This window comes from Xiphophorus maculatus, chromosome 17 (genome assembly GCF_002775205.1).
Source record: "Xiphophorus maculatus strain JP 163 A chromosome 17, X_maculatus-5.0-male, whole genome shotgun sequence".
NCBI lineage: Eukaryota > Metazoa > Chordata > Actinopteri > Cyprinodontiformes > Poeciliidae > Xiphophorus > Xiphophorus maculatus.
Window position 1 is genome coordinate 15,542,119 of NC_036459.1, and position 107,514 is coordinate 15,649,632.

Consider the following 107,514-nt stretch of genomic DNA (forward strand, 5'->3'; position numbering starts at 1 on the left):
GTTCCTACTTTAACTGGCTGCTGAAATCACAGTGTGGGTCGGTGCTTTCCCCCCCCCCCCCTTCCTTTCCCGTTTTGCTTATTGCAAAGCCGATGTGATTGTGTGGGCACACAGTGTTGCTACAGTGCAGACGCGTACCGCTCTAGAAGTCCCGCTTCGGAACGCGGTGAAATTTCTGCTACACTTTTTGCTCCGTCCCCATAACAGAGTGTGGGGGCGGGGAGGGGAGGTTTAAGGGGCTGGAGGAAACAAAGCTTGGAAGAATCAAGTCATGCAGTTGTTTTTTTTTTTTTTTTCTTTCCTTTTTTCTGTAGCGACCAGAAATAATGAGGAGTAATGTTAAGAGTCATTTTGGTTTGCAAAGAGAGAAAAAAAATCTGCAGCACTAAATGCACCAGGTAGGTATTGGTGGCTGGGGTTAGTGGGAGAGGGGGTTTGTGAGGGGGGGCGGGGGGGGGCGGGGGGGGGGATGGGAGGCTTCTACAATGGTAGCTGCATCGCAGGGAGAGCGCTTGTGCTAACACTAACTGGAAGATTCAGCATCAGGTCCACTCACTGGTCTCCCCTGAACTAGTGTTTCAAACCCCAGCTCTCCACCTGGTAGAGTTTTTGGGACACATATAGACATACACACTCACGTTTGCGACTTAGCCTACCGAGGCCCTGGCTACGCTACGCCAGATTTATATTATTTTAACTGATCTTTTTTCCCCCCCTCTTTAAATCTGCAAAATGACAATAAGAAAAGCTGCTATAGCAATTCGGCACCAGTAGGTGGACATATTGTCAACATTCACTAGATTTAAATGTCAAAGAAGATAATGAGCACGGCTAAAGCAGTGATAGGGAAAATGCTTTCTATTATATTTGAAGCTTAACGAACATAGATTTGTGTTTATACATTTATTTGAACATTTTGGACTGTTGTGTTTCTTCTTCAGGTGCTAATCATTTCACTGATACTACCATTAAAAGTTTTGAGCATTTCTAATCAGATAATTTTGTTTTTATATGAAATGGTGCCGTCCAATTTCATTGATCGTGTGTCGATTCACCTGTCCAGACAAGGGAATACAATTACAATTTCCTTTTTTGACTCATTATGTAGGAGAAAATGAGTTTATATCACTCCAATGCAAAACATCTATCAACAAACTAGGCTGTATAACCTTTTGTGTCTGATGTAGTATCATAAACTCAAATCTTTTACATAGCAACTGATTTCAGGGAAGAGGAAGCCTGGTTTCATCTTTATGTCCATTTATTTTTTTCTCATTTCTGAAAATACTAAACTACAACAAAACTAATCAATCATATAATTGTTTAAGGATGTAAACTATATAAAATAGAGTTTGCTTAAATGTCTGAAATGGATATGGGAAGGAACCAAAAATCAATGCAAGGCAAAGGGGTGAAGTGAGCCGCAGTGGGCTAACATTACCTGAATCCAGTGTGCATGTAAACACCCCAAACAGACTTTACTTTAAAATCTCAAATTATTTCCAATTGAAAATTGGTTGGTTTGCAGAAGGGAAGTGTAAACAAAGAAAGAATAGAAATGCCGGTGTTAGCGTGGGCGGGGCCCGACGTACGTCACCAAATAAGAAGTAAGCATAGATGACTGCGATGTATTTATTCAGCTTAGCACATTATGTCTCTCTACGCTGTATATACCGTAAGTAGAGTATCTGGTACGATTAACACTCCATTTTCAAAAACACAAAGTGCCTCAACGGATACGTCTTAATACACTTATTGCGATGGAAAGGAGATACCACAGCTAGAAAAGGCATCGATGCCGAGTGTCACGACACTACGCAGCTACCATAGCGTCCACCTTGATACCCGACTCGCCATCAAAAGACAGATGTGTGGACAGAGCCACTTGGCCCAGATGTGCTGGAGTTATTGTATTTACAGGAGCAATGTCTATGTCATAAACTTTCTCCTTAAGGACCAGTTTTTTTCTTTCTTTTTTTCAATCGCCCCCCCTCCGATTCCGAAACAAGAAAATAAAATAATAATGACAACGTGAGAGGGCTTAACATATCAAAGTCCTCCCAGAATTTTTTTTGTTGTTGTTGTTGTTTTACCAATAAGTCTCTTCCTTGTTAGCAGAACAGCAAGCTGGGTTGCTGTCAGTCATTAGCTTCTTTGCAGGGTCCTCCGTGTTGTCCGGTAGCAGTGGCCTCGTGGTTCCCACCGGTGGGTTCAGAGGGCGGTCTCCCACTGCAATAGGTCGCCACTACTGATGACAGTCTTATCCCACTGGCATTCAAACAGGAATGAATGGTTTCAGTGAAACACGGACACATCTTTCAAAAACATCACACATCTCACAAACGACCAGATCGGTCACGCGCTCAAAATGCAACATGAGATTCTACGAACTGCGTGATGCATTTCAGTGACTTAAGTGGAGGGAAGGGAGATAAATAAAGAGTTTGCAGTGAAGTCAAGAGAGAGAAAAAAAAATCTTTTTAACCAAGTTTTTTTTTTTTTTCTTCTTGCCAAGCTGTGTGTAAGATGCATCTTGCTGTGAGCCAGTTGCCAGGCAACCATGCGCTTGTGGTAAAGACGCACTGTGAGGATGGGTTTCACATAGTGCAGGTCCTATCTGTCTGGTATAAGAGTTGCTTCAAAGAAGAAACAAAACAACAACTTACTTTTTAGTGAGTATTTCCTAAAGCAAACTGGTAACATCTAGGTATGGGCTGGTAACAGTTAGCGCTGTCAAGACATAGAAAGGTTCCTAACAGGCCGTTTTGAATCAAAATGCTAAAAGTGTTCATATAATTTCCAGCTATTGTTTCAAATTTGCCTCTGAGTGTTGCTGGAGCCAAAGTGCCAGTTGATGGATTTTCTCTACAGACCAGGAATCATATTGAAAACGCTTGACTGCCACCTAGCGGTCAGAACGGGAACAACGTCCTGTGATTTTTGACGTATTAGAAATTCGCAACAATGTTTCTGCAACAGCAGCATTGATAAAAGAAATCACATGGAACATTTGTTCGGTTACATTTACGCCTGATGCATGGGCTGTGTATGTTTTGGATTTTTCCCCCCACACATTTGTAAAAAAAAAAATCAGAGTAAATGGTTGAATTTTTACAAGGAGTTAGGTTCTGGCTATCAGATACTTTTAGAAGTCAACTACTCTGTCGAATAATTACTAAATTTAGGGGATTAAAGGTATTCCCAACCTATTATAGTTGAGTCCTCCCATAACTTGTTTATTCTCAGGAAGTGGTGGAGTTTAATAAATTATGGAGGAAGTTCCAGAAGGTTGTTGAGAGCCTGTGCACAAGCGGCTAACAAACTTTCATTTGTACTGCGTAATATAACATTAATATAAGATAATATGTTAAGAATGTCTAACTACTGGATTTAGCTTTTTCATCGCGACTGGAGGCGGTAAAATTGGTTTCAAGAATCAGAAATGCATCCATCTGCTTAAGTTATTGTTGATGCTGTGATGCTATGCTAAGCTAATTAAAAGAAGTTTGGTTTTCTCCCAGAATTTCCTCTCGTTATTTTCCAACTTTCTCAATCACACCAAACATTGCGCGACCACATAAACTGTCCCCTTTGAAAACATGGCTGACGTCGTCCGAAGGTTGTTTTTTGTTGTTGCCTCGAGTCATTTAACTCCTCGACCTGGAAAGTAAAGCTGGCCCTCCCCGACATGTTGCTGAGCACTGTTCGTCAACTAGCTTACACTTTACAGTGTTAAAGTGTAAGGACAAATGTTCCAGTTATTAAAAATTAAAGACAGTAATGAAACAGATGTTTCTTAACTTTATATTGCTTATTGAAATCTAAAGTAAGTGGATATTGTTGGTGGATTTTTAAACAATCCTGACCTTAAAATCCAATATGGTTGCTGTTTTGTTTATAGTTAGCAATAGCTCCAGCAATAAATGGCTTATTATTCACTTCAGCTTTGAGTTTGTGTTAGTAATTGTTCCATCTATGATTGTGGCTCTTATTTTGAAGTGGGAAAGGAAGTAGTTGTTGAGTTGACAGAGCTAACAGGCTTGAAGAAGTTTTGAATCTCTTACCAACCTATGCCTAGAAACATTTGAACCTGAGTTTGCTTGTTTCGTTAATATATGCTTGCAATCTTAACAGTTTAATAATAATAATGCACTGGAGAAAAATGCTGCATGTGACTTTATGAAGCCTTGTGCTTGTCTCTATAATAAAACTCCAGCATATTCCCATCACTACAATGAATCCCGCTTTAGTAAAGAGACAAGACGACAAACCAAATACGTGTTCTGCACTGAAAGCTGATGCCAGGGGTCCCGTCAGAGTGTTACCTTTCTGCCATGGTGGTTCCATCTCCCAAAGCCATTAAGATAGAACGCTGCTCTCTGCTTGTGTGAAACCAGTAAAGACCACCTCTTTGCAGTTATCTGCCAGTAAACAACCAGAAACACAGCAAGTTTTGGTGGCACTCAGTGGAATCAAAAACAAAAAAAAAAAAAGGAAGGAAAAAACACAATCCCTACACCATAAAACTAAAACAAAGACACATTTTTATGTATGTATGCATATAAATCCTCAAGCTTTTCTCCTCCTTCGAACTGTTTGCCAAACCAGATCCTTGCACAAACATGAGCAGGCTCTGCTGTCGGTGCTCGTGTGAGATGAAACTTGCACTCTCGCACCGTTTCGTTCCACTTCAAACCCCAAAAATAACACCAAACCATAAAGCAAAGTGACAGTCGTGTGTGGTTGAAATGTTGTGACATCTCTTTATCTTTTGTCCCTGGAAGCACGTCTCGGTTGATGATATCTAAATATGGCAACATCTAATATCCCTGATTAGTCAATATGGATCACATGGTGGATGGCGGCTACTTCAGTCAGGGTTCCTTTATTGCAAGTCTCAAATGACAGCGTCGAACTAAAGGGAACTCCAAGTGACAAAGTAGAATAATCGTGTTACTGAAGGATGTTAGCGCACGCTCCTTCCTTGCTTGCTGAGATTTGCCAGCCTGGCAGCGTTAAGTCTCAGCTGCGATGTAGGCAATATGCGAGTTCAGACGCGATGCCGAAGGAAGGGAGGGCGGGCGTTCTTTTTAGGCTGGAGGCCTCACAGGATGGATGGGATAGGGGAGCGGGAGCGGCGCAGCGGGCAGGGGGATCCGTACGGCGAGGTCACGGGAGACAACCGCAGGGTGTTACCGGCCATGCCAGCAATGTTGTTTAAGCTCCGGGATTTCTCATAGCCTTCAGATGAGGGAGGGGCGGCAAAACGGCGGTGGTGGAAGCGGCGGTGGTGGTGGTGGTGGTGGTGGAGGTTGTGCAGAACATGAACACACACAGGCAGGCAGGAAGGCACGAAGGCAGGCAACGATCCGAATCCAAGCCGGCCGATTGAACCGAGACAAGACAGGAGACAGGAGTGAGACAGAGCAACAGCAGCAGTCTGCATGTTGAGAGCATGCACAGGGCATCTCCTGACAGAGCTCCGGTGTTCACTACAACAGCTGCTGTGGAGCAACAAATAACCAAAGCAATGGAAGAGAATTTATCTTTCTAGCTAGATAGACAGCTGCCTCAGAATTGACTGATAACTAGCTAGAAAGCTATCTATCTATCTAGCTGATAGCTATCTAACTAGCTAACTAGATAGTTAGCTAGATAGCTAGCTAGTCTAATTGGCTAGACTAAATAGTTAGTCTACCTAACTATCTAGTTAGCTTTCTAGATAGTAAGAAAGCTAACTATCTAGCTTTGTAGGTAGATAACTATCTACCCAGATAGTTATTTACCTAGATAGTTATCTAGCATCTCCTGACAGAGCTCCGGTCAGCTTTGTAGCTAGATAACTATCTACATAGATAGTTATCTACCTAGGTAGTTACCTAGCTAGATAACTACGTTTGACCTATTGTAGTGCCCTAGTAATTTATGCTAAATGAGCCTAAATTGGTAGGCCAACTACTTCTACGAAGGTTTCCATGGTTACAGATTAATTTTACATTTGCAGATCTATAGATTACCGTCTGTTCTTTAGCTTCTTTAGATTGTAGGATGTTGGGTTGCTTGTTGAGATGATTTAGCTTACTTCATGTTGCTAAAATGGTTCTGTTTAATTTATTTATCAACATAACAGTTACAGATTGGATTGAGATCTGACTTCATCTGCATCGCATCTGAATTTGCCTTGACTTCCTATTAGGTTAGGATCAATGAGTCACATGGATAAGAAAACGTGATCAGTAAAATAAACCTCCATATTTATTTTGTTTTTGGAAAATCTCTACTTCCAAGTCCATTAAAAAATTCTTCTTTTTTAGTTCATGCAAACTTCACAGCAGCTGTGTTTGAGAAATTATCAGGCAATAAAAAAAAAAATCAGTTTACAGAGACAATGAAAAAGGAAATAAATGATGCAGATGCAGTTTTTCTTAAACAGAAGCAGCAGCAGTTATTGTTAGGAGGGTTTTTTTTCTTCAGCATAAAAAAAACAGATTGAACACAACATTATGTTACAAGTTTTCATACCCTTTAAAGTTTTTCACAACATGTCATTTTACCAGCACATTCTTTGAATGTATTTTTGTGCAATTTTGTGTGATAAGCAAATAAATATGAAGTGGAAAGAAAATAGTATAAGGTTTTCTTTCTTTTCTTTTTTTTGTATAATTAAAAAAAAAACAAAATGTATCCAGCCGTTTTGCTCAGCTGAAATGTTACCATGGTGCATTAAAGAATCTCTCAAATATACATGAAAGAATATTTGGTAACACTCCAGGTATGTTTTTAATGAGGGAACAACATTGTAACATAATGGAAAGTCGACTTTACATAACAAAACCCCTTTATAAAAAAAATCCCTGTGAAATACAGTGAAGTGAAAAAGTTTAAGGAGTACGAATACTTTTGAAAGCCACTGCAAATTGTATTCATTGCATGTTAACATCTTCACATACAGACATTTTAAATCAGGCACAAACCGTAATATTACTACTATTAATAATAATAATAAAGGGAGGTTTAATTAAATATCAAAGTATATGCATGAATGGAAGTGGCACATACTGATGATAATGATTTTCCATCTGTATGGATTCACACTTTAAAAACAGGTTAAACTTGAAATCTGCATTCAGTGCAAAGTAAACAAGCAGGTGAAAGCAGGTGGGTAGTTAATGCAGCGGACCAATCAGCTGGCACCGGTTCTCAGGGGGAGCAACTAAGGGAAACGTCGCGTCAGCAGCTGCGTTTCCGTTACAAATGTGCGCAAAACTTTGTCAATGTTTGGCTAGTGTCAAAAAACATAATTTCGCAATTGCAGTGTTTAAATTAAATAAGAAATCCAATTAAAATCCATTTGGCACATGTTGCCAAAATGACGGAAATCAGGTCGACTTCTCAGTTATAAACAAAAAATATGTACCAGATGTTTAGATCCATATTTTTCATTCACTGTCTGACAGTAAAGTTAATTAACCGATTATTTTTAGTTACTAAATTCAAAATTGGAGAAATTTTGTTTTCGTTCCTCATTTTTAGGAAAAAAAAAAACAGTTTCCCCAACATTTTAGGCGTCCTTCCTCAAACTTTCCACAACAGTTTCCTATAATTTTGGTTTATAATTAAATAACAATAAAACTGGTGGAAGTGAATCTCTCCTCCACACCTTTTCAACTTTGCCCACAAATTCTCAATGGGACTAAGATCAAAACAAGAGAAAAGCTGCTTCTGTTTTGATGGCGCTTGCAACCAAACAGTTCAATTTCTGTTTCATAAGACGACCGGAGCGGTGTTAAAATTTGAGCGTTTTTTTTCTCTGAGTGGATTTTCAAATTGTAATTTGACTTTTTATGCCTAGTTATTACTAGTAAGTACTAGAGAGAAAATTTCTTCATGTTATTGCTACGTACAGGTTAAAGTTTGAGCATTGTTTGATATTTATTTGCCTTATCAGGCAATAAAAAAAATCTCTTCTCTTCAGCAATATTAATGTGTGACAAAGGGCTATGATGTCCCTAATTGGAGTTAAAATTTTAATATTGTTCAGAAAAAATATAAATGTGCCTGTCAACATGTATTTCTATAGCTTAGAGCATCAGATTTGCTTGTAAGATGTATCAGTACCTTTAAAAAAATAAAAAAAATAAAAAAAAAAATAGCCAATAGGTCAGAAATTTTCATTATCCGATGCAATATAGCACAAAAATATAAATAACTGAAGCAAACAAGTCTATTGGCGCGCTGACTGCAGGTGACTGTATCATCGCCTTGGAGACAGATGATACTTGGCAATTTATCTGGCTGCTGTAAATAGGCGATGAATGTGGCAACGGCCCAAAAGGAAAATTTATCAAAATTTATTCAAATGTTTCCAAGCAACGAGGAAACATGAATAAATTTTGCGTGTGCAGAAAGCAGCAGCTCTGACTCAGCTGCGCAGCAGAAGCGTCGGATCCTTGGAACGGCCAAAAAACACCGAGATGTTTTTAGCTCCGTTTACAGCAGAGAAGCAAGTTACGTTACCTGAGCTGACTAGTGTTGAACAAACAGCCTTCCCCCCTCCAGGGATGTTGGCGTACCTGTCGCTAAGGACACGGATCAGCTGATGAGAACTCTGACTGAGCTCTGTCTTTTTAAGGCTCTTTTCTGTATTTCTTCCCTCTCTATATTTAATGCTGCTGTTTAAATACACTCCACACACACACACACACACACACACACAAAAATCCAGCAAAGTGCGAAGTCAAGCAACAAAAAGGAATGCTCTGATTTGGAATTATTTTGGTACAAACAGGCGGTAAATGGGTCTGTAGATCTTAGAACAAGTCATTTATTGTCATTTAATGGATATTAAGGAGTTTATTAGTGAAGCCTGGAAAATATTTGCCAAGTGCATGAATAGTACTTGAGTAAACAAGCAGGTGAAAGCAGGTGGGTAGTTAATGCAGCGGACCAATCGGCTGGCACCGGTTCTCAGGAGGAGCAACTAAGGGAAACGTCGCGTCAGCAGCTGCGTTTCCGTTACAAATGTCTGCAAAACTTTGTCAATGTAAATATGGGTCTCATTGTTGGTGTACATGAGGCTAATATGTTTAGCAATGGCATAATACAAATATTTAGTGAGCTAGCTAAATGTGATACCTAGAACATTTTTAACAAACCCTAGGCGAGGTCAGCAAAACGAAAATGTTAGATTGTGAAGGATTGGATCATAATCATGAGTTACTAGTTGTGTTTCCATCGATCCATTTTCTTACACCCTTGTCCCTGGTGGAGTCGGGAGGTGCTGGTGTCTATCTCCAGCTAACGTTCCGGGCGAGAGGCGGGGGTCACCCTGGACAGGTCGCCTTGTTGTGTTTCCATTTACTATATTATTTCCTACATCAAAATAGATGTATTTCTCAAAGCTGACGTCTTAGAACTTTTTTTCCCCCTCATCACACGACTCACGTGATCAATGGTTGGGTGTTACTACTGGCAAAAACGACAAAGAAGACAACAGGAAGAAGGAGAATGAAGATGGCTCGTATTTGATTTTTTCAGTGAGCAGCTGACGCCATGAGAGCTCTCGCAGCATCGCACGGTTGATAATGAGTTATGTGTCATTTGAATGTGTTGAAACCAAAGTGCTTCTGTAAAATGCCGCAATTTCCCCAAAACACCGCATACGTAGTATAAGAGGTTTGTCTCTCCAACGCATGGATACGACGTAGACATCTCCTCTGATGGCTGATAGACAATGAGCGCTAGCGCCATGGCTGAATTATGAATATATCTAATGTTGTTAACATTCGTCGCTGCCATGATTTTTAATGACTTTTCGCGTGAACAAGTTTATTCTCCCTTTTTAAAAAAATTATTTTCTTTTTTTAATGGAAACACTGCGATTGCAAAATAGTTTTTCAACATTAGCAGAACATAAACAAGGATTTGCACACATTTGTAATGGAAACACATCTAAAGTGACTAAACACGCAGGAGGAGATGATTGTAAGCCGGTGTGTTCAATCAGGCTGGCTGGGGCCGTCATCAAATCTCTTTCACACCCACCTCTGTTCTGAATTTGTACCAAATTACATCCAAGTCAGACTATTTCTCTCACTGTGGGTTCTCAACTTGGTGCTTAACTTGTTGAAAGTAATAAAAACATGTACTTCAAGTATGTTTGTTTTGATTCAAATATATAAGAAAGCACTTACACGTGCAGTTACCTGGTTTTCTCATCCCTCCGTCGGTGGGGCACGTGTAGTCACTGGCAGCCAGGAGGAAGCACGTGCCCCCACTTCGCCGGTCGTGTTCCCGGGTGCTGGACCGTCGCATGGGGACCATCTCCTCCGGAGACATGCTCAGGTCGCTGCCAGCGCTGCAGTCTGCCGACAGAACTGTGGGAGGAGGAACCAAGAGACACAGTTCTCCAGTCGTTCTTCTTATCCGTTACAGTAAATGTAAAAAAAAAAGTTTCCGGAAAGCGCTGTAAAGAAAGTGTTTGGTCCTGGTTTTGTTACAACTACCATCGTAATTAATCTACGCTGAAGGGTTTCAAGCATGAACCGCCACATAGTGCAACATCTCAATTACTTTTGACAAGGTTGAAAAATGCAGATGTGTTTTTTCTTTAGTTGTCAATTATTTGGGACTTTTCAAAGATCACCATTGTTGCCCAGTGGGTCTCTTATTGTTGAGTCATGAGCATTGATTGATTTAACTGAGGCAAAAGGGGCATGAAGGGCTTTAGATTTCATCTCTGGCTCTTTCACTGGTTTCCTAAAGCCTTTGAAATTACTTCAAAGCTCTTTCCAGTCCAATAGATTTCACTAGCTGCGTTTCCATCGACCATATAATTGCTCCATTTGACGTTTCAAAAATAAATTTGCTTAATGGAAACACTGCAATAAAAAAAAAAACAACCTCATTTGTAGATTTAAAAAAAGTGTGTTTTTTGGCCGTATCAAAATTGGCTTATCTCTCCAAACTGTGATGGAATCACTTGTTGCTCATGATCAACAACCAGATATCACTACTGGCACACGCCACGAAGAAGAAGACGACAGGAAGTGTTTGGAGGATGATGACGCGGCATGTTGTTTTTAATGACGTATAGTGGGAACGAACTTACTCAAGTGTGACCTTGCGTTTGTTTTTAATGGAAACATCGTGATTTTTATTTTAAACGTTTAGGTGTGAGAAAAATGCAAAAGGGGACCAAACACTTTTTTCACAGAAGTTCAGTTTGCACTTTTCTTTGTCATTTAGTCAGAAATGAGCCTAAGGGCACCAAAGTGATCAATTTTTTTGCCAAAGAGACTCAAAACATGACGGAGCAAAGAAACACCACAAAAACTTTGTTACCTGAATGCAACCACTTGGTTACATTTCATTCTCCGCCACTGTACGGCTTAGTAGGAGGCTTTGGAAAGGATGCTGTGTTGGTTTCAGTTTCTTTTCGTTCATTTTCTTTGACTATGTTTGTTGTTATGGAGAAGACAACTGAAACAGGTTGTAGCTGAGTGAGTAGCAAGTATGAGAGAAACATCAAAATCCCTCCCATTTTCACACTAAACGAGGGCAGCAAATGTCATACATCACAATGCAGCAAGAGCTTGTTCAGCGGGGTTCAAAGTGCGGCAAAGGGGCCATTTGTGACCCTTTAAATAATTTCTTTTTCAGCCCCTGGCTACAAGTCAAGAATGGTAAAACAAACGGTTGGCCCAAAAAATGTGGAAATTGTCTGTTTTTCTTTTAATAATGCAACAGTTCAAAGCCCTTTTTATGTTTTGGATCTTTAATTATATACAGTTTCCATTAAAAATGTGTTTATTGTTTGGCAGCTATTGTTGGGATATTGAGCAAAATGGCTACCTTTAAAAGTAAAGCTAAAACCAGATGTATACACAGAAAAGTCATTGTTCTCCTGTTTAATTTTTTTTTTTTTACTAATTTAAAACACGACTGTGTGTTTCAGCTATCGTTATATTCATGTGACAGAGGTCAAGTTAATATTATTTTCTATAAAATTTGTATTTTATTGAACAAAAACATTTTATTCTGGCTATTGGTATGTTTTCCATAATGTAAAAAAAGATTTTAAAATAGTGGCGTTTCCCTTTGTTTTGCTCACTTTAACTGTCATACTATCCAAAATAGCTTAAAAAAATCCCAAAACGATAAAGCCAGTTTAAATGTTTTTGATGGAAACATAAATTATGCATCCATTTAAACAATCCTAATTCAGAAAAACAACTCGGTAACTTCAATATCCTATAAGCAGCAGAAATCACTGCTCTATTCAAATGTAAGGTTCTGAGATCTAATGACCAGCAAAAAGCCCAGTGGACACGCTTACCCTTGGGGATTTCCTCAGTGGAATTTAAATAAACCTAGTACACAAAGGTCAGCACTAATTTCCATCACTATCAGATGTGTCAGAGTAAATTGCCGACATGAACCTGGGGGCAGAAAAAAAAAAGCAGCGACCCACAGTGTGAACAGCAAAGGATCAGTCCCTAGTGGAGGAAAAGCGTTTCCCCTGAATTCTGATCAGCCTGAGCTTTATATTCCTTTTTTTAACCATCTTTTGCATTGCCTTCTTTATCACCATAGCAACTGCTGTTGGGAAAAAAAAAATGCAGTGAAAATAATTTGATGGCTTGTTTGGACCAAAAGGCGAAGAAGTATATGCAGTTTGCTCCTAAAGTATTTATACACCCTTGACTTTTCCACATTTCATCCCTTTACAGCCACAGAAATTCATGTGTTTTATTGGTGCTTAATTATTTAGTAGAGAAAAAGTGTACGTATTCAAATCCCTTCACAAATAACAACATAAAAAATGTGTTGTGGATTTGTTATTAGGCCGTTTTATTTTGACATTCCAAAATAAAATCCAGTGCAGCCAGTTGTATTTGTAAGACCTCCGTATAGTAAGCATCTGAGTTCACCTGAATTCAACTTAATGTCAGTGAACGCCTCACAGGCTCATCAGAGAACATTAGTGGACAAACAGAATCACGAAGAGCAAGGAAAACAGCAGACGGGACACGGCGTTTAAAATTAGACTATAAATCAGGGTAAGGCTATAAAAAAAACATCCAAAGTTAAACAATCCCAAGAGGAGTATAATCCATCAAACCGAAAAGAAAAGAGCATGTAACAAATGCAAACCTACCAAGACAGGACAGCAGTTATGACACACTCCCATGGTAACTGAAAAAGCTGTAGCCATTGTTGAAAGAAAGCCACACTCTTGACCTCAAGTTGTACAGAAACAGATATGTCATTGTAAACGCAATTTAAAACCATTCATCTGATTCACTTCCCAATGCAATGTAGCATGATTCCAATAAAATATGTTGACTGAGTTGATCTGAGTTGAAAAAAGTTGATCTGAGTTGAATCGGGAGAAGATGTGGAAAAGGTCAATGCGGTGTAAGAAAAGAAAGAACCTGCTAAATGTTTACAGCTTTCTAACTGAGGAAGGCATTCGGTTAAATGCAGGAATGATTTTGCCTCTGAGGAAAAGTAGTTGGTTCCCAATTTTGAGTTTGTCAGCTCAACCCTAGCCTCCTCAGGCATGTACCATTGGGCAAGACATCAAACTAAAGAGAGTCACTGATCTGCATGTTTGCGTTTGCAGAGATGGTGCTGTAGTGTGAACCAGACTGAGGTGTTAAGATAGCTAGAATGGCGTTAGTTAGTCATTTTGAACAATGTTTTATTGAGGTCTTACCTGAACGGTTGCGTTCTAGTAATCTACCCCCTTTGACGTGGCACAAGTCACCTTGAGTGCTGTTGCAGGTCAAGTTGAGGTCCCCTTTACAGTATATCGGAGAACTTCCCTGCACTGCCTGAGGGATGTGTTTCTTCCTTTTCTTGGGCAGCTTCTGCTTAGCCATGGCCAAAGAGTAGTACATTCCAAAATTATTGACAATAACGGGCACAGGCATGGCTATCGTCAGCACACCGGCTAAAGCGCACAACGCTCCCACCACCATGCCTGACCAGGTCTCCGGATACATATCTCCATAGCCCAAAGTAGTCATGGTCACCACGGCCCACCAGAAGCCGATGGGAATGTTCTTGAACTTGGTGTGGTCAGTGGCCGTGGGGTCATTGGGCTTGGCACCGATCCTTTCGGCGTAATATATCATGGTGGCAAAAATCAAAACTCCCAACGCCAGGAAGATGATTAGCAGCAGAAATTCATTGGTGCTGGCCCGCAATGTATGGCCCAGCACCCTAAGCCCTACAAAATGACGCGTTAGCTTGAAGATGCGCAGAATCCGGACGAAACGCACCACCCTGAGAAAACCCAAGACGTCCTTGGCGGCCTTCGAAGAGAGGCCGCTCAGCCCTACCTCCAGGTAGAAGGGCAGAATGGCCACAAAGTCGATGATGTTGAGAACGCTCTTAACAAACTCCAGCTTGACTGGGCAGAAGGTGACGCGCACAAGAAACTCGATGGTGAACCAGAAAACGCAAACTCCCTCCACGTATGTGAGCGCGGGATCGGTCTCAATCTCGTACTGCGGCGCCGGGTCCGGCTCGCTGCTGTTCCGCGCGTCGGTCTTGTTGATGATTTTGTTGAAAGCCTCATGGGTCTCCAAGCAGAAGGTGGTGATGGAGACCAGGATGAAAAACAAAGACGCGAAGGCAATGAACTAAAAGAGAAAAGAGCAAAAGAGAAGAAACACATCAATCAAGGTTAAGGTTACTTCAACGTGACATGAAGTGATTAATAACAAGCTGTTTACTAAGAGATTTATACATGATTTTGTGTTATAAGTAGTACTCAGATTTAACTGGGGGCTAGAGTGTTCTGTAGCTATGAACTTAAAAACACTGCTTTGTCATCTTTGTGAAAAACAGAAATTTTAATGTAGATATCAAAATGTGTCCATTGCTGCTGGTATGTAAGACAATCGGGAAGCGTAAAAAAGCAACACAAAAGATAGAACTGGTGGAAGCAGAAGCAAATAACAACCAAACAGTTAATTTAAAAAGTTGTTTCTGTTGTTATAAATGCTTTATTAATGGCAAACAAGCTGGTAGAAAGCAGTAATACAAGCTGGCTTCCAACAGCAACCCAACTGTTTGAACCAAAGGTTTAAAGGTTTTACAGTTTAGACTACGTACTGCCATAAATTGGCAATATGTACAGTTCAGTAGCCTGATAACCACATAAATACATAAAGAATGCATGTATTACTTTAAACACCAATGTTTTATAGTAATACAAATAATAAATATTGTTGTTTAAAACCTCCACACTATCGGTACCACATAAAGAAGAGAACCCGACTCATCTGAAAAGTTTTAAAAAGAGAAATCAAAGTTTAACATCAAGCAGATTCTTTTCTTCACAGTAACCTGGCTGTCTGTCGCAGAATCGCAGCAGTACTCCGAGAATCTCAGGCAGACATTGCAAACATTTACAGGCGTTCTCCAAGAGCCAGAATAGCAGACTTCCACGCACAGCCCAGTGTGCTCCTTCTACACTTTCCTCCCACACCCCATCCGTAGTTGTGCTCTGCTGCCTACTGAGCGCCCAAGAAGAAGTCGTTTCACACTCTTACTCTCATGCTTGGTTTTTTGGATCGTATGACTCACGCACTCTCAAAATATCATTGCCACTATTTGGGTCACCGTTATCTTGAACTGCGCGCAGTTCAAGATAACGGTTCCTGAACATATTGCATTCCTGAACATATTGATTGTATGTTTACAATTATACATGCATCTTTTCAGGTGTGTATTCTGTGCGCTGCACGTTAAGTGTCCCCACACATTTCAGCTGATTCTAATAAGGAGTTCTTTGACATTCTGTTCCAGGTAGACTAATGGTCATAAAAATTATTGCTACAAATGATAATATTGTTGATTTGAGACAATTTTCAACTAATATATTGATAATATAGCATAGTAATGCAAGGTTGCCCTCTGAAAGACTAATAAACTTTAATTCTGTACAGAACACCAAGCACTGGAACTAAAATAAATAAATAAATAAAACAACCACCAAAAATAATAAATTATCGAGGTCATTTTAATTCATAATTGATTATTGCCACAGGATTAAACAGGACTTGACAATGTTATGTTCATCTTTTGTAGAGAAGAAAGAGCAAAGATTTCAGTCTGGTAGAGACATTCCCCAAAAGCCCTGCTGCTGTAATTTGTAGCAACTATGGCTCTACAAATGCCTGAAGAAGGGGGAATACAAATCTATTCCATACGTTTTTACTTCACTGGTCTCAGGCAAAAAGAAAAAAAATCAAATATTTTTAGTCGTGAAAAACATGAAAACATGTGGCGTAGCTTAAGGAATGCTTTTACATGTCAAAAAAAAAAAAGTCTATTTCTTCAAACCTTTTGTCATGAAAAATCAACATTTTTGTCCATCTGTGAAACAGAGCAGACCTAGTCCATGTTCAAGAGATATGTCAGTAATTGTTGTTTTTTTTTACTAGAACAAAAGCTGAAACGGACGCCTTTGCTGTGTGAATGCTGCTGACTGATGGTAACTGCTGAGCTGCGATTTTGCAGCTTTTGCTTTGGCAACCCAAAGGACGGGTGAGTCCAGTCTCACCAGCAGATGGACAGTCTTTGTTCTGTTTAAAAACTTTTTTTTATGAAAGACATTAAAACACACGAGCACTATCCAGGAGACGCTGCTTCTCGACATTCTGATTTCCAGCATACACACACACATATCGCATGCTAAGCAAGTCCTCCACTTCTACAAATTGCCCTTTGAAGGCAGAGCTGGGCAGCTGTTGCACAGACGGCCCAACTCCGACTGCAGATCTAATTTAGCCCTGAGGACGAGCCCCATTTTCAGGCCATCTTTTATCATCACATTTCGGGCTCGGGGAGGTTTGTCGCTCGCGGCCGCTAACAGCTCAGACGGCTGTTTCACAGGCACAACTGGTGACCTTCATGCGTGCCCCGAGAAATCACAAAGGTTTGTCATCATAAAAACTCCCTATTGATTGAACTGAAAGTCACAAAGACAGATTGATATATTGATTGATGATTTTAATAAACCGCAGAGGGAAGTTCTGTGACTAAGGCTACCTGAGGATGAGACGGTATTGTGCTGCAGGAATGAAAAATGAGATAAACAACTCTGGGCGAGGCTGAAGGGAGAGGGATAAACTCATTTTTGTCATGTCAGTTGATGAAAACTGTCGTATTAAAGGTGTTTTTTTTAGAAGAAGAAGAACACAGCAGAGAGAGAGAAAGTTGTGGAAAAGTTTAAAGCAGGGTTAGCTTAAACTAGCTTAAAATAAGCTAACTAACCAGCTTAATTATGTTAAGCTACTTAACTAGCTAGGGTAAGCAAAACTAATCTAAGCTAGGTTTGGTTAAGTACCAAACTTTGCCAAAGCAACTTAAACTAAGCTAACCCTTAGTTTAAGATAACTAAAAACTAGCTTAAACTAAGGATTTAAGCTAGTTTTAGCTGGGATGTCTTGAAAGACTGTTGAAGTTAAATAAAAAGGAAGACTAGATGAAGAGATTAAGGTTTGCCTTTTTAAGGTTAAGGACATCATTGTTCAAAAAAAGCCAGAGATCCAAAGGGTGATGCTTTTATTTTCCACACCATTACCATTTTTCACAAGTGGAAAATGAACAAACTACTGAGTTTGTATTTCTTGAAAGGGAGAAGAAAAAAAAGCAGGGGTCATAGTTCCTGGAGAGCCACTGAAAGGCAGTGAGACTCTAAACATCTCAATGTCTTTTAGTGCCACTATCTTTATACCAGAATACAGAACAGCAGCTCTTGCAACCGTCTCGTAAACCTTCCTTTTTCATTCTCCCTGTGGAAATGACATTAAAACATTTCCTCTTAAGGAATCCTGGGGTTTACAAGGACATTTTAAACATAAGCAACAGCGTAAACCAGACAGGGATGACATCTTTTGGTCTCCAAGGGCAACAAGTAAGGCTTTATACGTCGCTGCTTTTATTGTGAATGGAAATGTTTGTTTCTGCTCCCTTGCATAAAGTCTTTTTTTATGCCAACAACTAAAGATGATCTATCAGACTTAACACTTTTAACCACATTCATGATACTGGAGAAAAAAACTAAAGCTAGCACAACCCTTAGCTTTCAAAAATACTAAATGTAACCCAACCTGGAGAAAAATCTAATAAATCAAGTACTTTAACCGCCTAATTTCATGATCTGTGTGTTTTCCCTTCAGTTCTGACTTGACGACTTAGTCGGGAATTGAATCACCACCACCTCAAACGCTGATGGGATGCGATCGCTGTCACAGTCTTCAAGCACAGACGCCGTCGTTGTAATTGCTTCATCTTCCGCTGGACGTCTCTGTCAGACGCAGGGACTCTCCCAGACCTCGGCCGGAGGGAAATGCCACATCAAGCTGCTTCAGCGGCAGCAGAGCAGGGTGTTGACACGGCCAGGCGGGGCGAGTAAAGAGCTATTTGCAAGTAACAAACCGATCTCGTCACGTCAAATGTGTGGTCAGAAATTACTGCAAAATTCCGGGTTACGGAGAACGAATGCTTCCGCTTACATTGCATGGGTGGAAACTCTCAGTTGGATTAATGTCAAACTTTGACGAGGCCATTCTGAAAGATGCATACATTTAAACCATTCTTTTGGGTAGCTGTCTGTTTTAGGGTCATTTCAGTGAATCTCCACCCGAATTTTTGCACAAAAGCTTCCTCTCACCATGTTTCACAGTTTCCTGTACATGTAGCTAAACTTCCGTCTTGTTCAACTAGAGCAACTTTCTACCATGTGTTTTCAGATTCTTCTACATGTCTAAATGCATCTTTCCTTCTTCAAAAGTAGATTTCTTCTTGCAGTTAATCCATAAAAGATCACACAGCTTGTGAAATGTGCAAGCAGAAGTTTTATTGTCTGAATTGTACAGCAGAGTGAAACTTCTTGTGTTCTTCAGCACCCAAAAGCAATAAGTTGGTTACAGACAATCGATGGATATTCTTCTCCACCTCTTTTCATAGCATATTTAATTAATGTTTTAGTACCGTTGTAGAGACAAATTTCAGCCGATGAAGAGCTCCCAGTGAACTAATTTTAGAAAAAAAACAGTTCATTGCTTTTGTTTTCTACGGAAGAGGATTGGGGCCTCAGAATTCTGAGAAAAAGTCTGGATTATTATTTTTTTCCTATTCCATACTTTTCACAGTTTCTGACCCGACAGAAAAAGAAAATCTCTCTTTTAAATAGGTATTTCATGGATTCCAGCGTACAACCTTTGTTTGTTTTTTTTCCAGCCCCCAGACTCTAAAATAGGATCCACTGTCACGGTTCACATTTCACGCGGTATGATGGAAACACATCAGATGTGCCCACTTTGGCTGGCATCCACTGCACAAATAAACACACAAATATGCAACCTCCATGCCTCTCTCCGCCCACGCGGCGACCAATTAGGACATCCGCTGGCCTCGGCCCCTTGGGACCGCCACCGTCTGTTTGACACCGAGAACGGAAGGTTGTGGTCTGTTTGCGGCCGGAGAAAACAAGCCGCCGTCATGCTAGCTTGGTCCTCTGCTGTGACGACAGCAAGCCAAGGAGACCTTGAGGATACCGACAAACTCTAGAAAGATCTAATGCAGAAGGTTGCTATGGTGAACTTGACCCAGCATAGTGGGGGTTTTCCCCCCCCCCACTCTTGAAAATGACTTAAAGTGCAGTGAAAATGACTGTGTTGCCAGCTAAATCTAGGATGTGGGACATGATTACAGCAGAGAGCAGCTGAAACACAAGTCATTAAGAAAAATAACCTTCAAAACAGGGCGCTATGTTTATGACACAGAACAGGTTTTTCTGTAAATTATGTCAGTTAGCCACCTGAGGGAAGTTGGCCCCTCAAACCTTCAAATCTAAAGAAACTGGCCTCAAATGTTTGTGCTGGTATCATTTTAAAGATAACAATAGAAATGTTTCCAGATGTTTCATCTGACCCCTTTCACTCCTGCTTACATTTCCAAAATAAACAAATAAATAAAATAAACAAATTTGGAAACATTTCTTAATATCTTTAAAATAATAGCGGCACAAACAATTTTTTTTGTTTCTGCACAAACGTTTGACAACCAAATTTGCTTGACTTTGTAAAAGTAGAGGTGGGGGGCTGGTCGACCTTTAAACTTTTATTAATATCTTCAAAGCGTAAGCAGCACAAACAAAAACCTTTGCTGCACCAACGTAGTCGAATTGACTGACACCAATTTTGCCTGATTTGAAGAAGGTGGGATGGCTGGTTGACCTTTCGTGACCTCTGGAAGCATTTCACAACATCTTTAAAATAATAGCGGCACAAACAAAAAAATTCTGCTGCACAAATGTAGCACAAAAGTTTGAGACCAATTTTGTTTGAGACTTAGGTGCCTTAAGATGAGCTTTAGGATTCATCGTTCAAACTTGAACACCCAGCTTGTCCGTTTCTGGCTAACACACGGCAGAAGATAGACCTGACTAATGTCTGACTAATGTATGTACAAGGGCCCATTGGCTCTCCACTCAAAGGGAGCCTTTGTAGTGCTTAGTAAGTTTGCCAAATCAGCCATCAAATGAAAATATGTCAATGTATTTCAGTAGACGGAGGATACGGATTCCCCCAATCACAGCCTTCCTCTCTCCCAGTTTCTGGATTTTTCACACGGAACTGAACTCCAGCTTGAGGTTCGGACCCCCCAAGCAGAAACATCCCTCCATCGTCTGATCTGTGCCTGTCACTCAGTGGTGTTGATTCTCTTCAAAGTGCTCCACTCCCCTTCTTGGCGTGACTACAAGCCGGGATACCGACAGCACGCCGGGGTACGACGCTAATCACTAACAAGACAACAAGAGGATCTTCCCCGTCTCGTTTCATCCCCTGCGACGCCCAGACTTCATGCTTCCAGAGAAACAAAATGAATTCAGGTTCATAAAGTCGAGACAAGCTGATCCGGCAGCGTACAGTTTATGAGTTACGGCAACTTGAGGTCAAAAACCAGTTGAGATTCTAACAAAACACACAAAAACAGCCGAGTAAAGTCCCGTTGCACTCTCTTTAAGTCAATAATTCCTTAATATTGATGAATAAGTACCATCACATGACATTTGCTGACTATTGTAAGCAATTCTTCAAGGGCAAAATCTCAACAGCCAGGACAAAAGCCAAACTGCTGAATCTGGGGTTTGACTTTTGAACTCAAGCACTTTTGGCCAAATAAAATAAATAAATCTCGCAACAGATCCACTGTATTTCAAACTAAAACTTCAGATGTGCTGCCTGGACTCCAGGCCATTAGCCACACACAGTGTGTGCGCAGTCAGGATATCAGCCTGCAGCAGGAGAACGGTGAACGGGAGATCTGTATCGTGATTCCCGTCACACGGAGCTCCCCCGTTCTGAAATTAAACGGTGCTTAAATCAACATCATTCAGGAAGTGAAACCACAATGTTCCACTTCTAAAAACCACTGTAGCACATGCATAATTAAACCGCCATGTAATTGATTTTAATCTCTGCCTTGTTCTTTAGAGACGAGGCTGGGTGAGATTTTTTTTCGTTAAATAAATCGAGAAAAATAAATAAATCAGCTTTCTGGGAGGACGGCGATCGATTCTGCAGACTTGGAACGGCTGGGTTCCCCTAACAAAAGGCAGATTTTTGTCAAACACTTTTTTCCCCCTCTCCCTTTATCATCTGCCGCCATGGTAACGGCACCTTCAAAATGGTGAATCTCAAGTGTGAAAACAGAGAGTAATGAGGAAAAAAAAAAGAAAGTGGTGAGAGAGAAATGAACAATCCATTTTTCGGGACGTATAAAGGGTTTCCCCTCCCACTCCCTGTCTGTCTTCTAAAACACACTCGCCGCATTTGTCACCGCCGTTGTAGGACGACAAGCAGATGACAAAGCAAGACAGGAGATTTGCTTTTACACACCCATTAACAAAAATATATGAGTTTCATTAAATTGCTAATCGAGGGGCCAAAAATATAAATAAACACAAAAACAGAGGATGGAAGTGAGCGGGAAAGCTGATTCCTGCTAAACTAAAATCTGAGCGGAGTTTCCCCACGCCGTCGTCGCCGCCTTTCCACACACACATTTCTTCCTCCCCCCAGTCCTCATTACACTACTCACTGTGACATGACAGCAAAACACACCCGGGAAAACCCTCCTAAGCCTACAGCTTTTGTCAAGCACAAACATGCCGGCGCTAAAAATAGCCTATCGAAATTTTTCAGGCTTGCTAATTTGAATAATTCATTGTCCCTTTAAGTCGGTGGAGTCAGCGGTTGGAGAAGAGGGCGGGGCCGGTGGATAAGACCCCCGGATCCCTGCCAGCCATACCGTGGGCTCATTTAAACACAGAACGGGGATATCTGAGGAAAGCTATGTTGCTCTATTTGGCATGCTCTGATGTTCGTCCCCTTGTGAGAAAAACCCAGACGTGGCCCCGGGCGGCGGTTACCCAGGCCGGATAAAGTCTTTCAAAGTTTTTGCTTTGAACCCTGGCTGTCCTTGGAACGTCTTCTTTTTTGAGAAATGTCCTGCTAGGAGATTTTGTGATGGTGAATTGTGATTGACCTCACTTCTTTTCCATCCTTGAGGTTAGGGTAAGGAAGACCAGAAAATCGTTCCTTTAGTGTCTAGATAGACGGTATCTTAACATCCTTAAAGGTCATTCCTGTAATCTCCATGTTTTCATTTGAAAACTCATTGGATTCTCTCACACCTGATAGCTTGTATCCCTAGCAAGCTAGGTAGGGATACAAGCTAACTTGTAGGGATTTAGGTAGGAGTGTCACTACATAAATCTTAAATGTTACGACCACTGGATTCCCAAAGTGTAGCTTATATTGAGGACTACGAACTCCGTCAAGTACATTGTAGTTACGGGGGACAAGGACTGGGGTCACTGACCATTGTAATTGTGTAACATACAAAGTTAGAGTTTGCAAAAAGAAGTACACCTCTTGCTTTTTTAATACTCTAGTATTATGACCAAAAACGTCAATGTTTTGCGCCGTTTTTTGTGTGGGTTTTGGGGCGAGAACCAACACAAAACCACAAATCGGAGGGGTAAAATCTAGCATGAGGAAATGTACTGAGTTGGCCAAATTTCAAAAGGTAGACCCTGTTCCATCATTCAATCAAGTTAAAGTTATTGGTATCTGCCGTCACGGTGGGGGGAACCATCTAGAGGCAAGGTACACCCAGCAGGCAGGTTCCCCAACCGCAATCCTGATACTCTACTGCTCTTGTGAAGAAAGCAGCTTGCTTTCGTCCGTTTTGAGGACGCTCCACTTAAAGCTACTTGGCTCTGCCTTCAGCTGAAGTGTTGCCATCACAGACACTTGACAGTGATTCTACCACATGATATTAAAACCACCCTTGTGATTAACCTCGTCGTCCCTTCTTATCTCGACTCATCAGCTGAGTTGCTCTTAAAGGTGTAAGTCTCTTTACAGTTCATTCATGACCAGCATCTTTTCAAAGAAACTGCAGCGGTTGCTATATATAAAAACAACATTATAATAGGATCTCCAAAGGAATTTTAGAATATATATAAACCAATTACAGTGAGTAACAGTGAGTAACTGGTTTATATATATAAACCAGTTACTCCAGTTATGTTTTTACATAACAGTAAAAAAGGCTTTTTTACTGTTATGCTCATTTCACTGTCAGCAATATTCGAAACGCTGAAGTCAGACGATGCCCAGGAGTGACACTACTATGTGTCTGACTTTCTTTTTTAAAGTGTGGGAAAAACGTGTGTTTAGGTTGTTAGCATTCTGGCCAACACAAATGAAAAATAAGAAACTGTGTACCTGCAGTTTAAGGAACTGCTAAACAGGGAACTGTAGTTTCTACCGAAGCATGTCTGCTGCTTGTGCATCTACAGACTTTATATGTCCAGACAAAATGTAATAACATCGGCTTTGTAATAAATCTTTCTCCATTACACAGAGACGATGAAATGCTTTTTCATTCTACAGCTGTGTTTCTTCTTTCCTCTCTCTTACCGACACAGGTACCACCTGCGCTTCCTACATACGTAATTACTGACAGATAAATAAAAAGGCTTGTTAAATTATACTGTAGTTACACAGTGTGACTGGTTTAACAGTGCAACATATTCAACAGTGGTTCTGAGCTTGTTTTTCTTGCTAACATGGTGACATGTGCTCCTGTTCCTTCCACAGTCCCATCAAATCTGAACAGCTTCCTTAATAACAATAACAATAATAATACATTTTATTTGTTGTATCTTCTTGGCACTCATGGTCACATTACATCATTTAACATAAAAACAGACAACATTAAAAGGAAATGAAAATAATTACTATATATATATATATATACAGTATATATATATATGTATATATACTGTAAATATATGGTGTGGTGTGTTCAGGGTAGTTTGCAATGATAGTTTTCAAAATAAAATAAAAAATCTTCAACATTTTACGGCAATATTTTTTGCAACATTTGTTCCATTTTCAGCCAATGCGGTCCGCTTTCACGCTGCAGTGTATCAAACAATCCAAACCTATTGAAGAACCTGTTCCCCTCCTCGCCTGTGGGGGCGCTGCACCAAGAACCGCTGACGGAAATGGCACAAAAACCTCAGAAGAAGACATGAGTGCAACTTCCTTCTTCACAAAATGTAAACAAAAACGGAGTGGCGGTGGTTGTAGTTAAAAGACCACGAGCCATTCCTCCATGTTTGGTTGGGTTTACCCAGAATGCCCTGCGCTATAGTCCGCTTCCTGGTTTCGGAGCGGTCTCCGCTCCTCTTGGCATTCACACATGCATTCGAACAGCTCCAGAGTTCACTTTAAAAGAAATAAGACCTAGCATTCACACCTCACCATACGAAATGGGTTTTCCAAGCAAACAAACCAGAGTTTGATTAAAGTGGATTAAACAATGTTGGGGTAAATGCAACCTAAATTTCAGTTTGAGACATCAGAGTAAAAGGGGCTGAATATATAGGTGTACCAATGGCCAACGATGAAAACCATTTTAATACAGTGTGCAGTGCAGTTTTTCCACAAATTTGGTATATAATAAATTACTTCCATTTCAAACAAGATAACTTTTCTTACAATCATTATTAATCCAACTGATACTAGGAGTAAGAATATGTCTGTGTTTTTGTCATAAATAATTATAGCCATTAACTGATTGAGTTGCGGGTGAGGCGAAACATTCTAAATGATCGTCTAGAAACCGACTAAAATAGCCTGTTTGCCGTCTCTTCCATCATACAACATATTCAAAAATAATCCCTGGTTGTCGGTTGCTGTCAAACAGCTGCCCTAAATAACGCCTGGTGTGAAGCGCAGAAATGAAGATGAAGATTAAAGAGAGCAGCAGGCAGCTGGCAATGCAACATCACTCAAAAAAATAAAGTAACTATAACAAAAGCAGTGATCAACTTCTCCAGTCAGACAAAAATACTCTCTGCTGAAGGTCCCACAGAGGCTGGTGCTAAATATAACTGGTGCTTTGCTCCTCTCCCTTTCATCGGCTCATGTGCCCATCAATATTTTAGCTCATTGCCAGCAGCCCAGACAAACTGTTGACTCACGGAGGCCAATGTTTAGGTGGGAATGTCCACATAAAGGCTCATAAATATTGGATGGGAGATCACTCATGAAGTGTGAGAGAGACCCTGCTCACTCCCCCCGACATGCAGTGTGACACGGCAGGTCTGCTGTTGGTGTCTGAACTGAAGAAATTTAAAGTTTGTTGTTGTGGGGGGGAAACGAATTATCTATCCTCTGAAGAATTTCCTTTGGTTTTGCTCTCTTGTCAGATTTCAATATTTAAGATCATGCAACAGCGTCTTAATCAGATGTAAGTCCACACTTTGACTAGGCCACTTTAAATCCTGAAAATAATTTTGAACCGTGTTAGTTCTCTCTGACTGCTATCAAAGTTTCATCTGTGAACTGAAATTGTCCCAGAAGTTATCGCGACAAACAATAACTCTGTTGTTTTGAGATCATTTTAAAGTAATTGGATAATAATAGTGGCATAGTAATGCAAGTTCACCATCTCAAAAGCCAATGAAATGTAACTTTGCAACAATAAAAATAAAAAACACCCCACACTTGAACTGGACGATATTTGTAGATATTCAAAATAAAACGCAACAACCAAAAATAGTATAGAAAACTGAAATGAAAAAAAGACATGCATGACAGAAACCATGAGTACAATGGATTATGAGGTCGGTAAGCAAAAATTGCCTTTTACTTGCTTTTTGCAACAGGCTCAATGAACAGCAACAATGGAGACAGACAGAAAAAACAACAAGGGAGTCTACAACTTAATGATATAAATTATCAGGGCTTATTGATATACATCTATAAATATATATATATATATATATATATATATATATATATATACAGTATATACATTTCAGAATAAATCTCCCACGTCAGATTGATGGGACTTCATGAAAAAAAGTCTCTACAATGACTGGAGAAGCGGGACAGTAGCATGAAAGATGACGACAGCTTTGAATCCGTCACACAATCAGCTAACTTCAATACAGAGGCCACAAGACATAAAAGTGAAGGGATATTTTCATGAGGCAACAGTTCATTAAAGTGTGATAAGACATTTAACTGTGTTGATGAGCAAACAAAAAAAAAACATGTTAATATCTGAGCTTTTTAATGTTGTGATTAACAGCCTAGTTGGCAGGCACTTAGGCAGCCCTCCTAAGATTTGCTGAACTCATGAATAAAATTTCATTTTAAATAAACAAACAGATAATTATGTGGAGTAAAGCATAAAGGGGGGAATAAAAATAAAGGCTTGTCAAAACGTTCACGTCGTGTGTGTGTGTGTGTGTGACAGGGTCCGCACAGACACCCACACACCCGCAATTACCATCTGTGCTCCTTCATGCGGCCCTCCCCTTCAGTCGAAAGCTGCTAGAGACAACACACACCGTCAGGAATAAAGCTGTCACACGTCGCTTTGATATTTCCTCCTCTGTCAAGTTTCTGCTCCAGATTTTGTGGGCTTAATTTAGCCGAAATGGGTCAAACACACTTCAAGGTGGGCTGGACGAAACGGCAGTCTGACCAGACTAACGGCAGTCTTTCGCAACTCACGTCCGTGAGGTTGTGACAAACCAGGTGATCGCCCCCCCCTCCCTCAACATTCCTTACCTCACGAAACTAAATCGGCAGATTTCACGACAAAAGATGCAGATGAAGTCTGAGGAAGTGCCACGAACGTTCTGCCAGACGGTTTCATCACGCCGCGTTTGTCACCCCATCCACCGATTCCCACGGCGGGTCGGGATTAGTCGGCGTCTTCAGGGCCACGGCAAGGATGAGAAAGCCTCTGTTGCCGTGGCAACGAGGGTCAGGTGTGGGCTGGGGGGAGGCGTGTATGTGATGGCGGCTGCGACAAAAGGCAAGGCCAGATCAGACAAAAGCCCCCGGTTTGATCGTCTTCCATGTTGGATGCTGAGGCGCTGTTACAAAACGCCAATCTCCAGCCACCACTCTGCCGCTGAGAACTTTAAAAAACAGCAAGCGTTCAGACATTAAGGCGTCAAAACCAGGCAGATGTGACAGACTTTGGGGAACTAAAAGCAACGGCAGCTTAGGTCCACTGCACCTATCTGGATTTTTGCCTCCCCATGTTAAAGTTTGGCACCAATCCGAAGTAGTTCAGTTCTGTAACAATCAGGGACAAGATTCCAATCACCTAGAAAAAATACGTTTACATGACTCTCGGTACGATTATAGAAAAAGTAAGTCCATCTTTACAAGTTCCATAGAATTGAAAAGGAGATAGTTCAAGTCTGACCTCCTCTTTAACCTAAACATAACAAAGCAACACCTACTAAATGGCACTAATGAAACTAATGGGGATGAAGACTAAAGATAGAAAATCAAAATAACATGACAGGAGTCGCATAAATGTAAAACCAATCGAGGCTCAAAACAGCTGTGTCATAGTCAGCTTCAAGCTCATTTATTTTAATTATTTACAGTGATACATTATATCCCATGACAATGAAGACAAAAAGCGGTTATGTTTTCTTCTTTTTCTCTTGTTTTCGTCCCAATAGAATATCCATGATGTATCCGGCTTTGAAAATGCCAACCAGTAGCGTGTCACACAATTAAATTACATGTGACATCACTTCAATAACATTTAAACATATTGAACACATTGATTCATAATGTAACCGAAAAGAAAGACCACCTGTCGTGAAAGTTTACTCATCCTTCAACTAGTTGACACAAATTTCTACTCCAGAGAGACTCAATGCTATTCATTCTTCTTGTTCGTTTTTATTGTTTAGACCACCATGTTGTTGTTTAATTGTTTGACATCTTCACTATAAATTGGTTTGTAAATCTTATGAATGAGTCTCGCTATTGTGGCATCATTTGCAAATTGCCGTTTGTTAGCGGAACAAACTTTAGTGGACCGAGCACACGGCCTTGAGGTGCTCCAGTGCTCACTGTGACTGAGTTGGAGGTCATTTATAGTCTCTCAGTTTGGGAGTTCAGACCATATGAGCACATTTTAAAACAACTGACCCGAATCCCTATTTATTGATCTACTTATTATCAGACCTAAAACTTCATGATACTCGAACTTTTTAAGTCAGAAAAGCCAGTATTTTAATCCATCTAGAAGACAAATCTTAAGAAAAAAACAAAAACACTCGCTGACAAAAGTATGTTATGATGATGCGGTTGCTAAGCTGACAGCACCCTTCTACGTGTTAAAAATAAAACCCACCTATTCTAAGGAGGTGACCTCCGCTCGACAGTGTGTGCTGCAGGATGAAACAACCAGGCGTACTTGCTGCCATTTATTCTTCAGAAAAGGATCAAAGCCTCACAGCTGTCACTACTACACCTGATCTATTTGTGGCTTGCCTCTTGAATTATTCACGCGGGATTCAGAAGCGCATTCTCGGCCTGACAAAGAGCTCACGAAAAGGCTCAATTTTGCAACGCTGTCACTTTTTTTCTTTTTTTGCTGTGAAGCCGTGTGACAACACTGAGATTTTTAGAGAATCAAAAATACGCCGGAATTGGTGTCTTTTGGCGTCGCTGGTGTAACTTTGAAATTTCACAGCGAAATGTGTGATTGCGTCTCGCAAAAGAATTCATATACCAAACTATTTCAGGTTTTGAAACGACCGCAAACGTATTTTATTAGAGTCAGCATGGCGTTTGTTCCTGATGTTGTCTTTGCTTACACTGAGATTAAACTACAAGTAAGCCATCTCTATTAATTTAGTTTAGTTCTGCCGGCAATTGTGTGAGCTGGATTTTATTTCAGTTTTAGAGTAGAAAGGGACTGAATACAAAACTGGAAAATAAAAAAAAACAACTAAATCCCAAGAGAAAACATTTGCAGACTTATCATAAAGAAAACCTTACTGATATTTAATATGGGAACATTTTCTGCCAACTATATCATTGTGGAATGACTATCAGAAATGAAGTAATGATACAGTTATGGTTCCCCAAATCTCTTTGGGACAAAATAAACCAGAAAGCTTAAAAAAAGGACATTTTTGATTGAATGAAATCCACACAGAGAAAAATATAGAACTATCCATTGATAAATAGACAGGGAGTCATGAAAGAACAACAGACGGAGGAACGCTGATGACAGATGTAAAAAGCCGTCTGCTTTCTCCACACTATGATCCTGACCGTCAACCGTCGGGAGCTCTACTTGTTAAACAATAAAGATAGGCTGGAAAAGCTCTTATCATCCACATCCATTTAGCCAAATCACACTCCAGCGTGGAAGAGAAATGTGCTTAATGATTCATGAAGCGGCATCCATCCCTAACACACACACTCCCAGAGAAACGGAGAGCAAGAGACAAGAAGAGGCGCGAATCTGCACGCCACCAAGAAATGAGAGCAGAGACGTGGTCCCTGAAAGGCCCGGGACCCCGTGGAGATCACTGCATTTTCTCTATATTCGTCTTTCTGCAATTCTGCAATTTGGTTTGAAAATGGATACATTTCTTCAGTCAAAATGTCGATATTTACGAAAAATACAAAAAAAAAGCTAAATATGTTTCCAGATTATCAAAGAAAAACTGATTTCACAAAAAATTTGCATATCACTGAGACCTTCACAGAACAGATATATTCATAATTAAATTAAACTTCATACAAGTGGACTCTGTTTAATAAATTAAGTGACATATGGCGGCTACAGCAGCATATTAGGGCCATTGTAGATAAAAATAGAGAAAAGGGAGGAGTACATTTCTTCCAAAACACATTTCAGAAATGTTGAGCTCAATCTCAATGTCCACGTTTTTTGAGAAAATTTCTCTGTTTTATTCTTGCAAATTTTCAACTTTGAGCTCATAAATTTCCACGTTTTTTTGTTTGGAAATTCTTGAGCTCCAAAAGTTGAACATTTTCTAGAAACAACTCAGAAATTTTGAGAAATTTTCTAGAAAAAAAACCTGGAAGTTTCTGAGTAGCAAAAGTCAAACCCCTGCAAGTTTGTAAGATGAATCTCAAAATTTGATTTATGTTCTTGCACATTTTTGACTTTTGGAGCTCAGACGTTTCCTTGTTTTTTTTCTAGACATTTCTGAGATTGTTGACAGAAATTTACTCACTTTTTATATCAAGTATGGCGTTGTACATGGCGTTGGTGGCTCCTTACTTCATTTCGGGGTTACAGACTAAAACATATGGTAATAACGCAAAAGAACTACAAAAAAAAAAAGAGTATCAATTTTTTTGTAGTTTTTTTTATAAAATGATCCTTTATTTCTCTGACTCATCGTAAGACAAAAACACTGCTGAACACTTGATGCAAAAAGCACATACCATGTCAGATCAGGGCCTCAACTTAAAAAATCTGACCTTTATTCCCCCTTTGCATTAGCAGTGTCCAACAAAAACACACCACCTCTAGTAATGTAAAGGTCAAAGTGTGATGCTGCATTTCCAGCATATCGCTTCAGTTTCTGGCAAGACAGCAGTTGTTTGCAGCCTGTGAGAGGAGCTGGATTTAGCTTTATGTGTGTTTTCATGTCATAAACTGTATTTCTGTGCAGTGAAATTTGTTTGTTGTAGCTATTATGTTTCATGATTATGTGTTTAATTCATTGTTGAGCAGGTCAAAATCAAAAAGTTAAAAATTGTGGGGGGATTTGTGTTGTTTCAATGCTTCCTCTTAGCCAGGATTCCTTTAAAATAACTTTTATTCTGGTAAAATAAATGTTAAAGAAAATGAAAGCATTCTTTTTACTTAGAAATTTTTTTTTGCCACTAATACAGATTCAACATTTGCTTTTGTCTAAATAAGAGCAACAACTTTGAAATCAGTTTGGGTATTAACCATGAACCCCTTTGTATGGGGTCAGAATGACCAAAATGCCAAACTATTTTAAGGTTAAATTGAGATTAAGTCGATCAATTTCAAATTGACAAAATAAATCTTCTGGGTTTTCAGTTGACTTACTGTCACTGGTGTTGTCATGACTACAAATCAGGGGCGTCTTTTTCAAAGTAGAGCACGTACAGTAGGAATTGTTTTATGTTCCGGATCCAACATTTCACCTGCCAGGCGGATGCAGCCTCCGGGTCTGAAACTCAACACCGATGAGGAACAACAATGAGGAAATAGCTCTAGAAAAATACATTTTCCAGGCATTAGCGGTTCACTTAATGGGATTAATTATTTCTGAATATTAGCCTTACATAAGCTGGTTTTAAATTCCTATCTGCTGGTGACAAAGAAAGCCAATCTGCATCAGTTACAACAATGGGGCTTCTCATCAAATTAGTGCGCTCACTCAACCTCAACATCCCCGCCAGGCAACCCACCCGGCAAAAAGTGACATTTGTGAGCAGACGCACATTAAATCAGGATTCAGATGCAAACAAACATGAGTTCTGCATCCCGCCTCCACCACAGCACGCACCCTCGTTCCCTGAGCACACGCTCAGGAAGTGCGCTGCACGGAAAAGCATTCCCTGGAGAATGGGTATCAGCGCTGAGGACCAGGGTGAAGCTATCTGGTGTTTCAGATCGAATTAGTGCCAATTAGCCTGTGGGAAGTCAGAGGAACGCATCAGAGGCTGCAGAGAACAAAGCAGCCCCAGAGCTGAGATTATAACAAGGACTGCTTCACCTCAACACTGGGAAAACCGAATCCTCTTCTTCTAACCAGTAAAGAAAATTAAAACGACAAAACAGAAATTTAAGGAACAACTTATTGCTATGATTTTATGCCGTTCCTACTATAAAACTTAGCAAAGCTTGACCGACATCCATCCTAGTATTGTCTTGCAACTGAATAAAGCTGCTACCTCAAGTCAGACAAAATAAAAATGCTAGGAAAGTTAAAGGTAACATATTAACTGGTCAGTATTTTCAACAGGACTCAAAAATATCTGAACTTCCTGAAAGGGAAATCATTGTTTCCTCACAAGTTAATTTACTGTGACGGTGTTGTGAACTGAGGATGCAAAAATTATCAAACAGCAATGATACAAAAGAAATCTAGTGGTGCCGTATGACCGTATGACCTCTGACCTGGTGTGGGTAACTGGTCCATGAGGAAAAACCTAGACATTCAACTCTCTACTGACACTTTAAGTCTCATCCCAAGCCTTTCCCAGGTGAGCAGGTTTCTCTAGTAGATTCAGGGCCTTTCTAGGGTCTCCTTCCAGTAGGATATGCCTTAGAAAACCTTGACACAAATGTTCAGGATGCCAGCAAGTTCCCAAACTACCCTTAGTGACTTGTTTTAACAAAGAGGACCTCGACCACAAGCTACCCAAATGTTGAAGTACTCACCCAACCAAGAAACGAAGCCTTAGCCAGAAACTTTTATCCAGAATCTTAGTCTTTCACCAATGACCTACACCTTATGTCCATAGGAGAGGCTTTGAGATCAGCTTGTTGAATAGACCAAACAGGATCAGAGACAGCCCTGAAAGACTCCAACCTGCATTTGGAACCAGCATGACCTTAAAAATGAGGACACGTTGCTTGTTTTGGGTGAAAAATTGATTGGATAATCATTAGAAGCAACCTACGCTACCCCCTATTCCTGCAACACCCTCATGAAATGCCTTAAGGGATTAAATGTAGAAGAGGTCACAACCTAAGTCCGCTTTCTCTGCTTTACTACACAGGGAAATTGGAAAGTGTGATGCTACTTTAAGACAAAAACAATTAGCATTTTGCTCACGCATCATCCTCTCACAAGCAAACCAGCTGGACTGTTTTTCGTTTGTAGGTATTCACAAACACAACAAGGTGGAGGTGAGCTAAAGGCAGCAGAGCTCAGAACATTTGCTTTACCCTGAAGGTAACCGAGATAAGCAGTGCGGCCGCGGAAGGATGAGCGGAGCAAGAGGGCAGCCCTGCAGATTGATGTCGTGTTACCATGAAATGAACTGCCAGAGGCTGGAAAGCCCCATTGTGCTCGGACGATATCATGAGATCAAGCAACGATAAGAGGTGCATGCGTGTGATATCAGAATGCATTCATGTGGCTTCATGTATCGTTTGTGAATGAGACAGTGAGAGTCAGTGCACTGAAGTTGAATGAGTTTGTTAAAAGCAAGGAAAGCAATGACAGAAAGGAGAAAAAGGGAAAGACGGTCAAGACTAACGGTGAAGGCAATGGCGTTCTCACATTACCCAGACTCCATCTTGGAGCCACTTTATTTTGGTTTTGACTCGCTCTGTCTGCGTCCTCCCTCCCCTCGGTCAGTCTGGGTATCACCTTCTGCAATGAAAGCACATTCTTTGACTGCTCAGGCTGGCAAACATCGAAGTGAGGCCTTTGGATCTGCCAAGGAAAGCAGTGACATCCATCCCTCCCTCGACTCGCTAACAGGGTTGTGATCTTCAAATTCTCAACTTCTTCAAGGTCATTGCGGCCGAAGCTAGTACAAGGAAGGAAAATTTGCTTGCGTGTGTGTGTGTTTGTGTCTTTATGTTACGAGGCAATCCAAGGCAGAGGAATAAAGACAGGAGATAAGTGGGTTATCCTCATTCTTTCTCCAACAGAACAACTCAGACGTGGAGAATAAGCATTTCAAAAAGTGAGCACACACCTGATGCCAGAAGACACAATGCCTCAGAAATCATGAACCTCACTGAGTGCATCCAACAGATGAATGATAGAGAAACAACTAGGAGTTTTGAAACGACTGTCAAAGTGTGTAAATATTGCTGATTAATGATGTGCTGAATCCTGAAATTGAATCAAAGAGTTTCCCAAATATTAGCTTAAGGTTGTGTACACCCATGAGTCAAGGTCATTCCAACCTCTCTCATTTTTTATGGATTTATATAATTCCCCTAATACATTTGTCTGTTTTTCAGACGAGCTATGTGACCTGGATATCAGACTAAAAGTGAAAAAAAGGCTTGGAGATATTGATTATGTTTCCATGTTCTTTATTTTTTTCATAAAACCTGACATTGTTCCAGAGGCAATTAGCCTTCCTACACAATTCCTCTTAGTTCTCATCTCTCTTCGGTGCTCCATCTGGGCTTTCTCCCATTGACTTGAATCCCTTCGGTAAAATTTAAACCAATCAGCAAACAGAAAAAGTTGTCAATGATGATGTTGACATTCTGCGCTGTTTTAGAATTGTAGTCTGCCTGTAGGTTTAGCAATGGCAGCGGAGGAAGTGAGCAAAGTCCTTAGTTTGTGTTAGCCACGCTTCCATCATTAAGTCGCCTCATTTGGATCGGCTCTCCTGTCTTCACAAGACAGTTGTTTCCAGCTCAGGCAATTTCTGGTAAGCTTCATAGCATCGAACTGGCGGATTGCATACGTCACAAGGAAATGTTAGTGATTGGGTAAAGTTTAAGACTTCTACAGAGTCCATGCCTCCAGGAAGTAATCATATCTCCATAGCCAAAGGTTTGACGCAAAGGATAGAAAAAGGGATTCTTTTTTATCAGGCTACAAGGGAATTAATACTTTGGGAATCGGACTAAAAGAACGGATGTATCATAGATGGCAGTATGAAGGTACTCTTATGACCTCTGAACCCAGAGATGCCCTGCTTTATTCCACTACTGACTAGGCCTGTCGCGATAAACAATAAATCAATTAATCACAAAATAAATGAAAGTTATCGACCTCATTTTAATTTATCGGCTTTATCGCTTCTTCCTGCCTTTTCTCTTTCTGTTGCTGACACTGGATGAAAAAAGCCTCAACTCCGGTGCTCTCCACTGACATCTCCCTTCCTCATTTCCTTGGCATAACACCCAGCTCACACTACATGATTTTAAAGTGTCGGCCCATTTTCAAAACCTCAGAGGCCACAAACTAGCAGACAAAAAAACATAGGTGTCACGGGTTTGATCGGGTTCAACCGTGCTGTGTGTCCAGCCTCACGGCAAGAGCAACACACCACACAACAACCGATTTCTCTCACCGACATTCAGATTTCAGACAGAAAATCCCGTAAAAGCCCACTACATCACACGTGAATTTAGTGTAAACAAACACGGCTGACGACATAGAAGCAATAGCGATAGTTTGTGAGCTTATTTTAAGCGATAAAAGATCTAACAAAAAGAAAAGGTGTTGGATAAAAGAGCGGAGGATGGGGCTTTATTTGCTGCACTGTGATGTGGAGGTGAGTTATTCTGTTTTTTTGTCTTTACCATTTGTGTGTTTAAGCTTCTTCGGTTAATTAGTATTTACCATTTTAATGTTTAAAATTACACTGACAACAATGGGCACAAAATAGAATCCAGTGAACTAATTTTAAAACCAGGCATTAATCAATGCTTTACTACAATCTACCTGCAATGCATGTGGCTAGTGTCAATCCTGACTGAATGAAAATCATTATAACCTATTTATGTCACGTTAACAAAGAACAGCTGAAAAGTTACCGGTTTATCAACTGCGGTAGCAATTTCATTCCAACTCCTCTCCTCGTCATTTCTTTATTCTTTGCACGAAATGTTGAATAAACATTAATGTTGTTTCCACATATCATTTCTGATGTCTGCTGGACTTTGGGTTGGGCCGTGTCAGCTGTTTGGGATTCCCCTCCGTAATGTCCCCTCAGAAAACACAGAGGGGAATCCGAGCTTTCTGATTGGCTACCTGTCACATTCAATAAGCTACGTTCTCACTCCCAGTCGGGAAAAACCCCACACACTGCCGTGATAAACTGGCCAAGACAATATAACATGTTGAATATGCCAGATTTAGACCCGATCAGTCCTAACACACACTACAGCATGATCGGTTACGATTATCGCAAGCAACAATCTTAGAACGTTGGTCGTTCAGAGATTGTTGTAAGGGGGAAATCGGGGCAAGAAAAATAGTGTAGTGTAAACTGGGCTTTAGGTAGGACTGAATTATTGCATCAGGTAGTTGGATGTGCCCGTCTTCTCTATCTAAATCTAATAATTATTGAACGGCAACATAGTATACAGACTTCATAATCTGCACTCTTTTGGTTGAATGCAGTATTTATTTCCACTTTGGTTTTATGTTGTTTAGTTTTTATTAAAGTGCTTTTTTGTTAATGGAGCCTGAGAGTCAATTTTAGTTTTGTTTTTGGTTGTTTTGTTTATCAGTTCCAGCGTTAAGTGTTCTTATGAAAATAACGTGCATCTATTTTTGGCAGGATATCGCTTGGATTATTATGTCATCACCATTACATGAGTGTAAAAAGGTCTTCAAACAATATTATCGTTTATCGCAATAATTTTTGAGACAATTAATCGCTCAGCAAAAATTGTTATCGTGTCAGGCCTACTACTTACCTCTGTGATGGTTTGTAATGGTAGTTAGTTCTGAAAATGGAGGAGACGACTACCTGTTATGGGAGGTGTTTTTGCACAAAACTCTAAATCATTTTGTTACATGATGAATGGGATGTGACCAATGGGCTTCCTTGTGTGTAAATGATGACCAATGAGGGCGTCTGGTAGATTGCAAGAACTCTATGCTCTACTGCACCTGGAGCTGAGAACAGTCACAAATCATCCCCCATTCGCCTCCACCTCTCTCTGCTGTTCTTCCAGTCAGACAGAGGGTTTATACCACTTTGGGACAACAAAGACAGATTCCTAAAAGGCCAAATTCAGAACACTGATCTGGGGCCACGCAGTTAGAAACCAGGACTCTATGTAAGAGCTGTGTCTACCAGATGGATGAAGACGCCGCTCTTCCAATCCGAGCAGTTTAAAGGACATGAATTATTTTGCAAAGCCCGTCCTAGCATAACTGTTCAAATATTGCGTATCTTATGTCCTGCTTTCTTGGTCAAGAATAGACACAGTGGAAAGCAAGTCTATTGGCAGGAATCAGGGTCAGTGAGTAGAAATCAATAGAAGACCTCCAGTGAGCGAGGCCAACATCCTGCCTCGCCCCTCAGAGGACAGCATGCGACGTTAACGGCCTCAGCAGAGAAACAGTGAAGCTCATCACAGCTCACTTTGTCCACTGAATGTTCCACATTATCAGGAAGATGGAACAATAACGTAATTGTGCTCACAGCTTCATTTTTTTTGTCTCCCAAAAACACAAATGCTGTTTTTCCTCAGACTTTTATGATTAATAAAAAAAATTATCAGTGCAAACTGAACAGTTTCAGACTGAAAGAGAACATGTTAAGCCTGAGGCGGCTTATATACCACAGGGAAGGGCCTTTATGTCCATCTTTGAGGCATTGCTCACATCCACTGTTTGACAGTTAGGAAACAGTCTCTTTTCTTATGTCTGTGTATTAGGGACGAGGTATCAAAGGCCGAAGTGACAGGAACAGCTGAAGGAAACTGGAAAACGGCGGCAAATGAAGATGGAAACAGTTGGAGAGTCCGGGTGTGAAATCCTGAATCCTTCAGTTCTGCTTGACTGGCCCGAGGCGATTAAGCTCTCAAAACAAACCTATTTGCTTCTTCCGAGCTCGCTTACTTCATCCTGATGAAAAATGACCAGCCTCTGACCTCCTCTGGCAGCCATTTCACACCTTTAGTCAATTCATTACTGCTCTAAAGATAGCCGCACTCGTACAGCGGCACACCTTCAGGAGGGCGATGGTGATAAAATGGAGAAGTCTTGAGAGATTGTCAGTTTTCACTTAATAAGATGGACGATATAGAAATAGATTTGAGTTTTTTCCAGGAACATCTCAGATTGGCGGCAGGTAAACTTGAAGCTATGCAGCTACACATCTCACTTTAAGCCCAGTTGGTAATTCTTCAAGCGATTATGTTCATTCATCCTCCATCATCCATCGTTTATTCAAGAACAGATTGTCTAGAAATCCCACTCGTCAGAATTACTTTTCTCAACGGTAATTTTACCTTGAAGAAGCATGTTGGATTTCCATTTGCCTTAAGGGCACTGCATGGCTGGGTCGGACTGACGAAATAGGTTGGTTTTACTAAAGCTAACTTCTGCCTTGTCTCTCATCCAGCATACTTGACTGTATAACCAAAAATAAAACTTTCAGAATAAACTGTCATTCAGTTCTTAGCTCTGCTGCTCTGCTGCTCGGAAACTCTGGTTTCAAGTGACGGCAAATTTCTAACCGACTACCACATGTTGCTTTCATTCGATGCCATTGTTTCCTACGACCTATAAAACAGAGTAAATGCTGCCAGAGTAGGATTCAACACCAAATGTTCCTGATTTAAATTGGAAGGTCAGAGGGCAAATTTAGAAGCTGCTGACAGACGATGAAGATTCCAGGCAGCGAGATCGGCGTGAGGACAGAAGTGTTATTTTCTTGTAGCACTTTGTACTTGGCACAAGCTCACGGTGGCTCAGGAGGGGTTTGTATCGGAGCACTTTGGCCGTATCAGGAACCTGGAAGCTATCCTGTCTCAGACCAAAAGCTCTAAACTTAGCTCTCCTGCACTCCTTGATATAGAAAATCGAAGTGAGCCGACCTCTAGGTCTCAGTGTTTGATTTTAGGTGAAATATCTCCCGCTTGAGAAAGTTAAACCTTTTTCTGTGCAGAACAGACGGGATGTGGCAGAAACTAAAGGACAACAGGTCACCAAAGTCTATGTAAAAAACAAAACAAAACGATTGGACAGGAAGTCATAAACTGCAAAGGTGTTCCTACCCTTGAACTTTTTATTTGATTTTTCTTCCAAAATGACTTTATAATAAAACACTATAAAGTTGTAATATTAAGACCTCATTGCCCCAGAGTATCTTCTTCCACATATTTACCGTTTCCCCTACTTGCCGTATGGATAACCTTCAATGGGACTGAAAATCATACACAAAAGGGTTGATTTCCTATTTTCACTTGAGCAGTAGTTTAAATTTCTTCCTGGCTCTGACAATAATCTCTGCTTGCTGCCCAACATGCCAGACAGAGACCCGCCGCAGCGCAAATAAATCAGGAACGCTCCGGGTATCGGTTTCTGCTTGCAGCCGTATCAGATGACAGCAGGTTGGAGCAGGTGCGACACTCCATCAATGTGCCGTATCAAATGTCGACTGCGCATTTGAACATTGCTGCCTATTGTCGTGTTTGTGATTGTCACATGGCAGAAAAGGTCTGTGTGGTTATTATTTTTATCCGGCTGTGAGGTGGGAAGGCGACAAAAGGACATCGGGTCACATAATCACATTTGCTGGGAGGGGTTAAACGAAGGGGGCCGTAAAGCGTGACCTTTTCCCAGGGAGTCATCACTGACTCCTTAGGTGGGCGACGCTTTTATTTGTCCCGTCTGACATTATTACCTGGGGTCAAAGGCTTCGAAACACACTCCAGTACAGACAAGCATCACACAGAGAAGAAAAGAGAAGATAACAGCATCTTACTGCAGTAGCTGCGTTTTCATTGACCATACAATTACCAAAAATAAATTTGCTTACGCCAATTTAAAAGAAAAGCTCAGGTTTTTCAATAAAATGATGTTTTCACTAGCATGAGGTGGTTTTCTGGCCATATAAAAATGTGTGTATTTAAAATTTATTTAAAAAAAAAAATATATATATATCACACGAGTCATGTGATCAACAACCAGATGTTTCTACTGGCGAAAATGACGAAGAAAACAGGAAGTAGTGGGTGGATGATGGTGCAGCAGGTTTTTTTTATCTACTTATCGCATAAACAAATTTATTCACGTGGGATTTTTAATTGCACTTCTTATTTAATGACAACACAGCAATTATAAAATGTAGGTTTGTTTTGGTTTTTTTTTTTACATTAGTGGAATATCGATAAAGTTTAGCTGAAACTTGTAATGGAAATGCAGCTGCTGTCAAAGTGTTGCCATCAGGGATAAAGAACAAAAACAGTGTGATTCAGTCAGTTTTGATTTTCTTGCCTAAGCAACAAACCGCTGGAGAAGACATTACATTTAGCATCTGAATGTGAAAAACTGGTAGCGACAAACTTCAAAACACCCGCAGCAGAAGGTGATTACTTCACAATTGCAAACTACTCTTTGTTGGTCGATGACAAAACACTGAAGATTGCTTTTCAACATGACAAAAATGTGAAAACAAAAGAAAAGAGAACAAAATATTTTTTGCAAAGCACTGCAATTGGGAGTTTAGGCCCAATTAATGCTTATTTATAGATTTTATAGTTAGCTTATGCCACTCTATGACAGAAATTGGGATAAATCAAAAATAAAAGGAAAATTTCCATATAGTGTAAACTTAATGGACTGGAAAACATGCCGCGAAGGAAGATCCTCTGAATCACACTGGTAGTACTTAAACTGTCCCCTTGCTCTACTTTACAATTACATTTTAAATCCCAAAATAGCCTCTTTATAAATCACCCCCACCACCCCCCCCTTCAACACACACATGGACACATTTCTGTGACCAACCACAAATTACTCCGTCACCCTGCCTGAAGGACATCTTGCCTCGAGGACAAAAAGTTTTCCTCAGTCCCTTGTGACTTTAGTACAGCTGTTTTGCTCTTTGTTAGCCTATGCAGCAAAACGTAGCCCTGACTCCGGCTTACAGCTTAACTAATGGCTGTGGAGTAAGACAGAAATAATGTAATGGGTTACCACCATTCCAACTGAGACGGTAAAGGATTGTCTAACATGGATAAAATAAGATAAGATAGACAGTTAACTATCAGTTCTTTAACAATCAAGCTACGCTAACGGCAAGAAGGTTTAGCAAAATCTGCCTGATGAAGAAATAATGCTATAGAGGTTACAATTTTCCAAAAATTGCCAAAGAACTATTGGCCATTTCTTGAAAACTTGAACTTTCTCTTCCAATACATAAAAGGCTACATTTTTTTATAATATGCTAATGCTAATCCAGCAGGCAGCACCTCGGCTGAATGAGAGCTATTGAGGTGATCATTTAAGTAGCTTGTCAAGTGTTTATATTTCAAAACAGAAACACATAAAGCACATTTTCCGTCCCATAACAAACTCTGTTTGGACCGTTTCTCTTTCCCATTCTCGGATCCCCTTTGCCATCTTTAACACCCTCTGCTGGATGGAAGCCAAACTACAAGACTGAAAGAAAGTTAAGGTGGACATTATTAGTTTGTCAATTGAAAGAGCTGGTCTCATTTTATTTCTTCGTTTGGATGATGATGATAATTTATTTCAGACAGACATTTCACCAACAAAACATAATAATAATAACAATAAAAAAGAGTTTTATGTTTCTAAATGTAAATACAATACCTTACTATCAAATTGACATACTGAAAGACATGCCACTGTTTAAAATGACTTTGGGAGAGTGTGTTTTTATTTAATTAAGTTATTGATCTTGTACTGTGTTTTTTGTCATTTACTCTTCGTGTTTTGGTGGTGAGAGATTGTTTCTGCACATTAACATGTCAGGGGGAAAAATGCTGCACTTTGTAGAAACACAAATTCTTACCAAGTATTTTTGGTCTACATGCAGCTTTTTAAGTTGTTTTTTTTTTTTTAGCCAGATACATGCGTTCGTTTCAATAATTCATTAATATTGAAGAAAAGGTATTCGTTACATTTGTGGATTAGTTTATAAATAGGAAAAATGTCTTGTTAAAAGTGAAATAATCTGCCAGTGGAACTGGTAGCTTTTCATGAACATTAAGGAATTACTGACTTAAAACAAGCTCCAATATGTATTGGAGCTTGCTAAAATGTAAGTAGTAAGTTAGTACACTTGGAATAAGACAAAACGTAGATATTTGCATGGGAAACTAGACCAAAAATACTTGGTTAAGATTTTGTGTTTTTGAGCTTTACTCACTTTTTAAAGCACACTGCAATTATGCTGAAATCAACTGTCAAGTTCACAGACGTTACAATACGGCACACGTGATGAATTTGTGAAACAAACAGTGGATGAAACATGAAACGATGAGGGATTACAGCGACTTTCTGGCCGTCAGACCTTGAGTGGGCTTTAAGGTTTTAAAGCCGTTGTTCGACTTCCACACACACTGTACTTTCTGGTCCTGTTTCTGCTCGCTGTGTGGGCTGCTGGCTCTTCAGGTTGCTCCGGGCATTTCATCTCAGCCACTTTCTCCTGAGTAACTTTTACATGTTCACAGCCCCGTCAACAATTCCGCTGAAACACATTTCTGATTCGGTGGCGGCGTGCGCCGAGAAAACGGATTTAAACTCTCAGCAGGAGTTTTTATGCGTCTGTCCACTAGCGGAGACTAGCGGTGATGGGTGTAAAGTTTTTTTCTTTTCTTTTCTTTTTAAACTGAGGTGTTTAAATATGCAGAGGACTTCTGTTTGTCTTCGTGATCAAACTGGGAGCATGAGCAGAAACGCGCAGAAAAGGTCGAGTTTTGTGAGTTCAGGGAGCGCGGTGTTTACATGCGACCGTCTGCTCTGTGTCACAGTTTGAGAGCGAAAGCCCAACAGAACGAACGGAGGCCAAAACAGTAGGCTGGAACGATGCTAACGCTCAAAGCAAGGAGGACGACAAAGTCGCAATTTGTCACAACTGAAGGCCTGCCAAACGTGGCTATTACAATAAACTGGCTGCGTGTCACAACTTTAACAGGACAGAATGATGCAAAAACAGTGGAAACATTTCACCCGGGCCAAATTTTGAGTCATCTCAACGACGGCCATATTTGGAAGCGGGGCAGCAGCTACCGGGATCTGCGTCTTACACAAGCTGCTGGGTTTGGTTTGATTTTATTTGATCGCAGAGTTTTATGTACCAGATAACAACAACAACAACAAAAAAAAAACAGAGACAAAAAACTCTTATCGTACATCAGAGATTATAATTCTGATGCGTAAGAACTAGTTGCTATGTTGTGCAAAAAAACAAAATCTTGCCAAGTATTTTTAGTCTACACATGCTAATGAAAATATGTCAGTACTCTTGAGTTGAGACAAAACTAACTTAACAGGGACTTTTCAGCAGGATATGGGAGCTTGTTTCCTTTCAGCTGTCGCCTTTCAGTATTCATTACTATCAGATCTAGCTGCAAAAAATGTCACAATATACGACTTTGGGAAATATTTTTAATGACTCAAAATACAAAAAAAAATTATTTGATTTTCTTTTTCCTACTAAATAATAGATTTAAAAAAAAAAAAAACACAAACAGGATTGTAGATCCAAAACCTCAAATGCTTTTGTGTTGTTGTTTTTTTTTTGCACAGTCTCCTTGCTAATTGAAAGGCATCCAATTATTCTGAAGAAAAGTGTAAACTTATTTCATCTATTCTCAGCAATGAAAGCAGTCTTCACTCGAGAACACCTGCTGTATTTAGACGAGCTTTAGTACAGCATTTAAAAGCAGATTTGGGTGCAACAAGTCAATGTTACCATGACAACAGAAGGAAACCAGAAAGCACTGGAAAGATGGTCACTTTGTGCTACATATAAGAAGATTTTAAACTATAAGATTTATAGTTTTGTCCTAAATTTATTCTTGAATTGCGGGTCAAAGCGGCTGCATAAAAATCAATCCAGGGGCCGCAGATGGGCCCCGGGCCACACTTTGAACACCCAGCAATTTCTGCAAGCTCCTCCAAAGGCATTACATTCTGCCATTACTGTGCTCAGTAACACTGCAGGCTGGAATGAATAAGAGCCTAACTCTGTTCGTTAATCCAGTGTTTATGTTCTGCACATGTGAGGCTACGCGCCTTTTGCTGCAGGCGACGCGATGACGGCAGCAGCTCTGTGTGACGGAGGCCACGGAGAGGCGCAGAGGCACAGATGGTGGCAAGGCAGGAGTTCCCCCAGCGTCCCACCGCCCCCACCCCAACAGCACCGCACACAGATCAGGGGCAAGAGATCAAAAGAAGGAGCCGAGACACGACAGCGAGACTGTAAACGCATTCATCTCTAAATTGGATCTGTAGAAAACAGTCAGGAGTCTAGAATCAATGTTTTGTTTTTTACAGATTATTTACTTGTGGTCTTAACTAAATTTTCAAGAGAAAACAATCATCACAATTTTGAGATTAATCACAGAAACATTCTAGAAAAGACGTGAACATTTCTGGGTTTCAAAACTAATGGGAGTAGAAATTTTAAACTTCTGAAACTCAGAAATTTTGAGATCAACCTCAAAATTTCTGTGTTTTTTAGTGGAAATTTGCTACATTTTTCTTTTAATCTACAACGGCCCTTTCGCTGTTATACATGCATAAACTGACAAAATCTGAAAAAATTTTAGGACTCCTTCGGGTTTCCAACATAGTAAAATTCCTCGGGTGTTTTAAAAGTACCACACTTAACGCGTGCGTTCGTCCGCTCGAATGTGAGAAAGACCCTCTCTGCGAACCCACAAGCCTCCTCCAGCTGGCAGCTTAAGTGACTTCTAATGGTGAGAGAGTCACGGTTCGAGGCAGCGCCTGGCACACACTGAATAGCATAATTGCCTGTGTACGACAAGGGTGGGAAATACACGAGTGCTACAGGGAAGAGAAGGTTATATTTACATGCCGGGGCTTTGAGCGCGAGCAGATACAGGCCGGCATTTAAAGGCGACGCCGCATCTGGCAGAAACGCAGACGTCACGCGGCGCCGCGTTGTTTTTACTCCCAGCGATGCTTCGCTGCAAGAACAGCAGAGACAGAAGATAAAACAGAACATGTCCGTTCTGATCTAACCATCAAATCAAAAATAGAATATGTCTGACACGTTTATTGAAGAAGAACTTCAGGCTAAAGTGCTATGCAGGGGGGCGTGCTGTGGTGGCGGAGGGGTTAGCGCAACCCACATTCAGAGGCAACGCGGCCGTCGCGGGTTCGACTCCCGGATCCCACGACGTTTACCGCATGTCTTCCTCCCTCTCCTTCCCCCTTTCCTGTCAGCCTTCTTTGAAAAAGGGACACTAGAGCCCACAAAAAGACCCCTTGTGGGGTGATAAAAAAACAAATATTAAAAAAATACATTAAGTGGTATACAGAAATATCAGGACAAAAGACAGAAAATAATCACTAAAACTAATTGAAGTGAGGTGTGCTTTGCGGTATCGTAGCAACCTTTCAGAGCGCAGACTGAGATCCGAACCTTGTCCTTTAGAAACCCCTGTGACTATAAAAAACCCTCATTTCGTCATGTATAATTTAGTGTTTAGTTTCCTTCATATCCAACCTTTTAAAGTACAGTAAATATTCTTGTGCTGCCAGATAAACTTCACTGATTTGCCGGTGGCGTGGTGTTGTTATTGGCGTAATACGACCCTTTGGCAGCTGGCATTATTGACTGAAAGAAGGTCAAGGCGAGTTTATTTGCATTGCACATTCAGCAACAATCCAGTTCAAAGTGCTTTACGGTATAAAATATGCCAAAGTGGGTCCTGGAGGGCCGGCATCCTGCATGTTTTAGTTTTCTCCCTGGTTTAACGCACCTGGATCCAATGATGGCTCATTAGATGGCCTAAGAAGAGCACTGACATGCTGAAAAGGTTGTTATTACCTCCAGGGAAAGAACTAAAACGTGCAGGACGTACCCACTTTGGGCACCACTGCAGTAACCGATTACAAAACAAGCAATAAGCATTACATTTTGTCAAAAACCCGCCATCAAAATCATCAAGTATATTGATAAGTGTTCTAGTTCTTGCGAATCAAAGGCAGACAAGCAGACGGGTTTCTAGCCTCGATTTAAAGAAACTCAGTGTTTCAGTTGTTTTGCAGTTTTCTGGGAGTTTGATCCAGATTAGTGAACAAACTGGTCAGGTTGTCTTCCCGCCTGTGGGTCGAAGCGATGCCACTTAAATCCCCATTTCCTGTCGCTCCTTTCAACATTTTGATCACTAGCTAAATATGTCCACGTCAATACAACCAGGAATTTCAGCGTTTTGCCCAACCAACACCATGCAGATGAGGAGGACAACGGCAACGACCTTAGAGAAGGAATTGTTGACCGTTAGTCATTGCAAAAAAAAAAATAATTAAAATTAAAAATTTGCTTGGAAGAGAATTTTCTCTAACAATAAATCAGCACTGGAGAAGCTCAAAATCAGTCCCAGTTCTCTGCGAGTCTGAAATTGCGTGAAATTATTTAACTAAAGCAAAGGGGCAGGCAGTGACTTTTTTACCCCCTCTCTCTCTCTCTCTCTCTCTCTCTCTCACCACGGCTCTCCCTCCTGTTTGCTCTTCTTGACTCTCACTTTCTTTTTCCAGCGTTCATTAAAGAACCAGGACGCTATTTTCAGGGAGCTTCCCCAGAACCAACCCCACTCTGAAGTGTCTCTGTTCATGAAACATACTCCTGGTAAGGATGAAAGCTGTGGTTGACGGATCACCAAGGCAACAGGAGGTGGCAACTATTGCGTCCAAGTCCAAATTCTTTGTTCCTTCAGATGCATTTCAGATTTGTGAAGAAAAAGAGCGTTATTTAATAATAATAAGACTAATAGTTCTGTTTCTGCTTGGTGTTGCAATTGAAGGTGATTTATGGCCACTTAGAAGAACTTAGGAAATTAGGTTAGATATACTCTGAAAAGTGTCTGTGGATAAAGACTGGAGGTGCATTAAATATACATTAAGCTCTAATCCCTCAAACCACAAGTAGCCTGTGTGGACGTTAACACCCAGGGTAGGGCAGAAAGATGAGAGTAAACCCAATGTGGATTTAAACATAACTGGAATGTTTTCCTCTTTGTGAAAAACGAGGCAGATTCCCACAAGACAGCAAAACGGCAACGATCAGAAAATTTATCCTCATTTTTCTCATGACAAAACGGCTTTGATGGGCTCAACGTTGATCGGTATCCAGGCTCTTTCGAAAGCGTCTGTGGTCACAGAGTTTCACGGCTGCTGCACATTAGAATGAGTCTTCACAGACATTACCCTCTGTAAGTAAACTTGAAAGGGAACCAGCGGTTCGTCAGTGGTAACAGGCACACCGTCAAGAGATTGCATTGCTCCACATCAAGCAGCACTCCTCTCAGGCGGTTAAAATTCCTCTTTGGCCTGCAGGAGCAGCGGTGCAGGAGAGTCGTTCTGTTTCACAGCACAATTAGGCCACGGAACGGCAAAGAACTGTGGTCCAGCATCACACAGAGAAAGTCAGCCCAGTCCAGTGGGATCACAATGACCCTGTGTGTGCTTTAGCTAATTTTTTTTTTTTTGGTGTGTTTTGGTGTATTGGGAACCGACGGTCTGACAAGACACCCCCATCCCTTCCTTGTTGTCTGACCGTGACATCTGCCGCGCTCCTGCTGAGCATCGCACAACTTTAATTAAATGTCATCTTTTAATTAACTCTAAGAACATCATCAGAATTATAAGAAACAAGAATTTTAAGCAACAATCAATGTATTGGTATATTTAAGGTGTTTCCTTTTGTGATAACCTTTCTGAAATAAATGGTCTTTTCAATAATAATCTTATTTATTGAATGTATCTGTACAAGTTTTATAAGTATGACTTGATTTGTCAAACAATGTCATTCTGATCTCGTTTGCTGTTCTGTTCATTTTGGTGTGGGTGGGCAGGCTCGTTATTCATTACTGTACAGGGACAGAAAACGAATCTGTATAATAAATATGATTATTAATACCAAGAATAAAAATAGATAAATGTATATTCACAACAATCAGGCAATTAAAAATTGCCACACAGAAAAGAAATCAAGAGAAAGAATATTGCATATGGTCTAGCTGGTTGAGAAGCACACACTAGTTTTTTGGTGGCATAAATGGGATCAAAAATTCCTAATGGCACTTCAGCTCCACCTTGAATTACTAGTAAGGATAGTAAGTCTGCCAGTACCTGCTGCAGGAATGTTTTTTTGTTCATGTAAGGCAACACGATTCAGCTTTGTTGACTTGAAAATGTATTTTCCTAAATAGCTAACCAAATAGGTTAGTTTATTGCTTTTATGGTTTGCATTTTAAGAAGTTCAAAGTAAAGCATCTGTTTAAAGGTTATCCCAGCAGTCAGAATGAGGCAGTGTCTGCTAAACTGAAGGACACCAGGGAGAGAATCAATGCAAATATTCTTAGTGAAGTTTTCCATCCAATATTAGACATAAAAGAACAGAGCAGGTGTCCAAGTGTTTGTTCTTAACAGCTTTAGAAATTGCTACAGGTACACAATAACAAAGTGAGATTTCGACAAGCAGCGGGCCTTTAGCCTCTTCTTTCAGAGACGTGACTCCGCGTTTGTACTGCTGAGCCCCTGTGGGGTTTCTACTGAAGAGCGAACGCGGCCATGCGTGAAATCTTCAGCCTGTGAGCGCCCTGACGAAGAATGCTCGGAAAGGGCGGCGCGGGGCATCTCCGGGTCCCCGGAGGGCAGGATCCAGTGGAGAATTACTAACAGGATCGGTTCTGCCAGGTGTGTATCGGTGAATCACAGACAAAAGATCCGGCGCTGCAACAGTGGGGATGAAGGTCGGCTCGCTTTTACTTTGCTCACTGCACAAAGCTGATTCAACGCAACAAGGAATTAATTGCTTCTTCGTCATTCTGAGTCATCCGATACGAGTCTAGCACTGAGGCTAGTTTCTCCCTCTGCATTCATATTAAAGCCATCCTTAAACAATTATAGGGTCTCGCTGAAGGTGACGTCTAAATCGACTGAATAGTGAAGGGCTTTTTTTTACTCCTGCAGGGACGATTCCAAAGATATTGGGAAGTTACAAAGGCCTCGTGTTTGGGTTGGGCTTGGGTTAGCTTTGCCTTAAGCTAAGGAGTTTTGGAATATCTGTATTTTGTTTTGGTCAAGAGTAGAGATAGGATGGAGCAGGAGATGGATGGGGATCTGTCATAGTGGAAAAGGAGCTGAAACCAAAAGCAAAACTCTTGATTTTCAAAACCATCTTTCAAAACCAACCGTCAACTATGGCAATAAGAGTCGTGGCTAATGACAAAAAGCGCAAAATCCTGGATACAAGTGATTGAAATGAGCTTCCTCTGCAGGTTGGATGTGATCAGTCTAAGAAGTAGGGCAAGTGTCTCTGTCATTCTATGGCAAGCTGTGGTAACATAAAATTACTTTCACCGCACTTACGATCCAGATATCTGAACTTACGATATTTTTTAATTAAATTTTGACCAGACAAAATACTTATTTGAAATATCGCTAAATATATATTTGACTGGTATAAATTATGTTAGACTTACCTTTGAGTTGAATGGAGGCTTCAACTCAATGAATTACTATCTACAACATATTTCGGATATTTACAATTAAAGTACGACTAGTCAAAGTATATTGGAGCTATCTTGTGATAATTCAAATTAAAGACATCTTGAATGACACCATAATTCAAGACGTCTTAAATGTGCTTGTAGATAGTACTTAAATAGATTTTACTCGTGCAAATTAAAGTGCAGACATCCTGAAAGAAAATAATGACTGGAATTATAATTCTGACTCGTCAAAGTTCCTCTTAAGATATCTCAAAATTAGTTAGAAATATATTCAGACAATTTTCTATTTGAGATATATTCTGACTCGTCAGAATCCCGTGATATCTTGAATTAGTATTCCGTCTAGTCAGAACGTCACAGATTTACGCAGCAGTTTGAAATTTTAGCAAAGCAAGAAAAAGTAGAAAAAGACACACAAAAAAGGAGCCAAACGGATTTCAATCAGCTGAAATTAAAGATCCACAATCTTTTCGGAAATTCAATAAACAGGAATAATCAGGGTGCTTACACACAGACAAGCACAACATAAAGTTGTACTGCAGTATCCAGAATGACTTGCTTTGCCAAAAACCCCATCCACCGCCTCTCAGATAATTAAATGACAGGAAAATGAATAGGTTTTTTTTATTATTCCAAATTTGCTGTACTCCAACAAAGTTTGAATGTTTTGTCTTAATTTTACGTGAATAAATTTGGCTAACCAAGGCGGTACTTAAAACTCAACCTCGTCCGTTTTTTCTCTTTTGGTTTCCCTTCCGTTTTTAATTGGTTTTGAGATGTGGGAATGGAGTAAAAAAAAAACAAAAAAACAATCAATTTCAATCAATGCCGTGTCCTTGAGAAGTGTTGAATCCTTAAGAGCAAATGGATCTTCATTAATTATTTAGCACCATGTCTAAACATTTAGCTGCAGTTCACAGGCAACAGAGAGACCAAACCTATAATATGCTGACCATTGGTGTAACTAAGACGTGATATTTACCTTTTACAACCCATACGTAAATTGTATCTGGTTACAGGAGATTATTTTTCCCCCTTCAGGCAATTATTCTGGTGATAAAACAAACTATATGCCTCATTTTATTATTTTCTGAATTGTACATAATACATTACATTTTACACTTTTTCTATGAACCCATGTGTGTCTTTACTAAAGAGACTGACAAGCTAACGGTATAATCATGTCTATTTTGCAGGAGGACTGCTGTGAAAAGGTATTCAGCAGGTTTTGAGTTTGTTTCTTTTAAACACTTGAATGTTTCAGATCAAGAAAATTTCCATATCAGACAAAGATGATGTCAACATGATCACTGGGGAGAAATGTTGGCCCACACATGACCTTTCTAACTTGTATTCCTTTATCCGGGCTGTTTCGAGGATGAGCAACATATGAGGTTGTATCAAAGCATCTCGACTGGGTTTAAGTTAACTTTGACTAGACCAAACCCCGCATTAATTTTGTTCATGAGATTTATTTAAAATGTTCCTTTATGATTTTCCTGACTGAGACCTGAAGTCAGTTTTTCTGTGAATTACAAGAAGTCATCCAGAATATAAGCAGACCATCAAACTACCACCACCATGTAGTGACTGTTGCTTTGAGGTTATTTTTCTGAATATTTTCCCAAGATGTCGTTTGACAAATGTGAAACTGGTCTTTGTGTTACTGAGCTTTGTGGTTTTGACCTTGCAATCCTCCCACTGATGACGTTTGTTCTTATTCTTGAATCTTAAACACTGACCTGAGGGCCGGTAGTGCTTTAATTGGTGTTATGGTTTCCTCCATTGTGACCTCCTGGATGAGGCATCCATGCGCTTTGGTATTAATTTTGATTGGTTGGCACATGCTGAGAAGGAGGAAATATCTTTTCATTATTTCTACATATGATGAGGTAGGATTGATAGCCTTTCCCCCCCCCCTAATAAATAAAATTATCATTTCAAAACTATATTTCTATTCACTCAAATCACATTTGTCTGATATTGAAAATGCTTAAGCAACAAGAAACTTTTTAAGGTGCAAAGTCTTTTTGTTTTTGTAACTTTTGGGCACATATTCACTCTTTAAATATATTGAGGCTTTTTTGTATGCATTTCTGCTCAACCGCACATTTCCTGAAAGCAACAGGAAGAGAGTTCCAAGGTGGCCGGCGGCGGCCTTCAAATATCCAGCCCTCGTACAAGACGCTGTGGCGAATTAACCCTCTGTGGGATCTTTTAAAAGAACAAAGAGGAGCGCCGCTCATCGTCGCACCCAAGGTCAAACATGCACTTTCCACTTCATGCTGCAAAATGCTTCATTCATAGTCAAATGCATATCATGCTGCCCAAAGCTGGTGTGTTACTTTAAAAAAAAAAAAAAAGGAGAAACACAAAACAAACGGTTCTCCTTTGTGGCAGAAACAATAGACATACTTTCCGGTGCGGCCGTTACTCACGACCCATCACTTGCTCATTTGTCAAGAAACAAAAGAATATATACAAACATCGTTCGCTTAAAGTGACTCGTACAGAATCGAATGTGATAAAACAGCTGTTAAGACAGCACTGTCTGTTTTCTTTTGGGGTTTTTTTCAAATGGATTCCCAATTGCCCTATGAATATTGTAGGACTGCTGCGAAGACCTGACAAAGGGAAGGAATCCGTCACAGGGCCCCAGCGTCGTTGCTTATGCTGAATCTGGCACTTTAATCTGCTGCCTAATAATTTAAAAGTTCTTTCGCGAGGGGAGGAAGAGGGCGAGAGCGTTCGTCATTCTGGTTGGAAGCATGCGGCCGTGTGTGAAAGGAGGGAACAGACAAACAGAAGGAGCGAGCAAGGCCTGGTGGGATGCTGTTTATAGCAGGCGGCGGAAGTGCGAGGCAGGTTTGGGTCCAATCATGCATGCTGAAAGAGTCTCCCTCATTAACTATCCAACAGGCCTCTCGCTATCTGTTCTTTTGTATGTGCATCAACACACTCCGTCTATCCTGTGTGAGTTGGATAGACTCACACAGTCTATCCAACTGTGTGATAGATTGTATTGATCAGTATTGATCAACTGGTGGGATAAACCAGTTGATCAATACAAGCAATCAAACTGGAATAGTACAGTTGCAGTTGAAGGAAAATTCTGCGCTTTTAGACTAGATTACAGTACAAATCGTACTCCAATCCTCCAGTCGGACATTATGAATGGACCCATTTACAATGCAGTGCCAACTTCTGTGGCACTGCATTTGCAAAACAAACCTAAATCATTATCTCTCCTCTCCACTGGTATGTACGGCAACTGTCCTAAGACGCAGTAGCAAAAATCACTTCGGTCTGACTTGTCGATAAGGATATTTTTCCAGAAGCGTCGCTGTTGATTTACAGGAAACTATTCTAAATAACTCGAGGTGCCATATTGTCTTCAGAGAAAAGATAGTTTCTGCTTCAACCCTTTCATACAAGCTGAACTTGTTCAGTCTTATTTTGCTTGTCCTGTCATGACATGTAGCATTAACATGCTAACTGAGGCATGTAGAGTCTACTTTGTGGTACCCTGCAACCTTCCCTGCAGTCTTCAACAACAGTTTTCCAGCCCACGGCACATTTGTAGTCATCGTTAGTGTGAAGCAACATTGATGTTTGCTGATCGTTAACTCATTCAGTATAATCTAGTCTTTGCAAGATTTGGGGGGAAAAAAGGCGAAAACGTGTTGGTGAGTGTTTTCTAGCGATGCCTTTTGGCCAACCACATTGACACCTTGGCTCCATTTCAATTTAGAAAACAGATTATCCTCTTCAGGCTGAGATAGGATTTTGTGTCCACAACTCTTGAGCTATTTTTTTTTTGCCACACAAATGAGATCTACACTTACTGAAAGAACATTGTGCCCAACTCCACCTGTGATTAACGCACCCGGTGCCACACTGCTTTAGGAGCAGATTACCCGATTGGTCAAATAGTGAAGAGTTGAAAGTTAATGTCCTGTTTGAAAGTTAGCCAAACATTTTAAGCTACAAAGCAAAAACCAAACATGGTGCTGCATATTGAAGCCAAACATCTCTAGGTTGGACTTGTTTGTCTGGCGGGCGTTCCTCCAGATGTCTGATGTAAACCTAGGTCGTGTAATCATTTGGAGACAAATCTTGTTTTAACTCATGTCTTAAACTTTGCAATACAACAACCTAACCGATGCCTGTAGAGCAGTGGCCTCAACCTGAGGTCCTCAAGGGCCAGTGTCCAACAGTGTTCCGATTTCTCCCTGCTTCAGCACACTTGGCTTCAATATTAACTCATTAGAGAAAGTTTGGCCATTTAATTTTAATGTTTAGGACAAGTGACACATCTAAAAGTTGCAGGACTCCAACCCTCAAGTACTGCAATTTGACACCACTGCTGTAGAGTCTGACATGGAGCTCCATCTTATCCTTCTCCAACAGCACTCTTAAAGCAGGTGTTGCATCTGAAATGTTCTTACCAAACCATAGTGCCGCTTATCGATCGTCTTCTCCCTTCAGAAACAAGTATTATGGAGAACACTCAGAGACTTGCTGAGAAAAAATACTAAGAGAACAATGCTGTGACAAGCGGCTAGTGAAAATGCCACCACCAAACTCCCAAAACATCTCGCATCACATTTAAATTTTGAAATTTGGTTGAAGCCCCACCGACCTGACGTGCCGAGCGCTCCTGATAACCACTGCAAGAACAATTTCTACAGGAAGAGTAAACCCATTCAGGCCTGTGATTGGCGGGTCGGAGAGACATGACTGGCAGTGGTCGCAAACATGCCCGGCGGTGTGCCGTCAACGCCCACGCCGTTCTCCTACTCAAAGTCGGCTCTGCTGCCGTTTACCCGTCAGATCCTATTTACTCAGCCGGGCCTTGTCGACTGTTTGCAGGAGATCATCTGCATTTCCCCCCACCTCCACCCTGGGTGGCCTCGGATGATCTGAGTAAGCAGTCAGCTGGGCGCACCTGTCGGCTGACGCACACCTGTGGATCTGACCGGCAAGGATCAAATTGTGAGGTCGCTCTGCATCGCCCCTATCAGCGAGAGGAAAGCAGTTAAAAAGGCACGCACAAGAGGAGGATTAGTCATCCGAGCGACACTACGGCGCCTTTGTTTTTGTTGCATCACTGATCCAAAACTAACAACCCGGCACAGAAGGCGTCACTGAGCAATAAGGGCTCACGCTCGAGCAGGTCCCTGAGATCAGCTCCGCGGACAGGCCGGATATCAATGAAAACAGGCTGGGGTGAGGAGTGATGATGTTGCCATGACAACAGGAAGGCTGAGCGTGCAGCCTGGCTTTAGTATCTTCAGGCATGCGGCAGGCAACATCCAGACGGTTTGAGTTTTTAACCTCTTAAGTGGCAGGAAGCAAGCTGCAGTCTCTGATGGGATCATGGGATGAGGGTTAGGGGTGCGTGTGTGGGGGTGTGTGTTGGGGTGTGTGGGCGTGTCAGCGTGGGTGTGGGGGTGAGTGAGGGTGAAGGATGTTTGTCTTTGTTTAAGGGGAGGATTTAAAGTCAGGCATCAGTTAAAGCTCTGCTTCAGAGGGCAGATATGAGAATGAGAAAGGTTTTATTTCTTGCTCTTTTTTTTGTTACCATCCAGATCCAGAAAGGGCCAACTACAGAGACACGAGAGGGACAAACAAACAGATTAACACATGGCAGCAGACACATACACACAGGCAAAACCAGAAAACAGAAAGAAACACAGTTAAGCTACAACTGTCCCTATGAAACACAACCCAACATAAACAATTAGAAATGAAAGAGGCAGTGTTTAGGGTCTGAGAAGAGCCATTGATTCCACTGTAAGGCCTGTTGTTACCTGTACCTGCGAACAAGAGTCTGCTAAGGTTCTGCTCGGATCTTTATGTTCAGCCCTGAGTTTTATGATCCTGTGAACTTTGCCTCGCAACAGCAACAATGAGACCTCCAGTCAAAGGAGGGCGCTAAACGCTCAGCAGACCAAAATAATAAGAGTCAGATCACGACCGGAAGAAGAAAAACAGTGAAAACATCAGGTTACTTTTAAAATACAGCGAGTCAGAAGATCCTTCTGTTTTACCCCATTCATCCCTCCAGAAGAATACAAAACTGCATTGGTTCCCTGGGGAGAAGTCACCTTCCCTTCAAAGTAGATGGAAAAAAATCAGTTTGTACTGAAAACTGCATTTACCTGAAACAGACTGTAGGAGTTGACAACATCTGTTCTCAGATGAAAGGCCAGAAGTTAGCATCTGATTTGTAGCTTCCTTTTGGGCATAAAGTAAAGGCACCTGGTCAACTTTAGTTTAAAATGGAAAAGAATTTGACATCTCAAACATGGACTGGGTTTTCCTACACTGATTTCAGATGACTTAATATGTGATTCATTGAACACATCATTTGTGAAAAACTAAAGGAGATTTTTCTCGTCCTCTAAACAGTGAAAAGTCCAAACATTTTGCCAGATTTCTCTTTGACCCTTCCAGAGCCTTAAAACGGTTTCAAAGTGTAGAAACAAAAACGGCTGCTGGATAATTAGACCAAAACCTTGGGTTGAAGTTTCTTCCTTATTTGGGTAGGCACAGGAAGCAGACATTCCTTGATTGCCAGCACTGTGTTTTCGGGAAGTCACAGCTGTACTTAACTCCATCACAGAACCTCGTCAGTGAGCTGGTTCAGGGCCCCTGAGGGGGATCTTTAACACAAACACGAGCTTTAATTAAGTCCTGTTTGTCTCAGTCAAACATGAAGGGTTTTGTGTGTATAGATATTAGAGAACATGATTATGTCCTGCACCGACAGCTGCATGTGTGTTTTAAACAAGCATTGTGCTCCATCAACTCTTTGCTGAAACCAAACATGATATTTATCAGTGTTAAGTCCCTGATGATTGTTAATCAGTACAATAAATGCCCAGAAAAAAAAAATCCTTCAATATAAAAATTAAAGAAGTTTGGTATATAAAAACAATAATTACAAACAGGGTAATGTTATCTTGAGTTAGTTATATGTAATGTTCAGGTAGCTCTGTTGGCTTAGCTGTAGAGCTGTTGTACAATGAGATAAACGCCGGTATTGATATTGCTTATGGAGGATATAGTCCAGCTAATGGTTTCAAGATATACTGCAGTTTTAAAGCTTTGGAGTTTTATCTGGTTGATTTGTGCTGCCAATAGTTGCGTTTCCATTACAAATATGCATAAAACTTAGTCAATATTCCACAAAATGTTGAAAAAATTATTTGGTGGCGTTTCCATTAAATAACAACCTGTAAAATCACACATGAAAAAGTTTTTTGACACAATGGGTCATTAAAAAACATGCCGCGCCATCATCCTACAACTACTTCCTGTCGTTGTCTTCTTTGTTGTTTGCGGCAGTGGCTACATCCGGTTGTTGATCAAGTGACTTGTGTAATGTGGAAAAAGTGTTTCCATTAGTTCTACAAAATAAACCAATTCTGATACGGGTAAAAAAAAAAAAAAATAAGAACCCACAAAAACACCATATCCTAGCGCCATGACTATAAAATCACCAGGCTTTTTTCGAAATTGCAGTGTTTCCACTAAGTAAACTTATTTTTGAGATGTCAAATTATTTTTCCATTATATGGTCAATGGAAATGCAGCTACAGTCCAAAAAATGGAAAACCCACTTTTCCTACTCCTGTTCTTTCTTTTGGATAAAGTTTTCTGATTTATCAATTTGTCTATAGAGAATAATAAATATGTGTGGCTGAAGCGACAGAGGAATTACGGCCCTTCTATAAATCTATCAATGTTTTGTTACAAGGATTGAAACAAGCTGATTTATCCCGCCTGTCGGTAAAATAAACTGCCTTCAGACACAGATAACATGGCTAATAAACAAGCTAACTAACTTGTCAGGCTACTCAACTACATGAACGTGATTAATAGTGTGATTATAGATATAAAAAACAAACAAAAAATAAGACTTGTGATAATGAAAAGAATAGTTCTTTTCAGAGTGACACGAACTATTACTCTTGCACAATTTGAACCAGTTGCTATCAAATTATAACTTCAGCTGATAAAACAAATGTAAGTTGATCTTATGACCTCTGGATTTGAAGGTTAGCGTTTTAAATGCGACACTTTGGCTAGTGCATGTCTGTCACTCATTTTAATGTTAAAGAGAAGGTTGTTCTCAAGCTGTTGCCATGTTGACAGTGCTAGCTTAAAAATGACACTAGCTAGCGGGTAACATTTTGGGTATATGGCAGAAACATTTTATTTTTAGACCACATTAAAACAATACAATCATATACCACAACATGCACTAGCCAAACATGGGATTGGATTCTTTAAAATATAGTGGAGTTGTTGTTTAAAAAACAAAAAGAAAGGGGAATTTTTGGTCTTCCTTCAAATATTGCTATCATCTCAGCTCCTTTTTCTGTTTCATCTCATCCTGTTAGCTTAATGCATCACTTTGACTTAGTAGTTATAGAAGCTGAACTTAAATTTTTGTACTTTTATTAATTAAATATATCTGGGTTAGGGTTAGATTGTGGACCAGAGCAAGTGGAGAAAACAAAACATTGATCCTTCATGCAAAGCTCAGCCCGTCCGTATGACCTCGGAACTTGAGACCACAGATTCCTCTGATCGATCAAACTGTAAGACAAATAAACATTCAACAGGGCTATTGACTTCTGTGTGCTGCATTTCAGCTTCTCGACTGTAATGATTGGGAAGAAGAAAAGAAACACAGTTCCTCCAAAAATGTACTAAGTGTAGAGTCAGATATTGTCTTTGTGTTTGGTTAACTCTTGTTCTTATGTAAACCAACAATACTGCTTCCTTTGTTCAAACATCAACCTCATAGTCTTTTTGCGGCACCACCTGTAGACAGTGAAGAGGAGGAATGATGTAATCACAGCGTATGAAACCATCTCTATCTGCTGCTCTGTTTTTAACCAACTGTTTGTTAGAATCAAGAGCTTCACAAACACTGACATGATGTGCAAAAGGCTGACTAGCTGATGGATATATAGAGGAAAAATGGCTCCCATATAATATCATCACCATTATAAAATAATGGCCTGAGTCTCTTTTTACCTAAAGTGATTTTTTTGGCCCAATAAATTTTCTTTGGCAAAAAATGTCTAAGGCCATTATTTTAGGAAGGTGATGATATGTGAGTAATGTCTAAAGAATGCAAAAGCGTCTCACTATTTAAGTTGAAAACAAGCTGTGGTTTACGGATGCGTCTTAATAAATCAATTAAAAGTTAATTTCAGTATTTCAGCTCAAGAGAGAAACTTATGACAAATGTAGTCCAACTGTTTTTAAGTTAATTTTGATCATCATGTCACTTCTAATAAAAACCCAAATTTAGTTTTTCACATACAGTTGAAAAATACATTAGATAAATTATATATATGTGTGTGTGTGTGTGTGTGTGTGTGTGTGTGCGTGTGTGTGTGTGTGTATATATATATATATATCAGTCTGGTGTCCGAATTTTCACCAGTCATTTAAGCAGGTATTAGTGCCGGTTTCATATCTTATTTTTATTTTATGTATTTTCTTAACATAACAAACAATAGTATTTCTTTGTTATTTTTAAGCTAAGAAAAACATTAACTTGCATATTCTTAATATGCATATTTGTTTGGGTTTTCCATTTGCTGCAAGCTGATCTTAGACTTTAATATAATAAACACGTTAAGAATGTTATTCTGTAATATTCAACATTTTGAAGACACAAAACCTTAGGAATGCATAAAGACAAAACCTTTTTTATATTTATCCTATAACATGTCAGACATTCTCAAATTAGATTTCTTTACTGTACAGCCCTGATATGGAAATAAATATGGTTAGTTACAGTTATTTATGGACTTTAACATAGAGTCATCTCAGTTTGGATTGACTGTTTTCCTCAATAAATGAAATAACTAGAAAAATGCTTGTTGGAGTCACTCAGGTTATGCCTGCCAATCATCAGAACAATTGTGTTACATTTTAAAGTGAAATATTGACAAATAAAAAAATAACGTTTTGGTATTAAATGTTATCGAGGTGCAGCTGGACAATAGGGGTTTGAGAGCGGGCTCCCCTGCCTCGGGCCTCAGCTAATATTGGACTGCCTCTGGGTTTAATCCTTCTTAAAGTGATAGTTAGCAGAACAAAAACAATACATTACCATATATATATGCGAACTTTCTAAGAGTGGGGTCTTAAAAAACATGTGTAAAGATATAAGCAGCAAAGTTCTGACATGATCAACATCAACAAGTGTGGGCTGTGGCGTTTGGCACTGAGGAACCTGCTTGGTTCGGTCTAACAGGGGAAATGGGACCACTCGTTAATGCTTTCAGAACTCTTTTAGTTGATTTGGTTCAAACTACAAAGCTGTGCGTTTCTGTGAATGAAAACAACAATTTAAAAAAAGGGAGGAAAAAAAAGAAAGAGAGAGTGAGCCGCCATATGCGCGCAGCGGTGCGCCCTTACCCGCGCCGCCCTGGAGGAGTACGGGTCCTCGAACAGGTTCCAGATCACCGGCTGCCACTTCCTCCACAGGCTGACGTTCCCGTCCGCCGCCACGTCCTCGATCCCCAGCCTCTTGCCGACCTCGTCGTCCTCCTCGCAGGTGGTGTCCACGTTGAGCTCGAACACGTCCAGCGCCTCCTCCGCGTCGCGGTGCTGCCGGTAGGTCATCCAGCAGCACGGCTCCACGTCCGTCTCATCGATGCCCCAGAAGGAGAGCTCTTCCTCGAACAGCGGTCCGCACACGTCCGCCGGGCAGTGCAGCTTCCCGGTGCGGTAGTAGTTGAGCACGTAGGCGAAGACGCCCGGGTGGCGGTCGAAGAAGTACTCGTTGGTCCGCGCGTTGTACTCGATGAAGCCGGGGACTTGTTGCAGCTGGTCCAGCACGGAGTCGATGTCCGAGTCGGAGGCGAGCAGGGCCAGGCGCGTCCCCGGCAGGGTCTTCAGGGTGCTCTTGTAGGTTTCGTGCCTCGTGCCCCCGACGTTGAGGATTATCCTCTCGTTGTCGTCGAACTTGCCCATCGCTCCGTTTCAGACATGACTCGATGGGGTCTCAGGGAGAGACACCGAGACGGAGGTGGTCGGTGCGCATCGCGCGGTCCGCTCTGACGGCCCAGCGACGCCCGGAGGCTGCCGGATGATCCGAATCCGAGCAGACTGTGGGGAGCCGCCGCCGCTGATGTTGATGCTGCTGCTTGCGCGTCTCCGGCGTCCCCTGCCCCTCTCCAAGACGCACAGCCGCCTGCCTCGTCAGCGTCCGGCACGCCGCCTAAAACAGCGGAACGCGCAACAGCAACAGCTCTCTGGGAATCGATGACGGCATCACCGTTAGAGGCTGTCTTGGAAAAACTAATCCGCTCCGTCTTCTGTCACGTCGTTCTCATTGTTGCTGCTGCTGCCGGTGAAAACCGATCCGCGCCCGCATCCTCGGAGCCGGGAGGGTCAGCAGAAGCATCTGCGGAGAAAGATATGTCAGAAATTCACGCCTCTCAAACCCAACGAAAAGCAAGGAAAAAGAAAAACCGATGGAGAACAAAACAGAATCAACAGGTCTTCAGCTGCACTTTGCGTTCAAGGATGAATGTAGTTGCTGACGAGACCAACGCCCACCAGCCACCACACCGCACCACCGCCCAGATGAAGGGCTTCCGAGCGCGCTGCCACAAAGTTGGGGGAAAGGGGAGGTTTCTGTTCTTGGTGTGGGAAGCTAGAATTGATGAAGTTTCATCAGGTTTCAGAACAGACTGGAGAAGCACTGATATTTGAGTACCTTACAGGTGTGAGTAAAGGTAGAAAAAGAAGAGACTGGGAAAATATTTATTTTCCAGACTTCAGTCCTTATGCGAGTAAAAAAAAAGTAGTTGCATCGTTTCTCTTATCTTTCTTTGCCTTCCTCGTGTTCTGCCTTTCTTTCAGACTCACTTTTCTTCCTTTTTCTGTTTCCTTCTGTCGTTCCTTTCTGCATTGTGTCCTTTCCATTCTGACCTTCTTCTTATTTCCTTTTTCCTTGTGCCCTTCCTTCCCTTCCATTCTCGTGTCCTACTCGTCTTTTCTTGGACGGCTCTCTCTCTCCCTTGACTCCGTCCTCGTTTGCTGTCGTTCTTTCAGTCCTTCATTGCAGTTTCCATATTTAAGGACTGACCCCTGTGAATAGTTTTGGCGGGATGAGGTGGGGTTTTCAGCCATATCAAAATCGGTTTGTTTCATTATTTTTGCAAAACTGCAACTGAAGCGCTTTTTTCCCCTCATCACACGAGTCACATGATCAATAACCGGATGCTGCCACTGGCGCAAACCACGAAGAAGACGGAAGAACTGACTGGGAAGGGGGTGTTGGGCACAGTACAAGTCATCCCGCAAATTTATTTTATTGCATTTTTATTTGAGCAATAAGCAAATGACAAAAAAAAAATTTGAAGATTTGAAAACCGCAGTAATTGAGGAATAATTTTTGTAACTATAAATTATACATATATGTGTGTGTGTGTGTAGAAAGAATAAACATTAAAAGTGCATCCTACTGATGGTTTAAATCAGAGGATCATAGTGAGAAGGATTTGACTAAAGTTAAATCAAGTTATTTGTTTAGGAAAGTGTAAGACTGGCCTTTGCCTTTGTTTTCTTTTTGCCTCGCTGCAGTTCTGGCCTCAAAACTGTCCCATGTCATTTTCCCCCAGTTGTTCTTTTATAGTTAAATCATGAACCCTGACCTTACCTGAGATAGAGGTCTGCAGTGTTTTAGACGTTGGTCTGGGCTCTTCTGTGACCCTCTGGATGAGTCTCAAACGTGCTCTTGGAGTAAATTTGATACGTTCCTTTCTGGGAAAGTTCCATCTTGTGTCCATTGGCAGATAATGACTCCAAATGCTGTTTGCTGAAGTCCTAATGCCTTTTTTTTTTTTAAACATTTAATCCTCAGAAAATGGCACTATGAGCTTGAGACCTAACAACTTACTTCATGTTGTCAGACAGGTCTTTTCTATGCAATTTCTTGATGATACATTCTGTTGTAAAGCAAGCCTGGACGCAGATTTGATCAGATTAAATTTAGCTCTGGAGCCTAATCGGTTCAACCATGATTTCCCAAAGGGTACAATTACTTCTCACATTGGGTTGGATTGGTTTGGTCGTGCCTTTCTTTCACCATTTTGATCCTTTTCATCAAACTCCACGTGACTCATCAATCCTCGGTTGCTATAGATAGTAGCAGGTGCTCCCTATCAGCGAGACAGCCAAGCACTCCCAGTCGTCAGCTGGCAGATTTTGCCGTAAGGAGCCACGAAGCAGCAGTCTGCCAGAAGGCCCGTCGTCTGACAGCCGCCACAGTGTGAGAGGAGGGAAGAGGAACATCTTCAGGGAATCTGAGCACAGCTCAATCACCACGGGTGATTTTTCCCATAATTACATGCGTCATTATCCCCTGATGTAAGACCTGTTTGTGGAACTGCAACCTCTGAGTGACCCAATTACCCCAAGATTGCATAGAGGCAATCTTTCTGCATTTCAGTGTCTTGTTTCTAAATGTGAAAGGTGTAACCGCGCCATTCTGTTCAGCAGTGGGGAAAGACTCCAACTTTTTAGACCCCATCAACCGAGTCGAAACTGGACAAAGCAAACAAACACAGAATCCATCCAATTATTTTATATTACATTCATCTGGTGGATTTAAAAGACTGTTCTAGTAATAGTGACATTTTTATGCAACGATTTTAACTGGCAGCAAAAAAAGAATCTATCATCTTTCATTAGTGACAATTAGAGTTTCAAAAAGTCTTCTGGTCACTTTACAGCGACATTTAACAAGGAAATAATAATAATAATAATAAAAAATCCCAGTAGCAGCAAATTTACTGACTTTACCTAGACTTCGGGTGCATCCACCCCAGCCCTGGAACTGGACTATAGCGCAGGGCATTCTGGGTAAATGCATACCTGCTAAGTCTCCTGTTTTGGCTGGGAAGCTACCATTTTTAATCTCCTTCCCGCTGTGCTCCGGTATTATTTTCCCGTAAATATCCCGTATGATGGCGCCGCTCCTTTTAAGTTAGTTTTCCTCGCCTGTACGCCCCTCGTCCACCACCGTTTCCTCCCCCGCCGTCTATTACGTATTCAACCCGCTCTTACGTCAGTTCCCCCCCGCCGCTCTTACCTTTGGTTCTCCCCGCTCTGACAGTAGCACCGGACGGCGACATTTTCCATATTCTCAAATCCAAAACTTGACCGGCAACAACCAAAAACAGACAAGTTTAACACTAACAGGAGAAAGAGCTTTTACCAAAATCCTGCAACCGCAAAAATCTGACGCTATTCCAATTTCGTTTGTTGAAGGAGGAAATTGCGCTCATCTCTTCTTTAGCGGTTTTTCATTCAGTGGTTCCTGCTGCAGCGCCACCACAGGCGAGGGAAGAGAACAGTTTTTATTCAAAGGGTTTGGTTTGTTCGATAATGTAACTTAACTGCACCATTGAAAACGTAACAAATGTTGACATTTTAATCCGAAATCATACTGACTCTACCGGACTACCAGGTGTGAAAATAGCACGAAAAGCAAGCATGTCTGTGAATGACATCACTTTATCCTTAAGATCTCCTGCTTCAGCTGGTGTTCATCAGTGTCCTGGTGTTGCTGCCACTATAAAAGCACCAACAATCTTCAGGCCACAGACAGTGGAAGCCGCAATCACAACATAGTTCATGAACATTGGGCATTTTGAGTCTCTGTTCAAAACGTCCCTAAGGCTGCGGAAAAGTTTATTATTGCCAAGGTCTAGGAATAAAAGTTCTAAATCAATTCTTGATTTAGAATTGGCACTGTGAACCCTTTGGATGACATATGCTCAAACATTTATATATATATATATATATATATATATATATATATATATATATATATATATATATATATAAATAAAAGGCTCACTAGTAGCACAGACGTCCAAAAACAAAATGGATTCAGATTAGAAAAGTTGGTTCCCAATCTCACCCTTTTAGATAACTCTCTCAACCCACATTGGCGCTGAACTCCCCTGGAGACTTGGAGTAATTCCCTTAAGGGACACCCTGAAAATCGAGGACTTCATATAGCCTGAAGTTATTTGTGCCTCTGACCCAAAACAACCCATCATCAGAACCTTCCCGCTTCCCAAGACGGTAGCAGGGAAGAACTCCAACACTAAGGCTCTCAACCCATACCCAAATCACCAACAGAGGAGATGCCAGCTCACAGCAAATACAGGGGTGATGACTTTCTACAACACAGTGATTTCAATTTTGCTTCAAAGTGAGGTTGAGCTGGTGAAAAACTCCATGTGTGATGAAGAGTTCCTCTTAATGTTTCGCTAATAAGGTCATTTATCTTAGAGCACGGGGGACGACAGCGGTCCAGGACGGTCGCTGCCTATAAACAGCCCATCAGTGTTCTGAATGATGCAGGCAGCAAACAGCATCCCGGGTTCCTTCTCCCTCCCCATAATATCACGACTAAAAATAGAGCAGCCAGATTGCTGATCTTTATCAGGAACTGGAGGGCACAAAAAAAAGGAGAAGGAAAGAAACCGTCCGATGGAAAGTCCTTGCCCGGTCCATTTTGCCTGACAGGATCGGTCCCAGGGGGAGATGGAGGCCAGGAGCACAGCCTTGGTTTGTTTCCATAGGGACATTTTCCAGAAATGGGGGGTTACTTTAACGGGTCATGTGCAACAGATTCTGGGAGAGAAAAATCTAGTTTCATTGTGTTTTTCTTTTTTATATAAAGAATAAATGATGCTTACAGCTTATTGAGGTCAGAACAGAGCATACTGTTCACATGTTCTGAATGACAAGCATGAACATGGTGTTACTGTTTTCTTCAAACAAAAATATACAAAACATGGTGTTCCTATGTTTCCAGACTCCTTTAATTAGATGCCTCAAAATAAAACACACGGAAGCCATCAGAAGTCACCTAATTGGTAAGCTGACTAAATACACGTGCCCTGTGGTGTTACAGGGTGGTGGCAACGTCATGGTGTGAGATGATTTTCTTTAGCATGAACAAGAAAGTTTACCTTAGAAAATAAAAAACTGCTTGGAGTTGCAGAAGACAATCAGAGATACAATGGAAAGGGTTAGATGTGGAAATCGATGTGTTAGAATGGTCTAGCCAAAGTATAGACCTAAATCAAATGGAGAATCTGTACTAAGTCTTGAAAACTGGCATTCACAGATCCTCTCTGTCTTATCTGACCGAGTTTGACCTTTCATGCAAAGAAGGATGGGCAAAAAATGTCAATTTCGAGATGAATGATTTTGCAAGTCAATGTTAAGAATCACTGAGCAGCGAAGCGAGAGCACTGGTCCAGAAACAGCAGGAACATGACTGCATCACATTGTATTGCATTAAAAACAAAGGATATTGGTTGAGTTCTCTGTCGGTACCTTCAGTTCTGTTCCGCACGCACTTTCTGCTTGCTTTCCACAAACCTGCTGACTCTGACAACAACCAGGACACAAAAAGACACTCCTTTGTTTAAAATCTAAAATAAAACCTTTGTGATTTCAGTTGTCTCTTCAAATAAAGATAAGAAAACTGCTTACTTTTTCACCGTGAGTAAGAGAGGCTATTTTTGCCTGCCTTTGAGAGGGAATGAAAGGAACCCAGCACTCTCCGAACAAACAAATCAAGACGAGACACATCCAGGTATGACAACCGTCTCTTCATATGACTACACGTTTGTTTGGATGAGTTCTCAACCGTTTCAGTGACAGTCCCATAACGCCAAATCTCAGAAGACAACGGTCTTCCTCATGTTCCTGATAAATAAAATGTCAATTCTGTTGTCTTTGTGCAGTTCTCGCCAAAATCACATTGAGTTGTCCAACGTCTCACGTTGAAAGAACTGAGAAAATTAAAGAAAAACTTATAATCAAAGCGCACCTGCCCTCTTCTTGTCTTGTCCCTAAGGTCAAATTATCAAATGATCAAGTCAATAGTTTGTTGGAAGTCGGAAGATTATCTGTATCCTGATTCTTTGGCACCACTGGCTTGATTTTAAAAATCTGTTCCTTACTGTAAAACACAAAAACTTAAGAGATGATTTAAGCCTTTTGCACATGATTACACAAAGATGTTAGAATATGGGAAAAGCCAGGCACAGAAGGAGCTATAGTCATTTCAGATCAGCAGTCCATGGGAATGTAAACAGTGCCAATAAAAACCACTTTTGCGCTATAAATGCCACAACACTCCCGGGATCACTTTGGTGCGTTTAGAAGTCCAGCATGACCCTGAAGGGAGCCCGCTCTGGGAATGAGTTCATCTGCAGTCTGTGGACGTCTTGTTTTAAATACCTTCAGTTCCCATTCGTAACGGCTGCGTGGCTCGTAAAATATTCCGTCTCGTACTCACCGCGAGTCGTTGGACGGAATTGGGCGGGAATCCCAACGGAATGCGAGTAAGCTGATTAAATGTTGCTTTCATAATTGAGAGAGCCATGCTAATTTGCGCTAAATCCCCTATCTTTTTTCTGATGCTACATGAAAGGAAGACAATAACAAACTCAGCATGGTCTAATTATGAGCTATGATTAGAAGAGGTGGTTTAATTTGCAAAGACACTTTAGAGAAGTTCCTCCAAATACCTTGTTCTACTGAACATAGAGGGAAGCTTTACTTCACGATTGCTCCATCTTGCTTGTTTAATACTTCTCTCTTCGACCCATTTCCCGCACAATGTAAATAAAAAACAACTATTTATTAATATGATGTTGCTCACAGAAGTAGGCCAAAGCTTCCCAGTAGAAAATGTTTCTAATTTAACCTTGTGGCTCCAGCTTTGGGCATGTTGCTCTGGCGCCATCTGCAGTTTGCCATCAAGAATGCATCTCAACTTCATTTAATTTTAATGGAGTAATCAACACAAAGTAGTGGATAGCTATGAAGTGTAACGTATGTTTATTATTTTATTTTGGAAAACTGAAATCTGAAAAGTGTGACGTGGTTCAACTTACCCCATACACTCAATGCATATAAATTTTGTCTGTAGTTTACAAATCTTAAATATTAAATCAACACTCTGCACTTATAATAATTACAAAGATGCAAGACTGCCATCTGGTGGATAACTTGGTCATTGGCGCATTCTTCATGCTGATTTTCCGGCAGGTGTTCCAGTTTTTAGAGACCAATCATACATGAAGCTATTGAACTGAAGAGCTCCTTCAGTGACGGACTATTGCATCTTTTGAGCGCAAAGCGGAACCATCGTAGATCCTTCCTCCTGGCCTCTGTTAAGACTATAACTACCACCGCTCCCAGCAAACTCAAACTATTTTCATTTTAAATAGCATCCTTGACATATTTCAGCAGTTTTCAGCTTCTTAATATGATGGAGATCAAGTTTTGTTTTACAATTTTATTTCCTTCCAAGGCAAGCCGAGTTTGTCCGCTCAGCCCCAACATGGAACAATCTCACAGGCTTTAACAATGCACACATGGGAAATACGGGACGAAAACAGTGGCAAAATAAGGCAAACTTCTTCTTTGTGAGCTGTGAAAGATCAGCTTTCTGAATATGCCACCCGGCCCAGGGGTGGACAGCTCAGGAATAGAATGCTTTGGTTTTAATATTCAATTGTAATGAACAAAAAAAAAAATTAAACCTGTTAATCAGTGTTCAATTCAACACAATCCACCAGATTTCGACATCCGATTCAGCAACAAGGCTAACCCAGGCAGCTGAAATCAATAAGTCACTCATGCTCACTTTAAAGACAATAAATAAATAAATAAACAAATAAGTGTTATTTAGTGTAGCATATTAATGCAATAGATATTAGGGCCATTGTAGATAGAAAAAAAACATAATGTCTGCCAAAAACACTTGGACATTTTGAGGTTAAATTTAAAAAACTTTCTAGGGAAATAAAACTAGGAAATTTCTGAGTTTCAAAAGTCAAACATTTTTAACAGTTGAAATTATCCGAGTTTCAAACCTTCTATTAAAAAAAAAGGAAAATTCTGAGTTTGAAAGGATAAAAATGTGCTAGAAAAACAAGGACATTTCTGAGCTCGTAAAGTGAAACATTTGCTAAAAATGATCAAACTCGGACTTTGAGATTAATCTCAAATTTGAGAAGGAGTTTCAACAGTCAAAGATTTGACTTTTGAAAATGTTCCGTTTCAAAATTCCTACCAAAAACAAGAATATTTCTGAGTTGGAAAAGTAGAAATTTTGCTAACTTTCAGATTAATCTCTGAAAATTTCCAAATTTTTTGCAAAGATAAGTTCTAACTTTGGACTTTTCAAACTCAGAAATGACCTTGTTTTTTCCAGAATGTACTCATTCCCTCACTGCAGTGGCCCTAATATGGCGTTGTATTTTAGTGTAATTTTTCACATAATAATAATAATGGGATGGTAAGGCAGAGTGGTAACTGTTGTAAATAGGAGTTTAAAGAAGACGCGACACCATGTGTCTGTAGCAGGTTAAATGATTGTCGGTTCATGCAGTTTCACTGTGAATATATAAACTAAAGGAAACCCCATGCAGTTACGCTGGACGTCCATCGCACCACAAGCTAAAGTTCACTTCTTTATAGGATTGCAATCTAAACAGCATCCAGCAGCATCAGTCTCTTCACGGGGGGGAAAAAAAATAAAGTACTTAAATGTGCTAAAAGAGAAAACAAATTCCTTGAAAGGTGTAGGATCCTTCTTTCAGCTCGCGGACAGCAACAGGTTGGGGGAGGGCTGCATTACTCGTACTTCTGTACAACTTGGGTGTCGGTCTGCAGGGTTAGGCTGCTGCTGTTGGAGCTGAGAGGTGTTCAACGAGGCAAGGAAACACTAAGCTTCTACGTAACAGTTTGGCTTTAACATTCAGACAGTTCTGAAAAGAAAACGGACGACAAGAGGTGGAAAAAGAGTGAAGTTCAGGCGGCTCTGTTTGCATGACCTTCACACGGACAAACAAATGCTGCTCTATAAACCCTTAAAACCCCTTCCTGCCCCTATCTGTCTTATGGAGAAAATGGTTCTCAAGAACCTACAGGTGTTAATATCTTTAGATAAATTGCGATGTCTGTGGAATATAGTCTGCATTGCTGGTCTTATTACAGTGCAGGTGCATCTCAGGTCGGAAATATCTTTAAAAAGTGCATGATTTATTTTGCCGATTATGGCTTCCAGCTGCTGCAAACTTCGTCATCATCCCCCCTGCTTGAATTAAATAAAATCAATGCAATATTTGAAAGAGATTATGCTGCTGTGTTGTCATCGAAACATCTAAGCTGGACCACCACACTGATCCCGAAAGGAAATTAACTGTTGTGACTCATAATTCCAGGTTCTTTGAGGGGTTTATCCCTCTTTACCTAAAAGAAACTCCACTTAATTCTGCATTAAACAACAAATGCCGGCAAATATCTTACAGCCTGTACAAAGTGCATTATTAGAAGGTTGAGTGGGACGAAAAACTGTAGGAAAAAAACACAAACAGGCACGTGACCTTTTAACCCTGCTGCAGTCTTAAGATAACATTAGGACCCCACAAGCTCTTTACCCTGTGCGCGGTCAGGCAGGGGTTGCACTGACCCTGTGTGCGCTTTTACCAGGTTTTTCTTATTTGTGTGTTTTCAGGAACGGACAGTCTGGCTGGGCGTAAGAAAATAATTCAATCTGATAATTAGCTGCATTTCAGGTTTTCATTAGCTGAAAGCCATAATCCCCAAAACAAACAGAAATAAACCCTTTAAATGTACCACTGCGTGTAAATGAATCTTTATTTTTGTTTGACCAAATTATCTTTTTGATTACATTCTAATTTTTGGTTATTCGTCTGGAGAACACCGAGATCTAGAAACGCATTTCATCTCTAGCTAGCCTAGCTTGGCTCATAGTCCTCCAGCAGCAGCTTTTTGCTGACCTTTGTGACAGGAACATGCAAACAGATCCGTTTCAGGTTTACGGTTCATGTCATGACTGTGAGCCGTGGAAGCCTTTCAGATAATAAATATTCCTAGTAAACTGTCACATCGCTACCTCCTGGTGGAGAGTTCATTCAGGCCTGTTGCGCCTCCTGAGGCCGGTTCCAGGCTGCTCTGAACACACCTGCTCAATGTTTGTCTCGCATGATGAAGAACACTCCGAGTCTTCCACCTCGTCTTCCCCTTTATCGCCCGCCTCTGCTTCTTCTTCCTCCTCCTCCTCCTCTTCTTCTACTTCAGCAGACTCTTCCGGCCGGCGCTCCATCGTCTCGTCGCCCTGCGCCGCCGCCTCGTCCCTGCTGTCAGCAGTTTCCTCTGGAGCCTCCAGGGAGTCGGGGGAGGGCTGAGCGTCCGCCGTCGTGGGGGTCTGGCTGGCTCCGATCGACTCGATCAGCTCGTCCAGGTTCCGGCCGCGGGACACGTCTGAAACACAGAGTGGGATTTTAGCGGCCCGCAAACACAAGGCTTCCATGCAAAGCAGGTGTGACGCAGAAGTCTGGGCTCCATCGATTCTTGCAAATCTCCCCGTCCACCACAGTCAGAAATGTTGCCTCTCATGCAAAACCGACTCCAAGGGAGATTCAAAGCAAAGGGCCGCTGGGGCTGGGAATTCAAAAACGATGGTCAAGAAATGGAACGGTGAGGAAACCAGTGTGGAGACTTGTTTTAGGTGATGATGGACATACACTTTTGTTACAGTTGTGCTTTCTAAAAGCATTTTTTCCACATTTAATTACAGCACAACTGCTAATTTGTGTGGATTTTACAGGGAGAGTCTTCAACATCCACTGACTTTGAGCTTTTACATGCTGCTTCAATAAATATGATTTAATGGCCAAATTCCCTCTTTCGTTCATTATTGAGTTTGATTTGGGTATTTTAAAGCAGAATAAAAATTTTAAAAAAGTTTTACTATCCATCGCTCAGACTTTAAAAACACACAGATTTGTGTGAGTGATTCTGTGTGCGGAGACCCTACAGAACCCCTGAGCCCGCTCACCGTTGGCGCTCAGCGGCGGACAGTCCATTCCTCTCTTCTTCATCAGGTAGCGGATGGTCTGCAGCTGAGACATGATCTCGTTCTTCTGCTCCTGGGCAACAGATTTCACGCTACGGAGGAAAACGGGACAGAAACGTGGAACTACGGTGAAATCTGAGATTATACAGTCTACTCAAGTGTGTAGAGATGAATGTGCAATAGGAAACTATTGGTAATGTACACTGGTTGATTGGTTTGGCATCAGGATGTTGGCCTGAATGTACCTTAATCAAACATTTTTATGACAAACCATTCTTATTTTTGTAGAAAATAAATTATTGAATAAATTATTTTTTTCTGATTCCAGTTTCCTAACGTTTTGCTGGTGTAGAAAATGGTTTTAGTCCATTTCAAGCAACAACAGCACCTGCGTTTCTATTAACCATATAATTGAGCAAATTGGAATTAGGAAAATAATTTTGATTAATGGAAACATGCCCATTTTTAAAAAAAAGGAAAAAATTTTGCGCTAGCAGGAATTAGTTTATCAACTATATGGAAATTAGCGTATTTCCCAAAACACTTTCACATCAATCGAATCACAGGGTCGACAGCAGCGACGTTGGTACTGACAGAAATGATGAAGAAGACGACAGGAAGTGGTGGGAGGATGATGGTGCTCCATGTTTTCTAATGACTTATCACGTGAACAAACTCATTCAGTTGTGATTTTGATTGCATTTCCAATTTACCGGAAACGCTGCAATTGTGAAATTGTGATTTTTCGACATTAGCGGAATATCGACACAGCTTTGCTCTCATTTGTAATGGAAACGCAGCTAGTGAGAACCTTCTCTAGAAACCCTGACTGCATTGGAGCAAATTTAATGAATATCTGGATATTTTGAAAAAAAATTCAACATTGCTGGATATTTTTGTCCCTATTTAGAAAATTGCAGAAAGAAAAAACATGGCTACTAGAGCAAAAATATATCATATTTTACCAAACATTTTCCATTTACAATAATAGAAACTGAAGTGACAAATTTGCTTGTTATTAAACTTTGGTCACACAAAATGAATCCAAGCACAGCAGTTTGGACACCTCTGACCTACGTAACTCTACCATAGAACAGAGGAGAATAATTAACACAACTGCTTTATTTTTATTTAAACAGCGGACACTTCTGTGTGAGGAAACCTGACCAGTTAGTGAGCGGGTCCAGCTGGGTGAGGATGGAGTTGAGCATCCTCTCCGTCTGCGCCAGCCTTTGTTCCAGCTCATTCAACTGGTTCTCTGTGTCAAAAATAAACAAACAAGACAGGAATACAAATCAACCGTAACCAAATATGTGCGGCCGCAGTCCGAACAAAGGCAAAGTGGCAAACACACCTGCCTCCGCTGACTTTTTGGCCCCCTTAGCAAACTTATCCTTTTGTGTTTTGTTATCTGAAGACTTGATCTGCGACGGAGAAGCAAATAAGACATTTCGATTTCAGTAATTGCGTTTGAGAGAGGCAGAGTGTGACGTAAAGTGGCTACCTTCAGAAACTTATATGCCGCAAACACGCCCACTCCGATGGCGTAGAGCGGCATCAGGGTGAACACGTAGCCTTTGTTGTTGTTGGACTTGTACTTGTCGCTCTTCATCTCCTGCTCCAGGCGCTTCTTCATCTGCTGGATGTTGTCGGCGCTCTGATGGGAGCCGGGGGGGCTCATGTTGATGGGCTGGGCCCTGGATGCGCCGGGGCCTGGACCTGCAGCGTCATGGAAACGGGGAAAGGAGAGGTATGAGAGTCTTGAGTCGACTGTGCCGAAAACCCAGATAAAAAGGAATTAGGGTTGTACTGGTAAATCTGCCTGCAGATCCATTAGATGCATCAAAATGAAGAGTGTGGAACATTTTTGGTTTCTAAAGAGGACCAGCAAACATCAATTGCTTTGATAAACACCTTTAATTCCTAAGTTTTATGTTCAAGAGAAAAATAAAATCAACCATCTCTGTCTACCATCTTGGAAGTCTGTTTTCTCTTTCAGGTCAAATTTTCTTCCTGCAGGTCAGAGAACAAAGGAAACTGAATTGGTGCCTCTACAGAGGAAATCCACAATAAATTCAAACGTTTCCACTTTGTGTCATCACCCCATCTTTGGAAAAAAAACACAAAAAAACCCCACTTCAAATAAATCCCAAAACTCTACTTAAACTTTTTTGTGTCGATGTTTGGCTTTAAAAAAAACAAACATAAAACTGATAAACATTCTGATTTTATTCCCGAGCTGACAACAAGATGGCAACCATTTGGGATGTTAAACGGAAAAGGAAATGAAAGACTTTGTGGGATTCCACTAATCCACTCAGTGTAATGGGTTGGTGTCATGAATCTACTTTTACTTTACACTACACTGCTGGAAGTAGCCATTACAGCACTGTAAGCTGCAGATAGAAAACCACACATGCTCCATAAAACCTCTATAAGCTGTAGACAAACCACAATGGATCTGTGTAAAGAGGGTTAAAGTGCGCAAAGAAAACATCCTCATGACAATGAGGCCGAGTGCAACAGATTCTTGCTGCCAACACCACATTTATTGAATTATTCGTGGTGTTCTTCGTCTGGGTAGCTGCCCCACAGCTGGCAAAGAGAAGGACAAAATGGAGGAGCTTCACACTCAACATGGACAACGTTAGATGCCATTTGTCATTCTGTTACAGTTTACTGGTTTTTTTTTTTTTACCCCTCCAGGGGGTCTTTTGTGGGCTCTAGTGTCCCTTATATGACAGTAGGCTGACAGGAAACAGGGAAGGAGAGGGGGGAAGACATGCGGCAAATATCGTCGGGTCCGGGAATCGAACCCGCGACGCCCGCGTCGAGGACTCAAGGCCTCCAAATATGGGTCGCGCTAACCACTACGCCACCACGGCATGCCCCAGTTTACTGGGTTTTTGACAGACCAACACAAAGTTGCGTATACTTATGAAAAGAAGGAAAAATTTCACGCATTTGTATTCAGCCTGTTTTAAACTGACACCCATAATTAATATCCTAGTTGAATTTGAAAATTTTATATTTCACACTTATATAACCGCCCCCCATAAAACTTTATTTTATTTTTATTAAAATATTAATTAAAATACATACTTTTTTTAAATGACAAAAAATATTAAGTGGCCTAAGCAAAGTCTGGACTAGTATAAATGTTAGGGTTGACAACTTATTAGCTTTAAAGGGGCATTTAATTCTTATAGACTGAATAGCTTTTCTCATGTGAGTAACCAATTTAAAATGGATTTTTATGTTAAGTCGGGTTAACTTTAGCTAATACAAAAGATCTAAAACAATTACATGTGGCAGATCTTATCTGTATCTGTACATTTTTGCACTGCCACATCACTGAACTTCGACATTGTGGCTTCACGCCATAAGCTTATGGTGCATTCAAGTACACTTCAGAAACTAGCGTACTAAAGTATAGAAACCTAAAATTCTCAAATGAAACTGATATCAAATACAAGCTTAGTTTTACTCCCTAAATAGCATCATTGCGTTACTTTTTGTGTGCGTCATAAATTGGTTTGATGCTAATATTCGTATAAAATGATCAAATCTTCACTCACATCTACACTAGTCTATTTTTAAATGCAAAATTAAATTGAAAAAAAAAAGCAGAAAAAAATACTGATAGCCAACAGAACACATTTTTCTTAAATTTGTAACTATTTTACGGCATCCTGTTTGGACATTTAATCGTTTAAAACTAATAAGGTTATCAGAACCATGGACAGCAGCCACCCGGATATAAAGTTCAGCAAGTCTACAGATATCCTCATTAACGCACTTAAAGTTCAACTAGATTTAAAATCCAATTTCCTAAGAAAAGATTAGAATGTTGCACTTTTTGTTACGTTTCCTTCCTTTTAAAGGAAATATTTTGGCAACAATATTTCGGGTATATTCGGGTAAAAGCCTGACTGTTCCTGAGGAAAAATGCGACAACCACACACAGGCCACGGACAAGAACACACACACACACACACACACAGGACACCAGCGGCCTGGTGGGAAACACACACAACCCAGAACTCGTCACCTTTTCTGTTGTAGCGATGGTCAGATTTGGTTTCCTTTGCCGCTGTCCCCCCACCGACACCGAACAACCTCGGCAGGACGACAAACGTGAAGAGCACCGCCGTGAACGCCAGGGCGACTTGTTGAGATGTTGACAGTACCATCCCTGCTGCTAGGGAAAATAGCCGAGGAACAGCGCCGAACACCGGACACAAACAGCAGGAAACAGCGCTAGCCGTCAGTAAAGAGCAACTAAGCTGTGAGAATGCGCCTGGAATCAGATATAAGCTGGAGTCATGAGAGAAGTGTGCTACGGAAGCTGCCTCTTGCCACTCTAACACCGAAACAGCTGCGCTCTGTTGCCTACACTGATTGCTTCCGGAACGGAAACCTTCACAATAAAAGCTTCTGCTTCAAAACTAATCTTTAAATGTGGACCGACGGCATACTTACATCTATATTACATCCGTTTATATATATATATATATATATATATATATATATATATACTGCTAAAAAAATAAAGGGAACACTTTAAGTGTTAAACACCTGTTTAAGTGTTCCCTTTATTTTTTTAAGCAGTGTATATATATATATATATAAATTGTTTTCAAATGTGAAGATGAAGATTATTTTTATGTTTTCTTTGTGAAATATTGCTTAAAAAACAACTAAAACCAATAAAATGAAAATAAATCTAATAATTTTTTTTTTTTAAATAAAGAAGAAAACGGATGCAAGTCAAGACTAAATATTTTTATTTTGAAGGTGTGACACTTAGACATCCGGAGTCGCTGGATCAACATGTTCTTTTGCTTTTTGTTACCATAGCGCTTTATCACACTACAGGAGACTGCCCTCTGCTGACCAAAAAAGGGAAAAAGAAACCTTGCGTGCACAATGGAGGAAATTAAAACAAGAGATGGGTGGGTAAGTTTTAAAAAAAGTCACGTGACATTTGAAGGTATAAGTGAATGGCTGGTAAAGTGTGTGTACGCGCGCGCGCGCGTGCGTGCGCATACGTTTGTTTCTAATACCTTGTGACATTTTCCTGAAGCCTGGACCCACAACGTGGGTTTTTGGGTCAGGGGTTAGATTTAGATCAAAGGTGTGAATTGAGTTTTGGTTAGGGTTTAAACTGTAGAAATGAATTGAAGTCAATGGAAAGTCCCCACAAAAATAGCCACGCAAACCTGTGCGGGTGTGTGTGTGCGTGTGTTTTAGAAGCAAAATTATAAAGCTGTCGGGTTTTGGTCTGAGACGCTGGACTAATTAGTGCTTGGAACTGATCCATATTGGTTTTATATTAGGTTTCATATTAGTTATATTATTAGTTTCTGCCTATATTTTCCTTTGCCCAAACGTAGATCACCATGAACTATCTTTTGACACTTGTATGTCAAATAGAACATTCCTCTATACAGGCAGCTGCTACAGTCATTTCCTTTGTTATGACTATCTAATATTTTTGTTGTTGGTTTTTCTACACAGCACGGAATGTGTAAAAGACTCAAATGCTCCAAGAGACCGTCTTGCTGCTTATTTTTTACTGTTTCCATCTGATAAGAACAAAACAAAAATACATTACTGAATGATTTGTCTTCTTGAGATCATTTTAAGAAATTCTACAGCAATGAACCAGATTTTTAAAAAATATGTCAATTAACTTTTTTTTTTCTCTTTTTTTAGTTGGATCACTTGTTCTCTTTTTTCAGTGTGGTGAACCATTGCTAACACAAAAGCTAAGAATTTCAGGCACATCTGGTTCTTTTCATTGGGTCTGCTGATTAAATTGGCTGATGGAATCTCAGACTTGATCTTGCATTAAATTATTCTGCTGATAATGCAGCAACATGTTCATAACTACTGAAATGTTCATCTTTGGTTCGTCGTTGTTTTTTGTTACTGTGGACTGGTTTAGCTCAACCACGTTGTGTTTTAACAAGGGATAACGAAGGAACTGTGAATAATAATTAATCCTGCAGCGCGATATGGTAGGAAGACAAGATAAGGTTGTAAAAATAGGGATGGTGTTATCAGGATATCAACTTTGACAGTTAAGGATGGCTCCGCAAACAGGTCATCAATCCTTCCTGAACTCGTATAACCTTGTTGAAGCCAACAAACTTTTATACACCCCACTCCCTTTATACGCTTGCACACTTTCTCTGAATGAGCCGCGGCCAGCATAGACGCTTTTCCTGTATGGAAGTCCTTTAACCAAAAAGAAAAACTCTTGAGGAGTTTATAGTTGTTGAAAAAGATCAATAGATGGTGATAAGGACAATGATTCTGTTGTTTGGAACGCTGTTCGGAGAAAGATTCGTAAAACGTTCACCGTGGTTTAGATATTTTCATCACGATTACAACGCTGAAAAATATCTGTATGTTGAACAGTAATAAGCAGTAAAATTGTGTCAGGAAAAAAATGAGCAAAATGTAAAACAATAAAAAAAAAAACTGTTGAAGTTGCCGTAAATAAATTAAATCAGTCCAAACAATCATTTGTTTGTTTTGTGTTTGTACATTCATGTCATAAGTTGTTTTCATGTTAACTTTAAAACATTTTTAGCCCTAAAATCAACAATAGCAAAGCCATACAACAGTGGAAGAAAAAGAAATACTTTACCCATAATTCTACTCTGTTTTACAGTAGAATTTACGTTTTCTTTTTCTAAAGTGAAAGCTGTTTATAGGATAATTTCTATACTTTCATGCTGAATTTATTTCAACAGAGATTTCAAGAAGTACAGGATGGAAAAAGTACCACAAGGTGAAGCAAGCCTCGAAGTATTCATGACCTTTCAACTATTTTACGACCTTTTTAATATTCCTTTATGACCTAAACTGTGTAGTACGGCTGAGGTAGCACTTTGTTGAAAACTTGCTACTAAAAATCTTTCGGTTTAGGTCTCCATCAGCTTCACACATCCATACTCACATCTCTGCCTCTTCCTCACACAACAGGTCTGACAGTAGGTTGATTTTATATTTAGCTCAATCTGTCTGACACATTTCTCTAAGAATCCCCACGGCATGATGTTGCCACCACCATGTTTCATTAGGGATGATGTCCTCAGTGCATCATATACCTACATTCAACAAGTTAACTTCTGGTCTCATCTGAACATATTTTCCCTTTTGTTATTTGTGTGATGAACTGCAAATGGGGCCTGTTGAACAAAACCACAACGGATTATTTCACAAGTCGAAACAGAAAAGCTGCCTTCAAGAAACTAAGTACACCCTGTCATTGAACAGCTTGTAGTCTTGGTACAGAACTGGGAGAACTTTTTTTTTTTTGTTAGCGTATTGTTAAGCAATTACAGTTCACTTTTATAGTCCAGGTTTCACGACTGAAAGCAAACCCGGATCACTAACCCTTCGCCATCGTGTCCTGCAGCTCGTATAAACAGACCTTTCTCATGAGCTTTGTTTGCAGATGGCTCTGTGTATAAAGATTCAAACAATCTCTAATCATAATTTTGTAATGACTTACCCTTCTGACTTTGTGTGAAAACAGATGTTTCTCTATTGGTGATGTGTTTCAACTATTTAAAAAAAAAAACAATTGCACTTTGTAATCACTTTCTTCTTTGTGTTTGTCTCACATGCAGTCCCAGTAAAATACACTGACGTTTGCAGGCGTCACGAGGCCCTAAACGGGGAGATCTGGTTATTTATTAGGTTCTTTCAGCAGTAAGATGTTAGTGTGCAACTTTCAATTTGCTTCTGCCTTCCGTGAATATCAAAAATAGCTAAGTGAAGCCTCCAACATGAGAAAACAGGGGATGTCCTTGGCAGTGGCTTGTGTTGGGGCAAAATGTAATAATCAGAAACTGATAAAGGGACTGACCTTTATCAGGAAGAGAAAGTGTCTTAACAGACGTTTTCTACTAGTTTGTGACAACAAATGCAAATACTCCGCTTATTAAATATTCAGCTTCCAGCATGATTTCCAAGTGGAGAAGACCTAACTCTATAAATACATACATTGGAAGCGTCATGGTTTTTTTTTTTTTTTTTTTTTCAAATCAAAAATCCATTTTAAGGCATCAAAATATGTTTTAACAAAGTGTCGTGTAATCTTTTTTATTATGGCTAAGATGCACCAATATTAGCAAAGACTTCCTAGCAAGTTGAATATTACCTTTAGTGCTGTGGCCAAACTAATTATAGTTCTTTTATTTGTAGGTTAAAACACAAAAAATGTCTCAAGTCATTTGGCTTAACTCCTACTAAATATATACATTCATTTACAACTCGGACAGTCAAACCTTATCATTCAAATTTCTTTTAGAATTTAAGAATTATGTAACTATAGAACTTTAGACCGAGCCCCCATCAGGCTTTGCGTGATTTTTGGGCGCGACTTCCGCCGCAAACGGGAACCGCCATTTGTTTACATGTTAGCAACTCGCTAACCGGCTTTCATCAGAGGTTTTAGGCTATAAAATATGTGGGGACACCAGCTATCACAGCTTAAATGCGGCAATATTGTTTTACCGCTACCTACAGCTGCTGCGGGGAGGGATGGCGACTTGAAGAAATGGCCGCAAATAACCCGCACTAGTTTATCTAGTTACTTCACTGACTCAGTTGCTTCGGTGATGCGGGTTTTCTTCCATTGGCTTTTTGTCCACACAATAAAATGAGCACACGTAGAGCATTTTGGGCTCTCTCTGCAAGTTTAGAATTTTTAGCCAAATTATTTTTGTTTCTTTATTTGTCGGTAGGTGATGAAAACTACCGCTTATCGCAAAAATAGCTTTTTTTGTTGTTTCGGCAGCACGTCCACAACACATCCGCTGCTGTCACAGATTAAAATGTGGTCTGATCATTTAGAGTACAGCTACGAACAGCACCACAGTTACCCGAGCTCCACCAGGGCATCTTACGACACTTTCCAGTGGCAAGTTGGTCTCTGTAATACATTAATGTGTGATTCGGTTCAGTACTAGTTAAATTGGGGAGATTATGGAGCTCAGACCGTAATACGGTAATTACGGTCGTAATTACGGTAATTTCTCCGCTCATTTGCAGCGACACTCAGCAACGGCGAACCTCGAGGTTCTGGTTGTGATGGACTAAATAAGCCCAGATATTTTATTTTGCCTTATAAAAAAATTATTGCTGCCCCAAACATAATGATAAGGACTCAGATGATGAATTTTTTTTTTTTTTTTTTAATTCAAACAAAAAATAAAATTCACATCACACCAAGCTAATATTATGCAGTTCTGCTATTTTATACTGTCGGCACAAACCAAAAGGCTGTGAACTCTGACCCGCTGCGCTGCTTTTCTCCTCTTTATTACCGTCAGCTCTTCAGAGAAACGAGCTGCTATTGACTTTAGGATTACAGCTATTGCTAACGAGGTAAAACTAGCTAATACTAACTAATTTTAATGGCTAATATTTTTGCCTCTTGAAATTCATAAAAACGTAGGAAGCTTGCTAGAAGTTCAGTTAGTGAGCTATAGCTTGACTTCTTCATTAGTGTTAAACAAAAACTGGATTCACTCTCTCCCCTCCCACGGCAGAAACTTTCTCAATCAAACGTCTTATGGCAATTTCTACCATTTAATAATAAGTTCGTGCAAACTATATCACGCAAACTATATGTCTTCAGTTATCTCATCAAAATGTTTGGATAGAGATTGTAACGTGATTAAAGGTGATAATATTGTTAGAATATAACGACATTCATGGTGGCCCTATTTATGGAGAAAGTGTTGAATATTCGGTGGAAATGGGTCTGACTCACACACACTCTCTTCCCCAAACACACACACACTCTCTTCCCCCAAACACACACACAGACGCATATATGCGTCTAACCCCGTCCGGGTTTTAAGAAAAGCTGTGCGTTATGGTTTCTTATCAGTGTTAAACTTCAATATGGTGGAGTGAGCAGGAAGAAACCGTAAGGACAGATAAGGCAGCTGACGGGAATTTTGTACAATGCGGACTAAAAACCCATTAATTACATATATTACTCCTTTTTCTCTCTCTCCACTTGCGCCTTCGTTAAGTGAAATTCTAGTAAAAATACCACAACAGGTCCATGCACTACAACTTGTGATTTAGTGTATATGTAGTCACGAAACAGCGATTTTTCTTTCATAAACAGACGCGGTATTTATTTTTCTTTTAAAAGTAAAATTTTAAAAAAGTAGCCATATTTGCTTTAATAAATGTGCGGATGTGCGTTTATCGGAAGCGGCGTGACCATGCAGGGCGTCACTTCTTCGTGGTGGAAGCTGTTTTATAGCCTCTCCTCCTCCTGGATGTAGGAACGAGTCTGTCTTCAGTCGCCATGTTGGCTCCGACTCCCGAGGAGAGGGACACCTGACCGAGTCTCCTGAGGAGGACAAACCGCGTCTTGTTGAAGGTATGGACCGCGCAGACATGTTCTCAAGATAATAACATATGCACTAAAACTTCAACTTTCTTTTACAGTTAAGGTTTTCTTTATGTAGTGAAGGTAATTAATGCCGCAGTATTACAATCAAAACCCGTCATATATACAGTATATATTATCCTGCATTTAGTCATCAGACTTTAAAGTATGACAGAGCCGTTTTAAGGAATAATAATCTATAAATAGAACAGAAATAAATGACGGTATAGTCTCGGAGTTATTGCTGTAGTTTATTTTTAATAAGTTGGTGGGAGGAGAAAAAAAAAAGAAAGCTCATAACCTTTGTAAATTAATTCACACAAAATCACCGGGGTCGACGTTTTTAGACTTAAACGTATTAAATGTGATGAAAAGAAGTGGAAAAAAAATAAAAAGAAGTAGAAGAAATAAGACATGATTTTATTATTATTATTATTTTTTAAACTTTTTCTTCTATTGGTAGAAGAAAACTTCAAATCATTGTGTTCTATTGAGAGCGCATTCTCCTATTTCACATCTCGCTCCGAACATCACAGCAGCTACTTTTCTGAACTCATCTCGCTCCCTAAAAAATATTATGTTAGGTTCAGATTTGTCCAAATCTAGGAAATAACACAGGACTCACTGTGTTATTTGTTAGGAGCAGCATGCGCTCCGGCAGCCCGCCGGGCACACGCGCCTCCACCGGGCGGTCATCGTGAAGTGAAGCCGGCATCCGCTGCACGACGCGTCGGAGTAAAGGGCCATTCCGCTGCACTGACCTACATTTGTTTGGCTCTCTAACGAAATCTAAAATAACTGAGAATTAACCGCCTGAACTACAGCGTATCTAAAAAAGTATCTTAACCGACACAGCTGTAAATTTCAAGCCTGACAATATTCTAGATTTTGCGCCTCCATAAAATAACACTTCTGTATATGCAATGAAATATTGTTTCTGCCATGTTGAGGCACTCATTGACCCTTCTCCAGTGAATGAATGTTTAAACTTATCGCATACAGCTGCTCTTCAGACACTCCCCGCCATCTTCGGATCATCTTGGATAAACAACCGAGGCCAAGTCGAGCGGCCCTAACTGTTATCTTTTATTGTCTTTTATCTTAAAAAAATAAAATAGACATCCTGGTTATTTTTTTTTTATTTTTTTTTTTTTTGTGATTTCCTGGTTGATTTACCAAAAGTGTTTTCGTAGGAGTTCAAATAAGTTTGTCAAACACAGCTTCAGTTTGATATTTCAACGTTTGGTGTCGTTTCAACACATTTGAAATGGCCTTTAATTTTAAAAGTAGCTTCATTTTTTTTTGTAGTTTATAAGAAATTGAATTTACTTTAAAAAAATATGATGTCAATTAGTGGCAAAACCTCAACATCCGATTATTTCAGACAAAGTTAAAGTGGTGGCAAGTTTTTAAGGATGAGTTGGTCATCAAACCATTTCAAGTCATTTTTTAAATTGTTTATAGATAAAGCTTGTTAAGAGGAAAAACGACGGTTACCGCTGTCTCAATAAGTCTTCAATGTAATGATGAGGAAGTTATTTAACTAAAAACTCTCAAAAGAAGGATAAAGTGCAGTGAGGCTGTAAAAACAGGGTGTAAAAATTAATTTTAATGGGCATTTTGAGGTCAAACACCAGGTCATTGGGTCTTTGAGGGTCAAAACAGGCTTAATCACGAAACTGCCTGTTCATTGCTTCTGCAATAGCTCAAAGGATCACAGCAGTACTTCTGCAAAATGCTTCGTGTCAAATGTGTTTGTATTTTCAAGAGTTTGCAAAAGAGATCAAGCGAATGCTGGCTTAAGGCAGACAGGTGTGTTTTATCTGCAATTTTTTCTGTCCATTAGTCTGGTAAGGGTTATAAAGACGTTTCTAATTAATTTAATTTAGAGATAAATAAAAAAAAAAAAAACATATTCAAAGGTTGGTGAAAAAAAAAGATGTTTAAGAGTGGACATGCTAGCCAGTTCTTACATGTTTGGTCAGGGCTAACATAGACCTAAAAATGAATTCAAACTAATAGAGAGCTACTTAACATTTGAACCTCAAAAACCTGTCGACTATGGGTTGTCAGTACAAATGAAAAGTCAATGACCTTAAAAACCTGGAAAAACTTCAATGTCTGCTATAGGACGCCTCTAGAACAGGGGTGCTCACGTGATCGCGATTTTGTGTGATCGCGATCGACCGGTCGATCGCGGGAAGGTTTTGAGTGGATCTCGGCAGCAGGTGACAAACTGAACGCCGCCAGGACAATGAGACCAGCACCTTCTCTTCTGACTGGCTTATTAAAGTATTCACTAAGATCCTAAACGTTTGAGGCTTCATTAAAGAATAATATTTAAAATCAACAAAACGTGTTAAAATGAATAATCTCAGTAATTACTGTTTCAACAAGATGTTGCGCAATTCAGTGTGTTTCGGTTCCATTAACAATAAAACAAAAAACAAAAAAAAACGACAACAACAAAAAAAAGGGCCACTCAAAGACCGATTGACCAGCAGAGCAGGAGTTTAAATTAGCTAATCAGCCACCGCTGTGATCATGAGAGGGTTAATAATCGAGAAATAAATATCAAGCCCGGAAACCTGATACCGTAGCGGACTGAATGTTATGTTTTTAACGTAATCGCTGCTCGGCTTGCGGGGCGCAGGCGGTTGCCATGGCAACGGGTGTGCTAAAACGACAGAGAGAGAGAGAGAGTAAAAAGGTACGAGTGGTTTTGAGTTGATCACCTGTTCCGGTTGTTTTACCTTTGTTTACCTTCGCTGTGGCGCGTTTCAGCTGCAGGTGTTTCTGAACGTTCAATAAACGACAAAATTGGACTAATTACCTCCTTTGTTTGTGAGTATAAGTCATTCACAACAAACGTTAAAAAGGACAAACATATTTCATTAAGTTTTAAACAAATGGCTTCTACCGCGATAATTTTGTGAAATTAAATGAATTATATCCCAACTTCAGAAGATTTGCCTTTACCTCTACAGAGCTCTTTGGTTCCTCCTATCAGTCTGCAGCTTCTCATATCAAACCAAATTTCAGATCTACCATAATTTACTGACACCTGCTGGCCTCAGGTTTGCAACCAGCTTGTGACTGAGAAACCAGTAACCTCCTCCCAGTGTCAGAAACTCACCGAGGAAGAAACTGCGTCAGGTTTTCTACCGCTTTATTATTTCTGCTATATCTGATGTATATTCGCATATAAACTAAGTCAAAAGAGTTTAATTTACAATTTTATGTCTTCGTGTCATGAGGTAGATCTCAGCCGGCTGGTGAGAGAAAAAGTAGATCTTGGTCTCAAAAGGTTTAGGCGCCCCTGGAGTTTCTGGAGTTTCCTGCGTTTACATTTACATGTTTTTACATGCAAGCACCACGCAGGCTTAAAAAACAAAATCAAAAACACCGTCAACGGCTGCAAGAGGAGGAAACAAGAGTCCAACTCAGATGTGGAACCATCCGGTTTTATGTTTGTTTATTGAGAAAAAAGAGCGGTTATCTAGTTCCACAGAATGAGGTAGCAATTTTCTCTGTGGAGGAGAGAGAGAGAGAGCAAACACGTTTAAAGTTTGATTAACTGTCAGCTGATAGCAAATGAAGCTTGCAAGCAAACTGAAAAAAACTGTCACCACGCCCTGACCTCAGGATTCTGCCTTGCACATTTTTGAAATACAATTTCAATTACAAGTTTTTCTGTTTGTACTGCAGCAGCGGCTCTGACGGCGCCTGTGCCGTTCAGCATCCTGTTACTCGTCCCACACTGAGGGACCATCGACTGATCCATTGCTCTAATTATGGCAGAGGGGGGGACCTAAAAATTCAGCCTTATTTTTTTCTATAGGTGAATGACTCATTTATTTCGTTCTTTGTTTCTTTTGCCTTTTCATATTGATACTGTTTCAGTACAAAGGTTTCTTTAGTGAGCTTTTTAGGGGCTGGGGGGGCAAATCTACACTTTTCAAAGACTTGGGAGGACTGGAGGCTGCGAGGGGTCCGATCAGACCCTGGGACGTCCTCCAATGCCTGGTTTTATCCGTTTGGGCTCAGGAGGAGCGGCTACGTCAAAGTCAGGCTTAAGTAATTTGAATAAATGCACAGTCACAGATTTCTTCAAGAGACCAATAAGATCCGTCAGATTCATCGATGCTGCTGTTGATAAATTGCAACATCTTGTCATGGAGGATTAAGAGGAACTGAAGAACTTTATCTCTTCAACAGCAGATTCAATGTGTAATTAGCCTCAAATTTACATTTCCAAACTATTCTCAACTGAAAAACGTCATAATCATAACTATGATGTGCTCAAATAAATAACTTTAATCTGACAATTTAACAGTGGAAGTCGATATTATAACGTGAGGCTCTGACAGCTGATTCATTCATGTTACTCTTTTTTTGTTCCACATCTTATCAATAATTATACAGAACAAACATGACAAAAAGGTCAAAATTAAATATAACATTTTGCAGTATCTGCAAAATCTTATATTTTGCAGTTACTGCAAAATATCTGCAGTATCTCCAGATATTACATCATTGGACTATAAGTCATTGGTACAATGTCTTGATTGCAACACCTTGGCTTCTTTATCATCCATTTCTCTATTCCCCTCAACACATGCAAGTCTATTAAAGGCCTTTCTGTCTGTCTGTCTGTCTGTCAAAAACACAAACAGTAACAGTGCCCACATGGATGGTTATTAAATTGGAATCCGGAAAGTCTCGGCTAAATTCGGTGTCCTGGCTTTCTGAAAAAATTGTCTATTCAATAAAGATTCATATTTTGCTACCTGTTCATCAATTCTTTTGTGAAACAAACAAAAAAAAAAAAAAGCAGCAACAAGAAAGCCAACGTGTGAGGAAAAAGAAATCAAACACGGAGGTGGCATTGTCATGCCGTGGAAATATTTTTTGTAGAGGAATACATGTGCTGTCAGGCCAATGTGTGACGACACATGAACGTTTGTCTGAGCTGGTCAAATATGTCAGTCCTGACATTAAAGAAATAATAACCAAATCCAAAGAGGGGGAATGCAAATAAGCACATTCGCCTACTGCCACCTCCTGTGTTGTGCCAACCTGGTTATATGGCACATGTTGCCCAGAAAAAGAACAAAAAAAGAAAGAAAAAAGATTCCATTGGGAGCGTCATTAGAATTGTTTCAATCAAAGCGTATTCAGGTATTGGAATGACCTAGTCAAAGTCCAGTTCAGGGGTGTCCAAAGTGTGGCCCTTGCAATGATTTCAACCACAAGTAAAATAGACTTTTAAAAAGTGATCACCAAAAACAAAACAATTGCTGCCCCCTACCCCTCCCAAATTTTTTTTTTTTTTAATTTTCTGTTTTGATTTTAATAAGGCAACAGTCAAAAGCCCCTTTTGTGCTTAGGATCTTTAATCATGTACCAATTTCAGGGAAAAAAAAATTATTATTGAGCAGGTAGATCTAAAATCACAAAAAAGCTTTTTTTTTTTTTTGCATTTTTAGTAGCTTAAATTTGCGAGTTTTGACCACCAGGGCAAAACATTTGGACACCACTGGTCTAAAGCCAACTGAGAATCAGTGGTTTGAAAACCGAAGTTATTGATGTAGAAAACTATGACATATAAAACTAGAAATAGTCAGTTAACAATAAATGTAATTAACCTCAGAGTATTCATAAGGTAAATAGTAGATAAAGAAAGTTGTGTTCAGAAATGAGTACCGAAAAAAAACATTGTTACCCAAATTACGCCATAAGCTAATCGGTGAGAACAACGAATCCAAATTTCTCCTCGACTATCAAATTCTTTTTTTTTTGTTTTTAAGGAAAATGGAGGCCCAAACGTCCAAGGTGGTGCTGTCTCTGGACGCTAAAGAGGTGGCCTCGCTCAAAGACGGAGTGAGCTTCAAGAAAAACCCAGAAGACGGGAGATGTTACATCATCTACAAGAGCAGCGGTGGCTTCAAAGCCTGCAAGAATCAGTGCAAACACCAAGGAGGGCTGTTCATCCAGGACATAGAAGACCTGGACGGCAGGTGCGGCCATTTCTCCAGAACAAAACAGCAGAGTTGAGATGATTACGAGACTAATAATTCCAGCTGCTGTTCTCGCAGGACGGTGAAATGCACCAAGCACAACTGGAAGTTAAACGTGTCGTCGATGAAATACGTGAACCCGCCCGACAGCTTCCTCCAGGACGAGCTCGGTAAGATGAGCATTGTATTTGGCACCAGCTGAATCATGATGCTTGCTTAGGTGCTAGTACTGAACGCTTCTTTGAATTGTGTTACAGAAACAAAAGCCAACTAAAACGTCTCCGATTTCAAAAGATGCTCACAAAGTCAAGTGTTTGGCTTCTGCCAGGTGTCTGACTGGGAAAGAACATGAAACTAATATTAAAAGAACACAGAAAATAAATTAATAGATTGTATAAAGAGACTGTATGTCCTCCATTTTGAGTCCTCCACTTTCTTGTTACTCGAGTCAAATTGCCCTACTAGTCAAATAATGGACTCCACTAAAAGTAAATGTAGTTTCGTCAGAATATTACTTAAGTTAAAACTAGTGGAGTGTGTGCTTTCAAAAATACTTACATTTTATAAAGTTTTTGAGTGTAGTCAGGAATATTTGGGAATATTTTCTACCAATTTGGTATTTTCTACCAGCTTTCCTTGACGCTCAGACACTTTGCAGTTTCAAGCGTTATTCATTCACGTCACTATCAGCAAGGCAACACCCAGCAGCACGAGAACGATTCCTCTCGAAACTGGTTCAAAGCTGCGCATCGCCACCTGCTGTACCGGGGGGGTGTAGTTTGTAATTTTATTGCGTGTCGGTGGAACAAAAGACACAAACGAGGCCAATGGAAGAGAAATGTAGTGGAGTAGAAAGTATCAAGTTAAAAAAAACAACAAAATAAATTCTCAAAAACTGTTTTAAGTAAATTTACTTTGCTACTGCCCACCTTTGCCTGTTTTTCTCTTTGTTGCACCTCTCTTGTTATTGAAAATCATCCCTAGTTACAATGGACGTTTCAGCTCTTATCAAAACATATGTAGCTGCAACGTGATTCACAGTTTCATAAGATAAACTAGGACATTTACTACAAACAGTATGACTGAATAAGGCTAATCAGCACCATTATGCTACCAACTATCTTATAAACATGAAGAATAGGACGTCCTTCTGTTGAGCAGCAGAGACAGCTGGCGGCAGCTGTCAGGAACATACTGATTAGTATTTATATAGGTTCTTATTTTAATTCGATCAATCTGTGAAGACTTGACAACATATGCAGGGCATTCTCTTCTGTTTTTTGATTTTTCAGAGCCGATGTACATTTTAAAAAATGATAATGATAAAATGATAGCCAGGTTGAGATTGTTTTTATTAAAGGTTTTGCAGAAAACTTGGAATACAGTGGCTTTTGTTTTTTACGTTCGCAGAAGTTGAAATGTTGGATGATGGAGGGATGCAGCTGGTTGAGCTGAACCCCATTGACCCCTGGCTGGCTGAGCCCAGAGAACCTCAGGAGCTCCAGGAGGGAGAAGTGAAAGTAGGAGCTTTGTCTTTCTAGACTTTGAGAAAAAACTAAACAAAACAAAAAAAAAAAAACCCCTAGTCCTAGAGGAATAAACGCTTTAACGCTCCCTTCCAGATAACATACCTCACCCACGCCTGCATGGAGCTGCAGCTGGGAGATAAGCGCTTCCTGTTTGACCCCTGGCTGAAGGGTCCCGCCTTCGCTCGAGGCTGGTGGCTTCTCCACGAGCCGCCGGCAGACTGCCTGGACCGACTCTGTGCTGCAGATCTCATCTACATCAGCCACCTGCACTCCGACCACCTCAGGTAGACTCTGGAAATGTTGGAAGTATTCCCTGTTGCCATGTCCAGATATATCAGAGCAGGGGTGTCCAAACTTTTCCCCCACCAGAATCGTGTCAAAACAACCGAAGTCAAGCAAGCAAAGTAGTCCAATTTTTTTTTTTGTTTGACCCAAAATTTCAAGAAGTTTAATAAATGAAATAAAAGCTGATTTGGCTGCAGCACAGTCCGGTTCTTAAGTAAAAGTCTGCGGATCGGTGAGGTTCTACTTATGATGAAAGCTTGGTTACACTCTGTTGCTTTTCACTTAAAGTTGTTCTGATCTTGACTGACAAACTGTGTCTTAGTAGTTTTCACTACTTGTTAATTAGTTTGTTTGTTTGGGTTTTTTTTTCAGATTAAGACCTTAAAGTTTTTGTCACTTCCTGGAGTTATTATTTTGTAGAACTGCCTTTTATTTCAAAAAACAGCTGTGGATATCTAGACACTGAAATTACCACCAATTCTTCTAATTAAAGCTTAAGCTCCAGAAGGTTGGATAAGACGAATCTCTGAACAAATTTCCAGTTGGTTTGGGGTCTGGATTTTGACTAGGACACTCGAACACATGAACATGCTTTTATTTAAACCGTTGCCACTATCGTCGTTACCCAACACCTAACCACATCAATCCTCCCATCAGCTCTGACTGACTTCCTTTTGACTCCTGAAGACGAATGTTTCCCCAGTGATGGTTTTTGTTACGCAACCATATTTCTTTGACATTTTCAATCATGTCGGTTAAGTGAGTGAATCACTTCGCGTGATCTTCGACCGAGTGAAGATCGATAGAACAGAGAAATTGAGAAGTTTTCCCTCAATGTTTGCAACACTTTGTCACCCACAAATACAATCTTCTCATTCCATCTGAAGTTCTGTGCTGCTGTGCGAGAGTTGTATAGTTCTCTGAAGAAATGCAAAGATTAGATGAAACCAGTTCCCGTTTCAATAGCATTTGAGCGGCCACTCCACTAGAGTCATTAGTGTGTAAAGTAGTTGTTACATACTTATACTTTTAGTAACAATGGCAAATTATGCTAATAGTAGTCAGTGATTTTGACCATTAATATCAAGTGAACATCAACAATAAGAGTCTAAATTGGGGTTCGAACAAATCTATTCTGCTTCTCTTCCAGTTATCCCACTCTGAAGGTGTTGTCAGAACGGAGGCCAGACGTTCCCATATATGTTGGTGACACATCCAGACCAGTTTTCTGGTTAGTAAAATGATAACGATGTAGTTTCATTTACTGACCTATGACCTCAACACAAAGGGATATGCTAAAGGTGACCCGTTATGCTTCCTTGACCAGGTTGGGATAGGTCTATGGGTGATATAAAACATGTTCATAACAATTTTCTTTGCAAAAAAAAAAAATCATCAAAATACATCCAAGTTGAATGACGTTTTAAGAGTAAAATATAGTAATTTTAACTGCTGGTGGGACTGGATTAAAAATCTAAATAATTAGAGCTTTTGTAATTAAATATTTCATCAGAGTTTATCTCCTTTATCAAATTTTTTTGCGATTACTAAAAAAGAAAAAGAAAAAATTATGTAGATTGAAAATTATTACAAAAACTTCATTCAGCACACATTCCCTCCCCCCTTTTTTATCTGCTTTAATACAACAGGAATTTGGAACAAAGCAAGGTCAAGCTGACCAACATCAGAGTCACTCCTTTTGGTGTCTGGCAAAATGTAAGGTTTACACTGCTTATCAAAATCAGTCTTTACCAGAAAAGGTAGTTGACCGTTTTGATTAGTCATTGCTGATCTGCTTTTGCTTTTCCAGGTTGACGATAACCTGAGATTTATGATTCTGATGGATGGTGTCCATCCTGAAATGGACACCTGCATCATTGTTGACTATAAAGGTACCGAAGATTTTGCCTTTGTAAAACACCATCTGACCATTTATTTTCTTTTAAAGTGTATTACATTTTTGGGGGGCTTTTTTTTTCCAGGTCACATGATCCTGAACACGGTGGACTGCACCAGGCCAAATGGGGGCAGACTACCAGAAAAAGTGGATCTGATGATGAGTGATTTTGCTGGTGGTGCGTCTGGATTCCCCATGACATTTCACGGGGGGAAATACAGCGGTGAGCTGAACACTGTACAGTGGTGCCCAGAAAATATAGTTGGTTCTTTTCTTTTACTATAAAATTTAGAAAAATAATGAAAGAAAGCCAAACACCATCAACAGACTGTGTTTGTGCCAAAAGGCAATTCTTCACTGCAGTGTATGAGATTGATCTGGTTCAGACCATCACTGTTGGTAGTGTTGTTTCAATGGATGGACAAGCAAAATGTCTTTAATGTCACTCATTAAATTTTGAGTGAACAATAGTCACTCAAAAACATTTTGTTCCAGGCAACAAAATGTTGTTACACAGAAGTTTTATTGATAAATACTCAAGTAGGAGAATGGAAAGCACAGTGGGACTAACAGTGAGCCTTGGGGAACACCTTTCGCAGAACAAAGAGATGTTACAGCAATGGCACGAATCACCAAAATGTGAAACCGTAGAGAAATAAAAGTATGTTAATAGTTGCCAAACAACATTATGTTGCACTCAGGTATGTTGTTATCAAAAGGAAATGTAGTGTCTCAAATGTAATGCGTCATTCTGATCTAAAAGTGAGGAAGGAATACAGATTTGGAGAGCTGTGAATAAATCACTAAGCTGTTGTAAACACCCTTCTAGCCAAATGTTGCAAGGTCCCAGCTGTGGACAATTCCAGGAAACGCTCTTATCGTTTCAGCAAAACGCGGGTCAAGAGATCTGCGTCAACCAAAAAGGACCGGTTGAGAACGCCACACACACACGGACAGATTTGAGCATAAATACGCACGGCTCCCTGCGAGAGTCCAGGGTTTCTGTGAGAATATCTGATTTGTGTAGTGCACCAGAACCCTCCAACATTGGTCCAAAATAAAGCAGATCTAAACGGAGTCCGGAGTGATGATTGTTTTGTTATTAGCCACCTTTAGCTCCCCAACAAAACAAATCACAAAGCCAAAAACGTTTTTGTTGTGCACGACACTGTTGACATTGTACCAATGGTGATGCTTCCTCATTCTCAGACTCGTGGAAGGCAGAGTTCATCAAGAACGAAAGGAAGAAATTACTGAACTACAAAGCCACGCTGGTCAAATCCCTGCAGCCGAGGATCTACTGTCCCTTCGCTGGATATTTTGTGGAAGCTCATCCATCAGACAAGTTGAGTTTACACAGCTGCATTGGGGAGGAGTTGCACCAATGACTGATGCACTGGGGTTGAATGAGAGGACCTAATAACATTCTACTGTTCTGATGTCACAGCAAATGCAGCTGCTGTGAGCACTTTATCTCAAAGATAATGAATAGTATTGATAAACAAAGCCATGGCACCTAAACAGTAATGTATGAACAGTTTGTTGTAAACTTTGACCTACCAATGTGGTTTTTTTCTCTCTTCTAAATGGGTGAAGGTACATTAAGGATACAAACATCAAAAACAGAGCAGAGGACCTCAACGCACTCATCAATCAGGTTTCACTGGACACCAAGACGTGGACTCCCAAACCCGGCGCTGTGCTGGACCTCGGCCTCGCACTGAAAGACAGCAGGTGGGCCATGACTCAACGTTGATTTGTGTAATGCAGTTGTGCGTTTTCATGTTGTGCAGCTGCAGTTTTGCAGCGTGAAGATGCTTAATCTCTAGAAGTCGAGAACAAGCATAAATGATTAACTTTCAGGTGATGGTAGGGTGACTTTACCGTAACCTTTCTAAAAACTGTATCAAGAGTGAAAATGCTCGCTCAGCGATTGGCTGAGAACGCTTCAGAAAAGCTTCAAATGTCAACTTAAGATGGTACATAAAGTACAACATAAAGGTTAGGCTGCGATCTGCAAATAGGCCAGATCAAAGGAGTTCACGTGAGGTGTCATGTAGAGTCCAACATTAGTCGCGTGTAGTTGTGAAGTTGAAATCTGAAAAGTACAGTTCATACATTTGTATTCGACCTTATTTTTCAGCCAGTCGCCTTCACGTGTCACATTTCAGGGTTTCCCCAGTGCAATGTAAGCCTGGCGGGCCACCAGGCTTACATTATGCCCCCACCAGACTTAGCATTGTTTATTTTTTAAAGTCTTTTTAAAATGTTTGCATTTTTTAAGACTTTATAATTGGTGTTCAGGTATTAATCTTCCAACCTTTTGACAAGATAATTATCAAGCGATACTTTCAAATTTCCTGTCAACTTTAAACATTCAACTCAAAAACACGACGGGACGCCAGATGAATGACTGCGCTAGTGCAGTCATTCACTGGGCTTAGAAAGTTTTTTTTTAGAGGAAACCTTGCATCTATTTAAGATAGTCTTTGGATATATCTGAGAAGTTTCACATCCTGAAACTACTTTTGGCTGTTTGTGAAAAGGAGAAAGTACCCAATGACAAATATCGACACCAAGATGTGAAAACAAAGAACGGTTAAAACTGCTACATCTCAAAGCCTTCGCAGTTTTTCGTTTTCCTTCACTGCTTCCTTTGCTGTGATCAATTCCAGTGAGGCCATTACTGATCCTCCAGCCAATGCCAAAATCTACAAGGACAGCTGGGAGTTTGACTTGTATGTGGATGAACTCAACAGCGCCATCAGCAGTGAGATATTTAAGCATGAGAGCTGGATCCAGTTTTATTACAGCTGGGCAGGCTTTCAAAACTACAACCTGGTGGTGCGGGTAAATATTATTTGACCAGAAGGATTCACCTCCAATCTTCTTCAAAAACCTATCACTGAAACTCTTGGCTCTTCTTCAATCTTTTTATTTTTTCCCATGGCTGCTGGATTGCTTGATTTTCTTCTATATATTTTGTTGCGAGAGATGGTGCCTTTACTCTTCATCCCTTTGATATCCAAACTTAAAATATTTTAAACTGACATTTTACTTTCATTTAGATGATTGAAACAGATGACGGCTTTAAACCAGTGAGTAATGGCTACGACTACCTGGTGGACTTTTTGGATTTGTCATTTCCTTCCACAAGACCGGACAGAGAGCACTCCTACCTTGAGGTAAGCTCCTCTTGTGTGCGAAGCAGCAAAAAGGAGCTGAACATATTTTTAGAACTTAAAATATGCATGGGTAAGACAACCGCAACTGCCCACGGACAACTAAAATCATTTGAAACTGTCAGCCTATTGTAATAGTACAATAGACTGTACAGTCTGTAGATGTTTGCGCTAACATCTTCTGGATTAGATCTTCTAATCCAGAATACGTTAGCTTCTGGATTGCTCCAGAAGCTAACATCTACAGACTTCCTTGTCTCTGCTCTTGGTGGTACGGCCAATCAGCACCAAGGAAAATTAACCGCACTCCCGGTTCTCTGGCTGCTTTGCGACTGGCTGCTTTTATTTCCGAGAGAAATAAAGGTTGTTTACATCTGTGTGTGTTTCGCATCAGCTGCAGTTTTGTAGCGTAGACAGTAGACAATAGATAATGGAATAACTGATGTTGCTGCGCTCTGTAATAAGTTAGTGAAATAATACTGATGTTGACTAAAAGTGGGCCGAAAACAGAACCTTGAGGAACCCCTCATATGATCATTGATACCAAATCACACAAAGCTGTCCTTTAAGTCAGATCTGATACATCAGGCTTAAATTGAAGGTAACTGGACTTGCATAGACTAAGTCAGATGTAAATTAATGACCTGCTCATTCCTCACCTAGCTTGTTGGGTCTCTGTGTGCTTGGTCACTTGAACAGAATATAATGTTAATCAGTCAGTGCTGCAACTTAAGTTATTAGTCCTGCTGGAATTCCTCACTGATTCTTCAAGGTGTGATTGGTCTGAACGATGTCTACTGCAACTAAGACGATATTAACTCTGTGCCTGTTGCTAAAAAAGGCTTTTTCTCATATACTGTACATATCCACTCAGACATATTGAAGGTATTAAGGTTTCAAAGAAGATGTACATTTTGTCAATCATGCTCTGTATGACTGGCAGGAACAGCCTAACGTTTCTCTGTGTTTAACTTTAAGGTTAAAAACAGAATCGGCGTGATGAGGTACGTGGTTCTGCACGGCGGCCTCTGGGACGACCTGTACATCGGCTTTCAGAACCGCATCAGCCGAGATCCCGACACCTACCACCACAAGTAATAACACACAGGGGAAAAAATTTACATATTTGCATTTTATAGCTTTTATTTCTTCTAAACCCATAAGGCTAATTTATTTATTTTTTTGTGGTTTCATTTTGGCCTTCAGGTTCTGGAACCACTTCCAGACCCAGTTACCTCTTCACAGTCCAGACTGGGAACAGTTTCTGCTGCGAGTCCCTCCCATCCAGGAAACAGACTCATTAAATTATGGCTTATTGAATTACTGTTCCATTTTGTAGATTTGGAAGGAGGGGATGTGAAAGAAATGCTTCAGATTTCTTGGTTTAAACCAAAGTAAAATGATTAATTGCATGAATTAAGCCAAAGTGGAATTTCCATGAAGCCTAATGGAAGTTATCTTCCTAACGGAAATTAATCTTCTGGAATTTTTTTTTTATTATTATTATTATTATTTTCTTACTTATTGAATGTATGAGTTTTCTAAACCCTCATGTATAAATGATTTAGATATTTTAGTGTTTTAAACCAAAAAGCAATGCCACACATCAACTGCATTTCATCGCACTCCAATCCTTCACAGTACATTTATTCTCACCTCAGGCCTCCTTTTCCTCTCTCCCCACCAACCATACAAATCCTAGTTTCATATATTCAAGAAAAGCAGAGGCATGACATCTCATTTACACGCAACTGTCCTCCTTTAAGGTACTTTTGCTCAAGTCCATATAATAAATGAGCCAATCACGTGGCAGCAACACAAAGCATTTAAGTGTACAACTGGAAATCGGCAACAAAAAACCCCCAAAATGACAGAAGTTGGTCCTCTACTGACCGTATAATTGCGCAATTTGACATTTCAATTAAAATTTGAGTAATGAAAACACGGCAATTTTGAGGAACTTTGTTCTTAATTTAAAAAAATTTAAAATTTGGCACTAGTATGAAGAACGTGTTTTGGCTGGATCAAAGTTGCTTTATTTTGCAAAACTGCGAATGGAAACACTTTTTCACGCCTTGCGTGATCAACAACCGGATGCTGCCACTGGCGCAAACCACGAAGAAAACAACAGGAAGTAGTGGGAGTATTCAAATTCAAAAACACTTAATTGATCCCAAAGGGAAATTAAATGTTGTTGTAACTCATATCAATGCAGATTCCTCAAAGAGTTATTGTAGATGGTGTGATTTTAATCAAGTTTCTCACAAAATGAAGAGACCATAATTGCACAACTGTTTTTTTCAACATTAGCGGAATATAAAGATTTTGCACATTTGTAATGCAAACGCAGATAGTGACAATTTCATTTAGGATAGAACAAAGTTCAGGTTCAGGAAGAGTGGAACCTTAACTCAGTATGAAAATTCAACCTCTTAACTCGTCTTTACAAGCCTCTACAGCTGGATTGATTACAGATTTGGTTTCTGTATTCAGTTCACAACACAAGTACTGAAGGGCCTTGTGCAAAATCAATTCAATCGCAGTTCCATTTCACAAAAACCAGTTACTCCGTCCTACCAACTCCATCCAATCCAGTTTTATTCAGTCTGCAGAATTTGGTTGGGTCAGCCGATACACTACTTATCAACAGACTCCAATGATTAAACCCAACTTAAAAACATTCGTCTTCATTCCTTTTCTGTTATTACATGATGAAGTGCATGTTGATGTGGTCTGGTCTTTGCTAATGAAATGTCTTTGCACTATGTTAATTAGAAAACTGCCTTGCCTTCTTCTCAGTTAAGACAGTCGCACTAATGATTAACGTTTTAAATGGACACACAAAGCACTGTGTATTGTTTAAGGGATGATGGTAAAGGAAAAACAATGTTTATAAGTGATTCTACAACATCAGAACAGATCTGACAAAGGATCTGGTGCTGGCATTTATTTTTACAGTGTAATAAGTTATTTTACATTTAGGCTGCATCAGTGGTGGTGGTATTTGTCATGATTATCAAGTTGAAGGTGATGTTTCCATGGTGTAACAGTAAATAAGACAAAACCTGTCCTGGTTCAGGCGAGCAGGGCTTGTCAATGTTATTTCTAATGCCATGGCAACCAGAGGGAATTTTTAGAGATATTCTACTTTATTTAAACTCAAATGTTTGCATATCTTTTGTCAAATTGCCTTTTAAAACAATTTGGAATTCCTCAACACATTTTCAACCACAACACACCTGTTTTAGTAAAACCAAACTGGACTGTATGATAGTTGGACACTCTCACGGTGTTTATGCTTGCCCATAATGGTTTAAACAGATAAACGTGGCGCCTTCAACAGCGTTTGAGGCCTTAAAATAGACCCACAGCTGTGCCTTAAGAAGCCATGGCAACATCAGGCATGTCTGAAATTGTTAATCAGCATAGTAATCTTATGGCATATACATTTCTCTCCTCTCATTGTTTTGATAATTAGTAAAAACATTGTCCTAATTTGAGCTGGCCTAAAACAGGAACATTTTATTTGATTTCAGGTAATATAGTGAAGAAAAATAGAATATGTTTTTTCTTTAAACTGTACTTGACTTGCTGAATGTACTCTAATAATAATAATAAATGTCATTTATAATGTCTTTTATATCTCCAATTGAAATCTCAAAGGGCTCGTTCGTACACTGGTGAGGTGAGCTGCTGGTTTTGTAGCTACAGCTGCTCTGGGGTGTTCTGACTGAAGGGGAATTTTGCGCCATTATCAAAGGTGATGAAGTGTTTTGCCTCAGGTCGAGCAAACTGGGAATCGAACCAGTGATCTACTGATCAGACAGGGCCAACTCCCATCACCGTCACCACCACTGCTTCCTCATTTGTATTTCTTTATGCTTTTAGGAAATAAATCAATTTGAATCCAGATTTGGTTGTACATTAACTGATCCTTTGGCATGCCGTCTAATTTCCATGGTCAGCTTAGATTTTAAGTTACTCATGAAAACGCATGCAAAAAGGTTAAATGAGGTTATAGAATCCGTTATTCACACCGACCAGACGAGCTTCATTCCAAATCCATTCCCTTTCTTTAGTGTTAGACATTAGATGGACATTATGTGTTATTTTGTTTCCACCCTGTGTCTAGATGAAGAGAAGGCTGAAGGCTTTCAGCCAGGTGGAATGGAGGCATCGCTTGAGGGTTTTGGACAGGTTTGGTCTGGGTCCATCTTTTGTCTCATGTTGTATTCCCAGCCTACAGAATCAGTCCTCACTAACTCGGATAGGTCGCCATTGGAAGGCCCCGAGTCGCCCATGCCACATTTGCTCCAGCTTGTTACTCTTTGGCTTAAACTGGAAGAAAACTGAGCTCATATCAATAGATAATGACCTGGACCCGCCATTTCTGACAATTACACAAAGCTGACCACAGTCGCTGGATCGGTGGATTAAATTACATGGATTAATCTCTGATATCACTGGACCATCAACATAAACACATTTCTAAGGAAAAAAAAGTCTAGATCTGAAAGCTGAAGATCTATGGTGATTAAATCTCTGTGCAGCCATTTTCTTCCTTCCCTTTCAGAAGAAATCTAGAAGGCAAATTATTTTTCACAGCCCGGCATTTTCTTTAGGATGGAAAAACAAACTAAAAAGCTTCCGTAATCTGAAGCATTAATTCAGATTGCAGAATGTATTGGTTATAGAAGGAGAAAAAAAAGGCAATTTGTTGTTGTGGAACTTTTCTTTTTTACACCCTTTTTGTGTAGTTCCGATCCGTTTTCCCAATTTGAAAAATCTTTGACAGTATTAGTTTTAATGTATTAAAGCTAATAATTAGCTGGCTAATTTGTGGAAGCTCATCCATCAAACAAGTTGAGTATACGCAGTGGGGTTGGGGAGGAGTTGTACAGTACCAATGGTTTATGAATCAAGGTCGGGTGAATGAATTAAAGAGTGTTTACATTGCACAGCTCTGATACGGGCGTCGGCTGATAGAAAAACAGATTATGGTGTGGATTGTAGTAACACAAAACACCCAAACAGTGATGTTGTAAACGTTGAGTTCTACTTTGTTTTTCTAATTATTATCTTTCTCTCTGCTGTTTATGGGTGAAGGTACATTAAGGGTGCAAACATCAAAAACACAGTGCATAGAGAACATCAACACACTCATCCATCAGCTTTCACGAGGCACCAAGAGGCGGAGTCCCAAACTTGGCGCTGTGTTGGACCGCGGCCTCGCACTGAAAGACCCCACAAGCAGAATGACCATGGGTCAAAGTTGCCCGTGTGTTTTCATGTTGGGCATTAGCACAGGCTCTAGAAGCAGGAAGCTGTTTGGAGTGAAGTCAGAGGTATATTTAGTGCCTCAAACTGCAGAGCTCCCCCGCAGTATATTTTTGTTTTAGTGTTTCTAAAACAACGGCATACTGTAGGAGGAACCAGGAAATGACTCAGATGAAAAGATATAGAAGTTTGGTGTGAGTTCCAGGAAGACTTAGAAGTGTTGGGAACAGAAACTAAGTTGGAAACTAGAAGCAGCAATGAAAAACGGGTTTTGTTTTTGCACAGTTGCTAAGCAGATAGTCACTCATGCTATCTGCAAGGAGAGAAAAGATAGGAAAAGGTAAATGCTGAAGGAACCTGCTGTTCATTTCTGTAGAAGCGTCTAAATCAGGGGTCTCAAACTCCAGTCCTCGAGGGCCGCACTCCTGCAGTTTTTAGATGTGCCACAGGTACAAAACACTGGAATGAAATGGCTTAATTACCTCCATCTTGTGTAGATCAGTTTTCCAGAGCCTTAATGACCTAATTATTCTATTCAGGTGTGGTGCAGCAGAGGCACATCTAAACGTTGCAGGACTGCGGCCCTCGAGGACTGGAGTTTGAGACCCCTGGTCTAAATGGAACTTCCCCCTGCTCCTGGTAACAGCTTAGAAAAGCCATATTGCATTATTGCACCATGGCAAGGTAATTCATGCAAAGAGGAAAGAGTACCAACCAATTATTGAGCCCTTATGCTACTTGAGTGCATACTTTTTTATTAACGCTACCTTTTTGCTTTACAAATGACTATATTTAAGGACATGAGGATATTAGATTAGAATGGGCTAAATAAAGATGTTTGCTGCACTTTTCATATCTATTAGTAAAGATATTTAATAAATCCATATAGCATATTCTCTTCGCAATCACAATATTCTGCTAAACTTTGTGAAGCGTTTTCATATAAAGTCCCAAGAAAGAAAGCAAAAAAACGTCACATTTGACCAGTAGCGTGAATGAATACTTTGGCAAGGCACTACACCAAACCACGGGCGTAGCACCCACTAGGCACATGTGTTTTAATACCCACACTTTTCCCGGTATTCAACTCACCCACACACGCGTTTCCCCTCGGTTTGAAACAAACGCCTCATTGATTCTGCTCCGTTTCTCCACCGGACCAGCTTGGCACAGAAGGAGTATTCCCAGACAGGTTCTGGAGAGCGCGCCCAGCAGAAAGAGTGGTGCCCATTCATCTTAAGAGTTTTAATGTGAAGCCTGAGTTGTTTTTGTGGACAAGCCAGCATGAGTAATATTTTAGATTATTTCCAAAAGACATTCCATTGGCTGGTGAGTGCTTTCAGATTGACGGTTTTGTGACCATGTGACAGGAAGTTTGGACAATCCTGAATTACAGTCAATTCGATCGGATATTTTCTATATTTATGTAATAAAAGTCCTTTAGTTTATGCCTACTGCTTAGGATAGGAACTTAATTTAGGCTTGAGTTTCGGAAAGAGCTCAGGCAAGCAATGGAATAAACGGAGGCAAGAGAGAACATTTTCTTTGGATGGAGTCGAGAGTGGGGAGAGCAGAGACGAAGAGAAGGTAAAATGGCAGACAGGAAGAACAACTTGAGGAAAAGAGTCAACCTAGTCCAAAATTCAGTGAAAAACAAATAATCCAAAATATACTGTGAGCTTTCAGTCTCGGTGGCAGCAGAAACTCCTGTGAACGCGCCACAGAAGAACCAATCCATCCTAGTCCAGCTGAGCAGCAGCATCATCCAGTTTGTTTTCACCAAGGATCTGAAAAGTAACTCTGCATTATTTAACACTAATACATCTAGTCAGAGGTTCACTTTCTCTTTTGTTCTTCTATTCAGGAGCAGTAAAAATGGTTTAATCGGTTAATTATTGCTCAGCCGTGTCTTGCAACACCATCTTTCTTGGAGTTCGAAGCCGTGCGGTATGCGACAGCTGGTCTTCCAATAACGTTTGTGCTTAAGTAAGAAGACCCTTAAATGTTACTATGAAAAATCAGATTTTAAAATAGCAACAATTTGGGGCGTGCTGTAGCGGCGTAGGGGATAACACGACCCACGTTTGGAGGCCTTGAGTCCTCGACGTGGCTGTTGCAGATTCGTATCCCGGACCCGGCGACATTTGCCGCATGTCTTCCCCCTTCCTGTCAGCCTACTTTCATATAAGGGACACTAGAGCCCACAAAAGACCCCCTGGAGGGGTAAAAAAAAATAGCAATGATTTGAGGTTTCACTTCTACAAATTTTGTCAATGCAAACGGATGAGGAGAAGGGTTTATGATCTGGATAAAGTTCCCAATGAGCCAATTAAGCACTACAGTGAGAATTGGGGGGGGGGGGGGGGGGAGAGAAAAAAAAGGTACAATCCATAAAATTCATATCACAATATATATTGTGATGGGTGATGGTAACAATATACATTACAATATGATTTTTGTAAAACTTAATAAATAAATAAATAATTCACATTCTAATTGAGTGGAATGTATTTGTTTGTGTTAAAAGTTAACACTCATTTCGTGGATGTTTTTTTTTTTACTTTTGTTTTATGCTGCTACCCATCATTACCAGGTTCCCCTTAAAAAAAATCTGATTTTAAGGGAAACCTGTCAATGATAGGCAGAGGCATAATCTTAATGGTGACTACCTGGTTAAATCCAAGTTACATAAATAAATGAACTATCTTTATATGGAAACACAATAATTTTAATGTAATGGATGTCGTGGTCTTAAGAAACAGGGTCATTTAAACTACACAAGTTCTTTTGTCTGTCTGGCCATTGAAGTTGCACTGTGCCCTTTTCGAGGATTTAAAAATCTGAAGTTTAATCTGCACACCCACATTGGTACTGGTACCAAATTGGAGCATTGGTACTAAATCCAGTACCAATGCTCCAACCTCACACTCATCAGCAAAGTTATATAAAAAAGCTGTGTTTAAACAATTAAATGGCTACCTAATTATAACCAACAATATATTCAATATTTATATGCTCCCACTAGCTCAGGTTATAACAGGAAATAATATTAGCTACCATAACTATGCAGATGACACACAGCTCTACATTATGATGTCACCAGGTGACTCAGAGCCCATCCAATCACTGAATAAACACTTAGAACAGATAAATGTGTGGATGTGCCAAAACTTTCTCCAGCTTAACAGAAACAAAACTGAAGTTATTATTTTTGGACCTAAAGAGGAACGATCTAGAGTTATAGATCTAGAGTCAACGCACAGCTTCAGTTATTACAATTAAAAACTAGCTATCAGGCCCAAAACCTGGGAGTAGTGATGGACTCTGACCTGAACATTCAGAGCCACATAAAGACAGTTACGAAGTCGGCCTTCTACCACCTGAAGAACATTTCCAGGATTAGAGCATTTATGTCTCAGCCAGATCTAGAGAAACTCATCCATGCGTTCATCTTTAGTAGCATTGATTACTGCAACAGTGTCTTCACAGGTCTGTCCAACAAATCAAACAGCTGCAGCTGATCCAGAATGCTGCTGCTCAGGTTCTGACTAAAACCAAGACAATAGAGCACAAAACACCACTTCTAAAGTCCCTACATGGCTCCCTGTAGCTCAAAGAATAGACTTTAAAATACTGTTAGTTTATAAATCACTGAACGGCTTAGCACCACAATACATTAAAGATCTGCTGTTGTATCAACCTTCCAGACCTCTCAGGTCTTCTGGTTCTGGTCTGCATCTCCAAACATGGAGAAGCAGCATTCAGCTTCTATGCACCACAAATCTGGAACAAACTTCCAGAAAACTGCAAAAACAGCTGAAACACTGACTTCCTTTAATAAATCTAGACTAAAAACTCAGCTGTTTAGAGTTGCTTTTGAAACCTAATCATAAAACATTAATCAGTAATCTGATGTGCAAAATGTAATGTTGTTGACTGTGTGTTCTATGACTTTGTAATTGTGTGCTTTTATAACGTAAAGCACTTTGAAATGCCTTGTTGCTGAAAGGTGCTATACAAATGAAATTTTATTTGATTGGATAACTTCAAAATGCTGCAATTCTCCTTTAATTCACTTTATTAATGAAAGAAGTCGGGCTACAAAAGCAGAAGGTATTGTCTGTCTAGTAGTACTCTCTGCTCTTGTGCCCGTTTTTACAAAGGTTATTCTCTAAGCGTAGGACTCCACCTACTGGCAAAATAGGAAAACTACATGTGGCTCAAAATGCAACAGGCTCTCAGTGAAAAGCAGTGACGACGCATATAAATAGTCCGGCTTTACAGCTATAAATGCTCACGCTCTCAATTGCCCTCACGTACTGATGGTGGTAGTTAGGATGGAATTTGATGCAACCACGTCGAAGGAATATTCAGTTTTTGGTGGCATTCTGGGCATGAGGCAGAAAAAATAAATATGTATTCTTAAACAGGGTTTTGGAAACTTACAAAAGGTCTTCTCCCATCAACTTCCGGGAGAAGTTAATGGTGTATTTAAAGATGCAACAACTCTTGTGTCTATGGCTTTAGCCATAGACACAAGCCTTTAATATGCTATTAGCCTTTAGCCAGAATATTATCTGATTTACGGTACAAAAAAAGAAAAAAAGTAGATTTTGTTTGAGAACATATAAGAAGCCTCAGAGCTCATTCAGACACAGTCAGCAGGAAGAGAAAGGAGAGCAAAAGAGAAAAAATAAAATTGCTGATTCATTCACAGATCTGGAATTGTGGGTTGGCTTCTGTCAAAATACCAGTAGTAAACTTTTTTTTTTTTTTTTAACAGCACACAGAATTTTAAGTTTGTATAATTTATGTGCAAATTGTGGCACCAACTCCTCCACATTCAATCACGTCCCTATCAAGTTAACCCTATGCACGCACAACAGGGGGTGCCATTGAGACAACCGAATGCACGGTTGGACCTCCGTGTGGCTATTTCCTGAAATAAATCCATCAAAACGTCTCAAATCTGCACTTATATCTATATTTAGAAACAGTTTGGTCTTCATCATTTTTTGCCAAAGTAATTAAAAGCCTCTGAGGAAGGTCTAGAAAGTCACTTGTGGTTCAAAACTGAATGAATTGGAATTCTTTTTATTTTCATTGTGCACAACAAAGCAGCACAAAAATTTAAAAATAGCAACTCTCAAAGACAATTCAAACAACTGAATAAAATAATAAATAAGTATATCTCAATAAACATAAATATATCAAATAGAGTAGATTCACAGAACAACTTAGATGATCTATTGAATATATAAAGATTAAGTTTTAGATGGATTAGCTGTGCTCAGGGCAACAGCAGCTCTTGGGTAGAAACTGTTTTTTAGTCTGTTTGTGCTTGACTTTATTGTCCTCAGAGGCAGGAGTTTGAAGAGGTGGTGGCCGGGATGTGAGGTGTCCTTGGTGATACTGCGGGCTCTCTGGACACATTGAGTCCTGTAGATCTCCTCCAGAGATGGAAGAAGGCAGCCATTTAACCTCTGGATGATCTTTGTGACGCTTTGGAGTTGCTTTCTCTCTGCCGCAATGTAACTGGAGAACCAAAGCGGGATGCCATGGCTCCCCACCGACTCCACAGACCAGTGATAGAAGGACACCAAGAACCCAGTTCTCAGGTTGTTCTTCCTGAGAGTCCTCGGGAACTACAGTCTCTTTTGTGCCTTCTTCAGGACTGAGTAAGTGTTCCAGGTCAGGTCTTCACTGGTGCCCAGGAATTTGAAATTTGGCACCATCTCCACCCTCTCCCCATTTATAGCGATGGGTTGAATGTCTGGTTTACACCTCCTGGAGTCAACAATCAGTTCGTGGAGGTGTTCAAACGGAGGTTGTTGGTGATGCGCCAGACAGTCGTTCCACCTCCATTCTGTATGATGGTATTGTTTGAGTGGGTGAGGCTACAGTCATGGTTATAGAGTGTGTAAAGTACAGGGCTTAGCACACAGCCTTGTGGAGAGCCAGTGCTGGCACTTAGTACTGAGGACAGGTGGGATCCTACTCTCATCCTCTGGCAGTGGTCTGTCAGGAAGTCCATGATCCAGCAGCAGATGTTGTGGAGGAGACCCAGGTCCCCCAGTTTGCTCACCAGTCGGCTCGGACTGCTATGGTCTAAAGCAGATTTGACTCAAAGATGGTGACATGAACACAAAATGAACCCATTGCATCAGAAATATGCAGATAACCATGAGAATCAACTCATTTAAAGTTTACACTTTAAATGAGTTTTTTTGTGTTTGATTCACACAAACACAAAGACCCCAGCATAAATATTTGGAGGTCGCTACCAAGCTAATTTTCTATTAGCAGCTTTACAACTCTTTTACATCACATAACCAAGACACGTCAAAACAAAACTTTATCTTGGCTTTTTTCTATCCTAACTCTTTTTTTCCTCCCTCCCTGAAGGATAAGTCCTTTTTTGAGACATTGTTTTGCTTGCTTAACGTCTGACCGGAGCTTTGGACGTTTGGATGCTCTCTGCTCATTGCACGGCAGCTCATGATACCGGTGAAGTGTGCGGTACCTACTGCGGCCACCAGGGGCCCCCCAAGAGCAATTTATAATTTTTCTTTTTATCCCCAACCTTTTTATTACCGAGGACCGGTAAAGACTTGCCAATTTTGCTGCGTCCCGGGGGGACGGAGTGAGGGGGCCGTCAGATAATGCTTCTGCATGTTGGTGTTCCCGCTAAAGCCTTTTGTTTTGTTTTTTTTTTTTTGCCCCGATTTTGCCTTTAAGACAATCTTACAACGTCCTGCAGGGTGTGGTGTTTTACGTGGTAGTGTGTTGAATATGCCCGATCTAAAATCTGGCATATTCAACATCGTCTTGGCCCGATTATCTCAGCCTGTGGGGATTTTACTGACTGGGAGCGAGAACGCAGCCTGTTGATTGTGACAGGTAGCCAACCAGAAAGCGCGGTGACGTAAGAACAGAGTGGAATCCCAAACAGTTGACATGGCAACATCAGACATCAGAGGTGATATATGGAAATGTTTATTACTATATGTAAAGGTCATTTTTATACATGTTTATTATATGTGGTTCGGTTTATTCAGTTAAAAATGTTTATGAACAAACATAACTCACCTTCAAATCATAGAGCAGCAAACAGAGCGGCTGCTCCCGCCATCTTTTATCAAACGCCTTTTCTTTTTGTTACGTCTTTTATCGCTTAAAATGAGCCACAAACTATCACTGCTGCTTCTACATCGTCATTCCGTGTTTGATTATTCTAAATTCATGTATGGTATGTTGGGGTTCTACTGGGTTTTCTTCTGGGATGTTCGTGAGTGGAGTCGGTTCTGTGGTGTGTTGCTCCTGCCGTGTGGCTGGACA

General features: G+C 40.3%; 3 protein-coding genes across 12 annotated transcripts; 1 reads left to right on the forward strand and 2 right to left on the reverse strand.

The window, feature by feature from the left end:
* Positions 1–455: 455 nt before the first annotated feature.
* Positions 456–61,943, reverse strand: kcnc2 (potassium voltage-gated channel subfamily C member 2). Of its 8 annotated transcripts, none has more exons than XM_023350195.1 (5): positions 60,037–61,943; positions 13,721–14,651; positions 10,206–10,376; positions 8,574–8,579; positions 456–5,241 (listed from the first exon to the last, which is right to left on the reverse strand). In XM_023350195.1, exons 1-5 carry the CDS (start codon positions 60,592–60,594, stop codon positions 5,105–5,107), a joined length of 1,803 nt encoding a protein of 600 aa, XP_023205963.1. In that variant the 5' UTR covers positions 60,595–61,943; the 3' UTR covers positions 456–5,104. The 8 variants fall into 8 exon arrangements, with proteins under 8 accessions (XP_023205963.1, XP_023205964.1, XP_023205968.1 ...); XM_023350196.1 differs by lacking the exon at positions 8,574–8,579 and having other exon boundaries at positions 456–2,268; positions 4,326–4,421; positions 10,194–10,376; positions 60,037–61,941; XM_023350200.1 differs by lacking the exon at positions 8,574–8,579 and having other exon boundaries at positions 456–2,268; positions 4,326–4,421; positions 60,037–61,940.
* A 6,005-nt stretch (positions 61,944–67,948) lies between these two features.
* Positions 67,949–75,955, reverse strand: LOC102224318 (resistance to inhibitors of cholinesterase protein 3-like). The gene is made up of 6 exons (XM_023350368.1): positions 75,606–75,955; positions 73,059–73,273; positions 72,909–72,978; positions 72,722–72,812; positions 71,537–71,646; positions 67,949–70,959 (listed from the first exon to the last, which is right to left on the reverse strand). The coding sequence occupies exons 1-6, from the start codon at positions 75,745–75,747 to the stop codon at positions 70,607–70,609; spliced, it is 981 nt and encodes a 326-aa protein (XP_023206136.1). The 5' UTR covers positions 75,748–75,955; the 3' UTR covers positions 67,949–70,606.
* Positions 75,956–81,870: 5,915 nt separating this feature from the next.
* LOC102224063 (cytidine monophosphate-N-acetylneuraminic acid hydroxylase-like) lies at positions 81,871–97,002 on the forward strand. Of its 3 annotated transcripts, none has more exons than XM_023349740.1 (15): positions 81,871–81,977; positions 87,797–88,006; positions 88,085–88,176; positions 89,417–89,526; positions 89,629–89,819; positions 90,971–91,051; positions 91,470–91,536; positions 91,631–91,712; positions 91,803–91,940; positions 92,927–93,062; positions 93,314–93,451; positions 94,393–94,567; positions 94,786–94,902; positions 95,878–95,993; positions 96,106–97,002. In XM_023349740.1, the coding sequence occupies exons 2-15, from the start codon at positions 87,801–87,803 to the stop codon at positions 96,236–96,238; spliced, it is 1,782 nt and encodes a 593-aa protein (XP_023205508.1). In that variant the 5' UTR covers positions 81,871–81,977; positions 87,797–87,800; the 3' UTR covers positions 96,239–97,002. The 3 variants fall into 3 exon arrangements, with proteins under 3 accessions (XP_023205508.1, XP_023205506.1, XP_023205507.1); XM_023349739.1 differs by adding an exon at positions 85,695–85,827 and having other exon boundaries at positions 81,872–81,977; positions 91,631–91,940; XM_023349738.1 differs by having other exon boundaries at positions 91,631–91,940.
* The last annotated feature ends 10,512 nt before the right edge of the window (positions 97,003–107,514 follow it).

Excerpts from the sequence above, each read along its gene's own strand:
- kcnc2 (XM_014469572.2), bottom strand. The coding sequence starts at position 60,594 with ATGGGCAAGTTCGACGACAACGAGAGGATAATCCTCAACGTCGGGGGC. Across the intron at positions 10,377-13,720 it reads ACTAGAACGCAACCGTTCAG|TTCTGTCGGCAGACTGCAGC; the intron begins GTAAGACCTCAA and ends CTCCTCCCACAG. Across the intron at positions 5,242-10,193 it reads AAAACCAGGTAACTGCACGT|GCTATGAGAAATCCCGGAGC; the intron begins GTAAGTGCTTTC and ends CCTCATCTGAAG.
- LOC102224318 (XM_023350368.1), bottom strand. The coding sequence starts at position 75,747 with ATGGTACTGTCAACATCTCAACAAGTCGCCCTGGCGTTCACGGCGGTG. Across the intron at positions 73,274-75,605 it reads CCATCGCTACAACAGAAAAG|GTCCAGGCCCCGGCGCATCC; the intron begins GTGACGAGTTCT and ends ATGACGCTGCAG. Across the intron at positions 70,960-71,536 it reads TCCGCCGCTGAGCGCCAACG|ACGTGTCCCGCGGCCGGAAC; the intron begins GTGAGCGGGCTC and ends TCTGTGTTTCAG.
- LOC102224063 (XM_023349738.1), top strand. The coding sequence starts at position 87,801 with ATGGAGGCCCAAACGTCCAAGGTGGTGCTGTCTCTGGACGCTAAAGAG. Across the intron at positions 88,007-88,084 it reads ATAGAAGACCTGGACGGCAG|GACGGTGAAATGCACCAAGC; the intron begins GTGCGGCCATTT and ends CTGTTCTCGCAG. Across the intron at positions 91,941-92,926 it reads TCACGGGGGGAAATACAGCG|ACTCGTGGAAGGCAGAGTTC; the intron begins GTGAGCTGAACA and ends CCTCATTCTCAG.